This window comes from Rhipicephalus microplus, chromosome 1, assembly GCF_043290135.1.
Source record: "Rhipicephalus microplus isolate Deutch F79 chromosome 1, USDA_Rmic, whole genome shotgun sequence".
Taxonomy (NCBI): domain Eukaryota; kingdom Metazoa; phylum Arthropoda; class Arachnida; order Ixodida; family Ixodidae; genus Rhipicephalus; species Rhipicephalus microplus.
This window is the reverse complement of record NC_134700.1, coordinates 273,902,080-274,046,258: the sequence shown is the minus strand read 5'-3', so window position 1 is coordinate 274,046,258 and position 144,179 is coordinate 273,902,080. Positions and strand designations below refer to the sequence as shown.

Here is a 144,179-nt window from a genome sequence, read left to right as displayed (position 1 = left end):
AGGCTTAATTTGCAAGTTGAGGACACCACTTATTGTACAGTGGCGCCAACGTAAAGGGACTGAAGTGGAAAGGTGTGCCCTATTAGAGTTCTTCACAAATATTCTCATTACGGTAAGTAAACTACGAGTAAATAGCAGCAAGTACAAGCACTCGTGACCGTTTTAACAGTTTAGCAGAAAAGAAAATAAGACACACAAAATACCAAGAGTGTGTTTCAACTCTCTCCAGCATGACAGCTACGCTGACAGCTTATAAGCTTTGCTGAAGACGTCCGAGCTAGCTCCGTCAATTGACACGCCATTGTTGCTACGTGTTACTGGAGATAATCACGAAGGCCATGGTCCACGCAGTGGAGCGCGTCTCTATGACGTCAGTGCGACATGACGCCACCTCCCGTCGGCAAGAGAAAGTTAAAGAAAGCATGCAGGATTGCGATTTCTATCACTTCTTTCAGGTTAGAATGTGTGAAAAACTGGGCGTTTTCGGCATTGTCCTATCGAGAGGGATTTCATTCCACTACCGCGAAATTCTACGAAATGTTTCTTAAAAGGCGTCTGCTTTTACATTTGTTTTTCACCGGGTGTGCAGCGCATTTGTTTCGTTCAGGCATATTGACATTCTGCAAACCCAGCAGTAATAAACACGCCTTTGACCATCGTGACCCGTGTAATCACCCAGCACCACTGAGGAAATTCACTTTCTTTTTGTACGTACAGTTCCTTGTATAGCGACGATCGTCTTAAATGCGGGAGAGACGGACGGACGGATGGAAAGTTTTCGCCTTGAGTACGTATGTTTGCGCTTTTCACTATGCAGACATCCAAATACAAACATAACCATAACAAAATGTGCAAACATAATACACAAACGCCTAAATGAATGTGACTTACGTTCTTCTGGCTCATTAAGTGCACGTAATGTTCATATGAGCTGTTAAAACTGGCTTAAAGCTCTCTATTTGAGTACAATACATTACAATAGAATACAATACAAAACAATACAATACAATACAATACTAGCGAATAATATTGAATTATCGTTCGCTACTGGCACACGGCAAGCAATCGTTCGTCTCGCGGGCTATATGTTACACCCCTACGGGACGGGATATATGACACTAACCCATATCTGCATATACGGCGGGCAATATTAGCGCTGCTTTTCCCACGGTTCAGACCGAGTCAAGTGGTTCGTTTAGCGCGCGTTTTCGAGTCTGAGAGAACGCCGGGAGGGGAGAGGAAAGAAGCCCTGCTGCGGGAGGGATTTCGGGAGTGTCATCTCCCGGGCGCGCGGATGCGTCGCCGAGGCCGTCGTCGATGATGATGGCGCTGCGATGAGCCGGAAACTGGTGCCTCCGGAAGGGACGGCGAGAAGCCGGAAGTGACGCCCATCAGGGACCCGCGCACCCTCATTGACGCCCAGTGACTGTAGTGGAGCAGCTTCCGGTGTTGCTTCGCTCCCTCGCCTCTCCCCGTTTCCTCACCACCCACTCCTCCCCATTTTTTTTTTTTTATGTAGCTGCATATCTGGCAGAGACTTAAGCCGCGTGCGTAGCTATACTGACACTTTCAGAGCCGCTGCAGCAACTCCGGCGAAGGGGCTATAAATGCACACTTTGTGTCACCGTGTTTCTGTACGGTGTATCCCTCGAACTGCAAGTGAACGAGCGTTACTAGCGCACGGCCGTAGTTCCTCCGCGTGCCGTCGCTTTGTCTTGCGGAGGGTTCGCGAGGCTCGGCCGGGATGGCGATGATCCATCGCTGCAGCTCCTGTCTCACGCGGCCTTGCGCTGGTGGACGGGCAAACGCGAGACTCGCGTGACGCGCGCTCTCGGTGAGTCACAACGCTGCAGGAAACGGTTTCACGAGGGCGCCTGTATAACTGCGAGGACATGAAGCTTCCGAGGCAAGGCTGGCGTCCATGCTCTCGGTTTACATGTGACGGGTAACTGTACCACTCGCGATCGGTTCAATGGATGGGGCGCATGCACTTCATAACGTGCACGCCATGCAAAATATTCCTAGACTTCATCCGCGAGGTGTGAATAAGTAAGATTTTTTACTTTAAAAGGTGTTCTGACTTAACCCTGAAGCTCGTTGTGACTAGCGAAACGTATGTTTGGTTTTGTTTTGCAAAAGCTGCGCACTCGGCGTTTCATTTCTTTTCTCGTTGTTCTCTTTTTTTTTTCTTTTTTTTTTTGGTTATGCGACTGGGGTGGCTGCCGTAGCTTCTATCTTGGCACGCTGACGGCGTTGTGTAACCTTTTCAACGGCGTTATAACCTACATGCTTCTCTCCCACAGCAGGTGCACGGGCTCTCTGCTCTACCATTTCGTGGCGAGGAGGACCACTCGAAGAGGCGGGGAGACGAGTCGACCAACGCAACGTAGTGAAGGGAAGGGTGAAACGAGCAAGGGTAACGTTTTGATTATCAAACGGCGTGTAACTCCGCCACGATTGCAGCGCCACAACTTAATTTCGACTTCCAGTGGTTCAAGGTCACTGCGACGCGATGATATAACCTCGGGAGACATGGATTGAGTAGTGCAGCTTCACGCAGAATCTCGTGTGAAGTTGTCCAAGTGAGGCGTAAGTGAAGAGTTTATTGTAGGAAGCACTATCTATGGTTGCAATTTTACCCTGGAACGTTGTTAGGAGTGTGCAAGTTTGGGCTAGTTGGTATGACATGACGGTAGATATAGCGCGAGAACAGAACGACGACAAGAAGCGCTCGTCTCCTTCTTGTCCCTTTGTCGTCGTTCTGCTCTCGCGCTATATCTACCGCTGCTGGGAGGCATTGGCAGGGCGACCCTAATCTTTGCAGCTTCCTCCAGAATCTGGAACGGCCCGACGGAAGGCGCAAAAAAGATTTATTGACCGTGGCGCAACCCTCGGTCACCGAAGCGCGTGTTGGACAACATTGGTAAGTTTCTGAATGCGTGAAAGGATGCATATTTTGGCATAGGTCAGAGAATGCGTCAACTCATACTCAGGCTCAATCAGCCTCAAATCGAGCTGGGTGAATAACGTACACGCATCGCTGGCGCGTGTACGTTTAAGGATTACAGAAATGCAGCGCGAAAGGTTTATTTATAGCTTAAAGTTTATAGTTTATAGTTTAAAATGTTTATAGAAAAGTTTATAGTTTAAAATGAGAAAAAAAACTGAATGAGTTAACGAACAATTTATAGTTTCTTGTGTTTTTCAACTTTAGCCTGTTGTTTAGCACGTTATAGGCAGACGAATTATCCTTTCAGCCATGCGCATTGCTATATATTTCTTTTCGTATGTATGGTGCTTGCACGAAACTCGTAAAACGTTAATTGTTAAAATTGTGCGCCAAACTTTATGTTCGTATACTTTCTGTGCATCATGACTAGAAAATAAAGTGATTCACTCTTATAGTTGAAGGCAGATGTTCAGGGGAAAGTGGAAGCTTGATGAGATGAAACACGAGGGGTCGCTATAGAGCCGACGTTTCGACTAGTGGTCTTCTCACCTTGGAGGTGTCAACTACGTACGCCTTAGCGTATGCACGCATACGTTGCAGCCTGAAGAATACACGTATACGTCTGCTTGTTGAAACGTCGGCCGCAGCGACACCCCTTGTTCAAAAATGTTAGCATAAACGTGTTTTATGCGGGGCTTCAACATGACTTCGCCGACGTCATTTCCGTCCCGGAAGTGACATCAGTAAAATGAAGATAACAAACAGGTGGCAAAGTAAAACTAAAAAAAAAGTTTCATGGATTTGGATGACGCTGGAGACAAACACATGACTTTTCGCCCCGCGGTGATAGGTTTCGAGCGCTCTATGCCGACGCAGCTGCGCGAGGTCTCGCAAGTTCACCTTATATCTCTCACATCTCTCTCTCGCGGTGCACTTCGCGGGCAGGGATGCGGTGCCGCCCTCTGGGAGCGGTGAAGTATATATACGCATCTAGAGACTAACGAGCACAGATAGAGAGCTTTTCGGTAATTTTTGCGAAAGGGAGGCTTTCTGTGTAGGAAACTGTTATGTGTCTTGCCTTTGGTGTCGTGTGACGGCTCGTTGCGAAAGCAGTGCAGCTTCCACGTGCACCAACGTGGTTTTATACTCCACTGCCTTTCGAGTGCGAAAGCAACAGCTAATAAAACTGCTGCAGTAAGTGCCTCAGAAAGACGACGACGTCGACGGGCGAATGTCCCGCATTGACTGCTTCGGTGACGCGAGAGACACGACAGCGGGAAGCGGAACGCCTTCCTGCGTTCACAGCTCAAGATGCGAACTCTGCCTCTCGCGTTCCTGAAGCACGCGAGCGCAGGCTGGCGTTTTCTCTCCTGCAATTGCGATGCTTTAAGAGCGTGCACAACGAGCACCTGTGTTCGTTTATTGAGCGGCCGTGGTCCATTTATAGCTTGTCGTTGCCACGTTTGGGCGGGATTCACCGTACCCTGCGTCCACGTGTATTCCAACTACATCTGTTACCTCATGCGTCAAATCGTGATAATGAACGTTAGTCGTCGGGATGAAGAAGTGCCACAACGTCGGCGTGGGTGCATCCCCGTCGAACACCAATAGACACTGCGAGCTCTAGTTTATCAATGTACAATGAGCAATCAATTACTTCCGTGAAGGTGAGGCTCACTTTCGTGTCATACACCACTTCCCATGACGTAGTTATCAATCATGAGTTTCTTACATCTCACTGATTTTTTGGGGGGAGATAAGTTATATAGGTTAGCCTTTCTAGCTACTGATACAATGTCGTCTTTTTATGTTCTCTTTTAATTTAATTTGTTGCTAATACATCCTTAATTTTGCAAAGTGCTTAACCAAAAATATGCGACAACTTGCCCCAACCAAGGCTGGACTGACTGGACGAGAAATTCGGAACACGTGTTTTCTTGGGCGTTTCAAACACCGAGTGTATTAACAAACCAACTTCTTCATTCACGTAATGAAGGACAGCTAATTACTAAACTGCTCGCTCCGCTCGTCTGAACCATTGTATGCTTTTTCTCGTTTTCCAATGGTGTACACACGGCGCCGTACACTTCGATTCGTGAGAACGCCTCCTTACGGCGACGAGACTATTTCTGCGACTTTTGTCTCCCGTGGAGTTTAGGGCCAGTTTTCCCAGACGACGTGCCGGGTTTTTAACGGCCATCGAAGTATCGGCCGCAGCCGACTATCTCACGCATACTGAACAACTAACTGGCTGGCAGCTGTGGCGGCCGACTGACTCTGATGAGGCAAGAGCGGTGGACCAGGCCAAATGGGTCTCACACTATAACGATGGAAGTGGTGATTTGGCTTGCAAAGAGAGAAAAAAAAAGACAAGGGGTGGAGAAATGCTACACGCACGCTGTCGCACATACGTCGATGTCGGAACCGCCTCTATAGTAGATTGTGAGCCTCATTATTTCCGTGCACTGTAGTGGAAAGGGGAGTATCAGGAATGGTCCATTCACGAGGCGAAGTTCTTCATCGTGCGTCCGTAGCCTCTCCAGAGTGCAGTGACTGCCAAGAAACGCCCCTCAGATGTATAAACTCAAATTGTCTTCAGGAATACTTGTAACACGCATTGAAAAGGAGCCATCGTCGTAAGGCTCTGACGGAGCGCAATTTTGTTGACAGCCGTGCGTTCTTTCTTTCCTACAGCTGTGTAACTTTAATGCCGATGCACAGAATTGACGTGATATGGTATCCGACATTCCACCGTGCAGTCAGTTTTGTATATTTCGGCTTTTTCTAAGGGGACCAGTTAGATACTGGCACAGGCGATATCGCCGAGGCTGCTCTGGTTTCGCCCCACGATTCCTGTGCTAAGTGAAAAAAAAAAGTATCGCTTTATCGCGCACGTGTTGACTAGGAAGCAAGGTTTTGGATCACGTCTGTCTCTTCGATAGAGGCTCGGAGAACTTTTCCCAGCAACAGTGACACCGAGCACACGTTCGAGTAAAGAGGCCCTTTTTATTTTCGTTCGTTACTAATATTGTTCTTAATGAGTTAGCCAGATATCAGCCCCCTTCGCAACGCCGTAAGGAAAATCGCTCATATTGTCCTATAATATTATTTCTTCATGCGAAAATCTATCAAGGAATATCAAGGAACTTACTGAATGAACACGCGCGATTGCATGCATAATTTTAGGTGACTATATATATATATATATATATATATATATATATATATATATATATATATATATATATATATATATATATATATATATATATATATATATATATATATATATATATTCTAGCCTTCAGAAAATGTGTAGACATGGGGCTGTTTTTTTTAAAAGAGACACAAATGCATTGAATGTTTAATAAACAAATACTTGCGTAATCCAATAATATCAGACAAAACTGGCTATTTGCTCAAAATCTGTTCCAACAGCTTTAATCCCGCACCGCTATAAGCCTGATATTTCAGTATCAGGCTTGATGCCTGGTCTTTCATACTGATAGATAGACATGACAAGAACAACCTCGTTTGAAAAAGATCTGTACTAATAGAAACTGCAGTTAGAAACGCAACACACCGAACTTTTTTATTCAAAGGTCTTCATCGCAGTCAACGTATGGCTTCATCCGAAGTCTTTACTTCTGAATAATTTTTATATACTACTTTCAGTGCTTCGAACTTAAGAAGCAACTGACAAGAGGTTTTTTTGTCTCTGAAAACCAGGTCATTCTCTCAAAACACGGTGCTAAGTATGTATAAAGTTTTTATAGAAGGAAATTTGAATGATGATCTCCATGCGCAGTTACTGGAGAATAACCACCTTGCTTGTGCCGCTTCAGGCACAAGCAAGGTGGTTCAGGCCGCTAGAGGCTCTAATATTATAAGGACACTCTGCCGTAAAGGGCGGAGAACTTGGCTATGAATTTGCGTTGCTTCTTCTTAAAGTAAGATAGATTGTCCGAAATAGACAAAAGTTACGGTATTAGACAAACTTTAAAAGAATAAAAAAGCCTGGTGGCATACCTGTCACCACCCCGTTATTATGTGGGAATGCTCATTCCTTCCATCCATCCATCTATCTATCCATCCATCGATGAATCCATGGGTGCTCTTTCACAGACAGTTCTCGGGTCACTCATGAACGTTGTTGTTGAGTGAGACAGCGTCGCGAAGCTTTATCGTATCAAAAAACTTCCTCACAAAGAACCAAACAAAAGCGCTGACGAAAATTTTGTAAGCAGATATTTCGGAGCTGCCAACTATTTGCTTGCTCATAACCGACAATGGCTGTGCGAAAAATGACAGCATATCCACGGGGTGAATGATGGAGAGTGCGGCAAAGCTAAGTCCGCACACCGCTGCCGCGCCGCGCCGCTTCGGCATTCCGTTGTCGTACTGCAGGGTCCTCGCGGCGGGCTTCTGCCTCGCATGCCCGCACGTCGGAATCCCTTCTTCGAGTGCGAGCCGCCGCCATCTTCGAGCCGCGTGAGTGACGCCCGTCACTCAGCGGTCTTGGCCATCCTCCGTCACCGAGTCTCTGAATACGCGCGTGCGCCAAACGGCGCTTTTATTATACTATAGAGCGCTTCCTGGCGTACGGCGCCACCGAAGAACACGCGATCGTAGTCACGCGATCGTCCCTCTCTCCTTCCATACGTGAGACGTCAATCCTTCTTTTCTACAAGTAACGTCCTCTAGTGTCGCACCATTTGCATTTTTCAGGGTATAGTACAAGTACCGCCCTTTTTGAACGGTTCAAAAATTAACGAGGGGTGGGTATGTGCCACCAGCGGTTACGACGGGGACGCGGAGCTTCGCCCCTAAAACACGCGATCGCAGTCGCACGATCCTCTCTCTCTCTCTCTCTCTCTCTCTCTCCTTCCGTACATGTGACGTATATCCTGTTTTCATAAAACTCACCTTTTATTATTATCTTTTCTACAAGTGACGCCCTCTAGTGTCGGGTCATTTGCATTTTTCAGCATATATGCAATACTTTTTTTGCAGACTAGTTGGTTCATACTTGAAAAAATTGAATTGCTGCACAAACTTGAAGAAAAAAACAAGAGAGACAGGAAAGAGCGCAGACTACCAACTGTTTATTATCGTTTTTGGAAGCCAATATATACGCATGCTATGCTGCGCTTCCACGATGCGCACAAAACCAAAAATGCCACTAACAAAGCCGACCGAAAACAAATCAAACCAAAATTGACTGCCACCACAATGACAAAAGTGAAAAATGGCAAAATACAAAAGTGATACCCATCACAATCTAAACTGCGTAATCCCAAGGTGCGCGCTCATCTGTTTTTATTTATCTTTTATTATTTATTGCACCAAGCATCAACAAAGGCATGAAAGAATGAAAACGTACTCTAGACATTTTTGTTTAAAAACCCTAAAAATAGCGCTTAGCACCAAATAAAACAATAAATTAACATTTTATATTCACTCTGTCACACCTGTCCCGTTAAGTAGGGAGGCGATCGCCGGGCTAATTCCAAGAGCCGAAGTATCGGCCCCCCGAACCGCACCACGAAAGCGTGGACAATTTAGAAGTGGTCCTTTTTGGCGCGCCAGCGGACGCCGGCTGTGGTCCAAAGAACAAGTCAGAGCCGAGAGTTGATAAACAAACAAAATTATATTCTCATTAACGGCAGATCAAAACACAATACACACGTATGCACACTCCACAATAGTTCCATACAATACGTCACCAATCAAACAACGTACTACACAGTACAATCAGCCACACTCAAAACAACGGACACAGACAACAATACGCACTACAATGCAGTCGCATGCATTGAACAACCAAGACACTTAAGGACTAAAGAGATAGAAAACCTATTCAGTCCAAAGTCCTTGGAACAAAAGTCTGAATGATACTCTTCCGAGAATCACTCACTCAAAGTCCAGCGTTGTTGTCGTTCCGTAGTTCTCGAAGTTTCTCTTCCAGGAAACCTCGCGTCCTCAAATGGCCACTCTCCAAGCTTCAAACTTCTTCGCCGGAAATCCGTCGGCTTCACACACACAGCTGTTGCCCGCGTCTTCGCTCGATAGCGGTAAACCCACGCTCTTGCCTGTAGCTCGAGCCGTCCCTACGGACCAAAAACTTCGCCGACTACACGGCGGAATCTCTACGCACTCTGGCGCTCACTTCCGTCTCCTCCTGTTCTGTCACTACGGGCAGAACCTTCGCCGACTACACGGCGGAATTCCTACGCGCTCCGGCGCTAACTTTCCGTCTTCTCCTCCTTTCTCGTCTCGGCTGCTCGATTAAATACGTTCCCCGCCACCTTCCAGAAATTTCTCGTCATTTCGTCGGCGCGATACGCAGCGAAGGCTGGGGAGAGGCGAGACGGTTTGTCTGCCCTCCGCGTCGGATGACTCAGCTCGGCGAGGCCACGCCTCCTTCGTTCTAGAAATATCTCGGGCTTGCTGGGCCGCCGATGTGGGGTGAGGAGGTTCGTCTGCGAAGCCGTGCTTCTGCGGGGAGAGCGCGCGCCCGGGAGCCCTGGATGTTTGCTTTCTTTTTTTTTCTTTTTACCTCGCGGCGTTTCTGCCGCCCGTTGTCGCAAGGATTTGGCGGCGCGCTCTTGTTTAGCGCTCGTTCTGTGACACTGCCCCCCACTTTAAGAATATTATCTCATAATATTCAAAACCCCACAGACGAGCGCGAACAGTCACCACACACTCTCACAGACTGTAACACCATCAGTCGCTCATGACACTTCACATTCACAATAGATCACTTAATACAATTGTACATTGTAATTCAATTACACGACACGTGAAAACACAACCACAAGCACATGAGTACAACACTCCACCACACATTCCCAATAATACAAATGTACAAAGTCTCTCACTACAACAATAGTACAATACTATACATCACATCACAGCACAACACTTCGACACTTGTGACACAGGATACCACAACATTAACACAACGTATGGCACTCAGCACTGCCCAACACATTCTGATTCGACTTCAGCACTTATCCTGTGTACCTTGCGCGGCGCTTGCGCCCTTTCTTGCGGTGCTCGCTCGATCTCTTCTTGTGTTTCCTTGTTCTTTTTCGGCGAGCCCTTTCCAACGACGATATCTGAGGCGTCGTCTCAGCCATCGTTGTCTCTTCCGACACCGTTAACGCGTCATTACATTCGACGGGTCCTGTCTGTTTATTTACCCGCTTGATCATGCCTCTACATTTTGCCCGGCTGGCCAACTCCGTCTCCTTTACACTGTCGGTCGGTTGAGGTCGTGCCGACGTAAGTCCGGTTGCTCGGCCCGTGAACTCATTCAACACGATCATCTTCTCATTTACGGTGTCTTGTACCGCGGCTTCACCTTGGGCTCGAGTGGGATCCGTCACGGGTTGCTCCTCCACTGTATCTCGCGGTCGTTGGGTTGGCGAGGGCTCTAACTTCGGGACTTCTCCCAAGCATTCTGGATCACTTGGCCCTCGCGCCCCGTCGATGTTTCCGATGACAAGGTCATACAGGGGGGTCGTCATGCATAACGCAGTAACCTTCCCGCTGAAGTACGGGGTTTCAACCTCAATTTCTGCTTCGGGAAGCATCCGGACCGTACGGTCAATTAGGCAAACCGGTTTCGTTCTGCCTGTCAACTCACTTTCCCGTACCAAATTTCTCCGCACGATAACAGTGGAACTGCCGGTATCTCTTAACACCGTAATCTTTTTGTCCGCAACTTTTCCAGGCAGCGTTGGCATTCCTTTCGTAACACCGGTTGGCTGTTTTGACATTACAGCACCCACAATAGGAATTTTCTCCCCATTTTTCAACTCTACGAATCCATCGGTGACGTCATCAACGGTTTTTGGCGCCACTTGTGCACAGGATACCTGGTGAGTTTGACTCGCTCCGTTACGACATGCGTCTGCCTTGTGCCCAGTCTGACCACATTTGAAACATTTTACAACCGTGGGGCTCGTGAAGTTAGTTCGGCAGTGGCTAGCACGGTGACCCACTCGGTTACACAGAAAACATCGCGGAATTTTCTCCGGTGCACGCTTCTTTTCCTCGGGAGCCGATTTCTTCGAATCCTCGGGACACTCCTTCTTGACTTTGGCCAAATTAGTGCCACCTTGCGCTTCCAAGAATTGATCAGCTAATTCAAGCATGTCTTCAAGTGACTTAGCTTTCCTCTCTTTCAAGTACAGCGACAGGCTTGGGTGGCAACTAGTAAGAAATTGTTCTCTAATTAGGAGCTCTCTAAGCTCCTCGTACTCCTGTGCTGTCCCTGAAAGTTCAATCCATCTGTCGAAATAATGGCAAAGTCGGGCGGCATACTGCGTAGCCGTCTCACCATCAGCTGGCTTTCCCGTCCGAAATCTGTCCCGGAATCCTTCCACAGTGAATCTAAATCGCTTCAACAAAGCAGCTTTCACCTTTGCGTAGTTGGCTGCATCGGTCGGCGTCAGCCTACCGTACACACTGAGCGCTTCACCACTCAAGCAAGTACTCAAAGCAGTTGCCCATTGATGTTCCGGCCAATTCTGGCTCTTCGCAATCGTCTCAAATCGGTGGAGGTACGCGTCTAGGTCGTCCTTCCTTTCATCAAACGCTACGAGCAGCTTGCTTGGGTTCAAGCGGAAGCCGTGATCTTCCCGTTCGCTGCTTTCAACTCTAGCTTGGACGGGAGTTTCACTTCGCTGTTGCAAACGGAGCCGCTCGAGTTCCATCTCGTGTTGCCGCTGCCGCTCCCTTTCAGCCATCTCCGCTTCTCTTTCTTCTCTCGCCCTTTCGGCTGCCAACTTTTCTCTCTCCAGCTCCAACTTCAATTGCTGCTCTCTTTCTTCCTTCAGCTGTCGCTCTTTTGCCTCTCTTTCTTCTTTCAGCTGTCGCTCCTTTGCTTCTCTTTCTTCTTTCAGCTGTCGCTCCTTTGCTTCTCTTTCTTCTCTCGCCCTTTCAGCGGCCAGCCTTTCTCTCTCCAACTCAGCTGCCTTTTCTTCCTTGGCCCTCTCTGCCGCCAACCTCTCTCTCTCCACCTCAGCTTCTTTTTCCGCTTTGGCTCTTTCGACCGCCAACCTCTCTTTTTCCAGCTCGGCTGCTTTTTCTTCTTTGGCTCTCTCTTTTTCTTCTTTTTCCTTCTGGGTGACCCACTTCCGTAGTTCGGCGCCAGAAAGACCCATCTTTTCACCAAGAGCAACTAACTTTTCGAGATCCATTGTGTCTCGCAAATAAAACCTTGCCACGTGTAAAAAGTATCTGCCTAAATCAGTCTATCGGAACACCCCCCTGCACTCGTTAACGAGAACACTGAACAACACACAAAATCGTTCCGATAGCACTATCAACAACTCGAGGCTCTTTCTCACTACCTTGGACACACTGTGCACCAAAAGGTCCTGTCGCGGACGCCAGATTAATTGTCACACCTGTCCCGTTAAGTAGGGAGGCGATCGCCGGGCTAATTCCAAGAGCCGAAGTATCGGCCCCCCGAACCGCACCACGAAAGCGTGGACAATTTAGAAGTGGTCCTTTTTGGCGCGCCAGCGGACGCCGGCTGTGGTCCAAAGAACAAGTCAGAGCCGAGAGTTGATAAACAAACAAAATTATATTCTCATTAACGGCAGATCAAAACACAATACACACGTATGCACACTCCACAATAGTTCCATACAATACGTCACCAATCAAACAACGTACTACACAGTACAATCAGCCACACTCAAAACAACGGACACAGACAACAATACGCACTACAATGCAGTCGCATGCATTGAACAACCAAGACACTTAAGGACTAAAGAGATAGAAAACCTATTCAGTCCAAAGTCCTTGGAACAAAAGTCTGAATGATACTCTTCCGAGAATCACTCACTCAAAGTCCAGCGTTGTTGTCGTTCCGTAGTTCTCGAAGTTTCTCTTCCAGGAAACCTCGCGTCCTCAAATGGCCACTCTCCAAGCTTCAAACTTCTTCGCCGGAAATCCGTCGGCTTCACACACGCAGCTGTTGCCCGCGTCTTCGCTCGATAGCGGTAAACCCACGCTCTTGCCTGTAGCTCGAGCCGTCCCTACGGACCAAAAACTTCGCCGACTACACGGCGGAATCTCTACGCACTCTGGCGCTCACTTCCGTCTCCTCCTGTTCTGTCACTACGGGCAGAACCTTCGCCGACTACACGGCGGAATTCCTACGCGCTCCGGCGCTAACTTTCCGTCTTCTCCTCCTTTCTCGTCTCGGCTGCTCGATTAAATACGTTCCCCGCCACCTTCCAGAAATTTCTCGTCATTTCGTCGGCGCGATACGCAGCGAAGGCTGGGGAGAGGCGAGACGGTTTGTCTGCCCTCCGCGTCGGATGACTCAGCTCGGCGAGGCCACGCCTCCTTCGTTCTAGAAATATCTCGGGCTTGCTGGGCCGCCGATGCGGGGTGAGGAGGTTCGTCTGCGAAGCCGTGCTTCTGCGGGGAGAGCGCGCGCCCGGGAGCCCTGGATGTTTGCTTTCTTTTTTTTTTCTTTTTACCTCGCGGCGTTTCTGCCGCCCGTTGTCGCAAGGATTTGGCGGCGCGCTCTTGTTTAGCGCTCGTTCTGTGACACACTCCAAGCAGCCCTAATTGAGAAACACGAAGAAGCAGTACGCCGAGAGAGTCAAAGGGCATGGGTCCAAGCGTCGAAGGAAGGGAGAGGAGGCCTATTCATGTTATGCCTTACTTACATGGTGTTTCCCATAATGTAAAAAAGGTGGCTAATAGGTATGGTGTGGATGTACTGTTTTCAGCGCCTACCAAGTTGCGACAGATCTGCTCGTTGATGACTAAACAGAAGAAGGCAAAATGCACAAAAAAGCATGCGAACGTGTTCATTAGGTGTGTATTTGCTGTTGTATATCTGATCCCTTTGTCGTGTGGGAGGGTGTACATAGGGCAGACGGGGCGTTGCCTCAACGAACGCTTGCGTGAGCACAGTCTGGCCGTAAAAGGAAAAAATGGAGGTCATTTAGATTTCCACTGTAGGAAATGCGGTTGCACCCCCCGGTTCGAGAATGCGTCAGTCATGGCTAAGGCACGTGAAAAGACCGAAAGAGAGATAATAGAAGCGTACTTTATCAGGCAATATAATGACAAGTGCATAAGCATGCCTTCAATTTCACTTTCGGACAGGGAAATGGTCTTCCTACATGGTCATGTGTAATGTTGTCGCTAACGCCTTGCAGTGTGTTCTCTTCCTCTTCTTTTGTTTCGTTCATTAGTGTTCATGTTTTATTTCCCATGTGACGCTACATAATGTTTTTTAAGGTTCTATGTTAGTATAGTTTTTGACTCTCTCGGCGTACTGCTTCTTCGTGTTTCTCAATTAGGGCTGCTTGGAGTGAATATAAAATGTTAATTTATTGTTTTATTTGGTGCTAAGCGCTATTTTTAGGGTTTTTAAACAAAAATGTCTAGAGTACGTTTTCATTCTTTCATGCCTTTGTTGATGCTTGGTGCAATAAATAATAAAAGATAAATAAAAACAGATGAGCGCGCACCTTGGGATTACGCAGTTTAGATTGTGATGGGTATCACTTTTGTATTTTGCCATTTTTCACTTTTGTCATTGTGGTGGCAGTCAATTTTGGTTTGATTTGTTTTCGGTCGGCTTTGTTTGTGGCATTTTTGGTTTTGTGCGCATCGTGGAAGCGCAGCATAGCATGCGTATATATTGGCTTCCAAATACGATAATAAACAGTTGGTAGTCTGCGCTCTTTCCTGTCTCTCTTGTTTTTTTCTTCAAGTTTGTGCAGCAATTCAATTTTTTCCAGCATATATGCATTCGTTATATAGTACAAGTAGCGCCCTCTATGGCCGGTGAAGAACTAAGGAGAGGTGGTTTCTACAGAAGACGATCTGGTGGCGCCTTAAGAAGCTTCGCTTCTAAAAAACACAGCATATCGACGGAGTGACTGATGATGATTAACTAGTGGGGGGAAGCATCCGCAATTCCGTTCGTGCGTCCGTCCATGCATCCGTCGTCCGCCCATTCGTCCGTGCGTCTGTTTATCCATCCCTGCGTCCATCCATCCCTGCGTCCGTGCGTCCCTGCATTCGTCCTTGCGTACATCCGTCCGTCCTTGTGTCTACCCGTCCGTTTGTGCGTCTGTCTGTCCATCCGTCCGTGCGTCTACCCGTCCGTTCGTGCGTCTGTCTGTACGTCCGTCCGTCTGCTTGTCCGTGCACCCGTGTGTCCATCTGCTTGTCTGTCCGTCCGTCCGGCCGCTCATCTAGTGAACGCTCCAAGTACCGCCATCTAGCATCTTTTTATCATAAATCCATCATATACAAGTACCGCCATCCGGCGGACATACCATGGGCTAAGTGAGAGGTGGCTACCTACTACTACTACGACTACATTTACTACTACTACATGCATCGGGAACGCACGACTCACGGCTTGAGGTGCACTTCGCCCTTAATAAAAAAAAGGACAATTTCAAAATCCCGATGTTCTGACTTCCAATTGCACCGTGCTATGCCACATATCCTATACTAATAGAAAAGGTGGGCTTACGAGCCGCCACGTAAAATTTTCTTTTTATAGCACTTGCAACGCAGTTCTCGGTTCTTCTAAATTAGCTTCGCCGCAAAAGATTACTGATGTGCAAACAAAATAAATATAGTTTTAAGTTGTTTTCATCACTTTACGCAAGTGTTGTGCAAAACAAAAAAATAACATTTTTTAGAATAGCAAAAGGGCGTGGTTAGCTTTGCCATTTTACATAAGTGTGGTACGGCAACAGTCACATGTGTATTGCTCCTGTGCGGTAAAGCTATGTGAAAAAGCATACAAATAATTCCAATTGTAGAAGCGTAGAAGTTCAGGCTTGTTGGTGATGCATACTTGGTAAAAATAAAGCGCAATAAACATTACAAACAAGATAAGACAGACGGGACGAAGCGCTGCTAAAACTACGAGCATTAATTGAAAAGCACTGCAGCGGCTAGACAGTATATGGGCGCGAGCACAAGTTTTACTACCCAGCATCGCTGGTCATCAAACGTGGCGCTCCGTAGCTACGCGTCACATTTCAATTGGACCTTCTTGCACATTTATTTGCCACATGTTAGTGTTGTCACGGGGTTTTCTCGTGCTTGGTGCTTGGTGCTGGTCATCAAACGTCTTGTGCTCACGCCAGAGGCGTAGTCCGAAATGTTTCCCGGGGAGTGTGTGAACGTAGGGAAGGGGGGGGGGGGGGAGTAGAATACCCTTTTTGGCTACGCCCCTGCCTGCTAGCCTCTGTAGCCACGTGGTCGAGTCCTTGCACAGACTGTCCCATCAAAGAATCAGAGCCCCCCAAAGACCGGTGACTGCAAGGTTTGTCTGGCCATGCATTAATCGGATGTCCGACGCTGGGCCCGTGAATGTGTAGCTTGCCAGCGCTCAACGCCACGCCTAGACAGCATTGGGAACACGCCCAACGCCATATTCCCGCTTTTGATCGCGTCCGCCTGGACATCGTCGGCTCCTGGACACCTGGACAAGACTTGCCTGCCGACCTGTGTGGACAGGTCCACCTGCTGGGTGGGAGCCATCTCTATCACTGACACCGCCACCTGCAAGTCTTTTACTGTACGACTGAATAGCACGCTTCGGGGGTTCTTTCCACGCAAAGTTACGCCAGGTTTGGTTACTTTGAGCCAACTTGGCAACATTAATTTTTTTTTACCGAAATTCCAAGGAGAGAAAGTTATTTTCAAAGTAGACGCGTGGCTGTGTGGTAAAACACTTGCTTGCCATCCAAACAACGTGGGTTGGATCTTCCCTCGGACCTGGAAAATTTTATTACTAAATTCAAAATCATCTCTGAATTTTTCGACAACACACGAGATGGTGATTTTTTGCTCACAACCAATGACGCCAACGCCGGAATTTTTACGAAACGAGGTCTTTAACGATTTCGCAATAAAAACCTTTTGGATGCTCGGTAGGCACTCACGAAGAACTGTTGTACGGAGTTTCAGTTGTGAGTACAGCGCATACTCTGTCTTGATCTCGTCCGTCGTATTCGTTTTAGTACTGATCACGTTTTTACTTTATTATGAACCTAATTTTGGAGATAACCCATTGCTCAACAGCGACATTAAAGGAGCACTGGCACAAAAATATTGGCCTTTTTTTTCGCATAGTAACTTAAACCCATGGCCATTTCTTTTTGATTTTGACTATGATGATATTTAACACCCATGTGTACCCCGATATACTCTGTTCATTTCTTGAACTTTAGAGTTACACCTATCATTTCCCTTTCCATTGCTCGCTTCGTCCTCCTCAATTTAAGTTCAACCCTCTTTGTAATCCTCCAGATTTCTGATCCGCAAGTAAGATGCAGCTGTTATGTACCTTCCTCTTGAGGGATAGAGGGGCAATTTATTCATAATTTGAGAATACTTGTCAAATTGCTCCACCCTATTCTTATTTCAGACTGGATTCCAAGAGAAGGCATGCTGGCTGAGGGGAGAGAAAGTTAGGTGAGCGGACGAGATTTAAAAGTTTGCGGTTATAAAGTGGCAGCAGCAAGCACAGGACCAAGTTGACTATCGGGCTCAACTACAGCGTCTCTCATAATCATATTGCAGTTTTAGGACGTTAAACCCTAACAATTATTCTTTTTTCATGCAGCACATGCATTTTCGTTGAAATGTTTTTGCTTTCTGTAATTTAAATTAGAATGTGTAAGAAGTTTCCGCACGTGCGTGTTCGGCTACTTTTACTGCCCTAGGATCAAGTTCACTACATTTTGCATAGCTTTTTTCCGATTTTCTGTCTTTTAGACCTGGCAACCCTGCTAACAGTCAGCTCACGGGAACCTCACGCAGACGTACGATGGCTTACTACCTTATTGGCAATGACGTGGTGGAGCGCTTTCACAGTCAGCTGAAGGTCACTCTCACGGCAACCAAGGAACACAACTGGGTGGAGGCCATACCGTTTGTCCTTTTGAGCATAACGGTTTACGCCAAAGCAAATAATTGGCTGCAGCGTCACTGAGTTGGTCTACGGTATGTCACTAAGGCTGCCGGGACACTTCTTTACGCACGACTCAAAGAAGCATCCACAGATTGTAGTGACTATATGCACTGCGCCTTCGCAATGTCATGAGCAAACGTTACGCTGTGACTCCATGGCCTCCGAGATCGCACGTAGTGCACGCTGACCCGCTGCTCGCATCGATCCCGTGTGTTCTTACGACACGATGTGTTTCGGCGACCTCTTCAGCCAACCCACGATGGGCCGTTCAAAGTCCTCCGCCACGGGAAAAAAAAAACATTTCACCCTCAGTAAATGCAGTAGTGAGGAGGTTACGCTGCTGCACCGCATCAAGCCAGTGAACATGGACAACAAAGATGCAGTGGTGTCTCCCCCAGGAAAGTTTTCATGACGACCACCAGCTTCAATGCCAGCCTAAAAATTTTCGCCACGACCACCAGCTTCAATGCCAGCCTAAGCTAACGAGGCTTGGGCTGACGCACTACGGACGGCTATCGAGAGCGTCCACTCGCCGCTCGTCTACTCACTAAGGTGCAAGTGCTGTAGTGGCCACCAGCAAATCAACCAAAGACATGGAAGTTTTCCTCTCCTAATCGTTTTTCTCTCTCTACTACCACGCAGGGAAGGGGAGGGCAAGGAGACAAGAATAAAGTTATTTGATAATCAGGATTCACACCTTCTGATTGTCTTCCTTCACTCCGCGTTGACGCGTACTAATTAGTACCTGCTTCGGTCTAACCAGCTAATCAATCTTGTAAACCCGCAGGCGAATTTCTCGAAATCGAAAGATTAAAGTTTTGCAAAGACCTTACCATTTCAACGGCAAATCGCAAATCAATATTTTTTTTTCAGCATTGAGGAATTCCCAACACTACTTAGGATTTCCGAGACGGCTATATGTTTACCTATTTCTTCTAGGAGGCCTGAAAACTTTGTGAACACCAATGCTCGGATGCACAGATCCAAAGGTATGTACGGTGTGGTGCTAGAGGCCGAGTAAAGTGGCTCATAATGTCGCCTTTCATCTCCTGCCCGACGGCTATCACGTATTGTCAAACAAATAAATAAGTGAAAAACTTCAGCATTTCCTATTTTAAAATAAGCGAGGTAATGAACAAACCAACTTTTAAATGGTTCTATCAAGCCCGTGGCAGTAGCCGAGCTAGTAAGGTGCTCACGTTGAAAACGAAAGGGCGCTGGTTCGAATCCCAGTGCCGATAGTAGTAAAAGAAGAGAAAGCCAACAGGTGATTTGAGTAAAGAAGATGAAACGCTAAAGTCCCTTCTTTATTTTTAATCAAAACATGCCGTAGTGAGTAGACATTCTAAACATTGCACCCTGTGCCGTGGTGGTAGCCGAGTGCGTATAATGTTCAGTTTATAACCAAAAGGTTTGTGGTTCGAATGACGGAGTTGGGAATTGAGGAACACGAGGAGGTCATATGGACATCTTACTGCCAAAACTTGACCGTACGTAGCGCCACACGATTTCTGAAACTGGACAAAAGTAATTTGGAAAAACACGTGTTGAGTGGTCTTTTTTTTTTTCGTAAAGAAAAAAGTTTGTTTGTTTTTTAAGTAAGGGGCGCACTTTACAGCGGCGTGGGACAGTGAGGTCCTGGGTTGCCATTCCGTCAAGTTACCACAAGATTTAAACTATCAACAGATAACTTGATTATTCATGGCTTAAATGGGCTGTATAATCGCGAGCAACCGGCAAAACTGGGAGGTCGTATTAGTAGGGGAATATATAACTAAAAACGACACTGTATGGGCTCTTTTCAGTCTGAGCCATAAAACGGGCCGCTTTTTAACTCAGAGTAACAAGAGCCCATTTGTACTTCCTATCACCTATATATGCGCCTACCAATACGACGTCGAAGTGGAGCTGGTTTTACATTCACGCACGGCCCCTGTACACAGTAAATAGACAACGTGTACGTCATTCGCCACAACGTAAATATTCCATGCGATAATGAGCAAAGTTCCTTCATTAAAAAGCACATTTTCACTGTTCCTTTCTTACTATTCCAGGCCGGGTGTGGGCACAAAACCATAAACACTAAGCTAAAAATTTTCCTGGTGCGTTGGCATCACTGCAATAATGTTGAAAAGCGGTCAAAAAAGTTGAAGCCCTTGTCAATCCCGATAAGACCAAACTTTCTTCTGACGTCACACCCCGCTCTGATGCAGCTTCGTACGGCCTGTTGGACTGAAATAAACCGAAAATGGGGTGACAGATTTTTGAATTTTACCGCCGCCACAGTTAACACGGTACAGCACACTGCTATTGGTTGGCTTCTTCACAATACATACTGCGTGGAAACATTTCTGCCCGTTTTTGACACGTTTCAACAAAAACTGAATGAGAGGGATTCGCGCATTTTAATATTCACCACTGCTACGTCCACTCTTCGGCCTCGACGTAATTAATCTATGGGATAATGATCACAGTTCCTTTGATAAAACGTACATTTCCACGGCTCCATTCCTACTGTTCCAGTCCGGGAGTGAGCACAAAACCATTAACACCGAGCTGAAAATTTTCTTGGTGCGTTGGCTTCACTGTAACAAACGTTGAAAAGCGGTCGATAAAGTTGGCGCCCTTATCACTGCTGATAAGAGCAAACTTTCTTCTGACGTCACACCCCGCTCTGATGCAGCTTCGTACGGCCTGTTGGACTGAAATAAACCGAAAATGGTGTGACAGATTTTTGAATATTACTGCCACCACAGTTAACACGGTAAAGCACACTGCTATTGGTTGGCTTCTTCACAATACATACTGCGTGGAAACATTTCTGCCCGTTTTAGAAACGTTTCAACAAAAACTGAGTGAGAGGGATTCGCGCATTTTAATATTCACCGCTGCTACGTCCACTCTTCGGCCTCGGCGTAATTAATCTATGGGATAATGAGCAAAGTTCTTTTAAAATAACGTACATTTCCACGGCTCCATTCCTACTGTTCCAGTCCGGGAGTGAGCACAAAACCATAAACACCGAGCTGAAAATTTTCTTGGTGCGTTGGCTTCACTGTAACAAACGTTGAAAAGCGGTCGATAATGTTGGCGCCCTTATCACTGCCGATAAGAGCAAACTTTCTTCTAACGTCACACCTCGCTCTGATGCAGCTTCGTACGGCTTCCTACAGCCTGTTGGACTGAAATAAACCGAAAATGGGGTGACAGATTCTTGAATTTTACCGCCACCACACTTAACACGGTACAGTACACTGCTATTGGCTAGCTTCTCCACAATACAAACAGTGTGAAAATATTTTGCCCGTTTTTGACACGTTTCAACATAAACCGAGTGAGAGGGATTCGGGCATTTTAATATTCCCCGCTGCTACGTCCACTCGTCGGCCTCGACGTAATTAATCTACGGGATAATGAGCAAAGTTCTTTTCAAAAAACGCAGATTTCTACGGCCCCTTTCTTACTGTTTCAGGCCGGTTGTGAGCACAAAACCATAAACACCGAGCTGAAAATTTCCCTGGTGCGTTGGCTTCACTGCAAAAAACGTTGAAAAGCGGTCGAAAAAGTTGAGGCCCTTATCACTCCCGATAAGACCAAACTTTCTTCTGACGTCACACCTCGCTCTGATGCAGCTTCGTACGGCATCGTACAGCCTGTTGGACTGAAATAAACCGAAAATGGGGTGACAGATTCTTGAATTTTACCGCCACCACAATAACACGGTACAGCACACTGCTATTGGCAAGCTTCTCCACAATACAGACAGTGTGAAAATATTTTTGCCCGTTTTTGACACGTTTCAACATAAACTGAGTGAGAGGGATTCGGGCATTTTAATAATTCCCGCTGCTACGTCCACTCTTCAGCCTCGACGTAATTAATCTACGGGATAATGAGCAAAGTTCTTTTAAAAGACGCAGATTTCCACGGCTCCTTCCTTACTGTTCCAGGTCAGGTGTGAGCACAAACCCATAAACACCAAGCTGAAAATTTTCTTGGTGCGTTGGCTTCACTGTAACAAACGTTGAAAAGCGGTCGATAATGTTGGCGCCCTTATCACTGCCGATAAGAGCAAACTTTCTTCTAACGTCACACCTCGCTCTGATGCAGCTTCGTACGGCTTCCTACAGCCTGTTGGACTGAAATAAACCGAAAATGGGGTGACAGATTCTTGAATTTTACCGCCACCACACTTAACACGGTACAGTACACTGCTATTGGCTAGCTTCTCCACAATACAAACAGTGTGAAAATATTTTGCCCGTTTTTGACACGTTTCAACATAAACCGAGTGAGAGGGATTCGGGCATTTTAATATTCCCCGCTGCTACGTCCACTCGTCGGCCTCGACGTAATTAATCTACGGGATAATGAGCAAAGTTCTTTTCAAAAAACGCAGATTTCTACGGCCCCTTTCTTACTGTTCCAGGCCGGGTGTGAGCACAAAACAACAAACACTGAGCTGAAAATTTCCCTGGTGCGTTGGCTTGACTGCAAAAAAAAAAAAAACGTTGAAAAGCGGTCGAAAAAGTTGATGCCCTTATCTCTCCCGATATGACCAAACTTTCTTCTGACGTCACACCTCGCTCTGATGCAACTTCTTACGGCCTTTTTGACTGAAATGAACCGAAAATAGGGTGACAGATTCTTGAATTTTACCGCCACCGCAATTTACACGGTACAGCACACTGCTATCGGTTGGCTTCTTTACAATACACACTGCGTGAAAACATTTTTGCCCGTTTTTGACACGTTTCAACAAAACCTGTGTGAGAGCGATTCGTGCATTTTAATAATTCCCGCTGCCAGGTCCACTCTTCGGCCTCGACGTAATTAATCAATGGGATATTGAGCACAGTTCTTTTTAAAAAACGCAGATTTCCACGGCTCCTTCCTTACTGTTCCAGGTCGGGTGTGAGCACAAACCCATAAACACCGAGCTGAAAATTTTCCTGGTGCGTTGGCTTCGCTGCAACAAACGTTGAAAAGCGGTCAAAAAGTTATTTATTTTATTTATTTGTACATACTGCAGGCCCTAATCGGGCCCATGCAGGAGTGGATACATAGAGGTAACTAGAGGCATAATAACGCTCCAGAAAAAAAAAAGAAAGAAAATATTGATACACACAGGATACTTCATGATTCACATGTATACATTTTTTAAAAAATCAATCTCTTCTATAGAGTTGACAAAAGATTCCAGCGTAGAACAATTCACAGCATTGACTGGCAGCCTATTCCAAAAACTAATGGCCATTGGGAATAAAGAATACTTATGTGTATTGACACGGCTAGCAGGTTGAAAGATGACCTTATTATGGTTTGTCCTGAGTGACTGTTTAAATGGGTGCTGTAAGTACAGATTGCGCGGTATCTTAAAATGACCGTAATATAGAAAGTATAGGAACTTTAACCTAGAAATTATTTTTCGTTTGGAAAGTGACTGAAGATTCGCTCTATTAATTAGGTCAGTGACGCTTGAATGCCGCGAATAATTAGAGTAGATGTACCGTGCAGCTAATTTCTGAATGCGTTCAATTTTGTCTATTAGGTGTTGTTGGTGGGGACTCCATATTATGTCGGCGTATTTCAAGGCAGGGCGAATAAGAGTCTTGTATGCATTTAATTTGACTTGAGCCGGAGCATTTCACAACCTTATTCTAAGAAAGGATAGTTTCCCCACCGCCTTTTTGCAGACGCTGTCGATATGAGGTTCCCAACTTAAGTTTGCTAAAAGCGTGACACCAAGGTATTTCACCTGATCACTTTCAGGGAGTTCAATATTTTCTAAAGTGTACGAAAAATTAAGCATGTTCTTCTTATTATCGGGAGTGATAAGTTGACACCCTTATCACTCCCGATAAGACCAAACTTTCTTTTGACGTCACACCTCGCTCTGATGCAGCTTCGTACGGCCTGTTGGACTGAAATAAGCCGAAAATGGGGTGACAGATTCTTGAATTTTACCGCCGCCACACTTAACACGGTACACCACACTGCTATTGGCTAGCTTCTCCACAATACACACTGCGTGAAAACATTTTTGTCGTATTTGACACGTTTCAACATAAACTGAGTGAGAGGGATTCGGGAATTTTAATATTCCCCGCTGCTACGTCCACTCGTCGGCCTCGACGTAATTAATCTACGGGATAATGAGCAAAGTTCTTTTCAAAAAACGCAGATTTCTACGGCCCCTTTCTTACTGTTTCAGGCCGGGTGTGAGCACAAAACCATAAACACCGAGCTGAAAATTTCCCTGGTGCGTTGGCTTCGCTGCAAGAAAGGTTGAAAAGCGGTCGAAAAAGTTGAGGCCCTTATCACTCCCGATAAGACCAAACTTTTTTTTGACGTCACACCTCGCTCTGATGCAGCTTCGTACGGCTTCGTACAGCCTGTTGGACTGAAATAAACCGAAAATGGGGTGACAGATTCTGGAATTTTACCGCCACCGCACTTAACACGGTACAGCACACTGCTATTGGCTAGCTTCTCCACAATACAGACAGTGTGAAAATATTTTTGCCCGTTTTTGACACGTTTCAACATAAACTGAGTGAGAGGGATTCGGGCATTTTAATATTCCTCGCTGCTACGTCCACTCGTCGGCCTCGACGTAAATAATCTACGGGATAATGAGCAAAGTTCTTTTGAAAAAAATTCCGCTATATCCACGAAGTGAATGATGATGAGTGGGCGAAGCTCCGGAGGTAAACCTGGTAAACCATGAATCCTCTGTACATTTTGCCCACTCGATTTTATTACATCGCTCCCCCTAGCGTACGTCGCCGCACTAAATCAAACGATTGCCTTCAACCAATGACACGCGCCATATGTGACATCATTCTTTTTTTATAAGATCTCGCGTCTTTCATCAACTACAAGTACCGCTTTCTAGTTTATAACATCTTGCATCTTTTCATCATCAGCTAAAAGTACCACCATCCAGTAAACACTACAAGAACTAAACGAGAGGTGGCTAGATGGATGGATGGATGAATATGGCTGTACCCTTTAGATCGGGCGGTGGCTAGCGCCACCAAGCCGTAATACCTAATGAACCAAAAACTATATTTATTTATTTATTTTTCTTAAAAAGTGAGTTTGAGGATTCGTACTTTGCAGTGAAGAGTTTAATTTTCACTCGTGTCTCGACTTTAGCCACCAATCAGATAACCTCCTTCTAGTTAAGTCTACCCGCTTAAAGTCTATTTTGCCCTCCCGGTCCCTAAACCCCAGTGTTTTGAAAAACGCAGCGCCATCATTCTGAACTATAGGGTGAAGCCCTTTACAGAACATTATCAAGTGTTCGGCAGTTTCTTCTTCCTCTCCACACGCACTGCATACTGTGTCTACTCCTTCGTATTTGGCCCGATATGTCTTGGTTCGCAGTACTCCCGTCCGGGCCTCAAACAGTAGAGAACTACCCCGAGTATTATCATAGATCCTTTCCCTGGCAATTTCCTGCTTAAAGGTTCGATAGGTCTCTAGTGCGGACTTCATACAGGAGACGGTACCGCCATCTAGTGAACACTGCAAGAACTATACTAGAGGTGGCTACATACAGGGGACGGTACCGCCATCTAGTGAACACTGCAAGAACTAAACTAGAGGTGGCTACATACAGGCTACAGGGGACGCACAGCCCACGCCCTAAGGAGCTTCGCCCCTAAAAACGTAGATTTCCACGCTCCTTTCTTACTGTTTCAGGCCGGGTGTGAGCACAAAACCATAAACACCGAGCTGAAAATTTCCCTGGTGCGTTGGCTTCACTGCAACAAACGTTGAAAAGCGGTCGGAAAAGTTGAGGCCCTTATCACTCCCGATAAGACCAAACTTTCTTCTGATGTCACACCTCGCTCTAATGCAGCTTCGTACGGCTTCGTACAGCCTGTTGGACTGAAATAAACCGAAAATGGGGTGACAGATTCTTGAATTTTACCGCCACCGCACTTAACACGGTACAGCACACTGCTATTGGCTAGCTTCTCCACATTACAGACAGTGTGAAAATATTTTTGCCCGTTTTTGACACGTTTCAACATAAACTGAGTGAGAGGGATTCAGACATTTTAATATTTCCCGCTGCTACGTCCACTCGTCGGCCTCGACGTAATTAATCTACGGGATAATGAGCAAAGTTCTTTTCAAAAACGCAGATTTCCACGGCCCTTTCTTACTTTTCCAGGCTGGGTGTGAGCACAAAACAACAAACACAGAGCTGAAAATTTCTCTGGTGCGTTGGCTTGACTGCAAAAAAACGTTGAAAAGCGGTCGAGAAAGTTGATGCCCTTATCACTCCCGACAAGACCAAACTTTCTTCTGACGTCACACCTCGCTCTGATGCAGCTTCGTACGGCTTCGTACAGCCTGTTGGACTGAAATAAACCGAAAATGGGGTGACAGATTCTTGAATTTTACCGCCACCACACTTAACGCGGTACAGCACACTGTTATGGGCTAGCTTCTCCACAATACAGACAGTGTGAAAATATTTTTGCCCGTTTTTGACACGTTTCAACATAAACTGAGTGAGAGGGATTCAGGCATTTTAATATTTCCCGCTGCTACGTCCACTCGTCGGCCTCGACGTAATTAATCTACGGGATAATGAGCAAAGTTCTTTTCAAAAACGCAGATTTCCACGGCCCTTTCTTACTGTTCCAGGCTGGGTGTGAGCACAAAACAACAAACACAGAGCTGAAAATTTCTCTGGTGCGTTGGCTTGACTGCAAAAAAACGTTGAAAAGCGGTCGAGAAAGTTGATGCCCTTATCACTCCCGACAAGACCAAACTTTCTTCTGACGTCACACCTCGCTCTGATGCAGCTTCGTACGGCTTCGTACAGCCTGTTGGACTGAAATAAACCGAAAATGGGGTGACAGATTCTTGAATTTTACCGCCACCACACTTAACGCGGTACAGCACACTGTTATGGGCTAGCTTCTCCACAATACAGACAGTGTGAAAATATTTTTGCCCGTTTTTGACACGTTTCAACATAAACTGAGTGAGAGGGATTCAGGCATTTTAATATTTCCCGCTGCTACGTCCACTCGTCGGCCTCGACGTAATTAATCTACGGGATAATGAGCAAAGTTCTTTTCAAAAACGCAGATTTCCACGGCCCTTTCTTACTGTTCCAGGCTGGGTGTGAGCACAAAACAACAAACACAGAGCTGAAAATTTCTCTGGTGCGTTGGCTTGACTGCAAAAAAACGTTGAAAAGCGGTCGAGAAAGTTGATGCCCTTATCACTCCCGACAAGACCAAACTTTCTTCTGACGTCACACCTCGCTCTGATGCAGCTTCGTACGGCTTCGTACAGCCTGTTGGACTGAAATAAACCGAAAATGGGGTGACAGATTCTTGAATTTTACCGCCACCACACTTAACGCGGTACAGCACACTGTTATGGGCTAGCTTCTCCACAATACAGACAGTGTGAAAATATTTTTGCCCGTTTTTGACACGTTTCAACATAAACTGAGTGAGAGGGATTCAGGCATTTTAATATTTCCCGCTGCTACGTCCACTCGTCGGCCTCGACGTAATTAATCTACGGGATAATGAGCAAAGTTCTTTTCAAAAACGCAGATTTCCACGGCCCTTTCTTACTGTTCCAGGCTGGGTGTGAGCACAAAACAACAAACACAGAGCTGAAAATTTCTCTGGTGCGTTGGCTTGACTGCAAAAAAACGTTGAAAAGCGGTCGAGAAAGTTGATGCCCTTATCACTCCCGACAAGACCAAACTTTCTTCTGACGTCACACCTCGCTCTGATGCAGCTTCGTACGGCTTCGTACAGCCTGTTGGACTGAAATAAACCGAAAATGGGGTGACAGATTCTTGAATTTTACCGCCACCACACTTAACGCGGTACAGCACACTGTTATGGGCTAGCTTCTCCACAATACAGACAGTGTGAAAATATTTTTGCCCGTTTTTGACACGTTTCAACATGAACTGAGTGAGAGGGATTCAGGCATTTTAATATTTCCCGCTGCTACGTCCACTCGTCGGCCTCGACGTAATTAATCTACGGGATAATGAGCAAAGTTCTTTTCAAAAACGCAGATTTCCACGGCCCTTTCTTACTGTTCCAGGCTGGGTGTGAGCACAAAACAACAAACACAGAGCTGAAAATTTCTCTGGTGCGTTGGCTTGACTGCAAAAAAACGTTGAAAAGCGGTCGAGAAAGTTGATGCCCTTATCACTCCCGACAAGACCAAACTTTCTTCTGACGTCACACCTCGCTCTGATGCAGCTTCGTACGGCCTTTTTGACTGAAATGAACCGAAAATAGGGTGACAGATTCTTGAATTTTACCGCCACCGCACTTTACACGGTACAGCACACTGCTATTGGTTGGCTTCTTTACAATACACACTGCGTGAAAACATTTTTGCCCGTTTTTGACACGTTTCAACAAAACCTGTGTGAGAGCGATTCGTGCATTTTAATAATTCCCGCTGCCAACTCCACTCTTCGGCCTCGACGTAATTAATCAATGGGATATTGAGCACAGTTCTTTTAAAAAAACGCAGATTTCCACGGCTCCTTCCTTACTGTTCCAGGTCGGGTGTAAGCACAAACCCATAAACACCGAGCTGAACATTTTCCTGGTGCGTTGGCTTCACTGCAACAAACGTTGAAAAGCGGTCAAAAAGTTATTTATTTTATTTATTTGTACATACTGCAGGCCCTAATCGGGCCCATGCAGGAGTGGATACATAGAGGTAACTAGAGGCATAATAACGCTCCACAAAAAGAAAAGAAAAAAAATATTGATACACACAGGATACTTCATGATTCACATGTATACATTTTTAAAAAAATCAATCTCTTCTATAGAGTTGACGAAAGATTCCAGCGTAGAACAATTCACAGCATTGACTGGCAGCCTATTCCAAAAACTAATGGCCATTGGGAATAAAGAATACTTATGTGTATTGACACGGCCAGCAGGTTGAAAGATTACCTTATTATGGTTTGTCCTGAGTGACTGTTTAAATGGGTGCTGTAAGTACAGATTGCGCGGTATCTTAAAATGACCGTAATATAGAAAGTATAGGAACTTTAACCTAGAAATTATTTTTCGTTTGGAAAGTGACTGAAGATTCGCTCTATTAATTAGGTCAGTGACGCTTGAATGCCGCGAATAATTAGAGTAGATGTACCGTGCAGCTAATTTCTGAATGCGTTCAATTTTGTCTATTAGGTGTTGTTGGTGGGGACTCCATATTATGTCGGCGTATTTTAAGGCAGGGCGAATAAGAGTCTTGTATGCATTTAATTTGACTTGAGCCGGAGCATTTCACAACCTTATTCTAAGAAAGGATAGTTTCTCCACCGCCTTTTTGCAGACGGTGTCGATATGAGGTTCCCAACTTAAGTTTGCTAAAAGCGTGACACCAAGGTATTGCACCTGATCACTTTTAGGGAGTTCAATATTTTCTAAAGTGTACGAAAAATTAAGCATATTCTTCTTATTATCGGGAGTGATAAGTTGACACCCTTATCACTCCCGATAAGACCAAACTTTCTTCTGACGTCACACCTCGCTCTGATGCAACTTCGTACGGCCTGTTGGACTGAAATAAGCCGAAAATGGTGTGACAGATTCTTGAATTTTACCGCCGCCACATTTAACACGGTACAGCACACTGCTATTGGTTGGCTTCTCCACAATACACCCTGCGTGAAAACATTTTTGTCGTATTTGACACATTTCAACAAAAACTGTTTGAGAGCGATTCGCGCATTTTAATAATTCCCGCTGCTACGTCCACTCTTCGGCCTCGACGTAATTAATCTATGGGATAATGAGCACAGTTCTTTTAATAAAACGTACATTTCCACGGCCCCTTTCTTACTGTTCCAGGCCGGGTGTGAGCACAAAACCATAAACACCGAGCTGAAAATTTCCCTGGTGCGTTGGCTTCACTGCAACAAACGTTGAAAAGCGGCCGGAAAAGTTGAGGCCCTTATCACTCCCGATAAGACCAAACTTTCTTCTGACGTCACACCTCGCTCTAATGCAGCTTCGTGCGGCTTCGTACAGCCTGTTGGACTGAAATAAACCGAAAATGGGGTGACAGATTCTTGAATTTTACCGCCACCGCACTTAACACGGTACAGCAGACTACTATTGGCTAGCTTCTCCGCAATACAGACAGTGTGAAAATATTTTTGCCCGTTTTTGACACGTTTCAACGTAAACTGAGTGAGAGGGATTCGGGCATTTTAATATTCCTCGCTGCTACGTCCACTCGTCGGCCTCGACGTAATTAATCTACGGGATAATGAGCAAAGTTCTTTTCAAAAAACGTAGATTTCCTTCCACGGCCCCTTTCTTACTGTTTCAGGCCGGGTGTGAGCACAAAACCATAAACACCGAGCTGAAAATTTCCCTGGTGCGTTGGCTTCACTGCAACAAACGTTGAAAAGCGGTCGGAAAAGTTGAGGCCCTTATCACTCCCGATAAGACCAAACTTTCTTCTGATGTCACACCTCGCTCTAATGCAGCTTCGTACGGCTTCGTACAGCCTGTTGGACTGAAATAAACCGAAAATGGGGTGACAGATTCTTGAATTTTACCGCCACCGCACTTAACACGGTACAGCACACTGCTATTGGCTAGCTTCTCCACAATACAGACAGTGTGAAAATATTTTTGCCCGTTTTTGACACGTTTCAACATAAACTGAGTGAGAGGGATTCGGACATTTTAATATTCCTCGCTGCTACGTCCACTCGTCGGCCTCGACGTAATTAATCTACGGGACAATGAGCAAAGTTCTTTTCAAAAAACGCAGATTTCCACGGCCCCTTTCTTACTCTTTCAGGCCGGGTGTGAGCACAAAACCATAAACACCGAGCAGAAAATTTCCCTGGTGCGTTGGCTTCACTGCAAGAAACGTTGAAAAGCGGTCGAAAAAGTTGAGGCCCTTATCACTCCCGATAAGACCAAACTTTCTTCTGATGTCACAGCTCAATCTGATGCAGCTTTGTACGGCCTGTTGGACTGAAAGAAACCGAAAATGGGGTGACAGGTTCTTAAATTTTGCCGCCACCGCACTTAAAACTGTAAAGCACACTGTTATTGGTTGGCTTCTCCACAATACAAACAACGTGAAAATATTTTTGCCCGTTTTTGACACCTTCTAACAGAAACTGAGTGAGAGGGATTCGCGAATTTAAATACTTCCCGCCCTTCGGGCTCGACGTAATTAACCTATGGTATAATGAGCACAGTTCCTTTATTAGGACGAGCATTTTCACGGCTCCTTTCTTGCTGTTCGAAACCGGGTGTGAGCGCCAAGCCACAGACACCGAGCTGAAAATGTCAGTCAATGGACTGACGTGTATGCATCGGTGGCACTACACAAAAGTTAAAGGAGTTCACATAGGCCCATAGCCCTCAAAAAGCACAAGAGTGTTTCCACTGTCTTTTGAACCTACGAGAGACGAGGACTCCAGCAGTACCTTCACTGAATGGCCGATTATCTAACCGTCGCCACGCGTCAGAAAGTTTTTGTCTCTCAGAGGCAAATCGAGGGCAATGGCGCAACAGATGGTCGTTGCTTTCTTTGGTGCCGCAGACGTAGCATTCTGCAGTGTTGGCCGATCGAATGAAGGTTGTATATGCTTTTGTGAAAGCAACCGCCAATGAAAGCCGACAAATGGGCGAAGCTTCACGTCGACGAAGGCCGGATGGAGGTAAAAGTTTCAGTGGAGGGTTGGTTTGGTGGAGTCTCGTATGTTTCATGCTTGGGGTGTTCCTTTCTAGCAGAAACAGTCTACGTACCAGGTGACGAAGTTGCCTTGCAGCGTCTGTCCTTTACAATGGAATCGGAACTGTGTGATCTTTTTCGTGGGATCTGCGAGCCGCGTTGTCTGCGGAATAATTGCCACTGATCCCACAATGACCAGGTAGCCACTGAGAATTGACCTCGTGGCCTATAGAACAGACACTGATATATCAACAAATGTATAGAGGATGGTATTAAGAGTAATTGTAATGTAAATGTGAAGAAAAGATAACATGCCACCGACGGGGACCGTACCGGTGACCTTCAAATAGCGGGTCCGACGCTCTAGCACTCCTCTATTTTTGTAAAAACAACCTTTACAATAAAAAAAATAAGACGCGCCACAATTTGACAGTCTGCACGGACCACCCGCAATGTTGTTTTCCGCATTACTTCTGTCCGGTTTCACAAATTATGTGTCACTATACGCACGCTCAAATTTTGGCAGTATACTATCTCTGTATGATTTTCTCGTGTTCTATCAATCCCAGCTCCATAATTCGAACCACCAACCTTTAGTTTATGAACTGAACACCATACGCACTCGGCTACCAGCACAGCACAGGATGCAGTTTTCAGAACTTGGTCTGCTCACTAGTGCAGGTCACGATTAAACATAAAGAACGGACTTCAGCATCTCAGCTTTTTTACTCATATCGCTAAGTGGCTTTCTCTTTTTTTAACACTATCGGCACTGTGATTCGAATCAGCGCCCTTTCGTTTTTAACGTGAGCACCTTACCAACTGGACTACTGCCACGGGCTTGATAACATGATTTAAAAGTTGGTCTGTACATTTCCCAGCCCGTTATTCAATATTATCAAAGACGAAAGTTAATTTTAGGGGCGAAGCTCCTTAGGCCGTGGGTCGTACGTGCCGTGTCGTCGTCGTCGTCGTCGTCGTCGTCGTAGTAGTAGTAGTAGTAGTAGTAGTAGTAGTAGTAGTAGTAGTAGTAGTAGTAGTAGTAGTAGTAGTAGTAGTAGTAGTAGTAGTAGTAGTAGTAGTAGTAGTAGTAGTAGTAACCACCTCTCGTTTAGTCCTTAGAATGTCCACAGGATGGCGATACTTGTATATGATGAATATGTGATGAAAATGCGAGGTGGCGGTACTTGGAGGGTTCACTAGATAGACGGACAAATGGACGGACAGACCAATAGACAGACAGACGCACGGATGGAACGGGTGGACAAGCACACATGCAGGAGGACATACAGACAGGCGGATGGACGGACGAACGGACGAACAGACAGACATACGCACGGATGGATGGGTGCATAGACAGACGCATGGACGGATGCACGGACAGCCGCACGGATGGGTGGACAGACGGATGGACGGATGGCCGAACGCACAGATGGACGCACGGATGTACGGATGCGCAGATGGTCGGTCGCACGGACAGACGCACGGACGGATGGAAGCACGGACGGACTGATGGATATTTCGCCCCATTCATCATCATTCACTCCGTCGATATGCTGCGATTGATTTGCGACTGATCTGATTTTCTTTGACGTGCACTTACATCGCACAGACACGGAGTTCATCTAAATTATACGGAACCCTGCACTACAGAGCGTGCCTCATATTGGTGTCGCGGTTTCGGCCCGTAAAACCCAAGAAATTATAATCATTATTAGTGTATGTGTGCGCGCGTGTGTGCTCCCCTTTGTTCGAGGCTGGTTGACATTGTTTACGCTACGAAAAATAAACAGCACGCACTGCGCTGAAACAGTATAATCGTTCTTGCATAACTCAAAGAATAACACGCTTATTACGCACACTCCCTCCTACATGCAGCAGAATTGCATGCAGTTGCTCTTCTGGAAGACTGTATGGTCGAACGCTTGTTAAAGGGGAGCGTATCTCTTCATGCTGTGTCGCTCTGTCCTCTACGAAGCTTATCATCTTTGTCGAGGAGAGCTTTTTTGTGACATGTGACACAGCTGTATTTCTTTGTTTTTTTTTATTTAATACCGTTTTCCTCCGGAAAGCCAGACCTCGGTTGCCAAATATGCTCTTCTCTGAAACAGCTTTCGTCAGTCGGCATATAACCCAGCTGCAGCTGAAGCGTAGTGTAGCTGTGTGATGATAAGGGCAGTCCCAAATTCAACCTGTTTGAGAGGGGCTCCGTGTGGTGCTCTGACAAAGGCGTTGGTATCTTAAATAATTCGTCGTCTTTTCCGAGGTATGTAAAAGGTGAATACCTTCTTGTTTTTGTCTTTAACACGGTAAATACAAACGGTTACAGAACATGTAGTGTTGAATAAGCGCTGACTGATGAATTCAACAACAAATTTAATGAAACGCAATCAGTGCGACGAGCAATCACTTCGAAGAACTGCCTTACATCTTCGTGGTGAATTCTTCGTATCGTGTTGTTTTCTCACGCTGTTAGTGAATTTTCAAGTATGTCGCTAATTAGTAAAATTAGGTAGTATTATGCACATTGCCTTCCTGTGATAATTCTTTATTTTTGCATCGTTGTGTGTTAATTATTAATATTAGCCCTTCATTTCCTCGTAGAATTTTACGCTTTTAACGCGACAGCGTTAAAGTGCTCGTTTCGCAAAAAAAAAAAACATTACGGCGTCGGCGTCATTGGTTGTGGGTAAAAAGTCATCATCTTGTCCGTGACCAAAAATCGAAAAAGAAGCGAAATCAACACTACTATTTTCCCAGTCTGAGAGAGGTCCCAACCCGCACCGTCTGCGTGACAGGCAGGTGTTCTGCCACAGAGCCACAAGATTTGTTGAAAGTGCTTTCGAAAAAAAAAAACTATATGAATGTCATGTAGTAGAAAGATTGATTGATTGATTTGTGGGGTTTAACGTCCCAAAACCACCATTTGATTATGAGAGACGCCGTAGTGGAGGGCTCCGGAAATTTCGACCACCTGGGGTTCTTTAACGTGCACCCAATGTAGAAAGAGTCTCCTTAACGCGTGATATATTGCGTGGCACAAGCTTAGAAAAGGCCAAGCGTCAAAAGATGTGAATTGAGCAGCGAGTAGATGTTTTAGAGGCCTACCCATTACAAAGCGCTCAGGCATATATTTAACCATCAGCAGCAGCAGAATGACCCACAAAACGATCCAGCTACGTATTTAGGTTTGCGTGTTTCTCTACGGACGCGTAGTGACCTTTTCACTGATTCGCAAAAGAAATAATTACGGCGTAATGGGAACTTAACAATTGTGCTTGCAATAACAGAAATGTTTATTGTGGCGGAAACGCTAAGAGGTCGACCTAAATCAATTTTCTGGACTGCTACTCAGCGTCAGGACAGGGGAGGGGTTGGGAAAGAAGGCGATAGGGAGAGAGAGAGAAGGTGTTGATGATAATGCCAACTGAAGCAGGTTGGTAGTTGAGACGGCCAAGCACAAGAGAGCGGATCACGCCACCACGACCTACTCATGAATGTGAAGGGTCAAGCATCCTCCAATGTTTAACCACATCTTCCCGTTTATTTTTATTTAGGAGCGATGCTCCTTAGGCCCGCACCCCGCCGTCGCCGCTGTCAATGCTCCCCGCCGCATCACCGCTCGCACCTCTCTCCCTCTTTCTTCATCTCTGTCCTCTCCCCTCAAACTGGCGAACGCACGAAACCATCGCTTCGCCTTGTCGTCTTCAACCCCATGAAATTTTCGCTGTACATGACTTCGCCCAGTGGTTGATCCGTTGCATGGGCTGGCTCGCGCTCGCTTGCGCGCGATTCACACACGCTCGCTCAGTTGTTCCCACCATCGAGCGGTGAAGACGCTCTGCCCACCAGATCAGGTGGATAGTCGTTGGCGTCCCATTTCTAAGAAGCTTCGCTCATCGGTTGTATTCGTAATACACAGAACAAGTGCTAGTTTTTAATACATATAGCCTGCTGCAACCTTTACAAGTTAAACCAATTTCATTATGAAATTTCACTGCCATTTTCTGAAGCCTTACTTTATTTTAGTTGTTACCGAGCTGACAATGTTGATGAAATAACTTTATTTAATATCCGGTGAATGGGATTCTTACAAATATTTATTTATTTGTTTTTTATTTATTCATTTATTTATTTTCCTTCGCCTCCAATTGTCATTACAAGGAGGAGAATTGTATAGACAGCATTTAAAAAAGATAAACACAGGAGGTAGCAAGAAATTAAGTATTATACAACAAAATGTCTCTGTTATTGAGTCGGCTTCAAAGGAATTCGCCAGAGAGAATCCGCACTGAGAGTCTCTGAAAGCCCAACCACTGTATTCAGGGGACATTAAAATGAAACAATAAATTGGTTTAGATTGATAAATTGTCTTCTTAGAACTCGAATACCATTGATTTCATCACTGCACGTGTATTAACAAAAAAGCTAATCAAAGCGAAAATTTTGTTTTGAAATCTCGAGCCGAGATCGACGCATTTTGCTTCGATTTAAAAGCGCATTTTTAGTATTTTGGTGGAATTGGCTCGTCCAAATTTTCTACAACTTACTGTATTTTGTCTATGGCCCCTCGGAAGTCGATTTGCTTCAGTTTCACTGATTAGGAAGTACGTAGGACCGAGCAGATGCCCTCAGAATCTATGACGTCGCAAATTTCAAGGTGAAGTCAACACCCACAATATTTTTGCACGTTTTCTTCCTTGCCAAGCGTCTTTTCGTGGTAACCATCGCGATTATCGAATTGTGAAAAAGTATTTTACTAATATGAGATAAATATTCTTCTCTTTTGAGTAAACCCCTCTCTCTCTTTCTCGCAAATTTTGAAGACACTCGTATGCTGGTTCACGAAATACCCGAATGATCGATGCTTGCCACCGCTACAAGTCCAGTTCAAAGTATGACATCTTCCAAACCGCAAACAGGTACGTACATTTAAGTTGGCCCTCTCTGTGTACTGCGCAGTCATGGTGCGGCGCCCAACAATAACATAGCGCTTCGCGATTTGCTAAAATTCACATTCCAACAATGGAGCTTCTCAGATCAAGTCGAACCTTATAATTTTCAGATGCGTATAATGTAGAATATACCCAACGTTTGTCTAATTTGAATACCAGACTTTTTTTCCCTTACCCTAACTTGCAGAATAAAGTATTGCAAAGCGGTAAAAAAAGGATGCCGGATGCCTGTTTTGTCTTTAGTGCGTCATTTAGCCTCTGTAACATGTATGCGCAGATATTATTTGGCTATTGTAGTCTGGAAGAAAAAACAGTGGGAGCATATCCACGGAGTGAATGATGCAGAGTGGGGCGAAGAATTCGTCCGTCCATTCGTTCTTGCTTCCGTCCGTCCATGCGTCCGTCAGTGTGACCGTCCATGCGTCCATCAGCCCGTCCGTGCGTGCATCTGTTCGTGCGTCCGTCCCTGCGTTCGTTCATGCAGCCGCCCCTGCGTCCGTTCATGCGTCCATCCATGCATCTGTCTATGTGTCCGTTCGTCCATCTATTCACCACTCCAAGTACCACCATCTCGCATCTTTTCATCATATATTCTCCATATAGAAGCACCGCCATCCAGCGGACATTCCAAGGACTAAACAAGAGGTGGCACACGCACACTTTCTTACGCCTTGCGCTTCGGGTCCAATTCCCACCTTTAACCACCTCGAGTTCATGGTGTATACTAGTTCACTGTATTCATGGCACTGCGGCCGAACGCTCGCTAAACCTTTGGAAAACCAAGGAGGTTACGCCCAGCGAGTATGACGTAGCAAAGTTTTTCAGTCAGATAGTGCTCAATGTACATGCCAATGGCTGCTAATGGGAAATGAGAGGCGGAGAATTCGGCTTTTACTTTCTTACGGCTTGCGCTTCGTATCTACTTCCCATTTTTAACCACCTCGAGTTCATTCATGGTATATACAAGTTCATTGTATTCATGGCACTGCGGCTCAACGCTCGCTAAACCTTTCTAAAGCTAAGGAGGTTTCACTCAGCGAGTATAACGTAGCTTCCACCATGGCAGAAGTTCCACCATGGCTCAAGGCACAGGCCAGTGACAACCGACCACTGACCCGCCTGCGACAATCCACCCGACAAGCGGCGCAGGAGGGCATCGTCACTACCACCGAGAACTCACTAGCGGTATACGTAGACGCAGCTACCGATAATTGCGTTCTGCACACCAGTCTCGTATGCCCCGCGCAACCTGAAATCCAACATATCTGCTCTTACGTAACAGAGGCACCGTTCCCATCCGTATTAGCGGAGCTCACTGCTATACGGGACGGGTTAACAGTTATGATATCCAAAATGGATTCTTTGTCACACGATAAATTGCTTGTATATACGGACTCCACGCAGGCAGTTCGAGAGCTGCGAAAAGTGACCAGCTCCATCGATATAGCCTCCGATATACACCGACTGATCCACTCATGTGCCTGTCCTGTCCGCGTTCTGTGGACCCGCCGGTCTGCACCGGCTCAAGTGGAAGCAGATGCCGCTTGCCATCCAGCGACTGTTCAACACCCGCTGCCTCTACTTCGTTTGTCCCCGAAGGACAGCTTGCTTGTGCACAAAGAAACCCTCCGGCGCTCCACGCGTGCTCTCATTCCTCCGCGTGGATCTGACCTTCCCGGCGGCTTAACTCGCCGAGAGGAGGTTGCGCTCAGGAGGATTCGTGTGGGCGCCGCCTTGACTCCTGCAATCCGGGCTACATGGACATCTGGTGCACAGCCTCCCCCAACGACGTGCCCATTCTGCGTTGCCCCAGCCACAGAGGCAACGCTTGATCACCTATTGGGAACCTGCCCGGGCCTTCACCAGGCTCGCACTCGCCACCTACGCGGCCTTCACCACCACCCCGGCCGACCACCTGACTTGACGCGCTGGACGCACGGTCCACTGCATCGACAACTCCTGGCCTTCATACAGGAAACAAAACTTTTCCTTTTTATTTAACTGATGCCGTAGGGCATACTAGCGCCAATAAAAAAAAAAAAAAAAAAAAGAGTATAACGTAGCAACCCTTTCTTGTCAGATAGTGCTCAATGTACAAGCCAATGGCTGCTAATGGTGATTGCAGCCTACGCGTTAACTAAAAGCCGAATGCTCCTGTCTCTCATTCCCCATTAGCAGCCAATGACATGTACATTGAGCACTATTTTTTATTGTTCAACAACGCACAGAAGAAGCCTCTCACCAGCACCACCTTGGAGGTCAAAATGTTATACTTGTTACAGACTACGAGGGACGAACGGGTGCCGCTATAAGGAGCTTCGCCCCTAAAAATCACAGCATATCCACAGACGGAATGACGATGTGTAGGGGGAACCGTCCATCAGCCCGTCCGCGCTTCCGTCTGTCCATTCGTTCTTGCTTCCGCCCGTCCATGCGTCCGCCCGTGCGTCCGTCTGTGCGTCCGTCCGTGCATCTGTCTGTCCATCCATTCGTCTGCTTGTCTGTATGTCCGTCCATACGTCCACGCATCCATCTAGTGAGCACTCCACGTACAGCCTTCTCGCATCTTTTCATCATATATTCATCATATAGAAATATCGTCATCCAGCGGACATTTCAAGGATTAAACGGGAAGTGGCTACACACACACACACACACACACACACACACACACACACACACACACACACACACACACACACACACACACATACATACATACATACATACATACATACATACATACATACATACATACATACATACATACATACATACATACATACATACATACATACATACATACATACACGTACATACACACACATACATACACACACACATACACACATACATACACACACACATACATACATACATACATACATACATACACACACACATACATACATACATACACACACACATACATACATACATACATACATACATACATACATACATACATACATACATACATACATACATACATACATACATACATACATACATACATACATACATACATACATACATACATACATACATACATACATACATACATACATACATACATACATACATAGCGGACGCACGGCCCACGGCATAAGGAGCTTCGCCAGTAAAGAGCGTCGCAATGGCTGCCCCTCAAACTTTACGCTGCGCACTTAAGGAAAGGGCTGGTTGACGGGTCAAACTTTATTCATCATCATTATCATCATCAACATCAGCCTGACTACGTCTACTGCAGGACAAAGGCCCCTCCCATGTTCCGGCAGTTAACCCGGTCCTATGCTTGCTGCTGCCAATTTACACCCGCAAGCTTCTTAATCTCATCTGCCCACCTAACCTTCTGTCTCCCCCTAACCCGCTTCCCTTCTCTGGGAATCCAGTTAGTTACCCTTAATGACCAGCGGTTATCCTGTCTACGCGCTACATGCCCGGCCCATGTCCATTTCCTCTTCTTTATTTCAACTATGATATCCTTAACCCCCGTTTGTCCTCTAATCCACTCTGCTCTCTTCTTGTCTCTCAAGGTTACACATACCATTTTTCTTTCCATTGCTCGCTGCGTCGTCCTCAATTTAACCTGAACCCTCTTTGTAAGTCTCCAGGTATCTGCTCCGTAGCTAAGTACCGGCAAGATACAGCTGTTATATACCTTCCTCTTGAGAGATAGTGGCAATCTATCTGTCATAATTTGAGAGTGCTTGCCGAATGTACTCCACCCCATTCTTATTCTCCTAGTTACTTCAATCTCGTGGTTCGGCTCTGCGGTTATTACCTGCCCTAAGTAGACATAGTCTTTTACAACTTCAAGTGCACTATTACCTATCTCGAAGCGCTGCTCCTTTCCGAGGTTGTTGTACATTACTTTCGTTTTCTGCAGATTAATTTTAAGACCCACCTTTCTGCTCTCCTTGTCTAACTCCGTAATCATGAGTTGCAATTCGTCCCCTGAGTTACTCAGCAATTCAATGTCATCGGCGAAGCGCAGGTTACTAAGGTATTCTCCATTAACTCTTAGCCCTAACTGTTCCCATTCTAAGCTTCTGAAAACCTCCTGTAAGCACGCGGTAAATAGCATTGGGGAGATTGTGTGCCCCTGCCTTACACCCTTCTTGATTGGTATTCTGTTGCTTTCTTTATGAAGCACTATGGTAGCAGTTGATCCCCTGTAGATTTCTTCCAGAATGTTTATATATACTTTATCTACGCCCTGATTCCGCAGTGTCTGCTGCGGAATCTGCTGCAATTGTTGAGTAGCCTGTTTGAAATCCTGCTTGTTCCTTTGGTTGATTGAATTCTAATGTTTTCTTTACTCTGTTAGCAATTACCTTTGTAAATAGCTTGTATACTACAGAGAGCAAGCTGATCGGCCTGTAATTCTTCAAGTCCTTGTCATCTCCTTTCTTATGTATTAAGATGATGTTAGCGTTCTTCCAAGACTCTGGTACTCTTCCCGTCAGGAGACACCTCGTAAACAGGGTGGCTAGTTTTTCTATCACAATCTGTCCTCCATCTTTCAGCAGATCTGATGTTACCTGATCCTCACCAGCAGCTTTGCCTCTTTGCATGCTCTCCAAAGCTTTTCTGACTTCTTCTATCATTACTGGTGGGGTGTCATCTGGGTTACTGCTAGTTCTTATAGTATTAAGGTCGTGGTTGTCTCGGCTACTGTACAGATCTCTGTAAAACTCCTCAGCGATTTTAACTATCCTATCCATATTGGTAGTTATTTTGCTTTCTTTGTCCCTTAGTGCATACATCCGACTTTTGCCTATCCCAAGTTTCCTCTTCACTGCTTTGACGCTTCCTCCGTTTTTCAGAGCGTGTTCAATTCTCTCCATGTTATACCTTTTTACATCGCATACCTTACGTGTATTAATCAACTTCGAAAGCTCTGCCAGTTCTATTTTGTCTGTTGTACTTGACACTTTCATGATTTGACGCTTCTTAATTAGGTTCTTCGTTTCCTGGGAAAGCTTGCCAGTGTCCTGTCTAACTACCCTGCCTCCAACTTCCACTGCACACTCCGTAATGATACTCGTCAGATTATCATTCATTGTATCTACGCTAAGGTTGGTTTCCTCACTAAGAGCCGAGTACCTGTTCTGCAGCGACACTCTGAATTCCTGTACTTTCCCTCTCAGTGATAGCTCATTGATTAGCTTCTTGCGTATCAGTTTCTGTCGTTCCTTCTTCAAGTCTAGGCGAATTCGAGACCGTACCATTCTATGGTCACTGCATCGTACCTTGCCAACCACTTCCACATCCTGCACGATTGCTGGGTGTGCAGTCATTATAAAGTCTATTTCGTTCTTATTTTCGCCATTAGGGCTCCTCCATGTCCACTTGCGGTTTTCTCGTTTTCGGTAGAAGGTATTCAAAATCCGTAAATTATTGCGTTCTGTGAATTCTACTAGTAGCTCTCCTCTGGCGTTTCTAGTGCCGATGCCATAATCTCCTACTGATTGGTCTCCAGCCTGCTTCTTCCCTACCTTTGCATTAAAGTCGCCCATCACTATAGTATACTGTGTTTTTACCTTACTCATTGCCGATTCCACGTCTTCATAGAAGCTTTCAACTGAAGCTTCATCATGGCTGGATGTAGGCGCGTAAGCCTGTACCACCTTCATCTTGTATCTCTAATTCAGTTTAATTACGATACCTACCACCCTTTCATTGATGTTATAGTATTCCTCTATGTTGCCAGTTATGTTTCTGTGAATTAGGAACCCCACTCCCAGTTCTCTTCTGTCTGCCAAGCCCCGATAGCAAAGGACGTGCCCATTCTGTAGCACCGTATAGGCCTCATCTGTCCTCCTAACCTCACTGAGCCCTATTATATCCCATTTAACACCCTCTAGCTCCTCGAATAGTACAGCTAGACTTCCCTCACTAGATAAGGTTCTAGCGTTAAACGTTGCCAAGTTCAGGTTCCAATGGCGGCCTGTCCGGATCCAGAGATTCTTAGCACCCTCTGCTGCGTTGCAGATCTGACCGCCGCCGTGGTCAGTTGCTTCGCAGCTGCTGGGGACTGAGGGCCGTGAGTTATTTGACGTATGCATGTGGGAGGTAGTGGCCAGATACTGCACCAGGGTGGCCAATCCTTCTCTGGTGAGGGAGTGCGTTCCCGGCGGTGGTTACTGGTGAGGTCGCACCCCAGGCCTCTTAATGCAGTTCCATCAACACGCGGATTTTTTTGTTTATTCTGGTTGGTAATTGCGTGGCACCGGGATTTGAGCCACGGACCTCTTGCATGCGAGGCGGATGCTCTAACCACTACGCCATCGCCGCACCTCTTTATTAATGGATCTAAAAGACGTGAATAGCACCTATGGAGTGGGCTGTAAGTGGGGTTTTTCTTGCATACAGCACGAAAGAGTGCCTCACATGGTTTTATGCTATAAAAAGAAACGAATCCGCACCAATTTTCACACACAAATAATAAGGGGTCCGCTTGCACGCACATGCACGTCAAATAATGTTTTGTTTTTCCTGGTATAATTGTCCAGCGACGCACCTTGGTTGAATGTTCCTAATTCCTTCATTATGGGGAGTTTTTATTACAAGCCACATTTTCTGCGCTGCCGAAGCTTTTGGTTTCGATACTGCTGAGGCAGCGGCCTTCAATTTCAGTGATGAATATGTCAAATTGCGCTCGATTCTCTTTTTATTTTATTTTTAAAAAAGGACTTTGACACCACCTTATGTTCTCGTATACATACAAAATGCCCTCAATTCCGTGTATATAACAAGAATTGGCAAGATCACTACAGAAATAACTAGCCATTTGTCAGCTGTCAGCTACGTGGAACTCCAGAGCGAGAGCAGGTTAACACATTACAACAGTGGCTGTCTCCCCTCCCCCCCCCCCGCCTCAACCCGGTTCGACAGCAAATGTTTTCAGTCTCATCATTTCAATAACGGTTTTGATGCCCCTGGAAATAATACTGAGACATTCATTGGCACCCTCTTCAGCAACAAAGACTTCAGACGTGTGGCTTTTTGTCTTGAACTGTGTGCCGACAGTTGTGCGCTGTATGTGTGCGTCTCTTTTTATTTTCTTTCTATATTTGTTTGTATGTTCATCAATCGCAGGGTCTTATCACACTTAATTCTCTATGTCTCTATCTTTTTTAGGGGGGCGGGGAGGGCGCGGATGTTTCGGCCGACGCGACAGGCCGTGTCGCAAATGCAAGAAACGATTCATGGTGCAAAAAACCCAAACACACACAAAAAAAAAGAAGAGAGGCGACATACGACCATCTCTTGTCTTCTTTTGTGTCTGTGGTTCTTGATATACAAACCGTTTTCGGTGTAGAACCAAAGGGCCCGAAATCAGCACAATTATAGTGAATACCAGCTAAATGTACTTTCTTTTTCTCTTTGCATTGTTCAACACTGCGATGAGAACGTATAAAAACGGTCAAGCCTACAGACTTTCGTCATGGTGTTTCGTAACAGATTCGACAGCGCCAGCTGCAGATCAACAGTCGATCGATGGCATCGTCTACCAGCTGCGCCCCGGCTTCTATGGGCTTAACGTGAGCGAGCTGCCGTACTGGCTGCTAGGGTGCAGCGCTCTCGTCGCTACAGTCACGCTGATGCTGCTTCTCTACGTGTGTTTCAAACGTCGTGTACTTCCCCGAACTGCGCAGGTACTCTACACAACTTCGTGCACTCTTGCTGCTGCATTATCACCGCGGGTGCCGTCATTATTTCAAAAAAAAAAAAAAAACGCCAGGCCTGCGCGGAAGGCACAGCACAGACAAAGCGAAAGCTATAGAAGAGCGGCTTTTCAGAGCCTTTTCTAAACACTCATTGGGTAACTGCTGCAAGCACACTTGCTTGATACCTACTACGATATTAAGCTTGATACCCACTACGGCATTAATAATAATAATTTCTGGGCAGTAGGCCGGCATTCGATAGTGCTATTCTTCGTCATTCTTCTGCCGTATCACCACCGTGCATGACATATTCTTGATCAGCCATTAAATGTAGCGCGTACCCACTTCAAGAATAATCCCTCATCGTCAATATATATATATATATATATATATATATATATATATATATATATATATATATATATATATATATATATATATATATATATATATATATGAAGTGCCGCAGAAGAAACACGACTTAGCGGTTGTCTTAATTTTATTACCAACGGTTTCGACCGGTAGACCGGTATTCGTCAGGTTTTGCGAACAAGACTTGTTCGCAAACCCTGACGAAGCCCGTTTCAAGCTTCAAGATGGAACATTATGTCAGCAAATTTACCATCCTCTCGGTAACCAATAAGTTCCCGTCATTCCTCGCTCAATCACTTCGTCTGGAAGTTTTACAAGCGTTTCATGACGACGCGACATCTGGCCGTTGGATTGTTACTGCCGCGGATCACCTTACTCGCTAAGCGGAGACGGCAGCTCTTCCGTCTGGTGCTACCTCTGAAGTCACCGATTTCTTCCTTCGCGCCATTATTTTACGACATGGCGCACCGCGTGTGCTTTTTAGTGACCGTGGTATACATTTCTTTCATATGTCCTTGCTGAAATCCTCCAGGCATCTAACACCATCCACAAAACCACATCAGCGCATCACCCAGAAACTAATAATCTGACTGAGCGTTTTCACCGAAATTTGTCCGGCATGATTTCCATGTACGTTCAACCGGATCACAAAAACTGGGACACTATACTTCCCTTCGTCACGTTCGCATATAATACTGCGATACAGCGCACGACAAATTACAGCCCCTTTTTTTCTCGTGTATGGCCGTGTACCGACTTTTGTTCTGGACACCACCTTTTTGTCCACATCTTCCGTTCCATCTTCATCTCTCCCGGAAGAGTTTGCTGCTGGCGTCTATATACCGCTGCCGCGAAACCGCCCACGCCAACACTGCTACCATTCAGGACAAGAGAAAAATCGACATTGATGCAAAGAGTCAAGTTGTTCTGTTCCGCCCAGGCGACGAAGTCCTTTTGTGGACACCTGTTCGTGCACCTGGGCTCTGCGAAAAATTCCTTCACCAATATCTCGGTCCATACACCGTCCTGGAACGAACATCCGAAGTCAACTATCGCGTTGCTCCTGTCAACGCGGCTTCTGATTGTCGTCGCCGCCCCACCGAGATCGCCCACGTCTTTCGACTGAAACCATATATTCGGCGTTTCAACCCTTTTTAACTTGCTGCCCTCTTTCGCGAAAGGGGGAAAATAGTGTGAGCGCTGATTATGTACTTCATCTTCATCTGTATGACCAAACCATTGTAGTGATCATCATCGTATGTCACGCGGGCTGGCTCTCTGGCTCGTGCGGCTGGATTAAAAAAGGATAACCTGGTTGCTGCCGTACTGGACGTGGTCTCATAATATATATATATATATATATATATATATATATATATATATATATATATATATATATATATATATATATATATATCGTTACGGTGCGATGGATGCCTTTATTTACAGGAGATGATCAATGCGAGATTCCAGGGATCTGGCCGATCACCGCTCGTGCCAACCTCGTTCTCCTCTTCTTCCACGCGCATCCTCAGTATCGTAGCAATTCCCCCTTTGCAGACGATGCCCACCGGGCGAGTTAGGCTTCGTTGCGATGATGATAGCGTTTTAAACGGGCAACATGAACGACGTTGGTCTTGCTTGAGCGGCGGCCAGTTGACAACAGCTGAGATATCACGTACGTGACATCGCTTAGACGTTCCAAGACAACAAACGGACCGGTGTAGTTGGCCAGAAACTTTTGGCAGAGGCCGCGCTTGCGAAGCGGCGTCCAAAGCCACACCAAATCTCCTTTCTCAAACCATACGTGCCGGTGACTTCTGTCGTAACGGTTTTTGGAGCGTTTCTGTGAGACGAAAGTTCGAAGACAGGCGATGCGCCGGGCCTCTTCTGCGCGGTAAATGGTTTCAGCGAGAGTAGGTTGATCAGTCTCGGAAAAAGGAAGAATAGTGTCAAGAGCTGTGCGGGGTTGGCGTGCGTAGAGCAGATAAAATGGACTGTATCTCGTTGTTTCGTGCTGTGCAGTGTTGTATGCGAAAGTTATAAATGGCAAAATCGCGTCCCATGTTTTGTGTCCAGAATCAACATACATGGAAATCATGTTGACGAGAGTCCTATTTGTTCGTTCCGTCAAACCATTAGCCTGCGGGTGATACGGGGTAGTGTGACGAAAATGGCACGAAGCAAGACGAAGGAGGTCTTCAACTACATCGGCAACGAATTGCCGCCCGCGATCACTGATGATGACACGGGGGGATCCATGGCGTAATATAACGTGTGACAGCATGAACTGTGAAACTTGAGTGGCCGTTGCCGCAGGAATCGCCGCAGTTTCGGCGTAACGTGTGAGGTGGTCAACGCCCACAATAATCCATCGGTTGCCGTTCGTTGATCGCGGAAAAGGGCCGAGCAGGTCGACACCTACGACGTCAAATGGTGAACTCGGGGGTGCTATGGGATGAAGTAGTCCGGCTGGCGGAGTTGTAGGACGCTTGTGGCGTTGACATTGCTCACAGCTCGCAACGTATGCAGTCACACTTTTACGCATCTTCGGCCAGAAGAAGCGTTCTTGCGTGCGATAAAATGTCCTAGAAAAACCCATATGGCCAGATGTTGGGTCGTCGTGCATTGCTCGAAGCACGTGTTGTCGAAGACTTGTAGGCACAACTAGAAGTAGGCGAGGGCCTACGCCGGAATAATTCTTTTTGTAGAGAACGCCATCCTTTACGACGAAACCACGTTGACCGTTCGTTCCGGAAATAAAGAAAGAAGCGAGACTGTTGTCATTGCGTTGCTCTGCTCGAAAAGTTGTTAGGTCGGGGAACGGAGTATCCACTACAGCCAAATATTCATCAAAGTTGTCAGCGTCACACTCGGTTGTCGGAAGGGGAAGTCGTGAAAGGCAATCAGCGTCGGCATGACGACGACCGCTCTTGTAGCAAACTTCAAAGTCGTGTTCTTGCAATCGTAATGCCCAACAAGCAAGACGACCAGATGGGTCCCGTAGTCCAGTGAGCCAACATAAAGAATGGTGGTCCGTGACAATCGAGAATCGGCGTCCATAGATATAAGGGCGAAACTTGTGCACGGCGAATATGACCGCGAGACATTCCTGCTTTGTGACAGTATAGTTTCGCTCCGGCTTACTTAAACAGCGACTGGCATAGGCAACGACGTGTTCAGCAGCTCCATGGCGATGGACCAATACGGCGCCAATACCTACACCACTGGCGTCGGTATGAACTTCTGTGGCAGCAGATGGGTCATAGTGGCGAAGTACGGGCCCTGACGTAAGAGCAAACTTGAGTTGCGAAAAAGACGACTCGCATTCCGCTGACCACCGAAAAGGAGCGTTCTTGTTGAGTAGGGACGTCAAAGGGTAAGCGAGGTCGGCGAACCTGGGCACGAAGCGACGGAAGTACGAGCATAGGCCCAAAAAGCTTCGCAACTCTCGTACCGACTGAGGTTGTTTGAAGCTGCTGACTGCTGCGACTTTCTGGGGGTCGGGTCGAACGCCATGCTTGTCCACCAGGTGACCGAGAACGAGAGTCTCGCGGCTGCCAAAGTGACACTTCTTAGAGTTCAGGGTGAGCTTAGCTCTCTCAAGGCAGGTGAGAACAATGTCTAGACGATGGTTGTGTTCATCGAATGTACGGCCAAATATTATAATGTCATCCAGGTAGCAAAGACAAACTTCCCACTTTAGTCCACGTAACACAGAGTCCAGGGATCTGGCCGATCACCGCTCGTGCCAACCTCGTTCTCCTCTTCTTCCACGCGCATCCTCAGTATCGTAGCAATATATATATATATATATATATATATATATATATATATATATATATATATATATATATATATATATATATATATATATATATATATATATATATATATATATATATATATATATACTCAAAACGTCTCTTCCAACGGGGCCGTTGCACCCTCTGCCGTGTCCTTCCACATCCTTACAATCCGTGGGCCACATCAGCCTACCATCCACAAGCGAATGGTCTGACAGAGAGAGCGTTTTAACCAAACTTTTCCAACATGATGTCCATGTATGTTGCTACGAAAACGCGACGCCAACACGGTCCCGAAGGCGCTATACTGCTCCGAACTGCGCCGACACGGTCACCAGCTATTTGATAGCGTGTGCTAGTCAGCTCGCGACTGCTTCTGCGCAGAGCTGATAGACGAGCGGACGAGACGACGGTGAGTTAAGGCAAGGTTTATGTACAGCAAAGAAATAGAGGCGTTACAAATTCGGCACTGTGGCCGACAGCTTGGGACTCGAACAGCCAAGATGTCTTCTCTCGCACGCATCCGTCGGCTTCTCTCTCTGTTACGAAGCGCACCACCCACGAGGTTACGAAGGGCGCCACGAAACTCGCCGCTGCCAAGGACACCGGCCGCGCCGGCTGCGAAAAGGCTCGAAGCGACGAGAGGCTTCTCTGACACATAGGTCTACTGCTGGCGACGCGCCGCAGGGCTGTTTTTAAGGCACCGGGTGGATCCTTTGAGTCACCAAACGTCCAACCAGAAGCGCCGCTGGCCATGGTGTCGGAATCCTCCAATGGGGCCCACCACTGCGCGCAGTTGCACCAAGGACGAGGGATGTTGCTACGCATTGCGTAAGATTCGCCAGACTGGAAGGCGCCGATTGCTTCAACGGGCTTGCGGGCTGAGGGAGCCCGCGGTGCGTTGCGTGACAGACCGGCGGCGCCGCTTGATGACGTCGTTGAGTTGATGGCGGCAGGCGGGCTCGATTGCTGGCCTTGACACAGACTGCCTTTGCAGAGGCGTTCAGTGTGGACTCCCAGGCGTAACAATATTCAACAAGATCACAAAAACTGGGACACTATACTTCCCTTCGTCACATTCGCATACAATACTGCCATACAACGTACGACAAAGTACAGCCCATTTCTCCTGGTGTGTGGCCGTTCACCGACTTTCGTTCTAGACACCGCCTTTTTGTCCACGTCCTGCGCTCCATCTTCGTCTCTACCAGAAAAGCTCGCTGCTCGCATCGTCCGTTGCCGTGAAATTGCCCGCGCCAACACCGCTACAATTCAGGACGAGAGGACAGTCGGTATTGCTGCGAAACGACTGGTCGTTACGTTTCAACCCGGCGACAAAGTCCTTCTGTGGACCTGGGCTCTGTGAAAAATTTTTCCACAGGTATCCCGGCCCATACACCATGCTGGAACAAACATCTGATGTGAACTATCGCGCCCCTCCTGTCAGCGTGGCTCCTGGTCGTCGTCAGCGCAGGACCGAGATCTCGACTGAAACGATACATTCGGCGCCCCACACACTCTAACTTTCTGCCCTCTTTTGCGAAGGGGTGGGGGATAGTGTGAGCGCTGACTATTCGCTTCATCATCTTCATCTGTATACCCAAAAACCATTGTAATCATCGACATCGTTAGACGAGCGGTGTGCGCTGCTTGTGGCTTGCGCACCTGTGTTGGAGAATACAACGGTCGTTTCGTCCTGAAATTGAAACCTTCAAGGGTTCAGGGGGAAAAGGTTTGAACACCCCTCCCCCCTCCTGCACCACCAGCTACTTTCATTAACTTATCCCAAAATATTCCCTTCATGACAGCGATAAGCAGACGTGGTTATCGCTTGTGATGCCGCTATGAAAACGTGCGTCATCGCACAGCCACCTCCATCGTCGCTGTATTATGTGACAGTACGCCCAGCCGAATGCTGTGGTCGTATACTCGCAGAATATTAGAGAGCCCTGCAATCATGGCGCGCACAGGTGCGCAAGCAGGCATGTCACGTGGTGTTTCTTTTGTATTTTGCAGGCATCTGCTGTATAGCCGGAAGAACACTATTAATAGATAGAAGGTTAGGAATTATCTAAGCGGACATTTTGAGAACCGCTATACAGTTCACTCATGAGAATTTCTTGTTTCGCTTTATCGCTTCGAAAGTTAGTTAATTAAAAATACATTTTTAGGAAATGAATAACATGCCAAAAATGGTGTGATTTATTCTACGCAGTCATAGTGAATGTGCATTTGGTCACGCCGTCATAGTGTGCGTCGACGTATATATTTTTTTTAAAACTCTGGCTAGACATAGCTGGCGCATCCTTTGTATGCTGTTATACGACATTCGCAGGATCCGACTGGTCGAGCGACCATAGCGCTCGCCTGTCCCAGCTCGCTGGGACTGCACAATCCGACCGACATCATGGTGTGTCCACCGTGCAGCGGTAGCATGCCCGAGGCGGCCTTCCACCTGGACCCGACGGCCGTCACGCTGTGGAACCTGCCGCTGTCCAGAAGCCTCAACCCTTCGCCGCACCTCGAAGCTGCCGCCGCACCACCGCGCGCGACTCGTCCTGCCGCGAACTGAGTGCCTCGATGCCTGCTTCTCCAGGGGCGCGCGCATCGAGGCACACTACCGCGAAAGGCGACGACGACACGGGGCGACGGTCACGCCCTCTACATATACGCTCCGCATAGGGAGAAGCCAACAAAGCGTGACATCAAAATGACATGGAAGCAGGCCTTAGAATGAAGAGGGAAATGGGAGGCTTGTTCGTTGCAAACAGCGTTTATACATACATACATACATACATACATACATACATACATACATACATACATACATACATACATACATACATACATACATACATACATACATACATACATACATACATACATACATACATACATACATACATACATACATACGAGCCCCGCCGCGGTGGTCTAGTGGCTAAGGTACTCGGCTGCTGACCCGCAGGCTGCGGGGTCAAATCCCAGCTGCGGCGGCTGCATTTCCGATGGAGGCGGAAATGTTGTAGGCCCGTATGCTCAGATTTGGGTGCACGTTAAAGAGCCCCAGGTGATCGAAATTTCCGGAGCCCTCCACTACGGCGTCTCTCATAATCATATGGTGGTGTTAGGACAATAAACCCCACATATTATCATAATACATTCATACGGGTTTTGGTTACGAGGTGCAGGAATAGGGACACTATAGGCAACTATTGAACCGGCGTTGATTGTTTAAATAGCGGTTCAGAAACCTCCCTATGCTACTTTTGTGCCAAGAAAGGGCTTATTTTTAAATAAAATCACGTTTAGTGGCCCGCGTCAGGTTAGCGCACTACGAATCGCCCGCCTCATGAAGCGGACCGACTCGTTGGCGTGAACAACGTTGCCCAGCTTTACTGTGCGGTCACCGACACTAGTAGATATAATGAAAGCAGCGGGAGCCAAAGCAGCAACAACGGCCATTGATCAATTTCCTGCCACTGGCTCCGAGATGGCAGACGTGTTTTGGTTCAACTGCGTCTTGCTAGATGGCACGACCTGTCCAGTGTAACCACGCGAAATTTTTTGAACAACTCGCACCGTTCCTCATACCAACGTCTGGCGGTTCTTTTTTCCGTGAATCAAACAGAAAAGAACAAGTAGAATTTCATTGCGTCATTTGATGCACGGAAGGTTCCTTATTTAGTGCAGCTAGATCAATTACTAGTGATTAATTGTAGGTGGTTCGTCCGACGTCATCGGTATCATTTTGAGAATTTCCTACTGCGGCGCATGTATTCTTGTGCATTTACCTTAATTTATCGGTAACTAGGGCACTGTTGTTGATAATATTGTCGCTTTAGATATTGTCCTACATTGAGCTTTCATTCTGACGTAAATTGTTATTTCACTTTAGTGTCCCTTTAAATGGGCCCTGAAACACTTCTTCGAGTAACCATAGAATTAAATCACTGGAAAAGCGTATTACCTCACAAATTGAACTCCGCAAAAATTTCAAGAATCCGTCCAGTACGAGCAGAGTTACAAAGACAAATCACACGCAGCAATCACATTCTCTCTTCTCTCGTCCCGGCGAAAGCACTGGAAGCTGAGCAGGGAGGGATGGGAGGGGCAAACAAAAAATGTCACTCGCTCCTCGTGACCTTGAGCATTTGTTTTTTTTTTCTTTAGAATACGCGGCTTTTTTTTTTTTTCAGAATACACACGCGGGAACAAGTGAAGGCCTCCCGCGGCGACCTCTGTAGCAACCGAGCGCGCCATGTTCAAATCGGGGCTGATAGATGAGCTTACCAGGCTTAACTCCGTGATTTGTCGAGAGAAGAGAAAGCTTTTTTTTAGCTGACTGATAATTTATTGTAAATTCCAGGCCGTGTGCTTCGCTCTAATATTTGGCTCGCGTGTTGTCGGGAGCCTCTGCTACCGATCGGCAGAGTTTTCTCATCATGCTCAAAACGTGTTGCACGGCCCCTTTAAGGGAGACAAGCTCTGCACAAATGGGTTAAGATCAGCAACAAATAATACACTTTTTTTTTAAATCTATTTCGCCATATGTTTAAGACTTGAACACCCCGCAAGATAAAGGCGAGGAAGGCGGGGAATATAAACCAAAATTGAAATCCTGAAAAAGTTCATCTGTCGCAGTGTCTAAAAAGGAACATGACTGAAATGGCAAAATCTAGACAAGGCCTGGACGTCCCGACGTAAGAGACCTCAGACCATGTCATCCTGAGGATCATATCGAACTTCAGGGCACTCGAATGTGTACTTTTATACTTTCACTAGTTATTGTCAAAAAACTAAGCACATAAATAAGAAATTTGCTCCCAGTAGCATTTACAGGGCGCAACAACCAAAATAGAGTTTGCAGCAATTTTTCAAGCAGGAAAATGTACCTTTTGAAGCATGGAAATGCAAATTGAGAGCAGGTTACCAAAAAAAGAATAATAACTTCATGTGTTAGCACAAAATCCCAAATTTAGAGCAGTATAACTGCTATACGTTAGCAAAGCTAAGTGTTTAGCCACCTCAGAGTGCAAACTATTGTTAAGTCCACATCTCCATTTTCAGCGCCAGACAAATCATTTGAAAGATGCTGAAAATGCTAATGTGGACCTGCCAACCCGGCGTCCTTGAAACTTCGGAGATTCGTAAAGCAAGAATGGGTTGACCTCGCACGAATAAAAAATAAAGGAAAACTGACGTTCGTTATTGGTTGTCGTTTTTAGGGGCAGCAGAAACGTAATACATGGCTCTAAGAGCGAAGCTTTTAGCTGAACGATGTATCAGGTTTTAAGCAATGTACTACGTTTAAGCACTTAAAACGTGGGGTGCCCGCAAAAAAAGAAAGGAAAAGAAAACCTCCGCGCCATTGCACATCAGCCACGCCCACCGACAGCCCGCAAAGCCGTCGCGCCGAGGGTGCCAGCCGCGCGAGCCACGTACGAGCGACAAAAGGCCCTTGTTGCTAGCGGAGTTGCCACTGTCACCTTTTTAGCATGTTAGTTGTAACACCGGAGTTCGGACATGTTGCATGGTCCGTGAAGGGCTGTGGTACGACTCTGCTCTCTTCAGGCAATGACCCAGCATCAGCGCTAAGATCAGCCAGCTTAGCTGTTTCTTTTTAGGGACACTAAAGACTTTTCGCGTATTAGTGAAGTACAACTTCAAAATTCCAAAGACACTACCTTTACCACAACATGATATGAAGAAAAAAAAAAACGCAACGCGTGAAGAAAAAAATGCTGGTGGCGACGCCACCGTGAGACCTTCGCACCAAACACCGTGACGTAAGAAATTTCGAAGGCGTCTGCTTGATCCTACGTAGCTTCCGACCAATAAAAATTAAGTACATTGTCATCTGTGGGCGCCACAGATTTAGCATACGAAGTTTCGAAATACCGAAAATACATATTGAAAATTTCCTGTGTAACGCACGGTGATTTTGGCGCGAAATTTAAAAATGAATCTTCGACTATTGATTTTCTCTCCTAACAAAGAACTTATGATAGTGAAACGTATGACATCATAGTTTTCAGAGTGCAGTTTCTCAATATAATTTAAGTCAATGCCCCTCTTTAGTGTACCGCCCCACTTTTTTTAACGTCAGTCCACACAGTTAGTACTCAATTAACGGCGCGCGCCCGCATGAGCAATTAAGCCATATAAGGTGTTGCGTCCTGTGACAGGTAGTAATAATAGCCCCTTCTAAATTTCAGTACTTTTTTCCGCAAAAAAAAAACAGATGCACTGTGGCGAAAGTGGCTTATGAAGCGTTTTGCATGTGATGGAACAAGGCCAGGGCATTGTAGAACCATACTGTTCTCTCTTTCTTTTTTTTCTTTTTTTTTACCCAAGGGTCAGGGTGGCTGTATACTGCACGTCTGGATTGGATAATGATGCCCTAACAGCACAAGGTGAACTCGGCCTCCATTTCTCGCTAAAGCTAAACGGAGAAACTAAGAAACTTAGATGTTCGTCGGATCATTGGCACAGCGAGAAGCTATTTAGCGAATAGCGGTTATGGCTCAGCTCGGTGCAAAAATAAAGAATTGTATCAAGTTGGCGCAATTAACGAAGCTGATGCATCCCGAAAATTTTAGATTTTTCTTTTAAACTACAAATCTTCACGAAAGAAGGGGTATTTAAAGGGCTCGTTTTTCTTTGTTAGACACAGCAGTAGTTAAAACTAACAAATAAGAGAGCCACGGGAAGTATAGGGGATGTTGTTTGTAGTAACTATAACTTAAACGAAAAGAAAGTAAAGCGGACGTCGTCCACTTTACCTTCTCATTTGCGTCACAGTTAGAAAAGCCTATAAGTTTTAATCGGTGTTCTACCTAACAAAGAAAAACGGGCCCTTCGGGGTCCCCTTCTTTCCTTCATTCATATAGTTCTGGCATAATTGATGCCTTCAGGTAGTATGCGAGATTATTAGCCAGCTGTTAGCTCGTATGAAGATCACTAGCTTCGCGACTCCAGCAGGCAGAGATTTTTCCACTCTCGCCGTCATGGATATGCTAGCGGCGCTGGCTAACACTCTCAGGTTTAAGCGAACACTGCACACATCTGACCCATGATGTGGACGAAAGGATGAGCACCGCTGTAGCTAAGTTGACAGAACATCGGTCGCGTTATTCGAAGGACGCAGGTTCGGCTCTTGCCAGCGTCATATGTTATCTTTTCGTCCACTTATTTATGCTCTTCTCATTCACATCATAATTACTACGAGCAAGATCCCCTATACGCTCCTTGGTTTTCTTGTCTGCAAGTTGCAATTAATATGACGTATGTCGACAAAGCTGGCACTAAGCAAAACTACCACTCCGTTCCTATATATCTTTCGGCGTATTCACTCAGATCTACGAAACGAGTTTTATAACTCAGTGCAGCACAGTCTAAATCTATCAACAGACAAGAACACTGCCGTGTTGTCAAGATTAGGTTTCCAAAGCTTATCTTTTATACTCGTCGATGTTTACATACTATAGCATGTGCGGGCTTGGGGAGAATCTACAGGCTCAAAATCTTATTATCATCCCGCCAATGAACCCCCCTCCCCCCCCCCCAAAAAAAACACAGATATCTCACATATAAACACGGTGTGTGTGACAGTGTCACCAAAGTATAGGTCAAAGTTATCACGTCTTACAAAGAGGGGATTGTCCCATTTAGCACAGTATAGTAAAAAAAAAAAGGGGGGGGGGGGGCTATGCATTTGTGGTGCGAACAATCAGAAGGAGGAGGAAGCAGAGAATCAGGTGGCATTATTATCACCCTTTCCCTTCTCTTTGGCCTTATAAGATGATTTGCTGGATTAGTTGACTCACTGTCTTTTAAATGTCGAGCGGAAAAAGGACACGACACATAGAAAGAAGGCCGCTCTTCCATGTCTTTTTCGTGCTCTGCTGTCACCCTTCCTTCCCTTTTTCACACTTTACTATACTATGCTATTCATGGCTATGTTTCTCCTCTCTTTGTCCTCGTCTTCTATATTTTTCCCTCTTTCTACCCTCTCTTTTAGTCTTTCTATCGCATTCTATTCGTACTCGTTCTCTCGCCCTTCAGAGTTAATGCATCCCACGCCGTACAAATCGATGCACGTGTTCTGGGACCTAAGCGAAATATGAAATAAAGTGACGGCGATGAAGAGGAGGACGAAGAGAGAGCTCACCGATTCACGATGATGATAGTATTCGGTTCACGCCACGCGGTGTAACGAAACTTAACGACTCCGCTGTAAACATTTCAAGCGCTGAAACGAGACACGGATGATGAAGTACGTAACGCGTGCGCTAACTTTACGCGATTGGTTTACCTACAACCATCGACGCACTTAATCATATGCGACGCCCACACAGGTAACAGGGTGCCATGCGCAGAAATGTGGATGCAGAAATAGGAACCAAGCAGCATTAACATAATAAAAAGCGATTGCAAAACTTCCGTAGTGGATATGACTCGGTGATAGTGAACAAGAACCAGTGAGCCATCGGAAGGACGGGTAGTAATCATCATGGTAATCGTGTAGGCGATTCGGTCGCGCGAGCATGCAGCTGATACGGGGGCGTCAACTCGAACGGCACCGATGAGCTCGAAGCAGTAGCAGCAGCGGCGCTTGCTGGCTTCGACTGTGGCCAGGCCGGCGCACACATCAACAGCGAGGCCTTTGAAGAAGCTTGAGACTGCATCCGAGTGGAACGACGCGCTCTGCGAGAGCAGCCATACACAACCGTATAGCGCTGTTTCCAGCTGCCAGCATCATGACCAGCAGTCCGGCCACACGTCGTAAAGGTATGTTCACTGCTTCTGGACTTGTTTTCAATTCGTATAGACATCAACGCGCCTGCCCAGAACGTTGTAACGGCGCATTCCGGACTGCATAAATAGTGTATGTACTGACCACGCGTGGATTGATGCAGCCCAATTTCACACGAGCTCCCCCTTGCGCACGCTATATTTCCATGGTTATATGTGGGCTAGCTCAAAGAAGGCGCGGTATTAAGTAGGCGGATGTACGTCGCCAGTCAGTCTGGAAGTCACCGTTTGAGCGTGCCTAGACAATCTATTAAGCTCTGTGCGCCAAGGCCTTTAAGGTTTTCTCGAAACAGTCGGTGTCGGTAAAAGGCCTGTTACTCATCTGAGCGAACGAGTTTTCAAACACGCGCAGCTGTTAGGTTAACCGTGGTACCACTGTCGTTTGCAGGCCTGCCGGTAACGTACACGTACCTGATCCCGGCATCGCCAACCAGCCCGAACCCGTGGCTCAAGGAAGTTTCCCCGCCACCATTGGCACGGCGAGACGACGCTGGCCGCCTTACGTGCGTCATCTGCCACAAGGCGTTCAGCAGCGAGTCCGACTTTGTGGTACACCAGAGACGGCACACGGGCGAGAGACCATACCAGTGTTCCAGGTACGCACTCTGTGTACCGACCCCGCGTCGCTACTCGGCACAGTGCCGAGAGCTCGAAATATGGTAGCGTATTCGGCGAGCTGGAATATACTCATGATGGACAGCGCAAACAAGACTAAAGAAGAATGTGCACGGCACAAAAACGCTGTAATGTGCACCCAACGTCAGCCGCGGTAGCGTATTGGTTACAGTGCTCCAGCTACGGCTCCAGCACTTATTTGAAGGTTGTTCCCAGACAAAGCTAAAATACTGCTTCTTCAAACGAAGTGATGTCTCAAACATTTGGAGCCTTGCAAACTATTGCTGTCGAATGTATATTCTTCTTAGTCGCCTTGCTTGCGCTGACCGGGCACTCGTTTTCATACTTATGAAAATAATTTCGACCCTTTTTGTATCATCCAGCGCGACACATCACTAAAGTGAAACAAGGCATCAGTCTAGTCTTATAAATTACACTTGGAAAACTAGGCCGTTAATTCCAACGTTAGGTTTAGAAGCAGCAGACAAAATGACGTTTCATTTCTCAATTTCGCGCCAGATTCACCACACACATCAGCGTGACGTCGCGCATTTTAAAGTGTTTCTTTAACCTTATTTTCACTACATTGGCTTAAAATTTCTTGACACTTGGCACATTTGTCTCTGGCCCTGTCAGGGGACAATGGCCTTAACTGTTAAGGATTAATAATACATCACACAAGAACTGCATTGCATGCAATGTCGCCACCTGTACTTTCTTTGTGCACGTTCTATCACTAATCAAGAATCTTCTCGTTCCGACAGTGGTAATTTTGGTATTGCGAGTCATTTACTAATACGAGAAAACTTTTCTTACTTCGTGGTCTCCTTTTAATGCTCTACGATCCTTTCCTCAGAAGGAGCTTTAGTATGCAAGCACGACAGGCGCTAAAACTTCTCCGTTTGACTCAAACAGTGCGGACTTCATTAAACTGAGCCAAAGGAAGATAATTTTAAGCCTAGTTGACGTAATCGCAAACGTTTGCGCCATCTCAATTCTATCACATCAGCACTTGGCGATAGAGACCCCCAAAAATATCGCGAAACCCATGAGGATTTGGCGAGGCAACTTGCATAAAACTTGGCGAATGTTCGGCCAAACTGTGCCCGAAAACGAACGAAGAACCAAATCTATCAAGGGGGGAAAAAAGGTGGTAGTCGCTTGAGGGTTTGTATTACGTGTAGCGTAACGCTAGCGGATGCTCGAGACAGTACCTTTTTGTCTTGTGTACAAGTAACCATCCAGGCACAACTTTGTGCCTCCTTTGTTCGATTTCATTGCCTTCTGCAAATACGTACCGTTAAATCAGCAACAGAGCAAGTATCGAATGAGCTCCCGAAAGCGTAGTACACTTACCTTGAAAGTGCTGGTGTGACCAAACTGCAGCGTCCGGAAGAAATATACGTGCGCTGAACTGCTACCCCCTTAATGTCTTTTCAGGCGCGTGCGCATATTGTAACGGTAGGATGAGAACGACGAAGAAGACAAAGAGGAGGACGATGTTGTCAGATCTGTGAGCCAACTGGGCGCCATCTTGTCCACCACCGAGTTTATTCCTCGTTTTATAAAGTAAAGTTATTCTCCCGTAACATCATTGGTGGGAGGTGCGGGGTACTCACTTCACGCAAAACGGAGCTTCGTAGCGGGCGCCTAGTGGTCTCCCCCATGGCGACTGCAGTCAACAATGCCGACCCTTCCCCGACTACCGTGCCTTCTCCAACTACGTCCGTGCTTTCTCCAACTGGACCGTCAACCCTCATCTTGGAGCCCCCGAGAGATCCAGGTACCTTTTCTGGCACTGATGGCATTGACGTAGAAGCCTGGCTGAAGTCATACGAACGAGTGGGTGTACGTATGCGATGGGATCCAACGCTCATGCTGGCCAACGTGATTTTTTATCTCAGAGGTACCGCAAAGGTCTGGTACGAGACGCACGAGGAAGAACTGACTAGCTGGGAGTTATGCAAGCAAAAGCTCCGGGAGCTATTTGGCAGGCCTGTGGGAAGTCAACGCGCCGCCCAAAACGAGCTCGCACGTCGAGTTCAGACGTGCACCGAATCATACCTCACGTACATTCAGGACGTGCTCGCTTTGTGCCGCAAGGTAGACTCGCAGATGTCCGAAGCCGATAAGGTTGGCCATATTATTAAGGGCATAGCAGATGACGCCTTTCACCTTCTTGTGTTCAAGAATTCATCTACGGTCCACGACATTATTTCTGAATGCCGGCGCTTTGAAGAAGCGAAGAGCCGCCGTGTTCTCCACCAGTTTGCCCGGCTTCCAAACACGGCTGCAACATCCACATGCGAAGACCCTCGCCTGCCTTCTACGGAAAGTCCCGGTGACGTTGTCCGTATTGTCCGTCGGGAAATAGAAGCCGCAGCTCCACTCGTGTCAGCCTCCCCCAACTCCGAAAGCTATCACGCCACCGTCTCTCTCATACAGACCGTCGTGAGGCAAGAACTGGCCAACGCCGGCTTAAACGTCTGCTCCATTCATCGTCCAGACTACGCCACACCAAATCCACCCGTGACTGTTCCGCCCAACCGACGTTTTTCTGCCAGCCCACATTATCGCGACCCGGCGGTATGGCGCACCCCAGACGACCGGCCGATATGCTTCAATTGCGGTCGTATAGGCCACATTTCGCGTCACTGCCGTGCTTGGTCCAGCTCTGCTCCGTGGCCTCACCCTCCGCCCCATCGCCCACCTGTCTGGAATTCACGCTCATCACCGAAAACAGAGCCGCTAACGCCTGAGAATTCCTCGCGCCCCCGATCCAGCCGCTCCCCTTCGCCACAACGCCGTTTCTCCCGCTCGCCCCCATCTCGCCGATCGCCGTCCCCAAGCTAATTCCGGCGTTCACCTCCGGAAAACTGACGGGAGCAGCTCTTGGAGGTGATGCTGCAATACCGACCCGATCCCAAAATCCTCTACTGACCTTGCCCGCACATCAGAACCTTATCAATGTTGACGTCGACGGTGTACCTACTACAGCCCTCATTGACACTGGCGCACACGTGTCTATCATGAACGCTGACCTTAGAGCACGGCTGAAGAAAGTCCTTACTCCTGGCCCAACTCCTGTGGTCCGAACGGCCGATGGTGGAAAAGTCGCCGTAATTGGTGTGTGCTCAGCTCGCGTCAGCGTCGCCGGACACCACACATCAGTTCTGTTTTATGTTTTAGAACACTGCCCTAATGACATAATTTTGGGCCAAGACTTTTTGTCTGAACATTCGGCCTTGATAGACTGCTCTGCCGGTATAGTGCAACTCGCTCTACCTAATGTTGTTGATCCTCCAAGTTGCCCTCCAAGTCGGCTTTGTTCTACAGAACACCTGCGTCTCCCTCAACGAACAGTAGCTTACATAGGCGTCTCCCCTGTTCCACCTGTCCCAGACGGTGTTTATATTGTGTCCCCCAATGTTGACGTCCTGCTTTCGCACAACGTTGCGTTTCCTCACACCGTCATCACTATTACGGCCAATGCATCCTGCCTACCCTTAGTGAATTTTTCACTATGTACACAAGTCCTCCCTCGTGGTATATCTCTAGCCGAGATCGTGCCGGCGGCAGAGTGCCATATTTGCACTCTAAGTTATGACAGCATCCCGAGTGCCGAAAAAACTTCGTCTACTCCTCCATCAGACCAAAGTGTGTTAACCAAGATGATTGCCCCCGACTTGCCGAAAGAACAAGCTAACGACCTGCGTTCCCTGCTTGCATCTTTTTGGGACATCTTCGACCTTGGCGACCGCCCACTCGGCCAGACGTCCGTTGTTAAGCACCGGATTGATACAGGCGATACGAGTCCCATCCATCGGAGACCCTACCGTGTTTCCCATGCAGAGCGGCGCATCATCCAACAGGAGGTCGACAAAATGCTTTCTCGGAATATCATCGAGCCTTCATGCAGTCCCTGGGCGTCCCCTGTTGTACTTGTAAAGAAGAAGGACAACAGCTGGAGATTTTGCGTTGATTATCGCCATTTAAACAAAATAACGAAGAAGGACGTCTACCCTTTACCACGCATAGACGACGCCCTGGATTGCCTTCACGGCGCAAAATATTTTTCCTCCATTGACCTCCGCTCTGGGTACTGGCAGATTGCCGTTGATGACATGGACCGTGAGAAGACGGCGTTTATCACTCCCGACGGCCTTTACGAGTTTAAAGTGATGCCATTCGGTTTATGTAATGCGCCCGCCACATTCGAACGTATGATGGACGCTCTGTTGCACGGCTTCAAGTGGTCCATCTGCCTGTGCTACCTGGACGACGTTATCGTTTTTTCGCCTTCTTTTGCGACGCACCTTGAAAGGCTATCGAAAATCTTATCTGTCTTTCGTAAGGCGGGCCTGCAACTCAATTCGGCAAAGTGCCACTTCGGCCGTCGTGAAATTTCTGTCCTCGGACACCTCGTTGATTCCGTGGGGGTTCGCCCTGATCAAGATAAAATACGCGCAGTAAGAGATTTCCCTGTACCAACCTGTACCAAAGACGTTCGCAGTTTCGTTGGCCTCTGTTCTTACTTCCGCCGCTTTGTTAAAAACTTCGCCGACGTAGCACGCCCTCTCACTCAACTTCTCAAAAAAGACGCTGGCTTCATCTGGGGCCCTGAGCAAGCAGATGCGTTTCAAAATCTAGTGTGTCTGCTTACGTCTCCGCCTATCCTCGCCCACTTTGATATTTCATCTCCAACAGAAGTTCGTACAGACGCAAGTGGCTATGGCATCGGTGCAGTCCTCGCCCAGAAACAACAAGGACGAGACCGTGTTGTTGCTTATGCCAGCCGCCTTCTTTCGCCTGCTGAAAGAAAATATTCAATAACCGAACGGGAATGTTTGGCACTTGTTTGGGCAGTCGGTAAATTTCGTCCCTATTTGTACGGCCGGCCATTCACAGTAATCACAGATCACCACGCCTTGTGCTGGCTTTCGTCCCTTAAAGACCCTTCAGGCCGTCTTGGCCGTTGGGCGCTGCGCCTTCAAGAATTTGATTACTCAGTCCTGTATAAAACCGGCCGCCTGCATCAAGATGCGGACTGCTTGTCCCGGTATCCTGTCGACCCTCCAGACGGCGACTCCTCTAAAACCACCCTTCCTATCGACGTTTTCTCTCTATCCGCGTTTCATGACATTGGAATCGAGCAGCGACGAGATACTTTCTTGGACGGTATTATCCGAAGGCTCACATCGGTGAGGCCCGACCCTTCCCTTCGAATGTTTGAAATACATGATGGTGTATTGTACCGTTGCAATATGCGTCCTGACGGCCCCGAAAGACTACTCGTCGTTCCCATTCAATTGCGTCACACTGTTCTCGCCCAGCTTCATGATGCACCTACAGCGGGTCACCTCGGCGTGTCACGGACCTACGACAGAGTTCGCCGGCGCTTCTTCTGGCCTGGCATGTACCGCGACGTCTGCCGTTATATTGCAGCCTGCGACCCTTGTCAACGACGGAAAAAACCAAATGCCCCTCCGGCCGGACGTCTTCAGCCACTGCACATCCCACAAGACCCATTCTACCGTGTTGGCGTGGACCTGCTTGGCCCTTTTCCTACGTCAGCTGCGGGTAATCGGTGGATTGCAGTAGCAACCGATTATGCTACCCGATACGCGATCACACGGGCCCTTCCAACCAGCTGTGCAACTGACGTGGCCGATTTCCTTTTGGAGGACGTCATCTTACATCATGGCGCCCCTCGACAACTCCTTACCGACCGAGGCAGCTACTTCCTTTCCAAAGTGGTTGATGACCTCCTCCGCTCCTGCGCCACTAAACACAAGCTCTCGACTGCTTACCATCCACAAACAAATGGTCTAACGGAGCGCCTCAATCGCACTCTCACCGACATGCTCTCCATGTATGTCTCCGCCGATCACCGCGACTGGGACACTACGTTACCGTTTGTAACATTCGCGTACAATTCTTCCAGACACGACACCGCTGGCTTCTCTCCTTTTTTTCTGTTGTTCGGCCGTGACCCTGCGCTACCTTTCGACACCCTCCTGCCGGCCGGACTAAATGACAAGTCTCAGTACGCTCGTGATGCAATAATGAAGGCCCAAGCGGCACGCCAAGTTGCTCGACGACGCTTACTGGACTCCCAGGACAATCAGAAGAGCGTATACGACGCCCGCCATCGTGACGTCCACTTCACACCCGGAGATCTCGTTCTGTTATGGTTCCCCTCGCGCCGCGTTGGACTTTCGGAGAAGTTACTCCCACGCTATTCAGGTCCCTACCGTATCTTACGCCAAGTAACTGACGTCACATACGAAATCACCCCTACGGACCCCGCCATCCTTCACCCTCACACTGACGTAGTGCATGTTACGCGACTCAAACCGTATTACTCCAGTGCCTCCTGATTAGCACCGGGTCGGTGCTCCAGCCGCCGGGGAAATCATGTAACGGTAGGATGAGAACGACGAAGAAGACAAAGAGGAGGACGATGTTGTCAGATCTGTGAGCCAACTGGGCGCCATCTTGTCCACCACCGAGTTTATTCCTCGTTTTATAAAGTAAAGTTATTCTCCCGTAACAATATACCTGACATGCGCATTGTGATATCGCACGTGACACCATTTCGTCATCAGTAGCGATTGTGGTATTAGACAACTAGAAGTCATAGTAACTAGATTACGATGTTGTAATCACTTATACAGATAAAATGGGGCAGTTGGAATGTCAATATGATGCTTCGTCAGCAGTCTTTCAGTAAACTGCAATCTTCATGCGAATCTTTTTTTTTTTTTCCTTTGAGAAATAAAGAATTTACGACTGGAAGGGTCGGATCTTCCAAAAAAGAGGGGAACACTTGCTCGGCATATTACAGTACACATTTTACCCTCACATAAATTCACATATTCAGAGTTATTCACCCACAGCTATGCACCTCCCATTCCTCCCCTTTTCAATATGACGTGTGTATAGCATGGGGCCAATCGTGAACTCTAGGATACAAGGTATCACTGTACAGCACAAGTGTTTGCCAAATTCTCAACAAAATGCAGTGTAGAGGCGCCTACGTGCTGCCGCTAAGCGTGTGGGTGCCAATACAAACCTCCGATGTATGCAGGTGTTTCGACTCGTTTGCTTCGGCGTCGGCTCTGCTTCTGCACCGAGGTAGTGTGCACGACAGTCGGTCACCGTTCCGATGCACGTTCTGCGGCCGCGCCTTCACCGCGGGCGATGCCTACTCGCGTCACCTGGGTCGGCACCGGAAGGCTGGCTACCTCTTTCGGTGCTCATGCACAAGGTTATTTCGCACTGAAGAGGAGATCAAGGCACACCTGGCGGTGCACGAGAATGGTAGCGGACACAAGTGCCCGGGCTGCCGAAGAGTGTACGAGTCGCTTCTCGCACTCGGTGCGCACTACACCAAGCACGAGAAGGCCGCCGACAGAACGAAGACACCTCCTCGACTCGTTCCTCGGTGATCACGCCGGCGACGCAATGTGTTGCGCATGCCTGTGTTACCCATCCGCTTTTGCAGCATCGGTATGACTTGTGTTATCGGCAACGCAACATCGTTTCTGTGAAAGCCTATGCTTGCTTTCCACGAAAACAAGCGCACCCATTCAAATGTCCTACCACAAATACCTTCAAGTGCTTTGTCTACGTTCTGTGGAGGCCTACGTCAGGATGGGTCACTTGCAACAATTCTTTTACATGACTATCAGGCCTTTTGATCAACACCCAAATACAAGCGCAAAAGAGGCCTCCAGTTTAAGGCATGTCACCAGACTTGGCATTCGGTGGCTCATTCTAGTCTGGAACTCTTATGAAACATGACAAACCCAAGCCACGTGGATGCAGGAAATGTCAGGTTGCAAAATTACCGGTGTAGAAAGTGCAGCAGAAGTAAAAGTACTCGCACTCAAGGCTGAAGAACAAGTTTTCGTTGATGTTTGTTAGTTGATGAGCCTTTGTGTGCACATCCAAGTGCACCAGCTTTAGCTTGTAATATTATGTTTTTATCATTTTAACATGACACTATGTCTTTTATGTTTTTATCATTTTAACATGACACTATGCAATATGCACAATCTTTGCATTTTTGCCTTTTTTAAGTGTGCAGTTGTACAGACACATATGATGCATAAAAAGTTTTCTTAAAAAAGAGAAGCCACGGAATATTTGTATTCAAGCAATCAGCTGAAGAAAAAAAAAAACAGATCGAAGTAGAAGCAAGGAGATGGGAAGTAAAGCATCCATAGATCGGTGCCAATAGTTTCACAGCACACAATAAAGCAGTGCCCAAATTCAAGCTCTTAGGAACATCCAACATCATTTGAGTAAACTGTCTGGTGCAGTTGACATGCTTACTGTTTTTGATTATATGGTTTCAAATCTGGTGAACTGCTTTACATGCTGTTAGCCTGTGCTGCTGGCACTGAAAAAATCTTGCTAGTGTGGGGTTTTGATTCTTCAACTATGTAAAAGGCTACCAATGCAAAGTATTAAAACCTGCAAAGGGAATTGTAGCTTCAACAGTGATTCTCCGCTGCATCGGAACAACGAATGCACCGCGATTTGATTTCACCTGTAACAAGCTGTTTGCGTATTAAAACTGTTTTGCAACTTTTTTTTTCATGCATTTTGAGCTCTTCATGCATTTGGAATATTTCAGCTCACATTGAATGACAGGTAGCAAACACCATTTGACAGAAAAGAGAGAACAAAAAATGTTTAAAGTAGAGCTAGCTTTTTTTCCGAAATACTCTCAGACAAGAATAGAGAAACATCCCTGCTGCAGTGATGCAGACATAATTTATAACGAAAGCACTGTACAGTGCTTTCCGAATCGAAATGTGACAGTTTAAGCCTAGGTAATGTACATATTTTTGCTTTCAGTACACTTTAACTAGCGCTCGCATCAGTTGGTGTTGCCTTAAACAACACTGACTGATGCAAGTGCTAGTCAACACTTTTACCAAGACACGCCATTTGTCGCAGTCAGGTTACCATGAGCTTGCCACAGAAGAATGAAATGTCGCATTAGCCATTTTTATCACAAAGAACCTTTTTCCTTTGAGTACATCTATGTCCCATGCATGTTTGAGAGGTCCGCCACGGCAGTATAGTAGTTGCAGTGCTTGGCTGCTGACCCAAAGATCTTGGGTTCGATCATAGCCGCGACAGTTGCATTCCGATAGACGCAATATGGTAGATGCCAGTATACTATGCGATGTCTGTGCATGTTAAAAAACTGCACATGGTCTGAATTTCTAAATGGAGCCCCCCACAACGGCGTCCCTCGTAATCGTATCGTGGTTTTGGGGTGTTAAACACGAGATAGTATTATTATTATTATTATTATTATTATTATTATTATTATTATTATTATTGCATGCTTCAAAGGGTCTTTCAAGCAGCTTCAGGGGGACATGGGTCTGAGGGCAATTCTATTTTTTAACAAAATGTGACAAAATTTTGCATGCTTACTCAGTTTGTTCTCCCAAAGATGTAGTTATTTGTTCTGCAGCTTCATTAGTTCATTATATAATTAAGATAATCTCTATTGATACTACTACAATAGAAAAGTAACCAGTCAAAAATTTACAAAATACATAGGAATCGACAGTAGAAAGCACAAGCCACACAACATGGGAAGCACTTTTTTGATTGGGTCATTATTTTTTACCTTACAGTTCACTAAACGACATAGCTCTGAATGTGGCCATGGAGAGGTCACACAAAAGACTAATTTTAAAAGGTTACATCACGAAAAATTAAACTCTTGCTCCAATGTTGCGTGCTCCAAACATATAGCTTCATGCTGCAAAAAGAATTATTCTGCTATCTGTAAACGTTTCAAATAAATTGCAGGAATTGTCATGCAGGGTGTACAAAATTGCCACTTTGTAAAGATCAAGAAACCATAATTTTAACATTTTTAAACAATAAAAATTTGTGCACTTATAACTACACAGTCATTAACATGCATATGATTAATAAAAGCCTAAGGAGTGCAACGCTACAAGCTGATCGAAAAGTGAACGAGCACATCTCGAATTACAGCACAGTAAAGTTCACTGCATGTAACCAAGAACAAAAAAAGGTTTATATTAAAATAAAAAATTCAAGCTGCACATTAAAAATCTGCTCTTAGCGTTGTTTTCTGTGCACATTTCGCTACATTGCACAAAAACAATTGCAGCTCTAGCTGTCCTATGTCCACTTTTACAGAATAAGCAAACAAAGAAAACGGTCAAAATCTGTGTTCTGAGATCGATACTGTTAAAACTTTATTTCGCCATTTTGAGTGAAAATATCATGGCACACATACTTCTAGTGAGTCAATATGCACCGGGCATGTAATCAGGCTCATCATTTGCATGAGCGTGTCATTTCTTGAAGTTCTGCCACAAGTTGTCGTCTGCCCAAAGGGCCGCTTATCAGTTCGGTGACGGTGCTGAGCCAAGTGTGACGAATGTCCACGATCCATCGAATGGCAGGACGATGTTTTCCCTCTTTTCCAGACTGAGTTACACGTGGATGTCGCGAACCGAACTCACGCACACGCTCATCAATTTTGAGACTACAAAAGTAACACAATATCAAGTTCTCTTTTTTTTTTTTCTTGACTGCCGCATTTTCGGGCGACAATCGCGCCATCGTTGCGACACGCATGCCATTAAAAGCAGTCTACCTGTTGCCAGTACCACTTTCAACGCGAACCGTTCGTCGACGCGCGGCACATTCCACTCTGACGCCCCGTCACGCAGTCCACACATAAACGAGCTGAAACTTCATGGCAAGGCCATATTCCCGCTCGCCTCTCCTGGTCTTGGCGTCACCATTGCTAATCTTGCGCTTTCAATTCAATGAATTTACCACCTCCAAGTTCTCGATGGTAAAGGTCGTTTCGTCGGACGAGGGAACTGCAGCATCGGCGCGTTTCACTGCGCTTCCGTTCCGTCGCTGCAAAGGTTGATCTCTCTCGCAGCTTCACTTCTGCTTTCTTCTTGCCATCTTCTAACTGTTGAGGCTGCAAAACTTGCGTGTCGTTGCGCACAGGGCCGCTTTCAGCGATGTTGTCGGCAATCGACGAGCTCGGCTCATAGGACCAGCGTCCACTAAGCCTACCCCTGTGGCCGCTTCGCTGACCGCCGCGAGTTCGTCATCCTCATTGTCCTAAACCCTTCCTGGGCTCTTTTGGGGTTCTAAGCGAGCAATCGCCACACCCGCTTCACAAATTTGTGTGGTGCGACACTTCCTCATTGCAGCAGGCAGTCGACCACACCACTACAAAATAGTGCACGCCCGCACGTGTCTCGACCGTGAAGTAGATGCTGAAAACGCCACATGGCCCATCGGAGGCCTAGGTTTTGTCAAGTGCTGCAAGTAGCCAATAGAATCGTGCGCTGGTAGCGTTTTTGCTAAAAAACCAATGAGCAAGGCGAGCCAGCTGCGGCAGGAAAAGCCATTACGTCACACTTAGTGGAAGTAAAGAAGATTAAAGGGACACTAAAGTCAACTATTAAGTCGACGTTGATTGTTGAAATGGTGGTCTCCTAATGTTACTTTTGCGCCAAGGAAGGGCCTATTTTGAAATAAAATCACGTGTTAGTGGTCCGCATCGGCTTAGCACACTTCAAATTACCCGCCTGAAGAAGCGAACCGACCGGCCCATATCACGTCACTGTTGCCGTGCACAACGTTGCCCGGCTTTACTGGGCCAGTAGCAGCAGACCGAAAGCAGCGGGAGCCACAGCAGCAACACTGGCCATTTATCAATTTCCCTCCATTGGCTCCGAGATTGCAGACGCTTTTGTTTCAACTGCGCCCCACTAGATGGCACAACCTGTCCCGTGTAACCACTTGAAAATTTAATTTTTTAACCACTCGCGCAATTCCCCATATTAATGTCCGGTGGTGCTTTTTCCCATGAATCAAACAGAAACGAACAAGCAGCGTTTTATCGTGTCTCTTGATGCATGGAAAGTTCTTTATTTAGTGCAGTTAGATCGATTACTAGTGATTAATTGTAGGCGGTCCCTCTGATGTCATCGGGATCATATTGAAAATGTCCTACTGCGGCGCTTGAGTTTTTTTTTGCATTTACCTTAATTTCTCGGTAAGTTGATAATACTGCTGTTGATAATATTGTCCATTTTAGGTGTTGTCATACATGGAGCTTTTACTCTGACGTTAATTGTTATTTGATTTTAATGTCCCTTTAAAGGAGTCATCTTCACAAAGCATGCTACAGCGGCTCACGCATGCGCGACGGACGCCAGCAACAGGGAGGCGAGCCCACGAGCGCGGTATTTCGTACGCGCCGGGCGGCATCGCCGCCGCCAGTGATGGATGAGCTAGAAAAGCAACACTTTTGTGTTGATAATGAGCAAACGTGCAGCGATACTCGCTTGTATAGTGCCCATGTACCATTTGCAACCTGAGTACCGTTCATATTGTGAATTTACAATACATTTGCAGCTTTGAACTTTGTGTTTAATCCGCGAAACTCAAGAGAGCAACGGCGCCAATCGGCCGCTTAATCGCCACGACAGGCTGTTCTCTTCTGCAGATATGGTAAGTTCAGGGTACAGAAGATAATGTAATGTAACAGTGAAATGTTATTTGTCTCGCTATTTAGACAGATAAAACGTTAACAGGAAGCGATAATTCAAACAATAAATCCCATTACCGTGTCAGGTACATCTAATTCTTGACTTGGCAAGCTCCGGTGAGAACAGTGGACCACGAACTGCTTTCCGGTAGTTGTGATCGTCGTACACAAGAATGTCTCACCACAGTCTCTTGCATTAAGAGCCGTGAGCGCTGCCGTTTTCGTCTAGGAATTCTAGGCTGCCTTCACTGAGACCCGCATGCAGCATAGGGAAACAACAAAGCTTCGGCGTCAACCATGTTCGGAGAAGAGGTCGCGAGCTTTAAAAACGAGCGCTTTCGACCTCTTGGGATATCAACTAAAAACCGTGAAGGCCAACGCTCACTGTAGGCTTCTAACACACTGCATCATTTTTGAAGAGCACCAGCTACATAAAAATGCACATTCAGAACTGCAACTGGCTATGAACAACGCGGTGATACAAGTAGTGATGCTGACAACACAAGACGCCGGCGTGCCTACCTATTCCCACAACCGCACTGCCAAGGCACACGACTTCCACCACACTTTTCGCTCCAGCCCGCATTGCGAGGGCCTCTCCTTAGCTTTCGTTCCTCCGTGGCTCTTCCAAACAATACAAAATGGCCACTATAGATAGTGTGTAATGGCAATGGTTGGGCGCAGGAAAAGTGCAATTTTTGCATCTATTTCAGCTCCCAATCCTCTCATAAGGGTGTTATAAATTAATTTTGTGCCAAAAAGTAATGACATGAGAAGCTGGGAACTTTTCATATCAGCACAAAAATAGGTACAGGTTCCGAAAATGTCAGCTTCAAAAAGTCGATTTTTTAGCGATTTTCGACCTTCTAAGACCCGTGTGTCCCCCCCCCCCCCCTCCTCCCCGAGTTGTTTTTAATATACCTTACCCACAGACCACCGCGGCGGGGCGCGGTACAAATACAGAGAAGTTGTATGAGGCCACAAATAAAGAGCAACAAAAAAAACTGCTTATCCAAAGTTGTGTCTGCAAACAGTGGATATTACAGAATGACACACACACTACTCTCCTGCGCACAGTTATGCTACAGTTGCACAGTTATGCTACAAGTTGCACAATTATGCTACAATGCTACAAGTTCTTTTGATGACCGTGGTTCTAGCCACAACGATTGACTGCTGAAAAATCTAATAAGATTTCAAATGTGATGAGTTGTCCACCAGAAATTATAAGTCACACACTGTAGACCATACCCTTAACTGGAACAAAATTCACATCACCAGTATGTTGCACTGTCGAGGCACATTACTGTAATGATTTCTCTTTACCCCAGGTACATACACTCAAACCTCGATATAGTGAGCCCAAATAAACAAAATATTGGTTATAACGAAGTAAATAAAAAATAGTCTAGCCATAGTGTTAGGAATAAATCTTTATAACAAATTTTTTAATATAACGAGCCTATTCTTATGTAAGATGCAACTTTTATATAACGAGGTTTGAGTATATATATTTGCAAATGAAGGATAGACAGCCCAGTCACGTTGACAAGCAAAGAGCACAAAATACCTATGCTAATCCTCATAAACAAGAGTAGTAAAAGTAATCCTGGTAAGCTTTTAAAGATAAATATACAAGTAATGAAATGTGCATATTTTGTAGTTTTTTTAAAATTAGTGCAGTCATAGCAGTTTAGCTAGTGGCAGTTAACGGGCTAAGGCATTCATGCCACTGCAAAACAGAAGTAGCCACACTTTCAAGCAAGACCTTTTCATGATCTACAAAAATGGCATGGTAATGCACATGCAGACTGAATAGCGCAAGTCAGCTGCCATTCTTGTTTTTTCAAGGCAGGTCTGTCCAATTACATGACCTGCGATCATGAAAAAGAGTTCCAAATTAAAACAATCTTATTAATACTATCTTATTAAAAGAGCTCACTTTGCTGAAATTTTGGCACCAGCACCGCTCTTACTAGATGTGAAAAAAAAAAAATCGGTAGCCCACGAGCTAAAATTCCAAATAGACGACAATAACGACAATCTGGTTCGAGCGAGACTCAAAGCCATGTCTACTGCAAGGCAGGCAGGTGTTCCACCACAGAGGTATGCCAATACTTGAAACCGTTTCGGAAAAAAGCCCCACACGAATGTCACATTATGCGAAAGTTCTTCTAAACGCATGTAACATTCTGTGGAAGAAGCGGAAAATTACCAGGCGTGAAAAACACATAAACTGCTTGAGTGGGTGGCCCACCAATCACAAAGTGCTCAGGCATAATTAATCACTTTCAGTAACAGTATTAACAAAGTGTGCAGCGGCGCAAGTTTGCATGTTGCCTTATACTGACTCATGTAGCCTTATAATGGCACATGTTGCCTTATACTTTGCAAATTCAAAAAAAACAAAGGAAAAATTGCAGCGTAGTTAGTGGTTCCTTTGCAATTTTACTTGCAGTAAGCATTCCAGGAGAGTTTGAAACCACCAATCTTACGTGCACAGACAATTCTTTTCTTGCAGCATGACTGAGGTGTGTACCAAGAAGCGGTGCCAGGCTAGCGATTGAGGCCATGCGTACAAGGCCTGATCAAGCTTTCACGCTCTACACTAGAAGGCGGAGCTCAAGTGCCCTCTAAACTTTCATGGTGCACCAAGAGAGTCGAACAGTGACATACTCGGGGAGATCAACAAGCCCAATTACACAGTGGACAGGATGATCATGGTATGTGCTAGTACTATAAAGGTACACATGCAGATATCAGCCTACACACACAAAAAAAAAGTGGCATCTAGTCTACTAAAGCTACAATGTGACTATAAGATATGCCGTGATTCCCTGGAGCTCTTTAACATGACTCATCGCCACCAAAGCTAGTACCAAACCTTTGGCCTCGAGCTTAAAAGTTCAATACCATAACCACTAAATTCCTGTATGAAGTAAAAGCTAAGGTTGAATGACAACACACAGAAACAGGGACACTTGAGGTACACAAAAAGCACAGGTCTTTAATTTTCTAAACAGTCGCTCATACCTGTAATGCCTCCGAAAGCTAAATGACAGGCAGTTCAGTGAGCCCCTCTTGCTTTTATGTACACATCCACCTCCTCACTTCCAGAGTTTCTTGATAGACATGTTCTTCTCTGCATCCTTCTGCATCACCTGAGAATGAGAAAATTCGAATAGTTCAGTACTGGGTAGTTCCTGTTAACAGTGAGCCACTGCTCTTTCGAGAGCAGTTCCTTGTCCCTCCCATTATTTCTTTTATAAGAAGGCCTTCCAAAAAACATCTCATGTGAATCATCACTATCCATAAAAATGTCCTTAGCAGATTTCAACGACTGACAACTCGTATTTAAGGACATGAGATCAAAAGATCCAACTAGAGCACCGATTAAGCGAGATATTGGTGTTCAAAAGCATTTATACCTTGAACAAAATGGCTAAAATTCCGCTAAGGACTCCCGAGTCGACTCACTTGGATAAAGCTGCGAGTCTGAGTGAGTCCAAGCGAGTAATATTTGGGCATATCTGAGTCCGAGTGAGAAATATTTTAGTGAATTAGAGTTCGAGTCAGTCTAGTAGAGTAAAACTTTAGTGAGTGTGAGTCGGAGTGAGCAGTAAGGGTGAGTTATGTTTCATGAGCGAGCTCTAAATTTTTCTGCCGACCTGTGGCCTGGATCAGATGGGGCTGCATTTTTGACAACGTGCCAAATCACGCACAAAAATTTCAATCTCCGGGAGATTTTCCAGACAACTGTACAAACGTAAAAACTGGTCTAAATACGGGCATCTCCTGAAAAATCGGGGAGACTTGGCAGGTATATAAAGGTCAAACAATTCAAACCTACTAAGAGAAACTGAGCCTTCTATATTTAGGGGCTCATGTATTGTGGACATGCTTGCAAGCTCTACAGCAATCTTTCTCCTGCCAGTACAAGGGTTGAAGTGATATTGAGAAAGGGGAGCTTACCTTAGCAACGGCCATCTCGAAATCCTCTTGAGTGACATGGACGCGTCGTTCCCGCAGGGCATACATGCCTGCCTCGGTGCACACACCTTTGACCTCTGCTCCGGATGCGCCAGGCATCATCTCGGCAATCTTACGCAGGTTGATGCCTCGCGTCAGGTTCATTTTGCGTGAATGAATGCGCAGAATGTCTAGACGTGCCTGCAGAAAGATGTCATTTCACAAATAGCACGTATGATGAGGAACAGGGCAACTACCGGGCCATGAGAAACAGTTTCCTACAAAAATAACTACGGGGAACGCTGATGTCACTACGCTAGTACACGTGAACTTGTACAATTTTCGTGCTCGTGTCTTTTGTTAGCCTTTTGGTGGTACCGTTAGACGCTTAGCAAGAGACATTGATGCAACAGATAATTGGGTATAAGAGACAGCAGTGTGCCTACATCAAAATAGGTGTTGACATGGAAATGTGAACACAGTACCCTGCTTACAAGAGACAAGGTCTCCTTCCTGGAGCGTTTCCCTTAAAAAGAGATTAAGCTGAATACAGTCGCCGACTGATTTTCTGGACCTGGCCAGTACCACGAAGTAGTCCAAAAAAATAGAACAGTCCGAAAGAATGGTCAAGCTGTGAAAATGATGTTTATTTTGATTAGAAAAGCCTGAAAAAATCCCCTATAATGCCATGCTTCATGCTCTTTTTGGTGACGAGCAAATTCGGTTCTATTTGGGCTATGGTAACATTGCTGACAAGCGCGTTGGCAATCGCTGCGGCCGACCGTTGCAGGTGGCAAAGTTGGTGGCTCTATAGAAACAAGCAAACAAAACTTGATGCCAGTTGCAAAAAGATGCATGCAACGTCTCGCCTGTTTGGTGAGATTTAACACAACACGGTCTGGGCTTCTTTTACCTGCACCAACACCGCACAGTACGTGAGGCTCCAGCATTTCGCCACCATCAAAAGGCTACCATCACGGCCATGATCGAACCCACATGTTCCAGGTCAGCAGCCAGGCACCTTGACCACAAAGTGCCCCCCCCCCCCCCCTTAACGTGCTACTGAGCAATCATGAACAGCAGCGAGCATGTGACGTGCACGATGGCTCAAGCACACTTGGCACATCACTAACACACATCATGTGACAACCAGAAAAACAAATGTGCAGAAAATCAAAACCAATGTATTAATGATGATGATAAAGCTGACTGAAAAAGAAAAGTTTTGCTATTTTCGTAGCCAAGGAAGATCGGACATGGCCTTCGAAACTTGAGCATTGTGCGCGCTTCCAATCTTGGAGGCCATACAACTAGCCACTGCAAGCTAACTTTGACCAGGCCAACAAAAAATCCAACATGACAGCTTTCAAAGTTTAGCAGCATAGCTCAAAACAAACTATTTTCTACAATAAATCAAACTTTGGAACATAAATTTGTTTGAAAATTTGGTCGCGAAAATGCATTAGTGAAATGGGAACTTTCACGGTGCACTTGTGAAGTCCGAAATATCCAAGAAGTCCGAATTTTTAGAGTCAGGAAAATCTGTCGGTGACTTTAATATAAAGTCATCTTTCTGTCTCGCATTCTCTTGAATGCATGAAACAATAAAAAAAACGCCAGGCCTGCGCGGTAGGCGCAGCACAGTCACAGTGAAAGCTGGAAGAGCGGCCTTTCAAAGCCTTTTCAAAACACTCAATGGGTAACTACTGCAAGCACACTTGCTTGGTACCCACTAGGGCATTAATAATGAACTTTTGGGTAGTAGGCCGGCATTCGCTATGCTATTTTTTGTCAGTCTTCTGAGAAGCGTGGTATCCGCAAAACACTTGCTAGGAATTTTGTGTCAATTGTCCATGCAGTGGCTGACGACGATGAGAAATTATGTCTGAAGTGGATATGCGCCACAGTTAATAGGGAAACAAGAACAAGCTTTTGTAATGGGTTGAAGCATTGGACGGGCCAGTCGTTTTGCTAATTGCATTGTGCGAGGACTGGTTGTTCTTTCACTGTTGTAAAATGCTTTATAAGTCCTATTAACACGATTGCTTTCCCGACATCATGCCTGCCTAAGGCAAGTTTGACAACAAGTCACAAGCACTGGTGTAGCTCAGTGGTAGAATACTGGGCTGGCACCCAGCGGACCCGGGTTCGAGCCCCACTTTGTCATTGGTGCAAAGTTCTTTTTCTAATTTCGCGCGATGTGTTTACGGACACCGGAGGCGACGGCAGACAACATGCAACTGCGTGTGACCCGAAAAGTGATCTCATAACAGCTTTCGCTGTACGGCACACAAGCGTAAGAGCTGTCAAACTTCTGACACTACATTGTGATTGCCTATGCCATTGGATTGCCTGTGCCAGTGATTGCCATTGGCCTGTGATTCATAATGAACCAATGCCAAAAAAGTAAAGGTGGCACCACTGAAGCATACACATGGTGTCATAAGTGCTGGCGTAACAAATCTACACTCAATTCTGGTTGACAGTAATAATGAGACAACAGATGAATATGGGCTCCCCTGTTCTGGTGCACATTCTCCTCTACCAACTCATAAAAAATGTGCATACAAATTAGGTGGGCTTGAAAAGGCTGTTGTGCCCTTTACTGCTACTGCTTTATCTTGCATTCCACCTCACATTCCTTTTTTTCAACAATACCCGGCTGGCTCGAGTGCCACTGAACAGCACACGCATCTTAGTAACTGCTGTGGTTATGACATTAAAGATTACCAACATTGTTTAGCAAACAGACTATTATCGCTAAGCGCACAACGTCACCAGGGCTAAGCAATACAAGGAACCGTCAGTGAACAGGAAATGCCTTCTGTGGAACAACCCTGACACTTTCCAACTCCGCAGCGCACATGATAGTGCTGGTGGATAAACTCTGCACACCTACACAGCATGTCGGAACTAAAAATACCAGTACAGCCACAACAGATGTCAATGCTCAGACCTTGAACAACACGTTTGGGTTGAGACCAACGTGAAACTTGCAGATTACATTGCAAGAGCACAGCGACCCTCAACTGTTTGCTAAACAGAGTTCACAGGTAAGGATTTTAGGATGTATGAAAAAGGAACAAGGCATGCATGAAGAGCAGCTCTCACTCAGGTCATCAAGCTATGGCCCCGTCCAAAACAATCGCGCTTTACCAATGCCCCAAATAAAACCAAAACACAGCTACATTCTTATAGCTTACCCAACAATATGCACTGCAGAAGTCTTATGCTTATCACTACTACCATACCTCTTCATTTGGCGGAGGGAACTCGATCTTGCGGTCAATCCTGCCCGGTCTCAGAAGTGCAGGGTCAAGGATGTCGATACGATTGGTGGCCATGATCACCTACAAACACATGCATAGAAATTACTTTTAGGCTACCCTATGACAGAAGCTACCAACTCCTTATGAATTTCCAAAACATTAAGAGAAGCCTATTTATTATGGGAATGAAACTGAAAATATATTACACAGCTGATGAATATTATTACTGCAAATATATTACACAGCTGATGAATATTATTCCAGATAGAGTAGGAGGCAGCTCAAACTCTCAGCTAAACAAACTGGCTTTTGAAGCTCCGGAGAAACAAATGTAGCTAGAAATCAATCTTTTAAAAAATTCTTGTACTTCTGCATATGTGACCAAACTTCACTACTCACGTGAGAGTACATGATTCGTGTAGTATCATTCTCCAGATATATATAAAAAAGTACACATAATACTATGCCAGCTTCTGTTTTGCATTTTTTAGCTGCACACTTAGTTTCAACATGATTGTTTCTCTAACCGTTAAAGCACAAGACATACTGCTATTAGCTTAAATAAAAAGTATTTCTTGTTTTTCTAAGCATATATAAACAGCAACACAGCAGAACCTTGATGCAGTGAATACACATGTGACGAAGTAAAAAAAACCATTGCAGCATTGTTACAGTGTAGGAGGCCTATGCTTATAACTAGAGCTGTGCGAATAGCAAAACTTTGAGTGCGAATCAAATCCAATATTTTTCTAATAGCTCAAAGCGAAATTGCAGGGGAATAAAAAGTGGGAGAGGATTTCTGAGGATATTCTTATGATATATAGCTACATGAAAATGTTTTTTTTTTTTTTGCTATAGGTTGATGAAGCGCTGGCGGGGTGCTGTTTCATAGTTGTCTATCAAGAACGAGGCAATGCGGAGGCCAAATTGTATTAGTACATGATTTGGTGCAACTAAAGTGTTGCCAAGAACACTTCACACATGAGAGGCAAAAATGCTATTTCCTCAGCCTCTCCTCCTTCTTCAACTTCCGTGGAAGCCCAACTGACACGGCAGACAAGGTTGTGCTCCCTTCAAGTTAGGAGTCTCAAATCTGCCTTCTAAACGTCAACATACAAGAACATTTGAAATTAAAGATGCTAAAAATTTTCAGAATTCGATTTTTCGGTCTCCCTGCCCATATTTCGGGTTTTACACACCATTAATTGAGCCCCTACCTCTTCCACACCTATCATCTGTGTTGAAACCAGCGTTTTCTAGAGTCAATACATCTGCGCCCGTAGCGAAGCCTAAAAAAAGCTTTGCCGCGATACGGAAGTGTAAGGAGGTCAAGCATATCAAAAATCTCAAGGGGCCGCTTTTAAATGACCATTTACAGCATTTGCCTTTGGGGAATTTCGAATAGTTTGAATAGAGTTAAACCTGCCTACAACGAACCTCTATAAAACGAATTTCTCTAAGCATTTCTATTCCCCGCCGTTACTCCATAGAAACAACTGTATTTGCGACCTTTATCAATTAAGTAACAGTGGGAGACATCCTTCACATAACGAATTTTTGCCACGCACAATTAACAAATTTCACCCGGATTTTGTCATTTTGGCATGTGCATGCATTTTCTGCGGTTGCCCCGCCGCTGATGTAGCGCGAAGCAGTGGCGGCGCAGCCACCACTACTTTTCAAAATTTGTAACTGAACCTGCATATAACGAAATCCTCCTTATAGTGAAGTTTTTAGGAACTTGTCGATTTCATAATGCCCAGGTTTAACTGTAGCAAAAATTCCAGCGCAAATCAAACTGAACAGCAAAGATTATTAAAAAAATATTTGAAACTCCAAATATTCACACACCAGTAGTTATAACTAATACTGGACACAATTAAGCCATTTTATGGCGTATTCAGTTAGCTGCCCCAGTCCTCTGGCACGGAGTCACCAGATGCCAAGGCAGCTCGCAATCGAAGCACGAGAGGCAGCATACTTGCCGAATATGCTAGCGATCTCAGAGCAGTACGCTTGTAGCGCCACTGTGCAGCCAGCGCGCAATGCTACAAGATAAAAATTCCTGCGCCAATTTGACAAATTGCACCAATCAGTTAAGTGGTCATCTCCAACATGTCTGGATGCAATGACAGCCTTTTGAGCTCAGCCCATAATTCTGGCGATCGTCATCGTGCGAGCTGCTATTTTCAAGGCAAATCACGTGGCTGTCTGTGAGCTGCTGCAACGACCGCATTGACATTTTACCTGCCTTCGGTAGCCGCCTCCTCCTTTTTGACATGGTGCATTTATGGCTTTGTAGATGTGACCTTGCCATACCCATGCTCAAAAATCGCGCTAGCAACGCATGTAAACTGAGTATTACGCGCACGGAGATGTCCCCTTCCGAAACGCGCACTCGCACTGCAGGCGTTCTTCACCTGGTTCACCTGCCGGCAGCAACGTGATTTGCCAGGCGGTTTGTGTCACATGACCCGCCCTCTCTCACTGCACATGTCACATGATCGCACCACGCTCTCACTGCAAAGTCACAGCGGTCAGCAGTGCTCAGAGTCAAAGGCTGACACTCCGAAAAAACAAACCGAAGTTAGTTTGAGCGCTCAAATTCTACCTACGAAATGTGTAGCCATCTTCTGCATATGCCATTAGTGTCACATGCGACTTCTCTATAAGAAGATTGAATGTGTATTTATACTGCTTAGCACAACAAGCAAAATGCTCAAAAATAAGCAGGGAGCCTCACACACCTGATTTCCAACATATCCTTGAAATGCACAGATGTTAATGCAAAATAAAGTAAGCAATACTAGACAGGAAAGACTGCAACACATGTTCACTAGAAGTGTGCCAATATTCAAAATTTCAAATATTTTTCTAATACTGTTTGATATTTGATTCGATTCGCACTGTAATTTTACTATTTTAACTTCCCGAAGACAAACACAGTCAACATCCACTTGGCAGTGACCCCCTTTGATTTTCAATATGCTTCACCCCATCACACTCATGATGAGGCAAAGCTGCCTTTCAGGCTGTCCTGCAGTCGCAAATGTACTGACAAAAGAAAATTCTGGCTCCAAAATGAAGATGATGAATGTGGCAGAGGAGTTACTCAAAGCTGTTTTGGATCTGAAATTTGAGCAGGAAGTCCGAAAAATCCGACGGCAAAGATTTTTAGCACTCAAAATTTCAGACCTTCTGATATATTGACGCTGACGAGACTTATTTGAAACTTCGGCCTACAAAGCAGCACACCCTTGTCCACCACATCAGTGAGCTTCCACAGAAGTTGAAAGAGGAGGAGAGGCTGAGAAAATAGCATCTTTGCCTTTCTCTAGCAAAATGTTGTCAGTAACACTCCTGTTGCACCAAATCATGTACCAATACAATTCCGCATCTGCATTGCCTCATTCTTGATAATAAATACAGTTATGAAACACCACCCTGCCAGCACTGAATCAACCAAGTCAAAAGAAATAATTTCATGTCACTGTCACATAAAAATGTGTTTATGAATCCTCTACAACATTCTTTTTCTGCAATTTCATTTTGAAAAATTCGGAAAACATTCTAGAAATATTCTATTTGATTTGTCCTCACAATTTAATAATCAAATTTATGTTGCACCCCAAATTTTGCTATTTTCACAGCTGTAAGGTTTACACATCTCATAAATAGCAAGAATACTGAAGGTGCACAGCAAAGGTGCACATACTGAACATCGAGGAAAACAGTAGCTGCTCTTCCAAAATAAAGAGAAGCTTTTAGCACATGTGAAACTAGCAACTTCTATGAACGTTTTTCCAACCTTGATGTTCTTGGTTGCCTCAAAACCGTCCAGTTGATTCAGAAGCTCAAGCATGGTCCTCTGGACCTCACTGTCACCACCTGAGCCAGCATCAATACGGGACGATCCAATGGAGTCTATTTCATCCATAAAGATGATAGACGGTGCATGCTCCCTGCAAAATTGACCAGCGTGCTTAGCAGCAATGCAGAGTAGCCAAACCAAGCCCTGCACAGTAAAAAAACCGCACAGTAAACCAGCATCGCACAGCAAAAAAGCCAGGGTGTTCAATTCTTTCACTACCGTGCCTATTAAATCATTCAATTTGATCGGTGAATTTTCAAGATTATATTCTCGCACACTCATGGAGTTTGTCGGCGCCGAACTCCATCTCTAGGTAAGAGATGGAGTTCGGTAAGAACGTGGAAAATGCACAACAAGATCCGCGATGTCGTGGTTGTTTTTTGCTTTAGGGAAGTTTTCCCTCGCCGCAAGAAGTTTCGGGTTGCTGCGTGAGCGCCGATCAAGGCGTTGTTTTCTCATGTGGACATTCCTAAAAGACGAGGCGTTTCTCGCGAATCGAGCGCATCAACAGCAGATTTTGAGGATGTAATCAGTAGCAGCGAGTCTGGAGGAGATGTTGACACATCAAACTTCAGCCCCGATGATGAGGATGCATCAAGTCAAGCCACACCATACGAGTGAATTTCATTTGTATGTGGGGCGCACATTTTGTGGTCTAATTAGTAGTTACGGGCGGTGGAGCATGTACTCACAGCAATTTTACTCCTTTTGAGGGTCCCAACGTTCTACAGACATGATTCCTGGCTACCATCTGTCAAGCGTGTGCAGTGTCGTCCGAGACGAAACCCGGGGGACAAAGACGAAGGAGCGCTACAGAATAAAGTATGCCACTTCGTCCGGGCCATCGATTTTTTCCAGCTGTTTTTCGCTGCACAGCTGACCAGCGATCTGCGACTACATCAACTATGCAAGGATGCACCAAATAAACATAGGTGCATACTTTAAAGCGACAGACATACGCGGAAAGGGGCAGTTCGAGGAGAAACTTCACTGCCGGTGAAGTGACAAAGTGCATTGGAATTCTCATTTACATGGGAATTGTTCAGTTACGTCGCCTTCATCTCTAGTGAAATACCTCAGAGTCATTCTCAGGCCTCTTTTCTCCGAATATTATGTCCACAAGCCGTTTCTTTTTCATTCATTGCCTTTCCGAGTGTCACGGACTCGGAGCAGATAGACCCCATCTGCGATGGCAAGCTGCACAGGATAACCCATCTATGGCAGCACCCTCACTAGCTTTCATTTTTGTAGAAAGAACAATTTTCGGCAATCATTTTTGAAACTTGTACAATCTATTTCCCACATAAGAAACTAAATTGTACAACCCATTTTTCACACAAGAAGCTACAAATTGTATATCTTGAATTATTTTTAAGCTCATTATTTTTTAAGTTGGTCTCCTTTTAAAAGTGTTAATTGTATAATCACTGCATAATTTTTTCATTTCTATAAACAATTTTTAATTGATACATGATAAATCATCGGACAGACGGTTCTTTTAGCTACAGTTTGGTACCAAAGAATGTAAATAAGCCAGTATTATCTAACCACAAAAAATTGCTTTTTACACCTAGTAAAAACGGCCTCTTTTACCGCAATAGCGAAAGAGTTAAAGCACGCAACACATATCCATGACCAATGACAGTCTACGCACTTACCATTTTGCTTTCAACACTGCTTACTTTTGTTGAACATAAGTATGCACAAAAAGGGGGGGGGGAGTCCATTACATAACAAATTTAGAATTGCCACATTCTTTCATGTCACAACTATGCAACAACACGGTCATCTCAGCTTGTTATAGCTGCTGTTGCACAGCATTTCATCTCAATCGCCCGAGAGTTTACTATGTTCGGCGAAAAATATAAGTGAAGAGTCTGATTGCCATATCAGCTCACTTTGCAGTGTTGACACCACTTTGAGCACAGACAACCTGTTGCAATTCATACTGGGAGCGACTGCGCATGCAAGTAATGGTGCTCGCCACACAGCATTAGAGTCTGCCCTAGTTTATTTCACAATAGCATGAAAACTCGCATTATCCGATAGCTAAATGGGCTGTTTGCTTTGTGAAATTCTTCAATGGAATATAATGTTTGGGCATGAACACAAGTAAACTGGGTTAATAGTTTTATTCAAACAAGTGAGACAATCTAAAATATGAAATACTTTCAGGGGTGGAACAGGGTACATGGGTTTGGGAACAGTCCTGGGAGCAGGCGAAATTGCCTTTCGTAGCACGCCAGGAGCAGCTGAAAAAGCCTTTTCAAGCAAATTAGGAGCAGTCAGAGAGAACGTTCAGACGAGATGTAGGCCCGTTTCACAGCACTTGTGAAGCAACATTTGCCCAGTGCCTCATTTTTCACACAACAAGCTGAATTGTGCAATAACCTTATCATTGCGATAGAAATTATGTGGGCGGACAACTAATTTGCTCTCACCACAATGTCCCGTGTAAAGTCAAAATTTAAGACATACCCCTGTGCATACCCTTTACCGATGGGTATTATCATGCAAGTGGGGGCAACGACCACGGCTGCAGCAAGAATAAACGAGCTGACCCATCTCCGTCGCTCGAGGGCTCATGCGATGACATAACCCCACTCTGGAGGCCTCCCGTCAAAGCAGAAGAAACGCCCCATCTGCCTTGAACGAGCATGAAACGGTGCAAGGATGGCGATAGGGAAGGAGTGCCACTCAGGCAGAAACTGTGAACTTTGCTTATAAGCCCGGTCGAGTCGCTGGCACGCGCCCTATCTAGGCCGTCATCAGCAGCAGGCGGCTCCCGTACCCTTTGATGTGCGCTGCTCTCATCGTGGAGACTGCGCGAAAAATGTTTCTTTCCCTGGCGTGGCCGTATTTTTTTACACAAGTGTCTTGTAGAGAACATAAGATCGGATCCAAAAGAGCTAGATGTCAGCCTTACTTCATATAACATTACAATTGATTGCAATCGCACTTGTTGTTGATCCCTTGCGGTGCAGCTGTATCTTTAGCTATGTACAGCCGGCCGAACATTTTTTTTAACCTGAACGCGCTAGCGTGAACTGAGTCCGTAAGAGCCGTATAACACAGCACAGAAGCAAACACATGTGTGCCTAACGAGCAGTCCTGTGCACCTGTCTTTACCAGGCTTTTCCGGAAGCCTTACACCATCTCCGCTCCTCTTAGTACAATTACCGCTATCCTTTCTTTTTTCTTTGATGAACATTGCAATTAAATATATTTTATAAAAAATGTTTCTCCACAAGGGAAAAGCAATGAATGCGATAGCAACAGATTGTTATGTTATACGAAGTATGACTGGCAGCTAGCTCTTTTGGATCCAATATCACACAACTGTACACATCGCTGAAGAGATGCTCTTCTAGCTGTCTCTTCGCATTGGGAGCACAGCACATTACAAGCGTTTACAAGCCATTAGTGCTGATGCTCGAGACGGCGCATGCGCCATCGATCTCGACCCCAGAATCTTCACAACTGCTGTTTGAGTGATTACAACCTTGACGAAACCGCTAATGTAACTGTAACTGTTTCAATGAAAGGGAAGCACAATGTTTCAGCCATGTTTTCAGGCATGGAGGCAACTTGCAGCTGAATTGGGGTGCTGCGGTGCAATATGGCACTGATAAGCGAGTTTGGCGCAACAGGGATGGTTCGGCGCAGGTTGGCGCACAATGGCGCAAATGGTACAGCTGTTTCGACCCTGTACTTTTTGTAAACCACTAATGTAGCTTGCCTTTACTACTGCTATCTTACACAAGTAAACTTTTGGAGCACTTCATGAGTTGTTCACTCGCCTGTGATGACAATGCTGACCAATAACGGCAGATGCAACTCCAGGCTAAGCATAAACTGCTATGTGAAACAATACTTCAACTACAGGAATCCCCTACTGAACAATGTGCTTACATCAACTCCAGCAAAAAAAGCAACTGACCTTGCCATTACAAACAGCTCACGCACCATCCGTGAGCCCTCTCCAATAAACTTCTGTACGAGCTCTGATCCAGAGACGCGGATGAAAGTGCAGTCAGTATGGTGAGCAACCGCTCGTGCCAGCAGCGTCTTTCCAGTACCAGGAGGTCCATACAGCAGCACACCCTGGGTGAATGACAGCAGAAGAGCACTCAACAGAGATAGTATTATGTGAGCAAGGTGAAATTGTTGTCCGGGCTGTGATGTCAAATTTTATTAAAAGTTAAAGAATTATTTCGAAAGTGCTGACCTTCGTCATGAATCACTTGAATGAAAAATTCATGGCTGATCCCTCTTTTTAGGAATCAGCATAACACAAAAGTGAAACGCGTCTTAACAGAGGGAGTTGAGCATTTATTGTACACCGTTTCACCTCAAGGGCAAAGGAATGAATGTTACAGCAACAAACTGTGAAGTCACGCGACGAATGACAAGCAGCTCGAACGCATACACAGGACAAGTGCAGACTAACAACAGTCACAGCTTGGCACTTAAAGCCCGCAGTTCAAATAGAAAGAAACAAGCACGAATAAAATGCACAGTAAACACAGGACAAGCACGAACAACTGCCACAATTGTTACTTCTTCATGTGTTGGCAGCGTGCTCCTTTTGTGAGCACAGCATCAGCAGCAAGAGAAGCGACCTTTCCACCCTCCCGAATCAAGAGTCTGTTAGGCGTCCGTGCAGGAGAGACCACACTTCGTGGAGGCGGCGCTCAACGAAACACAAGAGGTGAAGATCTTTTAGAACGCTCCCAACACGAGCATGTCGCGTCATCTTGCTACTGATGACGAAAGCACTCTGAAATTACAGAGCACTGAGGACCACAAAACGGTGTATAGTGCTTATAAATGGCCTGCCGTTATCTCATATAGCAACGTACATTTCATGGCCTAGTGGCCGGCGCCACGCACTCTGGATCGTGAGGCCGGTGGTTCGATGCCTCGCAAAAGAACCTCTTCTCCTTGTTTCTTTTTTTCTTTGCTGTCTGTACGCATATATTTTACATCATATCTATGACGAAAATATGTCAGCGGAGTCGTGGTGGAACCCGGCATAAAACACTTTTGTGTTAAAAAAAAAAAGACCTGTCAAAAGCTTAAACCTGCACTGGTTAATACACACTACATGACATTTGCTCTACCAGTGTACACATAGTGGCTTAGGAGTTTTCGCTGATGTCAGAGTAAACAAACAGCCACCATACTGTCACGGGGTCGTGACGTGGCTGAAGACAGGAGACTTTGTGTTGGAATTTAACTGTTTATTTGGGCGAACCTGTGCCCGGTAAACGGAAAGTCCGATTACAGTAGCAGTCATGGACTGATAGCGGCGAACGGAGCGTCGGCCGTCAATCAACTACCCACAAGCGGCGAAGCGCGTCGGCATTTATACTCTTGCCGTCGAATGTTCTAGCTGGCGGTGCCGTAGGTTCCAGAATAATCTGTACAGTTCGCAGAGTGGGCGTGATCTTATTGAAATGATCTACTACAGTCCGGAAGCTTCTCGAAAACTGCAGGCGCGGTTTGCGCTGAGAATCGTGTAGTGTTTTAGGACAATAACAAAACTTGGGAAATGGAACGTGGCATTGCCCCCCTCTGAGAAAGGCATCGTCCCGATGCTTTAACTAAAGATGAAGGTACAATAATAATGCAAGAAAGTACAATGGACAAATTGCGATACAATAATAATACAAAAGAACACTGTTTCGGTTTGTTAATGCGCATGAAACGGCTTGAGGCGCGACATGGACAACTTCAGGTCGCGATCGGCGTCGTTGAGAGTTCGTGATGCCGTCGGGCACAACCTCGTAATCAAGTGGGCCGAGACGGCGAACCACCCTGTACGGTCCGAAGTACCGTCGCAGAAGCTTTTCGCTTAGTCCACGTCGGCGCATCGGCGTCCACACCCAAACATGTTCACCAAGCTGGTATTCCATAAAGCGTCGTCGAAGATTGTAAGAGCGGCTGTTGGTCGTCTGTTGATTCTTGATACGGAGACGCGCGAGTTGTCGGGCTTCTTCGGCGCGTTGAAGGTACTCACTCACATCGAGGTTTTCTTCGTCGGTGACGTTGGGTAACATGGCATCGAGCGTCGTTGCCGGGCTCCTTCCGTAGACCAATTTGTATGGAGATATCTGCGTCGTCTCCTGCACCGCCGTGTTGTATGCGAAGGTCACGTACGGAACAATGGCGTCCCACGTCTTGTATTCGACATTGACGTACATTGCCAGCATGTCGGCGATCGTCTTGTTAAGCCGCTCAATGAGGCCGTTGGTCTGTGGGTGGTACGCTGTCTTCCGGCGGTGGTTTGTCTGGCTGTATGCCAAGATCGCTTGAGTTAAGCCGGCAGTAAATGCCATTCCTCTGTCGGTGATAAGGACCTCTGGGGCGCCGTGACGTGGGACGATATTTTCGACGAAGAACTTAGCTACCTCGGATGCACTGCCTTTGGGAAGGGCTTTTGTCTCGGCGTAGCGGGTGAGGTAGTCAGTAACTACCACGATCTACTTGTTTCCGAAAGCGGACGTCGGGAACGGCCCCAGTAGGTCCATACCAATCTGCTGGAAAGGTCGGCAAAGTGGTTCAATTGGCTGCAGAAGTCCCGCTGGCCTTGTCGGTGGTGTCTTGCGTCACTAACAGTCCCGGCATGTCCTCACATAACGAGTGACGTCAGTGGTAAGACGTGGCCAGTAGTACCTTTCTTGTATCCTCGCGAGCGTGCAAGAAACACTGAGGTGCCCTGCCGTCGGATCGTCGTGCAGGGCCTGCAGGAGTTCTGGTCGCAGAGCTGAAGGCACCACAAGGAGGTACTTAGCTCAAAGCGGTGAAGTTTTTCTTTTGTAGAAGACCGTTTCGCAGAAAGAACGACGCAAGTGCGCACTTGAATACCTTCGGAACTTCGGCGGTCCTGCCTTTGAGGTATTCTATTAGGGCCTTAAGTTCCGGGTCGGCCCGCTGTCGTTCAGCGAAGTCGTCGGTAGTTATCGTTCCCAAGAAATAGTCGTCATCCGGGTCGGCGGGTGGTGGTTGGTCGACAGGCGCACGAGAGAGACAGTCAGCGTCGGAGTGTTTCTTGCCGGATTTGTAAACGATGGTAATGTCATATCCTTGAAGTCTCAGGCTCCATCGTGCGAGGCGACCTAAAGGGTCCTTCAACCAACGCAAGGCGTGGTGGTCGCTCACAACTTTGAAGGGCCTGCCGTAGAGGTAGGGGCGAAATTTCGACGTAGCCCAGATGATGGCGAAGCACTCCTTTTTTGTTGTGGAATAATTGGCTTCTGCTTTGGATAGCGATCGGCTGGCGTAACTAATGACCCTTTCAAGTCCGTCAGCCCTCTGCACAAGAACGACGCCAAAACCTACACTGCTTGCGTCAGTGTGTATTTTTGTCTCGGCGAATTCGTCGAAATGGGCAAGTAACGCAGGCGTCTGGAGGCGATGTTTAAGCTCCTGGAAAGCGTGTTCCTGCGGCGTTTCCCACTTGAACTCCACGTCGGCCTTGGTAAGGCTAGTGAGAGGATCGGCCATGCGGGCGAAGTTTTTTGCGAACCGCCTATATTAGGCGCACAGGCCCAGAAATCGGCGCACTGCCTTCTTGTCAGTGGGCGGCGGGAAGTCGGCGATGGCGGCTGTTTTCCGTAGATCGGGACGGACTCCAGACTTGCTAATAACGTACCCCAGAAACAAGAGCTCCTCGTACGCAAATCTGCACTTTCTGGCTTCAGTGCGAGTCCAGACGTCTTGATGGCTTGAAGTACAGCTTCAAAGCACCGAAGATGCTCGTCGAAACTCGAGGAAAACACGACGACGTCGTCCAAGTACACAAGGCAAGTCTGCCACTTCAATCCTGCCAGTACTGTATCCATAACGGGTTGAAAAGTTGCAGGCGCTGAGCAAAGACCGAAGGGCATCACCTTAAACTCGAAGAGGCCTTCTGGTGTTATAAACGCCGTCTTCTCTCGGTCTTTTTCGTCGACTTCGATTTGCCAATAGCCAGTCTTGAGGTCCATTGACGAAAAGTACTTGGCGTTATGGAGCCGATCAAGTGTGTCGTCTATTCGTGGGAGAGGATAGACGTCTTTTCTTGTGATTTTGTTCAGGCGGCGACAATCGACGCAGAAACGTAGGGTCCCATCCTTTTTCTTCACTAACACCACGGGGGATGCCCATGGACTCTTGGACAGCTGGATAATGTCATCCCGCAGCATTTCATCAACTTGTCTCTTCATGGCCTCACATTCTCGCGTCGAAACACTGTACGGACTCTGACGGAGTGGTCTGGCATTTTCTTCGGTTATGATGCTATGTTTCGTAATTGGGGTCTGCTGAATTTTTGATGATGACAAAAAGCAATCTTTGTATTGCAGAAGCAGGGCCTTGAGCTGTTCTTGCTTATGGTTCGGAAGTCTGGGATTGACATCGAAAGCTATGGCAGGGGCTTGGTTCCTCTGAGCAGGTTCTGCAGAATCGGCGAGGGCGAAAGCACTGGTGGCTTCGACAATTTCTTCGATGTATGCGACTGTTGTTCCTTTGTTCACTTGTTTGTACTCATTGCTGAAATTCGTGAGCATAACCGTTGTTTTGCCTCCCCACAGCTCTGCAATTCCTCTTGCGACGCAAATATTTCGGGTGACCAACAGATGCTGACTGCCTTCAACGACGCCTTCCAAGTCAGGTGATTTAGGAGCGCCGACTGAAATTATGACACTTGAGCGAGGCGGAATAGTGACTTGTTCTTCCAGCACATTCAAGGCATGGTTTCCTGCGCGTGCGCGGCGGTAGTGCTTCTTTTGTGGATAAAGTTATCGACTTTGTTTTTAGGTTGATGACAGCACCATGGAGGCATAAGAAGTCCATGCCAAGGATGACATCTCTCGAGCAACGCTGTAGGACTACGAAGTCTGCAGGATAAATACGGCCAATAATGGTGACTCTTGCTGCGCAGATTCCTGCAGGCGTTACGAGATGACCTCCGGCTGTGCGGATTTCAGGGCCTTCCCAAGCAGTCCTAACTTTCTTTAACTTCGCGGCGAATGACCCACTGATGACGGAATAGTCGGCTCCAATATCGACGAGAGCGGTCACACTGTGGCCGTCGATAAGAACGTCGAAGTCGCTAGTTCGCCGTCTCGCGTTACAGTTAGGGCGTGGCGTCGGGTGACGGCTGCGTCGGCTTGTTCCCTGTTCCGCTGCTTCCATGTTGCCTCGTCAGGTTACCTTCGGTAAGTGAGGTTTCGCCGTCAGGACTTTGCCTGCTTGGTGTCATGTTCGGAAAGCTCCGTCGCGACGGCGTCGGAGGATCTTTGGTAGTTCGTCGCACAGCAACCGCACCTCCGTCGGTTGCTGCCTTTAGTTTCCCGGATACGGGCTAGGAGACCGACCCCGTGTTGTGCCAGAGTACTGCCAGTGGTGCGGTGACGTACGGCGGCTGGGCGACGACGAACGGGAAGGACTTCGTGGTGTCCACTGAGTTCCTGTCAGGTAGTCGGCGATGTCACGTGGCCGTTCTCCTGGCTGTGGACGCGGTGCATTGACGGCGAAGCTACTCAGTCCCATCTGTCGGTACTGGCAACGGCGGTATGTGTGTCTGGCCTCGCCGCAGTGGTAGCAGAGCGGGCGGTGGTCAGGGGTGCACCAGACGTCAGTCTTCCTCGACGCACTGCACTGAGCCGCTGGCGAACGGTAGTACATCGGTGGGGGTGGTGGCGGCGGTGGCGGCGTCTGGCGACGGAAGTGCGATGGGGCAGCGTTTTGGCGTGCGCGTGGAGGAGGGGCGTAGCGGCGGGCTGCAGCAGCATAGCTCATGGCTTGCAGCTGAGGCTCTCGAGACTGAGGAACGCCCAGCGATTGCAGGATCTCCTGGCGTACGATGTCCGCGATGGATTCCACGTGAGGCTGCGCTGAAGGAAGTAGTTTTCGCAGCTCTTGCACAATCGCTCGGATCGTCTCACACAAGTCAGTGGTTCCAAGCGCTTGAATGCCGGCGTAGCTTGTAAACGAGAAGCTACGGTTATATTGCCGTGTGCGCATCTCGAGCGTCTTCTCTATCGTAGATGCTTCTGAAATTGATTCAGCGACCGTCTTCGGCGGGTTTCTGATCAGCCCGGCGAAGAGTTCCTGCTTTACTCCTCGCTTAAGCAGACGGACCTTCTTCTCCTCGGACATGTCGGAGTCAGCGTGGCGGAAAAGTTTAATCATGTCTTCGTGAATAGCGCCACATTTTCGTTTGGCATCTGCATGCGGGTTTAGAGGAGAGCTGCGGCCTTCTCCTTGCGCACCACACTTGCGAAAGTGGTGAGGAACCTGGCGCGAAAGACGTCCCACGTTGTAAGGCTTCGCTCTTGATTCTCGAACCAGGTCCGAGCAGCATCTTCTAAGGCAAAATACACATTCCGGAGCTTGTCATCGTCTGTCCAGTCATTGAAGGCGGCGACGCGGTCGAACCTTTCAATCCAGCTTTCCGGGTCTTCCAGTGGCGAACCGTGGGAAGTTGGCGGCTCTTTGGGTTGCCGGAGCAGAAATGGTGCAGGCTGCACGGGGGCGGTCATGGTTGCAGTAGTTGATGTCGGGATCTGGGTCTGCCTGGCTGCTTCAAGAAGGGGCCCGTACTCTGGCTGTAGTCCCCTCTGCCTGCGGCTTGTTCGCTGTTCGGGGTTAGCGTCCGTGTCTTTTTTGCCGCTTGGTCTGGGGTCGCGGCTTGAAGGGGGCGTCCGGAACATCAAAGAAGCAGCACCTCCACCAGATGTCACGGGGTTGTGTAGTGGCTGAAGACAGGAGACTGTGTTGGAATTTAACTGTACATTTGGGCAAACCTGTGCCCGGTAAACGGAAAGTTCGATTACAGTAGCAGCCTTGGACTGACAGCGGCGAACGGAGCGTCAGCCGTCGATCAACTACCCACAAGCGGCGAAGCACGTCGGCATTTATACTCTTGCCCTCGAATGTTCTAGCGTTATCTCTGGCAGACGCGTAGGTTCCAGAATAATCTGTACAGTTCGCAGAGTGGGCGTGATCTTATCGAAATGACCTACTACAGTCCCGAAGCTTCTCGGAAACTGCAGGCACGGTTTGCGCTGAGAATTGTGTAGTGTTTTAGGACACTAACAAAACTTGGGAAATAGAACGTGGCAACACAATAGTGATACAAAATGAAGCACAATGGAGTGGTAAAAGCATATAAAGCTCATATCACTCCTGCATGTACGTGTGCCATTTTTCAAGCAAAGCATACAATGGGTGTGTTCCAATACTGACCGTAAATGGCTAAATAGACAGCTAAATAGACGGCGGCCACATTAAGTCCCATTTCTCGTAGCCGGCAAAACAGACAGCTCCGGGAAGACGGCATCGCAGACAAATACGATGCAGGCTACTTTGCTGTCTAAGCAAATGGGCTCTTCAGCGAATCACTCAGGCAGATCAGATCTCCCCAAAATGGTTGTCTGCACACAAGCACACGCTTCTCCAGACGCTCAATGTGAGTAGCGGTAATTTTTTTTTTAGATTTCATTTCGGAATAAGCCAAAAACACAACAGTTATGTTTGTTTATTTTAGATTCCTTTTCTCGACGCAAGTGGCGCCTCGTCGCGTAAAAGCCGTCCAGACATGTTCCATTTTTCGGATAGCATGGGCTCGGTGCTGCATTCTGAGCTGTATGCTTAGACTGTCTTTGATGCTCTCTAAGAATTGGAACACAGCCAAATAAAAAACAAAAATAGTGACCCAGCCCTTCTGCCTACTATAATAGATTAAACTACATGGCAGGCAAGAGCATCGAAACTTCCCGAGATATAAGGAAATCTTGGTGTGATTAAAGTAGAACCAGCTATTACAGCTACACTGGTGTTACCATTTTATTGCTTTAGTTCAACAGTAATTAACCATAGCATTATTAAAACCTGGTCAAGCTTCCGTGAACGAAAGCATACAGGCTTCATGTTTCACACCACTGCTGCGTACTTTGTCTGGTGATCCGAAATTCGTTAGTCTGACACCAACTTTCCATTGACTATGCCGAACCCAGAAGCCATAAAAACGATAATAAGAAGCCAAGTAACCTATAAGTACAGTGAATTCAAACAACAGTGTGCCCATACATTCAACCGAATAACCATCAGTGCTGCTTTTTAGATTTTCGTGCTGGCACACAGGCACCACTGCAATGCAAACCTATACATACATACCAGCTAAATCTATCTGCAAGTAGGAAAACTCAACTTTGCATAAAAGTAATGCTCAAAATGGTAAATAACTCTGACACCCATTTGGCTCCACCACATATTTTATAGAGCCAATGTTACCTACATGATCGTATAAAACTTCAACTGAAGCCCTTCTAATTATATTTTTCAGATGTTCTACCACAGTTGGAGGTTTGAAACTGTCGTTCATGCTGTTAAAACCCACCACATGGTCTATGCTGATTACTTTGCAGAGTCAAACCAGTGCAATAAAATGTTGATCCTTTTGCAACCGCAGTAGTTGAAAAACCAGCTTTGCCACAAGGCAAAGGCGTTATGCCACCATACATGCATAACATATAGCGTGTACTAAGAATAAGAAGGGGCCTACAGTAAAAATATGAATTGTGTTCTTTCATTACACTCGCACACACACACCCCATGTCCCGCCGTGGTGGTCTAGTGGCTAAGGTACTCGGCTGCTGACCCTCAGGTTGTTGGATCAAATCTCGGCTGCGGCGGCTACATTTGCATTGGAGACTGAAATGTTGTAGGACCGTGTGCTCAGATTTGGGTGCACGTTAAAAAACCTCAGGTGGTCGAAACTTCCGGAGCCCTCCCCTATGGCGTCTCTCATAATCATATGGTAGTTTTCGGACGTTAAACCCCACATATCTAACTATCTACACACCCCCCATAACCTATCAGTTTTTGAACACTGTAATGACCGTCATCATTATTGAAGTCTTTCGGTCTTTGTGAGCTGGACGAAAATATTTCGACATATTCCAAGCAAGGATGTGCCGTCAAGGCGGGTTGATTTCCTGTCAGCAAAACGTGAACGAGGGGTTCGGGACCGGTTTGCGCAAAGAAAACGCACGAGCCAAGAACGGCCATTGTCAGGCTTTCGAGGCAAACAAGGAAGCAGCGGGGCCATTTTCGAGGTCATCGAGGATCTGGAAAGACCGGAACCAGCGTGGTATTTGCAGTTTGAGCTGAACGCTAAAACCAAACTGGTTGTGGCTGCACCTTTCGAGGAGAAGCGGAGACCCGGAAATTCGCAGCTAAGCCACACCTTCTAGCAAACAACGAGGAGTGGAATGTGGGGTTGAAGGAAAGGAAAAGGGCTGCAGCCCCCTTGCAGGAGCCCGCCTCGGCGACGAGGGATTAGTCGACCACTCCTCCTTCCTCCTTCCCCCTTTCTTCATATCCTACCCGAACGCAGTCCGGCAAGTTTGGCCCATGTACCGGGAGCCAGTTTTTCGAACCTCACCCAACTGCCGAAGAGTTCTTGGAAACCAAGGTCATCAAAGATCATCGGACGTGCGGAAAATCTTGATGACGTGTGCGAAACGTCGGTGCAGTGAGTTTTTGACAATATTTGGGCATCGTGTAGACTGTGCCCTCTCCACGTGCAATGTGTGGTGTCTTTCCATGCCTTCGTGGGTGGAGCACCTAGACCATCGAGCGGTGCATTGGCTGAAGCCACGGACAATGGCCCAGGGTTGGCAACACGGCGCTATATAAGCGGAACACTTTTTCACCTCCTTTCAAATTTTCAGTTACTAACCATGTAAATAAATTGTTGTTTTTACGAGCGCCTCATTTGACTTGTCCGACGATGGGTCCTAGGACGGGGGCCCGCTACCAAACTGAGACCCGCGGGACCCGGAGTCGCAACAACACCAAGGCACCTACTGACTACCATGCAATCAATGCTATTTAAAGAGCAGACGAGGTCATTTCAGCTCTTGAGGAAACTGAAAAGCATTGGTTCTTCTGCACAATTTTTTGGCCACTAAGGAGCTTGAAAAATCAGACACTGAATGCATGACCAACAGGCACAAAGCACTCCTCGAAACTTGACAAGCACAGTCTTCTGACCTCCAGTGGCATTATTTATTTATTTTTTTTACCCTCAGGGCTAAATGGCATTACAGAGGGGGTTGGGCTATTTACAATAAAAGATTTAAATGAACAAAAAGCAGTGAATACGGTTAGATCGTAAAAATAAATATCTTGAAAGTGTGATGTCTGCTAATATACTACATAATAATACATGTTAAGTAATACAACACCGAACCCAATTATACAATGTTAGCTATTGCAACAAAAAGAATTTATTACACAATGTCAGCTAATGAAACACGGAACAAGTTGTTCACCGACTCTACTGCAGGTGGTGAAGCAGAGAAGCATTTCTTGTCAGTTGCTTATAATGTCTCTTCAGTTCAAAAGTCTACAGATCTGACCAGCGTGTAAAAAAACACGGAAAAGAAAAAGAAAACAAAAAAGTTGGGTTAGAAGATTACCTTGGGCTGCGCAATGCCCAGTGCTTCAAAAAGCTCCGGGTGCTTGACGGGTAGTTCAATAACCTCCTTAATCTCCTTAATCTGCTTGTCGAGACCTCCCACCATTTCATAGGTAGAGTCGGGCACCTTCTCTACCATCATAAGGCTTACCAAGGGGTCCACCTGAAAAATAGCCAGATGGTCATTATCAACCTGAATTTGAGGCAAGATCCAAGTTTTTCTTACACGGAGGAAGCCTTCCGCAATCGAAATGGTAAAGATGATATGAGGCTTCTTTCATGATAAAAAAACACATTACTTTTTGAAACAATGAACTTGGATGGCCTAGCTTACATATTTATAAAGGAGGATGAATTTACTATTTTCCAAAAGAATTTTCAATAAATGAAAGCAATGCACACTGCCCTTACACTTAAAGGGCCAGTAAACAACCCCAAGGTACAAAAGTTGTTATAAACAGAAATATGTGCATTTTTGCTTTGTGAACATGCTGCTCCAAGAATTCTGCAAATACGTGCTATATTAAGAAAGTTACAGAGGTTAGAAAATCAGCTGGTTTCAAATTTTTACGTAGCCTCGCCACTATTCTCCCTCAAAGGATGGGGACGGTGTAGCCCATCATCGTGACTGGTTTAGACTAATCGAGGAGCTGCATGCTACATCATCATGTCACAGATCGGCGACTTTGCACACTGCGCATGAAACGAGGACTGGTCGTAGGAAAAAAGCGGGGGAATAGTTTATCGAAACGAAGGCTCTGCGCAGCGTGCAATATTCGGAAAAGGTGGTTGCCATGGTCTACTCTATGAATTGCCGAGCTTCTTTGCGGGGTGTAAAAAAAACGTCAGAGCCTGTTGACTGGCTCTTTAAAGGTAGGACAAAGACATCCTGACAACTATTACTATAATGCCATTACACTTTGCATTTGGACGATTTTTTGTGATCTCAATACCAACTAGGCATTCAAACATAATTTAATTTAATGAATTGTCCTTTCAACATCAGATCTATATTCGCTTCATTTTGATCATTATCGTGACTGGCGATAAAGCACACACACGTTTTCGTTGGGCATGATATCATTGGTAATGTAATGAATCTGAATGACGGACGCTCTGCTGGTAATGAAAAAGACGAGGATGATCGGTGGCTGTAGTAAAAGCTCGCGCACGCCGCTCGCCATTAGCCAGACCTGCCTGATAAAGCACATTTTGCCAAGCTGCGTCTGAACCTTTCTCGACGTACAACACCTTTATTTTAGTAACATCGTTACCACACATGAATAGTTAATTACTCTGCAGTGAGTTGTACTTGTCCTTCGAAGAGCGTGCTGACAGTTAATGCTGTCTATTTTTTATTGTTTCAGGTTTATTCATTTCTTTCATCTCATAATAGTTACATTTCACTTCAAAACTACAAGTAACATCCTAAATGGTCTCCTTGGCTTCTTTATTTGTTGGTTTAATACATTAGTGTAAAATCAAAAGCAGGCCCCTGCATTTTCCTTTTTTTTTTTGTTTAACATGAAACTGAACATGAAAGCGATGAGGAATTTCGCAAGTTTACACAGCTAGCAATGCATGCTCATTTATGGTTATGTCTGCAAATTGGCATATTAAAGCGACAACAGTACCACATGATTATGAGGCATGCTTAAGTGGGGAACTACAGAAATAATTTTCAACATCTGAGGTTCTTAAAGTGCAACTAAAGGAGCCCGACACGAATTTTAAAAATATTTCAATCGCTGCTCTAAATAATGACATTGACGTCAGGAACCATAAAAAGAGAATTGTGGTGCCTGAGAATGCATCAGGTATCTTTTTTAATACTGCTACCTTAAAAACCCTTTCACTTTCGATATTGACGGGGCAGCTTCTCAGCGACGTGCTGGGACGTCATCACAGTGCGACGTCATGAAGAGACGGCGGCAGATCTGTCATCTGCTTGTAGTGCACATAAACAACGAGTGAATTTCCATTCAGCGACCTCAAAAGTGATTTCTGGCTGCATGCAGGACACATAGTTTGCAAACTCAGTAGAACTGTGTTGACTCGTCGGCATAACGTCCGTTGTGCCGGCACCGGCTTGCAGACACTCAGCCACGCAAACTTTAAAAGCAAAGTAAAGATTTCATATGGATTTCCTGACTACGGTTTGTGGAGAGCATTAACATGCATACCAAGGAAACGAATAATATCCTTTCCATGAAGTCTCAATCATTTCAGTACTGCTATAAATCTGAGCAAATAGATGTTTTTGTATTTCGCACCCCATAAAATGCAGTTGACATGGTCAGGAATCAAACCCATGCCCTTAAGCTAAACAGCACAACCTCTCAGTTGCTAGGCTGCCATGGCAGGCCTCTAATAAACAACTGAAACCGGTTTGAAAACACGGCTTAGCTTCCACAGCTAAATTACCTTGCACAATAATAAAAAGAGTGATTGGCATTTTTTAATCATCTAAGAGGCACAGGATCAACCCTCACACCCCAATAATCCCTATACATAATGGTGAGGTTACAATTACTGAAGAAAGTTGTCAGCAAATTGTACTGTTGTAATGATGTGAGCATGCATTATAAGTTCAGTGGCAATATACTAAACTGGCATAAATATAGTCAGGGGCGTAGGCAAAAATATTTTGGGGGGGGGGGGGGGGCACTATCTTGATCTGAAGAGGGTCGGGCACGCAAATTGTCATTTTGCACTATACCTATGTATGCCATGGCAAAAAAAGTTTCGAGGTGGGTGGGGGGGGAGGAAGTGACACGAGCCCGGTATGCCACCTTCTGGCTACGCCACTATAGTAAGAGAGCAATGGTGATATAAAGTACTAAAACATTCCACTCGCCTTGTTTGGTAATATCTTGTGTAGCGTGTAACTGTCATTCCGCAGAGCTACCCTGCTGTTGGGCGTTACATTAGCAATGTCAATGTTTTTGTCAATGTCTACTACAAACTTTCCTTCGGGGTGGACCTGCAAGAAAAAATACAAAAAGATACACGTTAAGTGCTCAAATTAAAACAGCACCCTCGCTAGTTGAAACAGCGAGTGCCCTCATGATAGAAACTGCACCAAACCTGGAGTGCTCACTCGAATAAAATGATAGCTGTTGCAATTTCTCACCATACAGTAGTTGAAAATGCACTAAATTCATAAGTGTGCTGTGAATACCTCAATCTTCTCCAAACCTACAAGTGAGTTTATAGCTGTGGGAAATCTGTAAATCCCCCTTGTATGTTATTTTTCAGGCACAACGTTTTTCACATAAAAAGAACCAGATTTTTTTTTTGTACAATGCAAGTGACAAAATCTAATGACATATGGTCTGAAGCCACGTGGTGCTCATTTGGGTGTTTCTATTACACCTGATTAATTAATTAACTAAAATCTGTTACAAAGCATGTTTGATGTTAACTTTAGGGCCAAGCGTGATGCATTACGCTGTAGAGCATATTCCAAAACAACCATTACAAAGTTTTGAGGCAGCAAACATGAGTGAATTAGAGAGAGAGAGAGAAGTAAACGTTTATTTTGAAACAATGCCCCGAGCAATGCCCGGTGTCACCCTGAGGTGGGAGGGCTCCTTAGTCCAGGAACCCTCTGGCTTCTACTGCCCTCTTGGCCCTGGCGACGAGTTGTTGTTGCTCTTCCAGGTCCTCGAGGGCGAGCTTCGCCTCCCACGTTTGGGTTAGGTCTTCGTTCGTCCGTCCTGCTTCGTTATCAGTCATGTGTTGTTGCAGATTACGTCTGGCAATACACTGGCATGCAAGAAGCAAGTGCGCCAGGGTGTCCGGTACATTGCAAAGCGGGCACATAGAGCTATATCTCGTTGGGTAGAGACGGTGCATTAGGGCCCTATGTGTGTATGTGCTGCTTTGCAGGCGTCTCAGTATTACGCTTTCCTCTTTTGTCAGTTTTGGGTGTGGCGAAGGGTATACTCGTCGCTCCAGCCTGTAATGCTGGAGTAACGATGAGTAGGTGTTTTGAACAATTTCCGTCTCTTCAATGACGGGTCGAATGTCCTGTGGGCCGGGGGCAGCCCCCGGCTGACGTGCTCGCGGGCAGCGGCGTGGGCCGCTTCATTTCCCTGCAGACCCTCGTGTCCTGGCACCCATAATACACAAGTGTATGAGATTGGAGTTCTTCGCCGTTTCAAAATATTGATGGCATTGGCTGAGATACGGCCCTTAGCAAAATTCTTGCAGGTGGCTTGTGAGTCGGTGAAAATCACCGCGGCGTCTGTACATGTTGTGGTTGCTAGAGCGATTGCCGATTCTTCTGCGGCGTCTGAATTGAGTGTGTTGACCGTGGCCGACGCTAATTCTCGGCCTTGAGAATCGACTACGCTGACAGCGTACGCGTTTCTATGCGGATACTTGGCCGCGTCAGTGTAGCGGGCGTCCGGGTCTTGCTTGAACTTTCGTCGAATAGCGTTGGCTCTAGCCTTGCGTCTACTTTTGTGGAAAGTAGGATGCATGTTGCGTGGAATAGGTGCGATTGGACAGCGACTCTCTAATGTACAGCGGGATGCGCTTTTTCCGGTCTGCATCGGCGATGAACGTGTCGCTGTAGTTGAGGTACCGGAGCACCGACCTCCCCGTGGGCGTCAGCTTGAGCCTCTCCAGGAGACTTTTCCTATGCGCTTCGATGAGCTCTTGCCACATGTTGTGGACGCCCATCTTTAGGAGACGTGTGGTAGAGGCCATTGGCGGAAGTCCCAGGGCTACTTTAGTGGCCTTTCTTATCATGATATTAAGTTTTTCAATTTCAGCTGTTTTCAAATTCAGGTACGGCGTGCCGTTCGTGATGCGGCTGGTGAACAGAGCTTGCATTATACGTAGCGTGTCGTGCTCTTCGAGTACGTTTCGTTGATTTGCGATCCTCTTGACGAGGTGAGTGAGTTGTGATAGTGTCCGTTGTAGTCTCGGTATGATGGCAGCTCTTGATCCATCCTTGTAGATGTGAACTCCAAGCACTCGCAGGGTCTCGACTTTTGGAATTAAGGTCCCTTTCAGCGTTACACTAGGGTCGGGCTCGTCGTATAGAGGGGGTCTGCCTCTTGTCCTCACTTTGAGGACGAGGTGCTCGGATTCCTCGGGGGCACAGCAGAGACCGCAGTTTCTGAGATACCGTTCGATGGCATCTACGACGGTTTGTAGGCAGGTCTCTTGTCTCCCAGTGTTCGAAGCCCTGGTCCAGAGCGTGATGTCATCAGCGTAGATCGCGTGCCGTAAATCAGGTATTTTGTCGAGAATTTTTGGCAGATTGATCATAGCCACATTGAAAAGTAACGGCGAGATGACCGAACCCTGCGGCGTTCCTTTTTCCGGTAGTTGGAAGCTTTTGCTGCGGATGTTGCATATGCCCACAGTTGCTGTGTGGTCTGTCAGAAAGTTTCTGACATACGTGTAGGTTTTAATGCCGCAGCCAACGCCTTCTAGGTTGTTGAGGATCGCGTCGTGGCTGACGTTATCGAAGGCCGCCTTGACGTCAACTCCGAGTATGGAGTACTTTCTTCGATGGGTGAGGTGATCAGGGAGGTCTTCTTTGAGTAGTAAGAGCACGTCGTGCGTTGAAAGATGCTGCCTGAAGCCAAACATGGTGTCCGGTAGGTGTCCACTATCTTCCAGGTACTGGGTTAAGCGGTTGTGCATCATGTGTTCGAACAGCTTTCCCACGCACGAGGTGAGAGAAATCGGGCGTATGTTCTCGATGCCGACTGGTTTGTTAGGCTTAGGGACCATGGTGATTTCTGAGTGCTTCCATACCGCAGGTAGCTCTCCTTTATCCCAGCAGTCGTCGGAGGAGAGCCGTGGTGGCCTGGTGCGGTAGGTTGCGAAAGTGCTTGTTGACAATCCTGTCTATTCCGGGGCTGGTATTTCTTGTCAACTTCGTTAGGGCTGTGCCAGCTCAGCCAAGCTGAAGGGCCGGTCGAGTTCAGTGTTTGGTGTGCCAGCGTATTCTTTGGTGTGAATTGAAGCCCCAGAGGGTGCATCGCCACAGAGCTTCTTTTGTAATTCTTCTAGGAGGTGTTCTTCTGTACCGGCGTAGTTTCGAATAAGCCTCTGAAGGTGCTGCTTCTGTGCTGCTTTGGAGGGTTGCGTGGCTAGAAGTGTGCCTAGCAGATGCCAGGTCTTCTTGGTGCTCAGAATCCCCTGCAGCTTGTCACAGAAAGCATGCCAGTTCTGCCTGGCCAATCGGTTCGCATAATCTTGAGCTTGCTCGGTGAGGAGAGAAATGCGTTTCCGTAACTTTGTTTAATTTTTGCCGCTTCCACCGTTTTAGAAGTCCTCTTCTAGCCTCCCAAAGGTGGAGGAGATGTGCGTCGACGGCGGGTGTATCGACGTCAAGCTGTATGTCCTTAGTGTAGCGTTCGGCTATTTTGAGCACATTCTTAAACCAGTCTTCAATGTCGATTATGGTGGCTTCAACGTCGAGGTCATTCCTAAAGGATTGCCATTCCGTTAACCGCGCTATTCCAGTGTTGGTCTGCTTACGAGTGTGCGCTACGGAGAGTTGGATGATGTGATGATCACTACCTAAAGTTTCCGGTAGCACACTCCACTCTGCCCTAGTGACGTTCGCCGTAAATGTAAGATCTGGATTTGTTTCCCTGGAGACGCTGTTCCCGATTCTCGTCTTCTGCAGAGGGTCATTCCACAGGATTAGTCTGTGATGTTGAGCAGTATCGTGCACCCTAGAACCTTTCCTCGTGGTGATATGATACCCCATGCCGTGTGAGAGGCATTAAAGTCTCCCATTATTATGATCTGGTGGCCATTCGTGTGCTTCCTGATTTCTCGTATGAAGTGATCGAAGTCTGGTAGTTGGTCTCGTGGGGGGCTGTATATATTAGTTAGGAAAAAACTTTGCTGCGTCTTTCGTTCCGGCAGAATCTCTATTAAGGTATGCTCTATCTGAGTGTCCTCGATTTCGTGTTTTTGCGTTGAAAGTGCTTTCTTGACAAGTATGGCAGTGCGTTGGGTTTGTGCACAGGTCGTGTACACTTGCAGTCGTACGTTCTGCGTGTTGGTTTCCTGAAGAGCAATGATCTCTGGTTGGTTAAGCTTGATGAATTCTTGTAGGCTTGCGTATCGAGAGCGGTATGACCGACAGTTCCATTGCCATATGCGTAAAGTTGAATGCTGGTTCTTATACTTATGGTTAGGGACTGCCATCTACAATCGATTCGATGTCACGCCTGCCATCGCTACTCGGCGAGACTGAGCGAGAGGCATTGTGACTGTTCGTTCGTGCCTTTTTCCGAGTCATTTGGCGTGGGTTGTTCAAGCTGTCGAACTGTGCCATGGTTACGTAAGTTTTCTTCACGTGCGCGATGAAATTGTTGACTTGCGCAGCAATCCCATCAATTTTGGCATTAAGCGTGGTGATCTTGTGTTCAAACATTGAGGCTGTTTTTTCTATTGCAGACTGGACAATCTTTTACATCGTGGCGTGCATGTTATTCATGAAAGATTCTTCGAATATTGTGCACCTTGCGTTCACTAGGGCTTGGACGCCTACCTTGGTCAGCGTCGTTGCCGGCTCTGTGCTTGAGTTTGCTTGTTCTTATATTGTTGTTCTGCATTGTCCGAATGTCCTTGCTCATGCGTGCACTTTTCAAGTAGTTTGTCAATGAGCTCTTGTTGTCGTTTTTGACTCTGAAGCAGTTTATTTATGAGGCTTTGTTGGCTTTGCAGTTGGCTGTGCTGATTCTGGAGCTTTTTTTTGCTGGTTTTTCAGTCTTATCTTCGAGAACCTGTATGGATGAGGAGTCCGACTTCAAGGAGGTTAAGCTGCTGCTGTCATTAGATCCACTTGCCATGGCAGCGTAGCACGCACGTTTAACGGAACGCGAGCGAGAGCGCGAACTGGAACGCAGTATTGATTTGGATCTACTGCGCGCAGAGACGGAACGCGTGCGAGAGTGTGAGCGCGAACTCGAACGCAATATTGACTTAGAACTGCTGCGCGTGGAGACGCGGCCCTCATTGTTACTGTTAGAGGTAGCGGCCGATATGCTAACCTCAGGGAACTCTTCTCCGCTGGCGTTCCAGTTGTTGTCTATTTCTTGAAGCCTGTTGAGGCGCTGTTGTCTTACGTTGAAGAGTGGTGGGCTAGGCTTTAGTCTCCTTTTACATTCTTTACTTGCTGTTTCGTGTCCTTCCCCGCAGATCTTGCAGATGGGTGCGCATTCATGTCCCTGCGTTTGTCCGGCCTTGCCACATTTATAGCAGAAATCCGGGATAGGTTTCGGACAGACATCCTGGCGGTGACCCGTATTGCCACAAGCTCGGCAATACTGCACTGACTTACGATATGGTCTGCAGCGGAAGTCTACACTCTGGAAAATTATGTAGTAGGGAACGTGCGGTCCTTCACAGAAGACCACTGCCGTGGTCGATTGACCTAGCATTCGGGCGTGAACTGTGTATCTTGCCGGTGCCCAATTCCAGCCATGAGTTCTGCGGTGCTCGTACTGGGTATCAAGCCACTGATGACGCCTCTGGAGACATCGTCAGGTGTTCTGATGTTGCCGTTCACAGTGTAAAAATTTCCTCCAAGCTGTATTTTCTGGATGCTTACCAACTTCTTGGCGTCTTCTTTGGCGGCGGTGCTTGTGATGATTAGGTTTTCCATTCTCTTGACTGGTAGTTGGTCTCGTGGGGGGCTGTATATATTGGCGTACCTTGTCGTTAAAGTCTTGCTGTGATAGTCCACTCACTCTGCCGATGGCATGCGTGACAGCAACGGTGTTCCATTTGGCGAGGTGAAGACCTGCTTCCGGGCGGTAGACGATCTTGAAGTCATCGAGAGGCAGAGGTGGCATCTTGGGCCTGCGTTGTTGCTGCGTTGGTGATGACTTTAGCGTCTGCTCATTGATAGGTGGCTGCTCTGTGGGTTGGTTGGCCGGTGACCTTGGATTGGCGACAGCCTTCTTGTCTTTCTTATTTCTTGTGATCCAAGCGCTTTCCGTTGCAATTGTTCTGCCACTGCCAGCGTCATAGGTCCACGAATTTTCTGTTGTTTCGTTTGCGTCCACTTGGTCAGTTTGCATTGTATTTTCTTCGCCTTGCTGATTTCTTTGCATTTCGCTTGCTGCGGCTGCGTCTCTGCTCATTCTAAGCTTTTCGCCACGGTGAGCGCGAGCGCTCGTGCCGTGCCGTCAGGAACGCCTGAGCACGTTGTGCACGCGCCGCGCGGCTTTGCTCAGGAACGAACTTGGCGTGAGGCTTAATAAACTGGACGCGCGCTTGTCAGGAATTGTCTTATATCTTGAGACAGGATGCACTCACCCAAAAGAAGCTGGTGTCCGCCGATTCCTCGTGTCTTGGCAGCTGAGGCTGTGATTGGGTTCGTCACTGGCCTTATTTCGGGTTAAAAAGCACGAAAAGCAGGAGCCCATGTGAGACGCGTCTGGTCTATACGGCCCCCTAGCGGTGGATCACTCTGAGTGAATTATTTTACATGTAAAACGAACACTGCAAAATATGAACTAACATATCGTAGCACTCTTAACCATGCTTCAAGTGAGACGCACGTGTGCATGAAATGTGGCAAAATGAGCAGTCTTGGCTCTAGGCATCACTTATGCACATACTTACTGGCAAAGACAAGTTTTTGACATGTCTGCACATGTAACCGAGAGCAACATGTGCCTTTCAGTACCAAAGCATTGGTGTGCACCCACAACAAAAATAGTTGCAGTTGTCAGAGACCTGAAAGAATAAACTACACCTGAATAATCAGTGAGTGAAGCTTGACCATACCTTATTTCTAGCACGTTGCTTACCTGGACATGTACTTTCATCAAAAAATTATACCAGAGAACATAAAAAATTTGCCGTATTTAAGTAGCTACCGTAATAAACTTTTTAGACCCACCTTGACGAGCACTTTCTTTTTGTCCATTGGTTTGACCACTTCACCAACGTAGGATCCCTGTTCTTGAAGCAACTGCAGCTCTTCACGAAGCATTCTCACTGCAAGTAGACAAGGACAAATGCTGACAGTGTAACACAGCAAACATAAATATGATAAGACCGTTCACACCACTGCAAGCCTTAATTTAATTTTATGCACATTAAAAAAAAAAAGACTATCCCTCGCACATAATGTCAGAAGCAGAGTATTATGAATGCTAGCTGCTTGATTACAAAGGTAACGCCAAAGAATGTCCCTTTAACAACACTGTGTGGATAAAACTGAATCATTTAATAGGATTGTATGCATGAGCCGTCATACTCACGCACAAGTACACAAACACATATTCTACCCCGACCTCACTATTAGGCTATGAGGATTGGCAAATCATGTGGGTGTTGACACGTTTTAGAGTGAAAGTAAGCTAATGTGAATGCATGTACTTAGTGTTTGCACAATGAATGAAGACATAAAAAGTGTCACAACTGCCACGCAAGATTATCGAGATAGCCACGAACCTGGCCACCCAAGGAGATGCTGCCTCCGATGCAAGTGCTTAGGCCAAAATAACGACAACATGATGTCAACCGAATACCAGGGAAACGAAAGCATAACTTGGCTCCAAATTGACGCGTTTAATTCTGCAAGTACTTTAGCAGTGCGTGGTTTGTAATGAGCGGACGAGGACGCGAGCACGAGTAAGACCGCCTGCTGGTAAGCGTGAATGAAGCGCTGAGTGCGAACGGATAGAAGTACACAATAGTGACTGCGGCCAGCAATAGTGTTTACCTAGCTAGCGATAGTACTTGCTAGTATGAATAAGTATCAGCTTGTTCCGGTGCTTCATGAGTGCGTTACAGCTATTAGCTTCCACTGGTTTGGGACGTTAAACCCCACACATCAATCATCAAATCAAGCTTCCACACAGGTGGTACTGACTAGCAGCGAGTGCGATGGTTGCGATTACAGCACTTCGACGGCACTGCATTAAAACAAAAAGCGTAAAAGGACAAACCTTTGGCGTTGAGTTCGTTTCTTTGAGCTTGCAATCGCCTAAGATTTTGCGTCTTGTCGGAAACCACGAGCTGAAATTCAAGAAGCAATCAGACTTCATACAAGTTACTTCACGGTCAACCGAGAAACGAAACAATCCTCACCTGGAGCTCTTCTATCTTAGTTATGTAGTACTGCTTCAGCCCGTCTCCTTTCGACGCCCCATCGACCTCCATCTGAAAATATGGTGATCGTTACTAATCCAGCAACACAACCACCGAGCCAGGACGGCACGCCGGACGGGTCGGTGACACGACCGCTCATGTTATGTGCTTACCTTCTTAACAGGTTTGCGGACCTAAAGACACCGTTTAATATTAGCCAAATCATTGCACGCGACTTACGTGATGTCATTAAACACTGTGTGTTTAAAACAGTGAAGTCAATGCAGGCTGCAGTAACAAGCGGGCAATGACTGGCACAAATTAGTAACCGAAATTGAGGTTTCCCTGCACGGCTGCTACGAACACGAACAAAAAATAAGCCGCCAAGGAAGTTTCTGTGCTTCGAAACAGAGAAACAAAGCGACATAAAACCAACAACCGAGAGAATAATACATACTTTCACGGGCACCGAATCGTCTACGATAGCTGCAGCCGCCATGTTTCACTACTGGATCATTGACTGGATACAAACAAAAAACAAAACCAAACTAGCCAAACCCAAGCTACAAAGACCAAAGCAATAAGTTTACACTACAACACAAACATTATTTAATAATTGACAAATAAAGCCAAGCAACTATTAAACAGTAATTGATATTGTGACTGGAATTTATAAGCTTAATTAACATATTATTTTTAGCTTTATGTAGCAGGCATTTCAATTTTTAGTTAAAAAATGTTTTTTGTTATATAAACGCTATTAAAACACTCAAAATACGTCATACTTACTCAACAATAAACCAACTGAAAGCATTATCATCATCACAATTTTGTTTGTTCCATCATCATCAATAATTTTGTGCAGGTGCACTAGAGGCAGCTGGTGGCAGAAAAACGTAAGAAAGCTCAAAAGCTCGCGCGACGTGCAAGAGCGGCAAATAAAGAGCAGCAAGAGCTGCGAGAGCGCGGGGAGTTTTCGAGTTGGCTGCTCGAGGATCAGTGAAAGTCTCGAGTCTGTGGAGGGGAGCTTTGTCAAGCGGAGGAGGTGATGCAGCGGTGCCTGCACGCGACGTTTTCTGCTATCGCGATGTTACTACCGAGACAAAGTACTGCGTAATTTTGTGTGTTTCAACCAGTGCTCTCGCCCCAGTCGTGCCGAGCAGTGCCGATGTTTCTGAATCGGACAGGCACAGATGATACTCTTCGGCAGGCGGTCGTCCAGAGTCGTGCTTCACAAGAAACTCGTGCCAATCGGAATATGCTTCGGAATCGTGCTCTCGTTGACGGCCGTGCCGTTCATGGGCTGTCAGCGGCGGAAGTCGCCGCCCTCCGCAAAGGACGGCTTCTCGCTCTGGCAGTCGGCGCCGGTAGACGACGAAGACTTCGAGCCAGTGTTGCGCTTGGAAGGCCGCTCCAAGACTTCTCAGGCCAACAGCCCGGAGAAAGTGGCCCTCAAACGACCGCGATTCTACAGCACGGAACTGGAAATACGCGAGAAGCTACTCGTCGTTGTGCTTACGTCGCCAGAGACGGTCGAGACGTTCGGTGCCGCCGTGAACAGAACGCTGTCCAGACATCCCAACAAACTTATTTTTTATTCGTGCGCCTCGGACGGAGAGAGTTCGGCTCCCGCTGCTCCGTCAGTCTTCCAGCTGCCCGGCACGAAGTGCGACTCTCTGGCCTCTCACGTTCTCAAGCATCTCGGCGTCAAGAACACTGCAAAAGACTTCGATTTTGTGTTTCTCATGCGAGATAGCACATACGTGAATGGTGAAAAGCTCGTAAGCATTGCTACGCACGTCAGTGTGAACGTAGAAGTCTTTTTGGGTAGGGCTGCAAACGGAGCCTGTGATCTGGACGCCGGTTTGCTGCTGAGCAATGGGGTATTTAAGAAAGTGCTTGCAAATATCGACTCTTGCTTGGCTGAGAAAGGTGAAATCTTGGATGACAACATTGCCCGGTGCATTGCGAACATTTCGGGAATACCCTGCAGCGATGTCTTTCAGGTAAGCAACTGTTTTTTCAGTATTTTCCTTTACGCGCATGAGATGCTCCCATTGTGATGACAGCCTTTTACGTTGTTTGTGTCTTATAGGACCAACCTTTCTACTCATTGAACCTTGACAAGGACTTGGGCTACATACCAGATCCGGCTACTCTCACAACAAGGAAAGATTTCAGTGCAGTGGTGACTCTATACCCAGTGCTAACGTCGAAGTACTTCTATCGCCTGCACCACCACTTCAGTCTCTACAATCTGCAAAAAGTTAAGAGACAAATTGCATTCACGGAGAAACAGATAGCTGACGTCGCTATTCATCTGCCTAATGACACTATGGGAAGAGTAGAATGGCCTCTTGGTGTTGAGCCAACACTAAAACCACCCAACAGATTTGATGTTATTCGTTCAGTGTACTTTAATGACACCCATTTGTTCTGGAAATCCGACTATGAAGTCACAAGCCTTATTAGTGGAGCCGAAAAGCTTAGTATAGAAGACTTGAAAACTTCTGCGAAGGAATTTCTCCAGCGCTCCTTTCCCAAGAATAACCTAACAATAGTTTCTACCATTGATGGCTATAGAAAGTTTGATCCAACGCGAGGCCTTAGCTATGTGATGTATCTTCTGCTTTGGAATGAAACAGCAAGTGCCGAGACCTGCAGAACCCTGGAATTCTTGCGGCCACTTGGAAAGTCTGAAGTTATCAGCATGCCTTACGTTACAGAGCATACGAGGATAATAATGGTGCTCTTTGTCAAGGAAAAAGAACTGGACCATGTTGCTGTTTTCATTGAAGAGTATGCCAAGACCTGTTTAGAGAAGAACGATAATACTATGCTTTTACTTGCATTCTTGCAACCAGCCGGTGTGCCTGATGTGTTTGGAAACATCCGGAGCTTTGCCGTGTCCAGTTCAAACCGGTTTCGAAAGAGTAATGCTAAGCTTGCAACGATCAGTATTAGAATACCAGAGGATCGGCGGGTTCCCTCAGACTTTGCTCTGATCGACCTTGTTGTGCGAAAGCTGCCACAGGATTCACTTATCCTCCTCTGCCAAACGGGGATGGAGATAAGGACGGACTACTTGAACAGGGTCCGCATGAACACGGTGTCTGGTGTTCAGGTGTTCTTGCCTATTCCATTTACTCAATATCACCCCATCATCACAGAGCAGGACCCCGTCGCTCCAGCATTCCTTGAACTCAAGAGGGAAAATGGTTTCTTTGACAGCAATAATTTCAAGCATTTCAGCTTCTACGTTTCAGACTACTGGCGTCACCGTGCGCTTATTGCCAAAGAAGTGCCTTTAGCACACAGCAGTACAGATCTGACAGCGGACCATTACCACGACCTTACCTTTGGCATTGTGGAACTTTTTCTAGTGTCAAAGCAGCTTCATCTTCTAAGGGCTGTTGAGCCTGAGCTGCGAGTGCGTTACATCTGGAGAGATTGCGGTGACGAGCCCAACCTAAGGGCAGCTGAGAACTGTAAGTTATCTAGACTTTTCTCTGTGGGCAATAGAGGGCAGCAAGCCAAATTTCTCGCCTCTCAAACTACCACACCGGCTGCAGCGGATCTTTCTCCTGGCTCCTGACACCCAGCCAGCTTCAGAAGGGAAATAGCCCCTTTTCAGCATGATCGTCGTCCACTGGCATTCCTGGAAGATCGTTCGACAAGTGGGCGTGTGTATGAGGTGTCTGGACAGCTTCTAGACGTTCATGAACTGCTGTCTTGTTTTTACAGTGGGTGCCTAGAATAATTATTTTCAGTGTTCTTTTATTTTATTTTTATTAATTAATTTTTATCTGTTACGTGTACAGTTTTCTTTTTGTGGTCACAAGGAATACCTACCATTAATTAAGGCTGCCAGTTTTACACTCGATTTCAACAAGCTTCAAAGGCAGGACTTCTGCATTTTAACTGTTTTTATCATATTGCAACGTGCATCAGGACTTGGCCTTTTTTGTTTATAGGTTGCTTGTCTATTTTTATTATGTTCCCATACAACTATGTTCTAGGCTGTTAAATTTAGTGCCGCTCAATCGAGTGTGCTTGTGGAACTGTTTCTAGTGGTTGCTGTGCCTTTTTTATGCTGCGTGTCAACACCTTTGTTGTTGTTGTTGTGATGATGTGTAGCATCACCATTTCTTAAGTCATCACTGTTAATAAACATGCTGCATACTTCTTTCCCTCGTTGTCCTTATATCGATATTTTCTCCTCCACTCCAGGAAATATGTGCTGAGGTTTCCTGTTAATGTTTGCCAGTGTGTCCCGTAGTTTAGCCTACTCTTTGGTGCTGCTGGTTTAGCCAAGCAACGGAATCAAGCAAAATAAAACTGGCGTAAAAATTTCTCCAAATTTTGCTGCCTATTCGTAGCAGCCTGACTGTCCGCATCCCGTCCAACTCGATTTTAGAAGGGCGTGCGTTGGCCACTGGTCTTCGGGATCTGCTTGAGACCGCTTGCAAAGAATTTGCAGCCTCTCGTTCGGCTCGCGCTCCCTTTCACGAGTGGCACCCCACTGCGCTTCAGATTGAAATGACCCTGGCATTCTGCTTCACGTGCTGCTCGGTCTTTTACCCGTGCCCTGGATGCCGCGCGTTACCCGACCTTCCGATGCGACAAGCTCGGCGAGTCGCTCGGAAGTGCGACCGACTTGTGGGCGGGGAAACCTCGCTCGAGCTTTCCCAATCATCGAGTTGCTTGTTAACGCTCGCTCGCGCGTCGCTGCGCGCTTTCCTTGCGCGTAACGTGCAAGGGAAGACATTGGAATGCGATTAATGGTTAACCAATTGGGCCATTTACTCAGTGTCCAAAGCTCTTGTTTCCTACAGCAGCAGCAGCTTTCCATGGCGGCAGGACAGGCTAATAAAGCATATCTTTAAACTGCGAAGATTTATTCTATAGTGAAGTGAATGGGCACTGGAGTGTACGGTCATATGTAGACGCAGGCAGCGGCCGACAGTTAAGGAGTGAACGAGGGGAAGGAAGGGGGGGGGGAGGCTCCATTGCACCGCCACCCCACCCACTAGCGGCCCTCGTTATTACTGGCCTACCTAATTTTGTTCAAAGACATGTGGTGTGCTGCTGGACAAAATCTTACGCAACTAAATTTAGACACTTGCTAATTTTGATCAACAGTAACAGGCGTATATGCACTTTCTCTCTCCTGTGATCAGGTAAACGGGAAATATAGCCTCTGAGTGCATGCATTGCGAAGCATAAAACCAGTACTGTACCGCCGAGCTCATGCTATGGGCATGAACATATATTTGGTGAAAAGCATCTACCGTGCATGTATTTAAAGAAAGAAAGCATTTGCTTCTATATACGTTCGTATATATTGTATACATGTACTTACCATTATATCCAAGGCACGTGTGGCTGCACTTGGGAGTGGTGCGTCACTCTTGTTGCTATATACATCTGACTGTTCTCAGTGAGAACCTCTACAAACTTCTTCGGTGTTTCTGTTGCGTCCACTAAAGCGTCTGCATAGCAGCTGGAAACTTCGTTCCACTTCATAACGATCCCTGTTGGCGTCTCGCCCCTATAAAGTAAATAAACTACACCGCCTCGCGCCCTGTGCAAAAAAAAAAAAAAAAAGCTGCAGGCGCCTTCGGCAAGTACTTCTAGGACGGGTTTGCAACATTTAGCTCTTGTTTAGGTAGAAGTCACCGCGCGTTGCCTTCAATATGTATGGCACTGCAGAACGCCGTTCTTTTTTTTTTTTTTTATAATGCGAAGCATTTTTTTAGCGAACATAGGCGACTTTGAGCGTATCTGTTTATTTATCTATCTAGCCACTTACGTTTGGGTGCTCTCGTGGTCACCCCCTCAACTTGGCGTGAACCAAATTACCACGAAAGGGTGAGATGGTTTGACGAATATGACGTGCTGGTCAAGACATGAATGATGTCGCAATCCCGTCGCGTACGTCGTCAAACACTTATCGCCAGACAGTGGCACATACCCACGGGCGGGTATGTGCCACAGGTTATTGACGCTACCCAGGAACGACGAGAACACACATGCGCAATTTTAACGCGTGAGCGTTAAGCAATACCCGCCCTCGGTAGCGCCGACCGAACGAAGGCATATAATAAATGCCAGTGTTAAAAAAAAAAACTGACATAGGCAGCGTTGACCCCCGGACGAGTGCAAATAACAAATTTCAGGGTCTTAACAGGAATCGAACCCAAGCGATCTGCGTGGCAGTCGAGCATTCTACCACATTGCTACGCCAGGTGTCGGAAATACCTTTCAAATAGACGCTAATCTTTATGAAACGTCAATAATAGTTGCAGTGCAGCCTACCCAATTTTATCAACATGTCACGTCGGGTTAACGTCCTTAGTGGTTAGGTCCCATGCGCTGAAGTTGATTTATGTAGCAGTGTCCAGGGCCAGCATCTTTATGAGCAACATCGCTTCATATCAGCTTCTGGTGTTGCTAATACGCATGCTCCATTTGACATCGTTGCACAAGTGCGAACAACTGGTAGTATAAACATCTGCAACTCTTCGGCTTAAGTCTGTGCGTGCAACATTTGTACATATATTTAGCGTAATTTCATGACGTGTCGTTCAACAAAAAAAAAATGCAACACGGTCACCTTTCCTCCGCATGCTTCGTCTAACATCGATCCCCAGGTACGTGGGATCTGCCTTTTTTTTTTTTTTTTGCAATCGTGCGAGTGCATGGTAGACGCGAAAGTGCGGTTTTAGCGTTTGTCTATTAGCAAAACGCCTGTGTAATTACCATTGAGGAGCAATATACAAGCTGGATTCACCGCGATCGTTCCACGCCTTATTATTTTCTATTTTTCTTTCTTTTTCTCTCTCTCTCTTTTCGTGGTAGTTGTCTGCTTTCCTAGGAGGACCTGTATTACGCACGTCGTTCCGATGATCCCTACAAAGACGTGATAGGAACGAACAACTCAAAAGAAAACGCAGGAACGAGAGGGCCTCTAATATCTTGCTTGCGAAAGAAGCGAAGGCGTCGTCTGGTTCCTTGAAAACTAGCAGACGACGCGATCCGTCCATCGTCTGCGACCGACCGTGCACTTCCTTCACGGGTCTCGCGATGGCCTGCCGCTGCAAAAGGGTGCGGCAGCTTTGATCCCCGGCTTCTTTTCTACGGCCTTCGTCAGTTGGGAAGCATTCCGCGCCTTATTGCGTTTTTTTTTTTTTTTGCTTCGTGTCATGCAACAGCGTCATCTTTCTTTTCTTCGCTTGGGTTTTCTTTGGAACATGAAATGAAGCGCCGACGGCGGCGGTGCTCTTCAGGAAGAGGGCCGATCCCTCCCTCTGCTGCGCCAGCCAAGCCACGTGTTATCGTTCTCACCGCGAGTCGCCCATGCTGGCTCGCGTGATGCTCCGCAGGAATCTTCGAGGGCCACCGCGCGAAATGCTGCTCCTGCCGGCTGGCCGGCAGAAATAGATCTGCATAGGCCGCTGCAGCCTGCACGTTCCGCGCGAGGTAGGCCGACACCCCCGGAAAACTGGTAGGCCAGCCCGGGAACCCTTTGTAGGCTGCGCCTTTACTCGCGGTTGAAACGCACTATAAACTTTAGCTTTTATGCAGTTTTCATTACCGCCAGGTGTGAAGCGCGCGCCGTCCTCTCCAAAATGACAGTTTTATTATTGGTCCATATGTCGGTGCGTGTGTGTGTGTGTTCCTTTTCTCGAAGAAAAGGAAACCACAGCTTTTAAATGTTGACTTACATCTTGTCTTGTGTCTTCAGGCCTTTCTAGAGCGACAACCTGCAGCCTCACATTGAGAAGGCCTTCCCTCTGTTGAATATGTCTAAAGCGTAAGCTTCCAGCACTTGTTTAGCCACTTCTCTTACTTACTTTAACTCTCTCCCTCTCTTTCAACCCCCCATTCCCCAACTCCAGTGTAGGGTAGCATACCGGATACTAGCATATGGTTAACCTCCCTGCCTTCCTTTTTTTCTCGTTTCTCTCTCTTTTCCTGTCTGCATTCAGCGATCGCTGCAACGAAGAAAGAGCGACGCTCCTTGCTCGCAGCCCGAACCTTGATTTGAACACGATTATTGCGAAGGCAAAAACAAAGCTTTCATCCTTTCATGCGCTCGGCATATATTAACTATATGATGTTCTCTGGACAGTGATGTTGCAATGTTATTCCCGTTTTCAGCGAAGAAATGGCGTAGAGATAGTTTTGGTGTTGTGATTAGACGCCATGCCTAATCCCCCTTCGGGTCTGTGAAGGCACCCAACAGATACATTGTGATGTATGAGGTAGGTTGTGGTATATGTGACCAGCCCTTAACATGCATACCTCTGCGTTCCTGGGATCGTTAATAGAAACCCGTTGCAGTTGGTCCTGAAGCGGATGCGTGTGCTTCTCCTAAACTAATCTTCATTTGTGCTTATAGACTAATTTACACGGAAAGACTCAGCTTCTCCTCTCAGCTATACTACATATTTATTGATCCAGTGGTCGCCATCTCCTTGCAGTTTTGATTATCTTGGCTAGGCTGTATGCGTGATACACAAGTTGCTGCGCGTGCTATTGTAGAACTTGTCCTATCTTTTCTTCTCTCCTTATTTATTCCTTTTTCCTCATTTCTTCCTTCTCTTGATTCATATGTGGGGTGTAACGTCACAAAACCGCCATATGATTATGAGAGACGCCGTAGTGGAGGGCTGAGGATCTTTAACGGGCACCCGAATCTGAGCACGCGGGCCTACAGCATTTTCGCCTCTATCGAAAATTCAGCCGCCGCAGCCGGGATTCAATCCCACGACCTGCGGGTCAGCAGCCGAGTACATTAGCCACTAGACCACCACGGCGGGACCCTCTCTCCCCTGTGTAGGGTAGCAAACCAGCCAACCTTCCTGCCTTTCCTTTGCCCTTTCTCTTTTTAGCTAGGCTATACTAAAGTATATCAGCATTATACTACGTCGACAGCGGCAAAGCTTGCGGCTCATCGCGGGGTAATCACGCGTTCGAGCCCTAACTGCTCGGCCGTTTGCTTGCATTTGAAAATCACATTACGTACTCCGCAGTTATACATCCATCGTTGTTAACACGAGCAGTTTTAATGCGCGAAATAAATAACGCAGACTGAAAAGACCTGCGACAACGGAAGCTGCGTGGAATTAAACTTCATTCAATCACTCCGTAAGCACATCACACACGTACAATGCAATTCGCTGAGTTTCACAAGTCTAGGCGATGTTCGCCAATGCCTGCTGTCAACTTACTTGCGATTTCGCCAGTGTCCCGAACTCTATATACCATTGCAAAACACTGATATTTGTGAAGCATGTTGGGCATAGCAATGGCGAATGTGTATTCATTCATGGTAGACGAAGAAAGTGCTTAACAGCGCAAACGATAGGAGGGTATTGAAGATACGAGAACAGAGCGCTTGACTAACAACCAATGTTTATTGCCAACCAGCTGCAATATATGAAAGAGAATCTGCGCATAACCACGCAGCATAATCCGAATTGCAAATACATGCGCCCTACGGCGTACATTATCAATAATCGGCCACATCAGTGGACCCCAGATGACTAATTTTATAGCCGTGAAGAAAAAGTGAGGGTACGCTAACACAAGAAGCACCAAGTTGTTGAATGTGATGGACTACAATAATCTCGCATTCGCGCTGATTTTTATATCGCCCCATGATCACACGCTTGTCGAGAATAGGCTGACAACCACACTTTTTACAATGGTCCGCCAGGTGGCTGGAAACGGAGCCTTTCGGAGAGTTAGCGTGATCCCTCAACCGATCATCTATGCATCGGCCTGTTTGGCCAATGTATCGATTGATATGTGCGGTTTAACGTCCCAAAACCACCATATGATTATGAGAGATGCCGTAGGGGAGGGCTCCGAAAATTTTGACCACCTGGAGTTCTTTAACGTGCGCCCAAATCTGAGCGCACGGGCCTACAACATTTTCCGCCTCCATCGGAAATGCAGCCGCCGCAGCCGGGATTGGATCCCGCGACCTGCGGGTCAGCAGCCGAGTACCTTAGCCACTAGACCACCGCGGCGGGGCTGTTTGGCCAATGTAACAGAGCCCACAAGTAAACAGTATCTTGTATACAATCCAAGGAGCACCATGCAGCACCAACCAGCCCAATCAAGCATCTTGTTAGAAGTACTCATTCATGATGACAGTGGCCCCTTTCTGTTCCCCCAGCATATGGGTTAGCGGACTAGAAGCCTTCCGCTTAGCCTCCCTGCATTTCCCATCGCATATCTCTCTCTCTCTCTCCCTGGCCAAGAGCGCGGCCATAGTGCGGGCGCCGTGCTATTTTTGCGGGCGTGACGAGACAATGGAGCACCATCTGTGTCACTGCCCGTCGCCGACGGCTTGCTATGCGAGCTAGCCGCTTCTGTGCCAGACTGCTCTTGAAGAAAAGCATACCGAGTTTTTTGCATGGCATCTTTGTACACGTGGGCCACAGTAACCGTTATAACGCACTTCTTGAAAGCGACTTTTATTTTATTATACGAAAAACATGCGGAGCTAGGCTGCGTTAGAACCGGATATTCTGTCGTCCTATATTAATATTGAAGAATTACACTTTTCATTCCCCTTTCCCCTCATCGCGTGTAAGGTAGCGCAATGGGCTTGCTTTCTTGGTTGCCTCCCTCTGCTTTTTCTCCCCCTTCTCTGGCCCCATATATTGCCCTCCGGCGAAAGTACGGAAAAGATCATGTCTGTAGCCCGTACACGACAGAGTATATTACGCGAGTCCTGAGCAATCTTAATCGGCGCGCCTGTGCATTTTAAATGCGAAGCATATCTTCACGTACTGTAGGCACTTTGAGCGTTTCTATCTGCATGCGTATCTATCTAACGATCTGTCTATCTAGCGGCCTACGTCTGGGTGATCTCGTGATCAGCCGCTTGACTTGAGGCAGACCAAAATAAGTACGGGAAGGTAAGAAGGTTTGACCAATATGACTCGCTGGTGATGACATGAATAGCGTCACATCATTTCACCCAGACACGTGTGAGACATACCCGTATACCACTGTTAGTGGGTATGCGCCACAGCTGATTGACAGCTTACGTAGTAACCAAGAACGGCGAGAACATACATCGATAATTGTAACGCGAGAGCGTTAAAAAAAAGGTAAAACCTGACATCGGCAGCGTTGACCCGGCGAATGCAACGATAATAAATGTCAGGGTCTCAGCTGGAATCAAACCCAAGCATTCTGCGTGGAAATAAAGTTTTGCCCCGCCGCGGTGGTCTAGTGGCTGAGGTACTCGGCTGCTGACCCGCAGGTCGCGGGATCAAATCCCGGCTGCGGCGGCTGCATTTGCGATGGAGGCGGAAATGTTGTAGGCCCGTGTGCTCAGATTTGGATGCACGTTGAAGAACCCAATGTGGTCGAAATTTCCGCAGCCCTCCACTACGGCGTCTCTCATATTCATATGGTGGTTTTGGGGCGTTAACCCCCACATATCAATCAATCAATCAAGTTTTCTAGCACAGAGTCACGCCATGTTTCGGAACTGCTTTTGAAAAGACCCTATAATGTTCGTGAAACGTCAAGTGTGATTGCAATGCTGGCCATCTAATTTTGAGAACATTACATGTGCACTCCTTTTATATCGCCGTCACGTCGGACTAACGTCAATGGTACTTAAAAGCCATCCGCTTAAGTTTATTTATGTAGCACTGTCAACGTGTATGCAATCCTCGGGAGCACAAGCGGTACACATATCAGTTTACCGCTTCTGGTGTTACTATACCTATGTCGCAGTTGACATCGTTACGCAACTGTGAACAGCTGGTTATATAAAACGCACGCGACTATTCAACATGCATGTCTGTGCGCACAAGATTTTTACATATACCTAGCGTCATTTCGCAACGTTTTGCTTAATAACAAAATTACATCACAGTTTCCATCCGCATGCTACGGGGATCTGCCAAATTTTTGCAGCAGAGCTTGCGGACTGAAGAGAAAAGTTTTTATGGGCTTATAATCTCTGCTCATTTTCGACCGAGGCGAAAATGTTTGAGGTCCGCGCACTTAAGTTTAGGTGCACCTTAAAGAACTTCAGGTGGTCGAAATTTCCGGAGCTGTCCACTATATATATGGCGTCTCTCATAATCATTCCGTGGTTTTGGGACGTTAAACTTCGGATATTATTATTAATATAATTTTTACTACGCAAGCATGACTTCTCGGCTACAGTTTCGCAGGTGCGACTATGCGGTTTAAGCAAACGAAATAATTAGGTTATTTGTTTAACATTTCCATGAATGGTATAGAAATGTGGAGGAGGAAGAAAGGAACAAGCGGCAGGACAACAATTCACCTTACATTCGGCCAATCCCCTGCATTGGATAAGAGCCATTATTCATGAGAAGTGGTGAACAAGAAGAAAGAGAAGAAATGTGACTTCTCATTGAAACAATGTAAGGACGAAATCTACCGAGCAGATTGAGTAGCATTATACCTACTCCATACGAATAAAGGATTACCTGAGAAAACATGCTCACTTTACAGGGCGTTTCAAAACGTCATATTTTTGGCAATGCAGAGGTTGTGGCAAACTTTTCAACGCAACAGCCCTCGTGAGCGGGGGAGGGGGTCAAAATTTCTTTCAATTTTGTGTGAGTGAGCACACACACAAACATAGAACATAGCGAACATGAAATATAGTGAGCACGAGGTTACAAAGAAAGTGGTTTACACCCCCACCCCCTCCCGCCGTAAAAGTTTCCACCGAGAAGGATATACCATAATTAGTGCTCGTCTTTCTTATTGGCTTTCAGAACAAGACGGTTCCTGAAATAGTTGTACCTTGTAATTAAAATTAATTGGGATAAATTGGAGTGTTTTCCACGTGATTGTAGATAAATCTTTAAGAGCTTTGCGTTTGACCATGTGTGCAATAAAACCTTGGCGTGGGGGGGAGGTAGTCTACCCTCCCCACCCCTTCCGAAAATTTTTAATTCGAATGTATATGCTCGGACACATATACAAAGGGTATTTAAATCACCCCCCTCCTCCCCAAACAAGTTTCTGCCTACGTTCCCTCAGTGACAGCACCACGAGACAAAGGACCTCCAGTCGCATATGCCTGTCCACGTAAATTTGCTCCGTATGCAGTGTCCGAACGGACGCTGCTGATCGCTCCCAGACAATGCTCGTACGACAAAGCCACGGCCCCGTGGGAGTTCCCTTTTGGAAACGGGCCATGTACCGGCGCTCTTATGCAATTGCTGACACGCCTACCGTATATACTCGCGGATAACTATGAGGCGGAAGTAACGTGAAGGTATCACATTTTGAAAAAAAAAATATAAGGAAACAGAGATTATTTCGACTCGCATGTGTGAACAATATGCAGGGTGTTTCGACTCACCTGCGCCAGTATACAGGGTGTTTCAAGAAAATGTGTTCAGTATTCTTTTAAAATCAGTAAAAGGCGTTATTTGCTCGTTGTCTTCACATTTGCTTTTTCTTTAGCGGCAGGCATCTCAAGAGGGTTGACGACATAATTTTGAACAGTAATTAAGAAAGTTAAATTAAATTTTTCATTGGTGGAGTTAGGCAGTCAAGTCAAACTGGAGAATTGAAGTCCTTCATGCGAAGAACCCATTGCCGCTTCGAAATTTCGGAAAAGTGGTCTCTATAGTAATAACTGCGAGTTAATTAAATTCTCCTAAATTCTGCGGTGAAACCGAAACCATACCCAATTCCGAAGCCATACCCAATCGAGCAACATTTATACGCGATACCCCCACCACTCTGCGATGCATTTACTCGAGTTCCCGCCCCGCCACGGTGGTCTAGTGGTTAAGGTACTGGGCTGCTTAACTGCAGGTCGCGGGATCAAATCCCGGCTGCGGCGGCTGCATTTCCGATGGAGGCGGGAATGGTGCAGGACCGTGTGCTCAGGTTTGGGTGCACGTTAAAGAACCCCAGGTGGTCTAAATTTCCGGAGCCCTCCTCTACGGCGTCTCTCATAATCATATGGTGGTTTTGCGATGTTAAACCCTACAAATCAATCATTACTCGAGTTCCCTCCGTGAAAATGTGTGGACGCCATTTTTTTTATGCTGTGCAGTAGATCGAGAGCGTAGCGTTTACGCCGCGTCAGATTGTCTCGCGTGCGTGAAGGCGCTTCAACTACTCAGTTTGTCTCTTGCGTTGTTTCAGACCGCAAAGCAGTGATCGCAGAGATATGTATGCAGTGCATGCCGATGCGTGGAAAACTAATGTCTTTATGTCCCCTATGTTCCCTCAAGATGAGGGCTACATGCACACAATAATTGAACGATGGGGTAATTTTATTGCCGAAATTCGCTAGGGAAATTGCATAAAATGAAAACAATACTTTTTTAGCTTACACGCACAATACGTTGCCAAACCATGCGGTAAAGACCAGTTGGTTGTACATATATTGTAAACATTTAGCGCGATACAGGGAAACGAAAGCATCGTAAGTTCGCGCTTGTGTTATCCCATGTCGCTTTCTCTACGTCGTCGCTTTTCGTGCATGCTGGTTTCGGTCACGATCAGTAAGTGTTCTTATACCCGTGACACACGGGCAAAAGTAAAGTACTTTAAAGTAAACCCCTTTTGTCGCCTAAGGGGACCATTTGCAGAAAGGAGTGGCACTGATGACACACGGCACCGGACTACTGCTTTAGGCGGTGCTTCAGAAGAACGCTACAGAAAAAATGGCGCTGTTTGTGAGAGCAGCAAGATTGGAAATATTAAAAAGAATCTGCGCATGTACATGACATTCAGCGACGCGGGAGCATAAAACCGTTTTTTTTTTTATTGTCTGGTGGCTAATAATGCGCATACCTGTAATTTTCTTTCGCTTTTTCTGCGTTTTTAGCAGCAACTTAAGTTTGTCTGGCGACTGTGAACAGTTGGTGTTTGCTGTTTTTGTTTTTTGTCGTGCTTTTTACATGGCTGCGTCCAGCTGGGTCAGTGACGGCGTGCCGCGTTTCATCGTGGTCCTGCAATGTCTCAGCGCAGAGACAGAGATAAAGCAACAGTTGAGCTGGGCCTGACTCTTGTCGCCCTCGGCTCCATCGAAGATGAGCTAAACGCTGCGAAGGCAAGAGTGATGAGCCTCAAACAAAGACTCGTCATGAACATCTTCATTTTGACTGCTTCCGCACTGTCCCCCCGAGCCATCAACCGCGAAAGGTGGGCCTATGTGCGCAACGAATGCCAGTTCGAAGACACATTGCCGTTATTAGGCGACGGCCACTTTAAGCAGTGTTTTTGAGTGAGCCCAGCCACCTTCCGTTTCATTGCAGACAGCCTACGCCCTTCGCTAGAGAGGGTCACAACTAACATGATCGCGCTAGTGACGTAATGCAGGCGTTTGAGAGTATGGACAGACTATAGGCCTTCACTTTTCAACAAATCGCACTGCTGCTGAAAATGAAAACATTTTCTCAGCGCAAAAAAATACTGACAGGGCACCGCAGTGTTGCGACACGTTTTCTTCTATTGAAAAATTATGCACACTGTATGCGAGAGTACTCCCTTCCTGCCAGAAAAGTAGATGCAGGATCTGCTTTTGCAAAAAGGATCTTTCCCGGAAAGGAGTTACTCCTTTGTCGTGTGTCACTGCACCCGAACGCCTTTCCGAAAGATGTCCCCTTGTCTAAAGGACTTCATGGGTGCCCGCGTGTCAGGGGCATTACCTTTTGACAACATACAGCTGCGTATTTTCTTTAAAAAGAATCATTTACGTTGATCATTCGTAATCCTATTCGCAGATAAATAGGTAACAGGTGTTTCGGTACAAAAAAAAAGAAATGATAATAACTCTCCCTTTTTCGCCATTATACAGTAAAGCGCCTTGATCACGCGTCGGCCTATACTTGAAACATCTAAAAACAGCTTAGATGAAATATACTCTAGTTATGTCGTTATTATAATCAAGGCCATGTGTATTAATTATCACAAGCCAAACACAACCCATCAATACTGCATTACGGGGCCCCTTTTACGCTTTGTTCAGGCGTTTCTTAGTGATCGCTCGATGCAGGTGAAGTTAGGGACAGTGCTCAGTAGCTCAAGGAAAATCACCAGAGTTGTGACACAGGGCAGTGTCCTGTCTTTGATGTTGTTCAATGTGGCCATGGCTGGTTTACCTAATGCTCTCAAGACTGTGAGCAAGACAGTACAAACATCAATTTATGCCGACGACATATGCATCTGGCTTTCTGGATATCAGCATAAGCGGTTGGAAATGATTGGCCAAAGAGTTCTACACTCCGCACAAACCTATCTTGAATCTATTGGACTAACAACATCAGCTGAAAAGTCTCAATTCATGCTATTCCCTGGTATGCGAAGACGAGAAACAAGGATGAAAATATTCCTTCCAGGTGCATCAATTAAACAAGTTAAGTCCATGAGGTTCCTTGGAGTCACACTAGACAGTAGGATGAATTGGCGACGGGCAGTAGACAAGACGATGTCAGCGCTGACGCTCCGTGTAAACATTCTTCGAAGGATGGCAGGAACAAGCTGGGGGAGTCACCCAACATCAATGATATAGTTACACGAGGCAGTAATTGTCAATCGTGTGCTTTTCCAATTGCCTCTGATCTCTCCGAGTGAGTCACAGTACGAACGGCTGGAAAAACTTTATCGTAAAAGCCTCAGAGTTGCTTCGGGAGTGCCAAAGTTTGCAGCGAGCATAAAGGTGCTTCATGAAGCTCGTCTTCCGCCGTTTCGTCTTCTCGCCTCTCAACGACTGCTGACACAGCTTTGCCGACTTGGCGAATCGAGCCCAGGACGAGCACTACTCAGTCGCCTTCGGCGACGCACGGAATCGTGCAGCTTTCGTGGCCTTCAACACCCTTCGCCATCTTATCATCGATTTCCCCAAACAAAGACAACTTTGACAAGACCCACCTTGGTCACATGAGGATGTCGACTGCCAGGTGACGATTCCACGGATGCAAAGCAAGCGTTCCACACCCACAGCAGAAGTACGTTCTTTGGTACTTGAATATATTGAAGAAAAGTACGACGATCATTTGAAAGTTTTCATCGATGGATCGGTCGACATAGTGCGCGGAGCAAGCGCTGCAGCGTTTGTGATCCCGTCTCTAAAGGCGTCTTGGGCAGCGAGACTCGAGTGCATTGTTTCATCGACAGCATGTGAAAGCGTGGCAATTCAGGCAGCCCTGAAAAAAAAAAAAAAACTGAAGTTTTGTAAGCAGCAACAAGTCGTCCTGTTCTCGGAGAGTAAGCCCGCTTTGCAGCGGCTAAAACATGGATTGATTTTGGATCGATGCACTCAAAGATCACTGCGAATCCTTAAAGACCTGCATGGCATGGGTATAAAAATTACGTTTCAATGGATTCCATCACATGCGGGTATAGCGGGTAATGAGGCGGCTGACAGACTTGCCCGAAGTGCTCTGGAGCTTACACCAACGAAGAAGGCTCCCAAAGACAATCAGCGTATCTTACGAGAAGCTGTAAACAAGCATTTTCACTCGTTATGGCTGACGCCTCACCAGCCATGTGTGACAAAAGTGCTATCAAGAGAAGAGGCCTCCTTGCTTCATCGCATTCGAACGAGATCAGCGCGTAAACCAGCATGACTCCACAAGATCAGAATCTCCACGACGTCCTTGCCCGAAGTGCACAAGGAAAATGGTAATATATATAGAACACTATTTGCTCAAGTGTCGTGAGCTCAAGAAGAAACGGCAAGGTTTATTAGAGGAACTGCAACGCTTAGGCTTGCCACGTGACAGCGTCACTGATATTGTGTTTCCACGTGGTCACTGGATCTTCAGGAAACAGGTGTCGCGACTTCTTTTGAAATTTTTGATTGCTACATACCTCGCATGTGACTAATGATAAGTGACAATTATGTTTGGTGTCTAGTTCAGCGAGATAGAGTACCGGAACAGTACTGCACGTGGAATAGCACAAAGGCCGCTGTCTTATGCAGGCTTACGTCGCGCTATGAACGATTTGTATTTTAAAAGCCTGATCGTGCTTAGTTAAAAAACAAAGGACACAGCTTCATTTAGCAAAGAGGAATCCGGGCACGGCAATTGCCTGCAAATTATGCAAGGCTAGATCCGCTGGCTACCTGCAACATCCTTAACCATAACCTTAACCTTCAAGTCATCGACTGCATTCTACTTATGCCGCTTGGGACTAAGAAACAGTTCATTGTAACGTGACCTTTGATGTTCCAAGGGGGAAGATACTGTTCCGTAAAGGAAGCGCTACTGGTCCCATTTCAATGTTATATACTGCAGTATTGCTAAAACAAGTGACAAGGAGTTGTCTGACACACATCATTCGCAGCCTCAAAGCCTCCGCTCTGGAACGTCGTGCAGATGTGCTATGCAGTGAAGGTAAAGCAAAGGCAGGCTTCGTACTGCCTTGTGGTTGTTCAGTTGGAAAATGTTTTTCTCCCTTAAAAGGAAATCTACTCTTTTGAAACTTTTGCTTACCTTACTGAAAAACTATACTATGCCATAATATAAAAGCCATATTTTTACTTTGACCACTACGCTGCGAAAATTAAGCCGCAGTGTCAATTAAAATTAATGCTGTTTTCTCCAATTTCGCCACAATATTTTGGCAATATTTTTGCTTCATTTCCTGCCGAATTGTTTTGATAATTTAATATAGGCACATTTAAAGCATAAATTGTACAAACATTACTGGCGAAAAAAATTGTGCCTTTTATAAAAACGGTAAACGGGCAGCACTCTACAATTTTTCGCCAAAGTGAAAAGTAAAAAAATTAAAACACAAGTGAATAAACTATCGTCGTCATGGAATAGTAGCGCCTTGAAATGAATGAAAAAATGTTTCGTATTAATTACTGAAACCAGTAATATTATATAAATTATTTGGCCTGACACAGTTTCCCTTGGGTGCCCAAAGTTTGAAGCGTTCTTTAGGCAACACAGTTTTTTTTTTTTTTGCGATATATAACGCTTCAATATACTTTTGCCATTCACATATACCTGCACGATTTTTTTCAGCATGATCGGCGATGGTCGAAAATTGACCGGGTAGTACAGTTTATATGGCATATAAACTGCGTACCCTGCTCAACTTGCAGAAAGGCGATCGAGCCAAGAAAGTACCGCGAGCCAAGATATCAGATTTCGCAAGAAATCTAACTTCCTGTGCACAGCAAAAGGCTGACGACCGTGACCCCATATAGCGTACAACGGCATTGCTCGTATCCGCTGGAGAAACGAATCTGGGAAAATCGCTTCACGCTTACCCCATAGGTCGGAAACACGAGCCGATGAAGCTGTTGCAAGTGTCTGCAAGAATGTAAGGCTAGAATTGTAATGCGGAGGGAAGAAAATATACAGAACTTCGAAGAAGCTGCATCTGAAGAGTTACCGTGATAGTCGTTGAACAATGTTCAGGCGAGGATACTTGGTACTTAGCAGGCGGCACCAAGTGACAAGAAGTCAAAACAGCTACTAGATATGTGGACAAAAAAAAAAAGAAGAAAAAAACTGCGGCGTATCTCACGCACTCTTGGGAACACTGTAGTTATGAGAAGCGGGTGGCGAAAAATGGCGTATGTCGTTTTCTTTCTTTTTTTTACATATATCGAGACGTCACTCAGCAGGACGGACGCGAGGATATAAAGACGCGTAATGCTTTCAGCAATACACTCCGCGTTCAAACATGTTTCGCACTCAGTAACGTGTAAAACATGTTGCAAGCACTGACGTCTGCGACACCGTAACACCATTAGACGCACATAGACTTTCTTTTTTTTTTTTTTGCAAGAACCCAGATGAGTCGATGGCGCAGAAGAGTCAGTGATGACGCTTTCATTGCGAAACTCGATCGGACGTGCATCGTGTCACGGCATTCTTACGATGACCTGCCCATCAGGTTTCTCGTACACTCGGGTAATGCTATATGCAAATTTTAGCCCTTATCAAGTTAATGCAGAGGCCCACGAAAGCACAAAGACGGGGGTGAACTTATCGTGATTTACAAGACATGCGCGTAACGTTTTCGATCTATAATTACCGGCTATTTATAACCGTCACAAGTTCATATAATGCTATGAACTTGTGAACTATGAACTTTGGGATATGTCGAGTTACCGAAACGGCCTTGACAGCACGAATCCATAGGCTTCCCGTTCTAGATACGCTCAAAATGCCTTTGGTTAGCCAAGGAATGCCACATATTTAAAAAGATACATCAAAGCAACGAAAATTGACTGCCGTGCCGACGATAAGAAACGACATTCGTCGAAGATGTCGCAAGATGTGTGACATTTACGGGAGAAGAAAAGGCAGAGAGGTCAATAGCTCGATCTAACCCCGCTGAGGCTAAATGTATAGGCAGATGGTGCAAGTATTGCTGAACTAAATACACACAGTGTCCGCAGATGTACACAGGACTATCGTCTTCGATTATCGCAAAATATGTTCGCGTAGCTTAGATCATTCAAGAGGTGTAATTCCGCACCTCCATGACATTACGTTCCATTTCGATCGATAGTGCAAGGCTCACCATACACAGTGCGCCGTGCATAAGCGCGCCGGTTTCCACTTCGGGGGTTGAGAGGGCAAAGTTTCATCGCAGACCCTCCCCCCTGCCTTCACGTGCGCACGCGTCTATGTTGTGTGTACGGAGCACTGCGAGCCTTGACACGGTATAAACTTGCAAATATTATAACTACAAGTGGGGAAAAATTACAGATTACACATATTCGTTTGCCATCACCATATTGCGCAGCCGATAACCGCCTGCGTGGGCTATATACGTCATCCCTGTGGGTACTGAATTAAGATCGACTTCTTGAAATCATTTATTATAGTGGCACGTTGTTTCTTGTAGCTTGGATGTTACTTTAATCGAGATGGTAAGCCCCTCTAATTAATGTAATTCACCGTAGATTCTTGCGTTGTGCAGACCTCTAACATGTTAAAAAAAATGATAGGTATTACATGTGTGTGGGTAGCTATTATAAGGTGAAAGGTATAAGCGATCCTATAATAAAGGTGGCCTTTCGCGCGTTCAGCCCTGAAGGTCGTATATAATGTCCCGAGACTTGGAAAGGAGACGCAGTTGTGACGCGGCAATATAGAATTATTGCTTCGGGATAATCACACACACTTCCCGCACCGGCGCGCTTCATCACACCGGCTTTGTGTGCGCGGGTTAACTGTATTGATCTTTGTTTTTGGTTGCCGGGCTTTCTTGGTTTGAGTGATCGAATATTTGCTGCAAGCGCTACAACTGCGAAACTGCGATATCATGCAAGCGTCGTTAAACCGTGCGAAACATTGCGAACTAGCGAGATAGAGCGTTTTGTAACGCTACAAGTGCGAAGGTTAAGTTAGGTTACCCTGCCTGTGCTAGCTTATAATAGTTTTAGTTCGCAAGCTTGTCGGGTGCGACTGCGCACTTCTCCTCTACGAGCATGGATGAGCTGTTGACATTCGCACGCGGCTTTTCGGATGACCACATGCACGCCTGAGGCGGGAATCGTCCGACAACAAGTGCAAACTGGTCATTGGTTAATTGCCTTGTGCCGCACGTAACGTGTGACGTATTACAGGAAACTACGGGACACGTGCTCTCGAAAAACAAAACGAGAAAAAAAATATTCCGGCTCCTTTTTGTGCACCGTGACAGGCCACCGAAATAACTCCCTTTAAAGAGGCACGCGTACTCCTCTTGGAGATAATTATACTCTCGTTAAAGAGGGGTTGGACACAGAGGAGAGTAAATGTACCTCAAATTTAACGAGTCACATACTGTACAGGCCAGGACTTATCGAAAAGAGTAACACATACTCCTCTCTCTTTTTTTCCTTAGAGTGTATGGAAGTCCAGCCACAAATGCAAATATTCGGATTGTTCTAGCATATGCGCTTAAAATGGTACATTCGTTGGCACTTCGGCATCATTGGCGCATGGGGTTGCGGTCGAGGGGAGCGGTGTTGGAGAGGTTCAATGCTAGCCCTTAATTTTTGTTGTGTATGTAATACACACACGCACGTATACAAACGCACCTAGGGTATTTCGAACCCCATCCACGTAACACATTATCTACACTCTTTTTCGAACAGAAACACTGTAAATACCGAGAAGCACCAATGTTGGCGCTTACACAGTAGGTGTCCTCATGGCGATCTCTATTTCCGAGGCCGCATCCGCTGATTCAGGAACGAAACTTGCTCGTATGCGAGCGTCGCTTTGGGAGCCTCGTCTGATGCAGCAACGATACTGTCGCAATGAACGTCCTGTTTCTTTCATCGGCAGTGTAACGGCGACTGCCTGAACTCTCCGAAACGTGCGCAACATGAAATTCGAGCAGAAAAGGGCTGACGAAAGCGAGACAGCTCTAGAGAAAGTCCATTCATGATAGCGTCGTCTGGATCGAGCGGGCGCCTGTGCAGCAGGCGCTGTCGCGTCGGTCGCGATAGGAAGCGGATATCCGTCGACCAGTATGCCACGTCTGATGTGCCGGAGCTTCGCGCCGGGAATGAAAGAACCGCGCGAAGAAAAGCGGCCGTCGTCACACCATGATAACAAGCGCCGGCGTCGTCGCGATCAGTCAACGCAGCCCGCGGCGCGTTGTAGTTTCGGCCTTGCCCCCGCAGAGGGGGAGGGAAGGGGAAGTCCCTGTGACGTCACGTCGGTTTCTAGCAGACAGTCCACACCCTGCTGCGCCTCTGTGTAGTCCGAGGGAGAAGCAGGGTCACGTTCTTGGAGCAGGAAAGACGAGTTATTCCGGGAGCTTGGTGATCTGCTACTCTCCGACTTTTCTTTTTGGTGCTCCAACTCTTTTTTTGTTTTGTTTGGTGCTCCAGCCACAAGTGCGGTGCACATGTGAAGTGGGTGGCCCACCGCATAATGACGTCACACGCTTCCGCTGTGAGTGCGCGCCGGAGGGTCGAGTGACGCAGCGAATGCTAACAAAGCGATATATTTGCAAAACAGAAGGTGCACTTATAGTTGCCGTTTCATGTTTGCTCTATTAGCTTGTAAGCAAATATTCTCCTGAAATTTACCTCAATAGTACGATATGTAAACTTTCAACTAAGCGTTGTAAGCTTCAAGTCTCCCTTATGTCGCGCACGTCTATGCAGTTAGAAAGGAATAAATCACGTTAACAGATGTGGATATAGCACATGCACGAAAAAACAAAAGAGTGAGCTTATGAACCGTGCAAGTGCGCTTTGTGCAGGAAAAGCAAACAAACAAGAAATCAGTTCGCGAAAGTTGTCCGCTAAGAATGGAGGAACGAAGCGAACAGGAAGGCAGGGAGGTTAACCAAAAAGACTTCAGGTCGGCTGCCCTACATTGGGTGATTAGGAAAAGGAACTAGACACATGAGAAAGAGAGATGAGGGAAGAGAAGGAAAATAGGTAGAGAGAGGCAATGTACATCTTTCTGTCATCAAGGTGAGCTAGAAAGTCTGGCCAACATAAATGCGACATTTCATTTCATGGAACGTGCTTCACATATTTCAAGACTATAGATATATAGTCTGACGAAAAGCGTGACAGTTTGGGCTGTATATTTTCATATTGAGAGATTAAAATAGCGCCCACATAAAGAACGGTTGGTTAAGAAGACACAGACAGCACAAACGTCAGTATTATGCTTCGCGCTATTTTAACCTTTTATCTTTACTAAGCATGCCATTTATAAAAAAAAAGAAGTGTCGAATGAGCGGGAAATACACATGTCGCGTTTCACTATTGCGATTTGGACCTGTTGGTTTGCCATCAGAACTTGACCCCACATGCAACATGCGAAACTTGTGGTTAGCCTATTTTATCGCGTTGTCAATACTCTATTTCACGGCAGCTAATAGTGCTTCAGCATTGTAGATAATTTACTGGTACAAAATATTACACAGGCAATATAGGCTTGCGGTTCTTGTAACGCCCATTCTTACGTTACGTAATTTGACACTACGAATTTTCAAGCCTGCGTTTCGAGGAATTTGTAAGAAATCTGCCAATGACACTGACACTAAGAAATTTTAGAAATTGCATGCTTGTTCAAGGTGCAAACTGAGGAGAATAAAGAAAAATAAGTAAGGTGGAGGTTCTTATTATAGCGTCAAGTCTGAGTAAGTGTAGAGCTGAGCGACCCTCTGTATCTCTCTTAGGCTTTCTCTTGCTTTCCTTCTCTCTCTCTTTCTTTTTGTATTCTCCAGTTTTCTCTTTTTTCCTTTATTTTTGGTTATTCTTATCTGTTTTTTCTCTTTATGTTTCTTGTTATATTTCTCTTTCTTCTTCAATTTCTATTCGTGTTTTTGTTTAAAGTGTTCAGTGTTAAGCACTCAATATCATCATCAAGACGCTCGAAGAACCAGATGATTAATACTTCTCTTTGGCGCGAGCGCGCGCTCAATAAGCTCAAGACGCCACTGTTTCAAGATTGCAAGCTTTGTGCCCCAAAAAAACTTCCGGTCACCTCATTTACCAGCTCGTAACGCCGAAACTGAAAAGACGTTTTCACGTTTCTTCAAAGGTAATAAAAATCTTCTATTAGTTTTTCAGATAAAAAAAAAACGTGCGTAATGTTCGAGGTAATCTCTCTGTAGTTTTTTTGTGTGGTTCAAAAGAACATTTACTCAAATATATATTGCCAAATGAGAAAAGGAAGTGTAGAAAATCAGCGGGCTCTTTTCTAACACTCTTCTGCCCACCCGATGCAATTCAGGCCCATCGGTAAACAAAGCCATATGTGATCAAGGGTCTATATGCGGAGTTTTATTCTTTTAGCGGGACGGCTCAGTGCTCTCCCATAGTTGAGTACGAAGTACTCGAAATCGTTAAACATTTTTTCTAAACACATATGCGGTTTTTCCTGCCTTAATATCACAATCAAGGCGCTAGAAGAAGAGGAGGAAGAAAACTTCTCTTTGGCGTGAGCGAGCACCGCAGATGGCTTATATGTCGTTTTTGCCTGCCGCCAAGCGACTACCGCATATATATACACGAGATCACAGCGTATGTCAGCCTACACCCCTAACTTGTTCTGCACTTCAAAACGCGAAAGTTGTATACGAACCTTGGAATATCAGCTGCATCTGCAACCCTCGACATATATACCGGACGAATTGCGGTGATGCTACAGTTAATTGTACACATACTGAAGTACCGCGAGTCAACTTTTGCATTGTTTACATCAGCTGGCATTATTCGACTGTGCACGGAGTGGAAATTGAAGTGAAGCTGTAATTAACCCACGTGCTACCAGCTAACATCCCGACTGTCATCTTTTTTTGAGGAAAAAAAATCCGGGATATTGGTGGGAATCGGCTCCACTTGGGAAAGTTGTGGCAGGGTGAATCTGCCCAGAAGACGTACTCGGCCTGTCACATATATTTGTGCGGCATCTTGGCAGTCGCTTTAAAATTATTATTATTATTATTATTATTATTATTATTATTATTATTATTATTATTATTATTATTATTATTATTATTATTATTATTATTATTATTATTATTATTATTATTATTATTATTATTATTATTATTATCATTGTTGTTGTTGTTGTTGTTGTTGTTGTTGTTGTTGTTGTCGTCGTCGTCGTCGTCGTCGTCGTCGTCGTCGTCGTCGTCGTCGTCGTCGTCCTTAACTTACGTTATACCCATGCCAGAATCGTTTAGAATGGCACCAGGCGTCATCAAATCACGCGAATAGCTCAACGACTGGGCTGTTTAAAGCTGCCCACAATCACAAAGTGTGCAGCTGCGCCTGTGCGCAAGCGTCGCCTTACGGAAGCAGTGAGTACTTCGGCAATTTGCAAAAAAAAAAGGAATAAAAAAGAAGAATCATGACTTTGTGGGCACTTCGCACCTGTACAACGTGTAACAAATCTAAGCCAATGTTACGCGCACAAACGTTCCGATACGGTTGAAGGCGATGCGCGTGGCCCGATTGGGCTATCACGTTATGCTCTTCAGGGCGAAGCTCAGTGATACACCGATTCGTTTCGCTTTCGGAGCCAAGTATCACAAGGTGGGTCAACATCCTTGCGTAAATTTAGTACTGCTCAGTTGTGTGCATATCGTGGGCTCACCGGGCACATCGATTCGCATGGTCGCCTACAAGGAAGTCACAAACCATTACCGATTAGAAAGGGCCCGGTATCGTCCCGCGCAATCAACACACACTTAGCAAGCAGCAAGTGGTGGCCTGGCACCTCCTTCAAACAAACAAGTACCCGAACTTGGTGGCCTACAGCCATTATTACCCAGGTACGAGCTATGTAAGGAAAGGCCGGACCTACCTCACATACTGTGCGCCTGTCCAAAGGCGGTCCGACAGGGTCCCACAATTGACAATGATGAGCAGCGGGGAGACCGTGCTGCTCAGCTCAGACCCACAAGAACAGTTCTAGGCAATTCTACTGGCCGAGGACGCCGCCACGGCCCAAAGGCTCCTGGCCGACACCTATACAGGCGTGGGCTCTGCACCACCGAGGCCACCGGATTTTTCGAATAAAGTTTTTTTTTTTTTCCTCCACTGGCGTATCGATTATAGACCGACGTAACATCGGTGCCCACGTTAGAGCAGCGATTTAAGTTTTATCGCAACGAAGCGCATGATACGGCCCGATGATGTGCATGTAATGACTTAATATGATGGCGTTTGCCGGCCTGTCCGATCAACGCTTGACTACGGCTGGAGTAGTCAATGCAATTATTGATGTTGCCCCGACATTACGCTTGGGTTCCTTCCCGAAATGACTCTGCCGTAAAGAATTGCAGAATGTCTGCGTTTGATTCCCGCGCGTACAGTAACATTTATTCTTTCCTTCACTTGGGGGTTCTACACTCGTCTACAACGCAGTCAACGCCGACGCCGCATTTTCTGCGATACGAGCCCCTTAATGCTTTCGCGTTGTAATCTTATCATCCAGTTCTCGCTGTTCCTGGGTTGATACATATACTGTCAAACATTTGTGGCGCACACCTCTATGCAACGGGCCGTGTTGTGGCGGGTATTTGCCACAACGTAGCCGACGGACACGGTTTCATGACGTATACGCTGCAAGTAATTGACGTGGTTCATGTATACCTTCCAATTGTCACGGTTGCCCCGCCGCGGTGGTCTAGTGGCTAAGGTACTCGGCTGCTGACCCGCAGGGCACGGGTTCAAATCCCGGCTGCGGCGGCTGCATTTCCGATGGAGGCGGAAATGGTGTAGGCCCGTGTGCTCAGATTTGGGTGCACGTTAAAGAACCCCAGGTGGTCTAAATTTCCGGAGCCCTCCACTACGGCGTCTCTCATAATCAAATGGTGGTTTTGGGACGTTAAACCCCACAAATCAATCAATCAATCAATCAATTGCCCGGCTGCTGACGCGTGAGTCGCGGGTTTGATCCCGGCCACGGCGGTCGTATTTCGATCGAGGTGAAATGATGGAGGCCCGTGTATTGTGCGATGTCAGCGCACCTTAAAGAACACCTGGTGGTCGAAATTTCCGGAGCCCTCCATTACACACGGCGTCTCTCATAATCACATCGTGGTATTGGCACGTAAAGCCCCGAATAATATTAAATATGGAACACGTACCAAGCTAAGAAGACGACCACAAGAGTGCCCAAAATAAGCGGAGATAGATAGATAGATAGATAGATAGATAGATAGATAGATAGATAGATAGATAGATAGATAGATAGATAGATAGAAACTGTCAAAGAATTTTCTGTTCACCGAGAAATGTTTCGCGTTCAATAAGTCTTAGTGCGCTATAGTTTTCGTGACAGAACTCTCCAGGTCCGTTGATTTGATTTGTGGGGTTTAACGTCCCAAAACCACCATATGATTATGAGAGACGCCGTAGTGGAGGGCTCCGGAAATTTCGACCACCTGGGGTTCTTTAACGTGTACCCAAATCTGAGCACACGGGCCTACAACATTTCCGCCTCCATCGGAAATGCAGCCGCCGCAGCCGGGATTTGAACCCGCAACCTGCGGGTCAGCAGCCGAGTACCTTAGCCACTAGACTACCATGGCGGGGCAATCTCTCTCCAGGTCCGTAAAGCTTGAACTACATAGTATCAGCCAGGCGAGAATAGCAACATACTGCTGCTGATATATACTATACCGCTGCTGCTGTTGCCGCCGCCGCTGCCGTGCGTGTGTTGCGTTGAAATCAATGAAATATGTTCGATACAACGATACATGAGCACTTATATGTTGCAAGCCGATGCAACTAAAGTTCATCCGAAAACAGAGCGGAACTTGATGTAGCCCAGTTTTATCCAATTGTCAGCACAACGGATCGCGCCTACACGTGTACCCGCATTCACGCGCAACTCATTACGACTCGTTCTCCGCGGAAGTGGTCTACCACGCAGCAGTTTCCTCGACGATCGCGGTTTCCCGATTGCGATATCATTGACCAGCAGCGTGCGCCTGCTTCTCCCAACTCGTGTTGCAACGTGTAGCAATTTGCATGCGTGAACGGAAGTAAGACTTATACATTCTTGAATTTTAATCACTCTAGCCGAACAAAGACCGCAATATCCTCCTCGAGTCCGTCAGCTTTTCTCGCAGGAGAGCGCATGTCTCATCTCGGCCGTCGTAAACACACTGCGTGCGTTGACAAGAACAACACTATTAGAAAAAAGGTGGCAGTACTTGTAATTTTGAGGTAGTAATCGTTTGTCACATATGTTACAACCCGGGTAGTAAGTGCTGTTAGTAACGGCGAGGGCAGTAACAGTTACTACCCCTGCTAAAAAGTGGTAACCTATAGTCATTCATTTTGGCATACTATTTCACCACTGCTATGGTTGGCTAATCAATGCCTTATTACTAGACATATTCGGGTAGGAAGTGTGGTGTGCCATGAATGAGAAGAATGCACAGACGAAACAAGTTTACTATTTTTTGAGGTATACATGTAGCATAGAGTAAGCGTGGGGTATATATAGCCCCTACTTTGCAGGGGCATGTCTGGCACAAGAGAGCACTTGCGTTTCAGGATGAATTTTAACAAATATAAATCTACAGCACTATATTATACTACCTGGTTACGTGTGTTTGGTGACGTAGCACAAGACTTTTAATGAGTCTTACTTATAAAAAACTACATCTCATATTTATTTATTATAAAATGGCCACAAGAAGGCATTATGCACAGTGGCCGGAGAAATGTACCTAACTCATTCTCAGTGCATTTGAATGCTTCACACGACTAATATAATAGCGTTTAAAAGGTACTAACCATTTTGAGGGTTTCACGTGCCAAAACAATGATAATATTTGGAGACACGCCGCAGTGGATTAACTGTGACTGTTCTCGAGGCTAATTGTGACCGTTTGGTTATTTTGATCTGCCAGTCTTGTTATTTTGCTGTAACCTACTAAGTTTGTTGTAATTATCAATTACAACACGTGTAGCACTTGCTTATGGTTCGTTAACTTGTAATTCTCCATTTCGAAAATGCCCTTACATATATCGGTTGCGTAATTTAAAACAAAATTCATTTTCTTGGTCTATGGATATCTTCTGTGTCATTTTACCGTTTAATGATGATACGTCGAGACGATTCCTCTCATAAATTGTCAGAATCAGAATCGCACACTATATTGCATTAGATAATCAACAGCCGGGTTACAAAGAGGTAATAACGGGGCAAGAAAGGTAGTAACGGCTGCAGTTACTACCTCTTTCAGTTACTTACTGTTTACTAACGTAGGTAGTAAACATGTAGCAAAATGGTAGTAACAATCAAAGAAAGGTAGTAACCGCTGCAGTCGCTACCTATTTGCTTGCAGTTGCTACCTTTTTACTAACTTTTTTTTAAAGAGTGAAGACCACGAAGCAGGATTAATTGATTGATTTCGTTGATTTGATTGTTTCATTGATCGATTGACTGATATGCGTGGCTTAACGTCCCAAAACCACCATTCGATTATGAGAGACGCCGTAGTGGAGGGCTCCAGAAATTTCGCCCACCTGCGGGTTCTTTAACGTGCGCCCAAATCTGAGCACACGGGCCTACAACATTTCCTCCTCCATCGAAAATGCAGCCGCCGCGGCGGGGATTTGATCCCACGACCTGCGGGTCAGCAGACGAGTATACCTTAGCCACTATAGACCACCACGGCGGGGCCCGCGAAGAAGGATGCACGGGAAGTCGTATACTCTTGAGGAAAACGCCTAATTAAAATTGACATCACCATAACGCGTCGCCAGCTACACAGGAAAGAACATTCACTTTGATTCGATGCGTCACACTTCTAACCAATAATGAAGCCGTGTCAAAGCACGGACCTTCGATAAATTGCTATGGCATTTCGCCTCCGGGACTCAGTATTGAAGGTGCACGGGCCGCTGTAGAGGCCTGTTTACTGTACGATAAGTGAGTACAAGTTGTATAAGAACACAAAATGGTAAAACTTTATAATCATATCTCTATTTTGGCACATATATATATGCAACCAGAGCTATGGTATTGTAGCGGTACTAAAGCACACAGGCTTATGAACAAAATTATTATGGCGAACTTGTGCCCGCAAGTTAAACTGTATAGACCCATTCCATGTTTGTAAACACAGGTGGGCGGATGTCGACATTATGGGTAAAATTATAGCGACGTTCGCACGTAACTTCCGCCATAAGCGCTGAGGGCTGCGATTATATACCATATTTTAGTACACTATACTGCGATGTGCGCCAACAAAACGAACGACGTTGTGAGACGCCATAAGCTTTGTGAAAGCCATAAGCGCTGAGGGCTGCGACGTGCGCCAACAAACAAAACTAAGTTGTGAGACGCGACTCACATCAAACCGCGACGCAGTTCGTCGGCATACCGTTCTTTTTTTTTTTTCTCGTTGCTTGACCGAGAACACCACGTGCACCATCGAAAACCCAGCAGAAACTGCGGTAGTGAGGACTCGCTTGCTGGATTTCGAGCTGACCGGTCGTGCGCTCGCGCGCTCCGCGCGCTTGCGATCTCCCGCGTCAGCGTGGCTCTGGCCGACTGGACTCGCCCTACGTCATCTCCTGCCGCCGACGACCTTCCACCTCCGACGACAGTGCAGCTCTGATTTACTGGACTTGTTCTACGCCATCCACCGACGCCGAAAGGAGCTCTCGCAGGTGCGCCCCGTCCTCGGACTCCAGTGACCGTGCTCCATCTTTCCTATCTCTTCTATCCCCTCGATTTGTCCTCGCTCGCTGTGGCTTACCACACGTCTCTTCTTCTCTTCTCCTTCTTCGGCTTTCCCACATCTTTACTCCTATCCTTTTTATCCCTCCTCACCCCCATCCCTCGTGAGCTACTGTGGCGGTGTCGCTCTTTGAAGCAGACAATAACGGGGCTCGCTTTTCTCTTCTTTTCTCTTTTCATAGCCACTCCGAAACTGCGGTAGTGAGAGCGTCTTTTGCATACCAAGACAGCGCCACAGCATTTTCGTGACGTAAGTCCGGTGAAATTTGTATAGTAGAAAAGCGTCAAATCTTGATTGGTTCAACGCTCAGTGCTGACACTCCACGTGTTCTATGAAGACGTAAGTGACGAGGACGAGACAGCACATACTCTGCATAGAAGCTGGCGGCCAGAATCCTATTCCGCACGCAGTATTTGTACCGGACCCCTCTCCTCCTTATCACCAGCTAGTCGCATGTGATATCCCCTGTTACTTATCAACAGTCACATGCGCAGGGGCGGCGCCAGGGGGGGGGGGGGCAAGGGTGGGCTGGAGCCCCTCCGAAATTCTCGCCTGCCCCCCCTATGCCCACCCAAGTGCCCGGAAGCATATATTGAAAACCTAGTAGGAGCAGAGCTAGCTTGCCCCCCCGGAGAAACTCACTTTTCGTGGTTGCCCCCCCAGTAAAAACATCCTGGCGCCGCCCTTGCACATGCGAGGGCTGTAGCAATCAAAACTTCAAGATATTCCCTCTTGGTTGCATAGTATTTATTTATTGTCTATGTCGAAGTGTGCTGACGATAATCATTCGCCGCGTAGCTGTTTGATTAGAAGATTTCTTTTTGGTATTTCATTGGGTGATCGCAAAAACGTGGACCTTCCCAACAGTATTATATCCCTATTATTAAGCCGGTAATAGCTTGCGGGACAATGTTACAAGCAAATTAGGTTGCAGAACTTACACAAAGTGCGAGCCAAGCGTGTAGGGTGGGAGATGCACCATTAAAAACCCAGCAGAAACTGTGGTAGGCAGAGCGTCTTTTGTTTACCAAGACAGCGCCACAGCATTTTTGTGACGCAAGTCCGGTGGCATTTGTCGAAAAAACTGTCTCTCTTCTTTTTCTTCCCCAAGAAAGCCTGGACGCGTGGCGCATGCGTGGCTCGGCGCTCGTGCCACCCAGGTGCCTTCGCGGCACGGTGAAAGGCGCGCTATTTGAATTCGGCCACTTTGTCGCGGCAACACTATATTACCGGTACTTAGTCAAAAATTGTCCTCAAAACTCTGCCTATCGTTTCTATTGGGGCATTGTGTTGATTATTAGCGCATAAAATAGGGCTAAATAGTCAATTCTTTAATTTTCAAGACGTCTTTGTTCGCCATGCAGAGTGATGTCCCGTGTTTCAAAGTATGTCTTCAGTGTTCCAGCCCGTGTGGCTTTGAGTTCTCGAGAGTTTTAAGAGTTCAGTCTTTTCCCCACTTCGAATATACAATTTACGCGTTCTTTACCGATGGCAATACAACTAGAACGGCATCACATGCCGCAAATACAAATACGGCGCACAAGAATAAGAAGGACACAGACGACACGCTCTTTTCTCGGCGAAAACTTTCCATGGCATCGGAGCGAAGGCTACAGAGCCGAATCGAGGGCATCCTATACCGCCAGTGAATGTAGTTCCACAACAGCGTCCGCATTTTAACCATGAAATGTAGGCGTTCCTCCTTTTTTTTCTACGTGGCGCTATTTGAAGCAGAGCGCAGCTCCCACCATTACGATAGTCGTATTTACTTCAATTTATTCGTTGTGGATTTGCGTTTTCGAACGCGCGAGAAAGTCCCGCCTTTTTACGTGCACCTCAAACGCCAAGAGGCGTCTTTGTCTACGTGAAACATTGATGCACGTCACCCCCCCCCCCCCCCGGTCTCTTTCCATAGCGTTACGAGACGCGCACCAGACGGACTACTTCGCGTAGTGCTACACGTGCAGAAGCTCCACCTCCGCAGCTTTCCCTTCAGTGCCAAGGAAATTTTGGCGCCCCTCTGTTTTTCATGAACCAACACCAACACACCCAACTTTTCTTTACTTTACTGACATAACTTGTGGTTGCGACTACGTACTACGTAACACCGTGGAACACTACATGGGATATAATCGCTGCTTGCACCGCCATCATCGAGCACATACATGGCAGCAGATGACGTAGGTCTGCATAATGTCCTAAACAATTCTCCGTCGCCATAAGCGGAAGGCAAACGACCAAAACAGGCGCAATTCTTCAAACGATCCGCCGCGATAACGTAAACACCTATACGGTGCGGTCGCTGAGGCGTACTGTATACATGCTCCGTTGACTCGGTGATAGTGGGCGTAAGATAGGAAGTGACGCTAAGTGCAAGTTATGTATTTCTATGATGTCCCTGCTAGCTGCTGCGCGTACTTCAAGTACAATTAAAGATGCCTGTCGATTTCGTTTTCTCAAGTTCTCTTTTTTTTATTGATCGCTAAAACTATTTAATGAATGGCTTTCCTATTCTGTACGTTTTTTAAACACTGCAAGGCGTAATATCGAAACAGCTAACAAACTCATCTTTCATTTAAGCACACGTGTCGAGCGGTCAAGAAGCCATAGTGTCGAAGGCACTTCTTCACAACATTTCCCGTGTTGACAAAATTGTGAATAGTCTAATATAAATAAGCGAGAAAAGAAAGGGGGGGGGAGTATGACAAACGCCATTAAATCTATACCTCAGTTTCCCATTATCGAAGGTATATATTTCTTTCGAAATCGACATCTTCGCTCAGACCTTCATCAACGTTCAGGGCGCTTGCACACATCTTACTCGACAAACAAAATGTACGTCGACAATCTCAGCTGAAGTGGCTGCATGCAGGCGGCACCGTGGTCGCCAGGCATGCTGCCATCTCTGGCAAGTACACACATCTTGACGGTCGTCAGACCCTTTCACCGAGACACTGAATGCGCTGGTTCAATGGACGCATCTCTGCACAGCCACCTGCTCACACGAACGGTGGTGCACTTACGGTTCGCGGTTGCCTATAGGTGAGCCGCAGACCATGCATGGAGGGCCTTGGAGAATCTGCGCGTCGAGCAACTTGAGTGTGTGTGCATGTATGCGTCAGTGGGCTCGCCCGCAATTCCAGCACGTTTCTGAGAACGAAAACACGGTGTACGAGCGCGGGCCCCGCTACATAATAGTCGAGTCGCGCATCATGGACTCCACAAGACATAAACGCTCTAATCAGGGTCGTTAGGCACCGGATAATCGCGACAGCAGCGCTCTTCGAAGAACAGCTGCTTTTTTTTATATATATATACCTCGGGCGTATACACAGCCCCCGACAGTGCTAAGAGAGCACTGCAAATGGCCGCTGTCGCGGTTTGCACGCACAAAAGACGCGCACAGAAGGTTGAAGGTAAAAAAAAAAGAGTACGTTTAACTAACTTTTTGGCGAGACATTCGCGCTTTCGGGTAAGATATTCCAAAATCACATATGGTCTTATATGAGCATACTAACTCGGGGACATGATCCTGACCGCAATCATTGTGGGTATACTTAAGATACATTAAATGTAAATGTTTATTTTTAACCTCCTGCAGAGCTGGCAGTCATCTATATAGAACCGACTCTGGAAGAAAATATAGCTAGTAATCGAGCGACGCGGCGCTACGCGAGCCAACTGCTGAGCTTAACTGTAGACAAAAGTCGAAACCCCCTGTTTGCGTCAACGGAGCGCCCACTGCACTGCGGACGTCAGTGGAGCTCTATACGCGAATACTAAGAAAAGCACACCGGATGGACCTACCAACATCTCTAAATGCAGCCACTGTGGCTATAGAAACCGAGCCCTTTGTCTCGAGATCATGTCATATGGCGCCGTCATATCACCTATAGCCTTACGAACAAACAGGTTCAATAGTCTCCCGTCGGCGTGATGGCGAAATGAGTGGTCAGGGAGACCACGGTGAGTTTGAGCGACGCCGCTTCACATCGTAAAACGTAACACGCTTCTCTCCGCATGATACACTCCTTCACTGTAACTGCCATCGCGTTGAAGGATACAGCGATTGGCGACGGATGATAAATGGGCGCGGTCTTTCGTACCAACACGACGGAAAGCGTGCAATCACGCAGCCAGTAATTACACGTGACCCGCAGCACCGAGTCGGCAGAAACCGGTACTCTGCAAACAGGACTTCTTGAGGCCGTTACACTTCTTTGCTCGCTCCATGGGTGCGCATTCAGTGAGCGGTTAGCCTGTAATCGACGGTTTTCTTACACTTTCCTCTTTCTCTCCGAAGGCGGCGAGATGTCTGTCGTATCAGATTTGTTTGAATTTTCCGCGACAGCGTTTGCGTGATGCTAGTGATGCATGCACGTCCACACAAGAGGGCACGAAATGTGCAGTGTGCGAGATATGTTTTATAGATGGTCGCGAATGGATGTCAGCGCTTGTGTACAGAGGGGAAAAAAGTTTCGCTCTTGTCTCTTTCAGCACCGCAGCGCCGCTACAGCGTTTCCTTTCTTTCTTCGTGATTCTGGTTGTAGAACATTCATAAAAAGTGTGGCCTAGCGCTAGCACACATGGACGAGGAAGACACAAGACAAGCGATACTGGGCCTGCCTCTGTCTTTCTCGTCCGTGTGTGTTAGTGCTATAGTCAAATTTTGAAGAAAATAACAAATGAGCCCGAAAAGCCACGTTGAAGGAACATCCATGACGGCACTGGATGACTTGGTGTGCAACCGATGGCGGCGCTGCGAACCGCGCTTGTATGACGTCAGTTCCAGAATTGGCGCGCTTTCGAAGCGCGAAGTGCGGCGTCGTATGGAAACCACCGTCGTGGTAAAACTCGGCAAAGAAGCTGTTCACTTGGTTATCTTAGCTATAGACGCCGTTGTAACCGTGGGTGCTCGCTTTTAACGCTCATTTTAATAAAAGCACAGCGTTTTGTTTCTTAAAACTGCGGCCGCTTGTCTCCACGGCGAGGGCTGCGCAATGGTGTAGCACTGCTCTGTATCTCTACATGATCACCCACCCGTGAAAAGGGTGTTAGCTTTCTTAACTATCCTAAGGACCCGAAGCTGAGAAAGAAGCGGATAGTCAAACTCGGAGAGGAAACGCGCACCACGTCTTCATGGACCATGTGCGGCTATAAGCACTTCGCTGACAGTGACTTTTGCTACAACCGTCGTACGCTCCACTTTTCGGTAAGCTTGCAACCGAGTTTCACACACATTTCATACACATTCACATTGCACGAAGGCTGCACGCGTAGGCGACTTACACCAGGAGAGGTGCCTTGCCAAAACCTACCGCGAAATAAGGTCCCTAAACAGACAGCCGACGACGCTGAATCCGAATCGCCTCGGGTAAGCAAGCGCGCCTCATAAGCGCAGCTTAGCGGCGCAGGACATCTGACACTAAAGCTTTATTTGGTTGATTATATATGTGACATAAGAAGGTATGCAGCAATGGCTAGTAGAAGCCGAGAAGGAGGAAGTGGCGCGTGTTTTGTAATAAACATGGCGTATGAATGCCTGACTTAGCACACTTGATGATCCTGCCGCCCGGTTCTTGGCCGATCCCCCTTTGTGGGCAAGTGCCAGCAAAGCTGAAGGTTCATCATCATCATCATCATGAGCCAGGCCACGTCTCCCGGTCATCATAGCATCACACAAGACGACAGGATGGAGACCTGCCTGCCCCTTCATCAGTCACTCATTATCGACGCAGTTCCCCACAAGACGCCTTGACCATACATCGACTACCGAATCGTCTCCTACCAGGACACAACAACCAGCACCATG

The 144,179-nt window shown here is 46.4% G+C and overlaps 4 protein-coding genes across 5 annotated transcripts; 3 read left to right on the top strand and 1 right to left on the bottom strand.

Moving 5' to 3' along the window:
* The first annotated feature begins 33,859 nt into the window (after positions 1-33,859).
* On the top strand, positions 33,860-53,684 carry LOC142769839 (uncharacterized). The gene is made up of 4 exons (XM_075872661.1): positions 33,860-33,939; positions 36,500-36,595; positions 44,099-44,292; positions 50,818-53,684. Exons 2-4 carry the CDS (start codon positions 36,538-36,540, stop codon positions 51,052-51,054), a joined length of 489 nt encoding a protein of 162 aa, XP_075728776.1. The 5' UTR covers positions 33,860-33,939; positions 36,500-36,537; the 3' UTR covers positions 51,055-53,684.
* Positions 53,685-57,094: 3,410 nt separating this feature from the next.
* On the top strand, positions 57,095-65,926 carry LOC119188195 (zinc finger protein 711). The gene is made up of 3 exons (XM_037436122.2): positions 57,095-57,275; positions 57,688-57,895; positions 65,005-65,926. The coding sequence occupies exons 1-3, from the start codon at positions 57,245-57,247 to the stop codon at positions 65,363-65,365; spliced, it is 600 nt and encodes a 199-aa protein (XP_037292019.2). The 5' UTR covers positions 57,095-57,244; the 3' UTR covers positions 65,366-65,926.
* Positions 65,927-73,490: 7,564 nt separating this feature from the next.
* On the bottom strand, positions 73,491-107,772 carry LOC119188194 (26S proteasome regulatory subunit 8). 2 transcript variants are annotated; one of them, XM_037436121.2, is made up of 11 exons: positions 107,634-107,772; positions 107,177-107,248; positions 107,035-107,104; positions 105,981-106,078; positions 98,943-99,068; positions 96,087-96,248; positions 85,553-85,716; positions 81,550-81,703; positions 77,724-77,822; positions 74,476-74,673; positions 73,491-73,664 (listed from the first exon to the last, which is right to left on the bottom strand). In XM_037436121.2, exons 1-11 carry the CDS (start codon positions 107,673-107,675, stop codon positions 73,611-73,613), a joined length of 1,239 nt encoding a protein of 412 aa, XP_037292018.2. In that variant the 5' UTR covers positions 107,676-107,772; the 3' UTR covers positions 73,491-73,610. The 2 variants fall into 2 exon arrangements, with proteins under 2 accessions (XP_037292018.2, XP_075750957.1); XM_075894842.1 differs by lacking the exon at positions 107,634-107,772 and adding an exon at positions 107,350-107,532.
* Positions 107,773-108,229: 457 nt separating this feature from the next.
* Chpf (Chondroitin polymerizing factor) lies at positions 108,230-111,362 on the top strand. Its single transcript, XM_037436120.2, has 2 exons — positions 108,230-109,182; positions 109,272-111,362. Exons 1-2 carry the CDS (start codon positions 108,370-108,372, stop codon positions 110,769-110,771), a joined length of 2,313 nt encoding a protein of 770 aa, XP_037292017.2. The 5' UTR covers positions 108,230-108,369; the 3' UTR covers positions 110,772-111,362.
* The last annotated feature ends 32,817 nt before the right edge of the window (positions 111,363-144,179 follow it).

Coding starts and splice junctions, on each gene's coding strand:
- LOC119188195 (XM_037436122.2), top strand. CDS start 57,245: ATGACCAGCAGTCCGGCCACACGTCGTAAAG. Junction 57,276..57,687: donor TCCGGCCACACGTCGTAAAG/GTATGTTCACTG, acceptor TGTCGTTTGCAG/GCCTGCCGGTAACGTACACG. Junction 57,896..65,004: donor AGACCATACCAGTGTTCCAG/GTACGCACTCTG, acceptor CGATGTATGCAG/GTGTTTCGACTCGTTTGCTT.
- Chpf (XM_037436120.2), top strand. CDS start 108,370: ATGATACTCTTCGGCAGGCGGTCGTCCAGAGTCGTGCTTCACAAGAAA. Junction 109,183..109,271: donor CCTGCAGCGATGTCTTTCAG/GTAAGCAACTGT, acceptor TGTGTCTTATAG/GACCAACCTTTCTACTCATT.
- LOC119188194 (XM_037436121.2), bottom strand. CDS start 107,675: ATGGCGGCTGCAGCTATCGTAGACGATTCGGTGCCCGTGAAA. Junction 99,069..105,980: donor AAAAGAAAGTGCTCGTCAAG/GTGGGTCTAAAA, acceptor TTTTTCTTGCAG/GTCCACCCCGAAGGAAAGTT. Junction 96,249..98,942: donor ACAAGATATTACCAAACAAG/GCGAGTGGAATG, acceptor GCTATTTTTCAG/GTGGACCCCTTGGTAAGCCT.
- LOC142769839 (XM_075872661.1), top strand. CDS start 36,538: ATGCTTGCCACCGCTACAAGTCCAGTTCAAAGTATGACATCTTCCAAA. Junction 36,596..44,098: donor ATCTTCCAAACCGCAAACAG/GTACGTACATTT, acceptor GTTTCGTAACAG/ATTCGACAGCGCCAGCTGCA. Junction 44,293..50,817: donor TACTTCCCCGAACTGCGCAG/GTACTCTACACA, acceptor CGACATTCGCAG/GATCCGACTGGTCGAGCGAC.